General features: G+C 42.1%; 3 protein-coding genes across 9 annotated transcripts; all 3 read left to right on the top strand.

The window, feature by feature from the left end:
• Nucleotides 1-28,404: 28,404 nt before the first annotated feature.
• On the top strand, nt 28,405-34,898 carry LOC308293924 (uncharacterized protein). 7 transcript variants are annotated; one of them, XM_080736588.1, is made up of 11 exons: nt 28,405-29,410; nt 30,452-30,574; nt 30,761-30,832; nt 31,079-31,135; nt 31,284-31,355; nt 31,482-31,556; nt 31,670-31,749; nt 31,901-31,987; nt 32,095-32,172; nt 32,404-33,829; nt 33,940-34,898. In XM_080736588.1, the coding sequence occupies exons 2-7, from the start codon at nt 30,466-30,468 to the stop codon at nt 31,684-31,686; spliced, it is 402 nt and encodes a 133-aa protein (XP_080592714.1). In that variant the 5' UTR covers nt 28,405-29,410; nt 30,452-30,465; the 3' UTR covers nt 31,687-31,749; nt 31,901-31,987; nt 32,095-32,172; nt 32,404-33,829; nt 33,940-34,898. The 7 variants fall into 5 exon arrangements, 6 of the variants coding, with proteins under 6 accessions (XP_080592713.1, XP_080592714.1, XP_080592716.1 ...); XM_080736586.1 differs by having other exon boundaries at nt 31,479-31,556; XM_080736587.1 differs by having other exon boundaries at nt 31,082-31,135; nt 31,479-31,556.
• Nucleotides 34,899-53,590: 18,692 nt separating this feature from the next.
• ehf (ets homologous factor) lies at nt 53,591-65,496 on the top strand (the record flags this gene model as incomplete). The annotated part of the gene is made up of 8 exons (XM_080736584.1): nt 53,591-53,663; nt 59,136-59,393; nt 60,943-60,990; nt 61,259-61,303; nt 61,409-61,471; nt 61,812-61,856; nt 62,915-63,110; nt 65,397-65,496. 8 exons carry the CDS (start codon nt 53,591-53,593, stop codon nt 65,494-65,496), a joined length of 828 nt encoding a protein of 275 aa, XP_080592710.1.
• Nucleotides 65,497-79,758: 14,262 nt separating this feature from the next.
• pdhx (pyruvate dehydrogenase complex component X) lies at nt 79,759-141,836 on the top strand (the record flags this gene model as incomplete). The annotated part of the gene is made up of 11 exons (XM_080736582.1): nt 79,759-79,891; nt 90,085-90,168; nt 94,245-94,345; nt 105,468-105,673; nt 106,891-106,989; nt 120,241-120,412; nt 122,208-122,355; nt 129,166-129,224; nt 131,757-131,915; nt 139,418-139,482; nt 140,472-141,836. The coding sequence occupies 11 exons, from the start codon at nt 79,759-79,761 to the stop codon at nt 140,728-140,730; spliced, it is 1,485 nt and encodes a 494-aa protein (XP_080592708.1). The 3' UTR covers nt 140,731-141,836.
• Nucleotides 141,837-144,179: the final 2,343 nt, after the last annotated feature.

Genomic DNA, 144,179 nt, shown 5'->3' with positions numbered 1-144,179 from the left:
GTTTTCAATTAATTGTGATTTACGAGTCATTATTCCACCCACAGTACCACAAAGGCAACGTGTTACAATCAGTTATCTCAGCTTAATGCACGTTACCAATAAAAACTGTCACCGTGGCGCTTTTATAGAACACGTACAGTGGCTGGTGCGCGTGACTGGGAATGACATACTATTCTCCACTGTTGATATCATAATAGGTAAATCATATTTCATGTGCAGCCAATTGTGCACTGTGCTTTTATCTGCAAGCGGTATAATATATCAAGCATCCAAATGCATTCGCATCATGCCTACTATAACACTGACAGCGCAAAGACTGGTGATGTGTGAAATAAAAGGACAGCTTGACAACGCTCGACCCATTCCGCGTGAAACATGCCAATTCCTCCCCTTTGGAAGATGATAGCATTCTCTGTGAGATATAAAATTACAATGTATCACTGCACTCAGTGAAAAGTGCTACAGTGAAAGAGATGACGGGTAATAAATCATTCTATGCGCATACAGCCCTTGTACATAGAGTGCTTTACATAGGCAGTGATAGTAAATTTGCCATTGCTCTAAACTGCAACCTACAACAGGTTTGCTACGGGTGAATCCAGCTGTCTAGCTATACACCTTTTAATAGGCACGCTTTCATCGTAATATTTAGGGTCGTGACATTATAACGCCGCCACAGAAATAATAGATGATAATTATACACATTATATCGTCGTTGTCGGGTGAAAACCTTGTATGTCCAAAACCATTGGCTTTGCATTTGTCATTTTAAAAATGATTTAAACTAGTGAAAACAGCCGATCTACAAGCACACAACGCCTCGCACCGCGAGGTGTTGTGTGCTTGTAGATCTGCTGTTTTCACTACTTTTGTGTGACGGCCTTGTATGATGAAGCAGGGCTTTACTTTGCGGAAGAACGTACAAATTTGAAACTTGGAGATACGAGGTTTCCACCCGACAACGACAATATATAGCCTACCCTATATTCAGCTCAGACGGCTGATTATCTCCTGCTGTAGATCTGAAAACAGATTATGTCATATTCAGTGCAGGTGATGGTTCAAACAGCCTCTGATATGAGTAAATTGACTGGAATGGAATTTCACCTCTTTTTTTACACTCAATACTCATATTGATTTAACTCTTTGCGTGCCAGCGCCCTCTAGGGGCCAAAGAATGCCAGCGCATCTCTCATAGGCGAACGCTTTAGCTTCCAGGACTTCAGCTTCCAGGACCTCACGTGCTCACGTTCATGCACGGCATGGAAATGTCCCGGATGAAGATGCTAACAGAATGGCTATTCCCATTTTGTCATCTAAAAGATCATTTTTGGGCGATTTCGCCGTAAATAAACCTCGCGCCGCTTTCCTAAAACACAAAAAAGAGATATAAGCCTTTAAAGATGCGGTCTTTCATTGGATTAGGCGGAGATTGGCGATTGCGTTCGCAAATTACGGCCGGCCGGGACGTTGTTAGCTTTCGGCTAGTAGCTACAAAAATCAGGCCAGGCTTCAGAAGGCCTCTTATCATTTTATTCATTTAATTAAATAAAGCCGAACTACTTCGGGATCGGCACACTCGTGTACTCATCGGAAGCGGCGCCGAACATCGGGTGAACATTGGGGAGCTCAAAAATGTATTTTAAACCATTTTTAATGGAATATATCGTCGGACAGAGTAGAACGGCTAGCTGGCTAGCGGCTAGCGAGCCAGGACCACCCACGACTCTACAAGCAGCTCGGGGTAAGTGAATTAATAAAAAAAAAGATTGTATTGGATTGAAATAAAGCCGAACTAGTTCGGGATCGGCACCAGATGAGTTAATACTCAATCTATTTATAGATTTTCACTTCATTTCAACAAGCTACAAGCTTTGCGACGCGACGGCTCTGAGCTAGCAGACCGACTATTTTCGCTGTGTGACACCATCGCACGGTGAAATATGACATATGGCTGAAGTGGTTTAATTGTTTTCTTAAGACACAGTCCTTGGCTGTTCACATATCTGCTCTAAGCAGTGCAGCCGATTATGGCTATGCATGCAACAGGAATCCGTCACACAGCGCTCCCCGCCCCCCACACCCCCGTCCCCCTTCATAACTAGCCATAATTTCTTCAGCTCTGCCAATAAAGTCTGTTGTTTGAATCAGCAGTATGCCTAATGTAATTGGAGTCAGGCAGAAGTGCAGGTAAATAGAGAGCGGAGGGGGTGGGGGGGGGGGGGAGACGATCCAAGCTGTGTTTAATGTTTCATATAAATGTACCCCTTGGAGTGGTTTATAAGAAGTGTGTCCTATGTGGCGTGATGGATGGAGATTTTACAGTGCTGTATGGCTGTGTGCGTGGACGCAATGGAGTGGGGGTGCAATGTCACAGTGAAGGTCATAAACAATGCTCTGGATGCAAATGTGTATTGACGGCCAATTCTGTCTCTCTCTCTCTCTCTCTGCCTCTCTCTCTCTCTCTCTCTCTCTCTCTCTCTCTCTCTCTCTCTCTCTCTCTCTCTCTCTCTCTCTCTCCACCACTATACCTATACCACCAGCTATACCTCTTGCACCACTGGGCTTTTCTATTGTGCAGTGTGAATAAGCGCGCATGTGCACTCACAAGCATGCCCCGTGCATGTGTTTGTGCATGTGCACTCACGAGCACGCCCTGTGCATGTGTGCGCACACAGAATTGTGTAATGCTTCTGTGTGTGCTTGCATGATAGTGCATGCGTGCACGTGCGTGCGTGTGTAGATGTGTGTGTGTGTGTGTGTGTGTGTGTGTGTGTGTGTGTGTGTGTGTGTGTGTGTGTGTGTGTGTGTGTGTGTGTGTGTGTGTGTGCGTGCGTGCGTGCGTGCGTGCGTGCGTGCGTGCGTGCGTGTTGTGTGTGTGTGCACGTCAATGCGTGAGCGTTATTTACATGTGTATACATTGTTCGGGGCTCCAGTGCCTCCAGGCCAGGGTGCTGTTTTATCTCACACCTGTTCTGTCTGTCTCATAGTCCTCTCTTTATTCAGTCGCCTCATCTGCAGAGGGGCTCCTAGGCACGCACGCACACACACACACACACACACACACACACACACACACACACACACACACACACACACACACACACACACACACACACACACACTGTATGTGATTCCTGCAGGGCAAAGCTCCCCCTGATTGGCGCCTTTGATAGCGCCATCTCCATGGCGATCAGATAAGGTGTGTGGTTTTAACAGTCAGCCCAGTCCTCCCCGGCCAATCATCATCCTCCAACGCTCTCAGCCCAATGACAACTGATCACGCTGGATGCAGTTTGACAGAGGCCATACACACACACACACACACACACAGAGCATAACGTTTAATGTTTAATGTCTATACTGCATTACCGGTACCTAATCAAGTAGCATCTGCATGTGAGGCAATGAATTGGTACACGTGAAAATTTGGAAAACATACATGCTACAGCAGGGGTCTTCAACGTTTTCAGGCCAGGGACCCCTTCGTTGAGAGAAAGATGAAGCAGGGACCCCCACAACCTGTTAATCCATATAGTTTCATTGTTTGACAGCACAATCATCAGTGTATTTTGGATTCATGTCAATTTGTGTTTTCAGATATTTAACCACTTGAACCGTCAATACTTAATAAACTTGACCTTTCACTCTGTATTTAGACTGCTCTTTTTCCCCTCTACACCAAAGCTATTTGCCAAAAATAGCGCGAGGCGTTGTGAGCTTGTAGATCTGCTATGTTTGGCTAAAGTTCTCAGAATAAGGACACTAGGGTTCAAGTGGTTACTATACAAAAATAAGAAAAAGGTTTCTACCACACAAAGATTTGAAGGACCCCCTATGGTAACTCTGAGGACCCCCTAGGGGTCCCGGACCCCCTGTTGAAGACCCCTGTGCTACAGTATATTCATGCTTACTATCATCCAGAGGAGTGGAGCCCTGTCATACAATTTAATATAGTGAATGTTTACAGTTCCACATCTGCTGGGTGAAGTGAAGTACAACAATGTGCAAACACAGCAGCAAAATTCGTGAGCTGCTGTGATAAGAGATCAAATGGAACACAGCTACTGTACTGTTAAAGACTACTAATCATTGTGTATATACCGTACTGTATGCACTTGAGTGTGCATTGAGTAACCTCGATACATGAAAACTGTTTTACTCCCTTCAATTGTACATATCGTCGTTGTCGGGTGAAAACCTTGTATGTCCATAACCGTTTATTTTGTATTTATCATTTTTAAAATGATTTAAACTAGTGAAAACAGCCGATCTACAAGCACACGTTGTGTGCTTGTAGATCGGCTGTTTTCACTACTTTTGTGCGACGGCCTTGTCTGATGAAGCAGGGCTTTACTTTGCGGAAAAACGTACACATTTGAAACTTGGAGATACGAGGTTTTGGCCCGACAGTGACGATATTTTGTTCTGATTGTATTGTATTGATTGATCGTATTGTGGACACTTCAGATTTGGCAATGTAAACGTACGGTATATGGGCTTTATGCCAATAAAGCCCTTTAAATAGAATTGAATTGAATTGAATTGTGTCCTGTATGAACTCAGGATGTCAGGATTTACATTGGAAAAAATCCTCTGTGGTCGTTTATTCTCAGAGTTAAATGAAATGTTTTTTTTACTGTGTGGCTTTTGAGAGCAATGTGATTTTCCTATTCAATACAGTACTATGCCCTTAGTAATTACAACATGATTGCCTCTGCACCAGCAGGCACTTTATTTGCTTTTCTGAAGCAATTTGACCTGAAATTGGAAGTTAACTGAACATTTGATTCCAGCTATTATCGATTTATTTTCCAACTTATCCATCATTTGGAGTAAACAAAAGAAAAACTAAAACATTCATCCCTAACTGATAGTTTAGTCAGGAACACATCAATGGATTTAACCATTTAGTGCAAGAAATGGAATACGATTAAACTTGGCATGCAAAATACAGGAAACGCTATATGCAAAACCCACCATACTGTAGGTATACAAGAGCGGGCCCATAGCAAGACATTTAATCAGATTAACTTGAGTCACGCAAACTTGATTGCAGTTTAATAATAAAGCCATAGAACGTTGAATTCAGTTTGACTTGAGAGCCATGCAAACATTGTATTTCAGTTTACCATTCTGTTTAAACGTTTGAGTAATGCAAAGAGTCTGAACTAAAGCTCTTCAGGGGTCCCCTGATTCCGAAAAATCTGTCTCCAGTATCTCGAACCTCGGGTCTGTTTATCATTAGACCTATGTATAATACAGGGGGCCGAGTGGATCTGAGAAGCCCCGTGCTCAGCACTGATCGGTAGAGAAAAGCATGAAGTGTTACGATGATTACACTGACCTGGGATCAGATTGCCGCACATGCTTTCAGTTCAGTGAGAGTGGAGAGCACACAGACTCAGAACGCATAAAGATATACCTCAATGGAATCAAAATGCGCACGTGACACGTGGGATCATGGATTCCTTATGAAAACATATAATTTAAATCATTGACTGCCAACAGTGTTTTTCGACCTTGGGGCTTCCCTGCCACGTTTTACTAACCTTTGAAAAATCATAAAATATTCTGTGTCGCTCCGATCATCTCGCGGGAGTCGGAAAATAATCCTTGTCTAGATGCGGCCATCCGTTTGAAAGATACAGGTTCTCATGTCCAAGCATTTTTTGTTTTTCCGATTACGTCATTGACGTGTCAGGGGGGACCCCGGAAATAATTGGTGACCCATAAGCTAGCGAACAGCGCCATCCAACGTCAAAATCAGGAACTTGTCAATCTTGTCACGCTGGCAGCCTGAACCATTGGCAAAAAGTCTTCAAACTTCATTGTCTCTTGTCTCTTATTGGAGGCTGCTACGTAGCTGCTAGGTTTCTTTTTGGAGTATATGGACGCCTCAGGGCGACATGCGACCTCACCCTAAAGGGCGAGGTCGCGCCAATTCTTGGCCATCTGGCCATCTGGCCAGTGATGTATATCGGACCAATTACCCATATAGGAGACCCCTGCATGATAGTCAACAATGTTATGTCAAAACATGCCCATATATGGGCATTACCAAATATGGGTATTCCCAGATATGTCCTTAATATTGATGACATTGGGACAGGGATATCCATATATGGGCATATGTTAATTAGTAAAGCCAAGCAAGGCCTTGGCGAGTTAGACCTGGGTTTGATGCCTGGGAATCTCTATATATGGGCATAAGGGGGTAGGTACCCTAACAGGGCATCATCTGGGAATGCCCTGTATGTGGACATTTTATTTATTTTATCCTTAATTAATACTAGAGTTGTGCATAAGGCGAGTCGCCTGGATCATCGCGTTGATGGTTTGTCATCAGAATATGTAACTGATTGAAGCTCTTATGTGGTGTGGACACGCTGGTGCTTCTTCAGGGTACCTAACTCACTGAAACCCTTGTCACACTGTTTACACACAAAGGGCTTTCTCCAGCACCTGATACATGCATTATCGTATCCTTGGGATGGGACTGTCATGCCTTAGCCAAGGCTCAGGACTCAGGAGTCTGACTACCAGCTCCCAGGAGCTGGGAAGACCCGATATCAGCCTTGGTCTTGTCATTGCAATGCGCATGCGCCAAAACACGAGGGGAAAAAAAGAGCCACGCGGGATTCGAGACTACAGGGTTGGGAATTCTAGCCATGCGTTCTTACTGAGGACGCTACTGAGATGGAGGCGCCGCTCCAATATTTTATTTTAGCATTAGGTTTAGCCATAGTTTCAAGGTTAGGGTTTGGGTTAGGGTTAGGTTTAGGTGTAGGCCTAGGGCGTAGGCATAGTATTTTTCACCGCCACGTCGCGTTCAGTTACCGAGTTCTGTGTAAAACCAAGCAAAAAAAATAAATTAAAAAAAGTCCGCCAGCTGCCTGCTTAGCTCAGTCAGTAGCGACAAGGACAATCCGACGGCCCGGTTTCGATTCTCACTGAGGGAGTGACCAGTAAATTATTCCTGTGAACGTGCATTGGCGCATGCGCGTTGCAATGACAAGTCTATGGGCGATAACGGAGCTTCCAGCTCCTGGGAGCTGGGAGTCCGACTACTGAGCCTTGGCCAAGGCATGACAGGGGTGATAACAGACCCATCCCAAGGGAGGATAACGCGAACATCAGCTGTCTCCAGGGTGGACACCCTGGTGTGTCTTCAGGTGTTCTAACCTACTGAAACCCTTGTTTCACTGTTTGCACACAAAGGGTTTTTCTCCAGTATGGACAAACTGGTGTGTCTTCAGGTTACCTAACTGACTGAAACTCTTGTCACACTGTCTACAGATGAAGGGTTTTTCTCCAGTGTGGATACGCTGATGTCTCTTCAGAGTTGCTAAATCACTGAAACCCTTGTCACACTGTCTACAGATGAAGGATTTTTCTCCAGTGTGGATAGGCTGGTGTCTCTTCAGACTCCCTAACTCACTGAAACCCTTGTCACACTGTTTACACACAAAGGGTTTTTCTCCAGTGTGGACACGCTGGTGTGTCTTTAGGTAACCTGACTGACTGAAACCTTTGTCACACTGTTTACACACAAAGGGTTTTTCTCCAGTGTGGACACGCTGGTGTGTCTTTAGGTAACCTGACTGACTGAAACCCTTGTCACACTGTTTACACACAAAGGGTTTTTCTCCAGTGTGGACACGCTGGTGTGTCTTTAGGTAACCTGACTTATTGAAACCCTTGTCACACTGTTTACACACAAAGGGTTTTTCTCCAGTGTGGGTACGCTGGTGGTTCTTCAGATTACCTAACCTACTGAAACCCTTGTCACACTGTTTACACACAAAGGGTTTTTCTCCAGTGTGGACACGCTGATGTGTCTTCAGGTGACTTAACCAACTGAAACCCTTGTCACACTGTTTACACTGGAAAGGTTTTTCTTTGGTGTGGACATGCTGGACATGCTGTGTCGATACCTCAATTAAACTTAAGAGGCTTTCTTTCCTTTGTAAGTCATCAAATGTTTCTTTACTTCTCCTGGCTGCGTTGAAGTCCTCGCAAGATCTCGGTTTGTCTGTGTCTCCTTGTAGCTGGCCGGTTACACAGCTGTTGATCATCGGACAGGAAGATGAGGGCAGCTGTCCATTGCTCATCGTTTGACAACAAAGGTTGTTGTGGTTCCTCGTCATGTTTTCATGGAGGGTGACCCAGATGTGAAGGCGTACGGACACTTAGAACAGGACACCTGTGTCTTGGAAGGTAGCTTCTGCCTCTTGGACTGTAATTTGGAAGGCGTTTCTTTGTCTCTTGCGGGTTGTAAATTCTCTGTCAATCTCTTTGTCTATGTCTCTATGTCTATGTCCCGTCTATGTCTATGTCCCCGACTCTCTGACTCTCACCTGCAAAGGCTTTCTCACGGTCGTACTCAGACTAAATGTGACGTTTAGAAACTGCGTCACACCTTATTCAGGTCGACCAGAGCTCTGGTCTGACATCACACAACACAAACCATTGACATCATTCCTAATAACACCGATTTGCACATCTGCCAGTTGCAATTCACCCATCTGTGAATTTAGTTGAATCATTGAATCAAGTTGATGACCAAACCCGGAAGCTTATCGGACATATTGTTGTAATACAGTACTTTTACCAATAGATGGCACTGTTACTCTAGGACACTACTACCTCATGCCCTTACACAGTATGGTGAACCACTTCCGGTGTCACGTTCTGTTCCTTTGTTGATCTGCGCAGCATGTGAACGCAACTGCTAATAAAACTCAGTCTCTTTATGCTACCAACTCAGTCTAATTCATTAGGTTATGGGCCCAGATCGTCGCTAAAAAGCTGTTAAACACTGAATATTGTGTGAAGATAAACAGTATTGTGGGAATTCACAATGGAGGACAAGCTGTTTATTGACAGGCTGAGCGGACCAGACAATTGGGCAACATGGAAGTTTCAGTTGGAACACTTGCTAAAGGCTAAAGGACTATGGGGCATGGTAATGGAGACAGATGTGCTACCTGGAGATGCTAACGAAGCAGCACAGGCTGAGTTCACTAAAAGGAGAGAGAAGGCATTCTCTATGATAGTGCTGAATGTAAGTACACCCCAGTTATATTTGATAACAAGCTGCCAGACTCCCAAAGAGGCGTGGACCACGCTGAAAGGCCATTTTGAGAGAGATACTTTGGCAAATAAATTGTTTCTGAAGAAAAAATATTTCAGATGTGTAATGAAAGAGGGAGATTCTATAACTGAGCACTTAAAACAAATGAAGGAGCTAACTGATCAGCTAACAGCAATAGGAGCTGTAATTGAAGAGGAGGACCAAATTGTAACACTTTTGGGAAGCTTGCCAACAAGTTATGCTACAATTGTCACTGCACTAGAAACCAAGATTGACAAGCTGACACTGAAGTTTGTACAGCAAGCATTAATCAATGAAGAGCAAAAGCGATTGAATGCTAATGATAACTCCAGTGGTGCTATGTCAGGTGGGGCAGCAGCCATGTCATCACAGTTTAAAGGAAATGTGCAGGATGGCTCTAAATCAGTGGGAGCAGGACCAAGCACATGGAGATGCTATAAATGTGGAAAGGAAGGACATTTTAAGCGTGATTGTTTAAGCTTTAAAAATAAACCTAAAAAGAAAACACACAAAGCCAAAAATGTGATGTGTGAGGATGAAGAAGACTCATCTGAATGTGCTTTTGTGGTCAGAGGTGCAAACTCTGACAGACCACAACAAGTTGAATGGTTAATTGACTCTGGAGCATCAAAGCACATGACATGTGATAAAGAGATTCTCCAGGAATACCAGCAATTTTCAAAGACACAGTCTGTGAAACTCGGTGACGGCAGGGTGGTTGACGCCCTAGGACAGGGCTACTCAACTTAGGATGGCTCAGGGGCCACTCAGCAAAATACCAAAAGTCCAAAGGGCCGCAAACTCAAAATGACGCAAAATGACGGTCCCATTTTGGACATTTACAATGATTTTGTAACACACTTCATGACAAGTCTAATACCAGTAAGACTCCCTAATCGGGAGATAAGCGACCGTAGGTGGCTTTGCAAGAATCGGCCTGATGGTGGCGCTAGAAGAGGGCCATGTGAGAAATGAGGGGTGGGGTCTGCGCGGCGCCGAGGCGGACGAATAGGTACCGGCCCCGGCTCTCCCGGTCGCTCCTAGCCGGAGTTACGGCATTTTATGTGAGCTGCAGTGTAGGGGGTCCTCCACTGGGGGCACCACCACTTTTGCATCCGTTCTGGAGCACCAGGAGTCGGTGGTCCCCGGGAATTCCCCGCGAGCAGCCCCGTTGGGGTGGTCATTTGGTCATTTTTGCACATTTGGGGTTTTTTTTACATCTGGGGGTCCCCCAGGGAGCTGGGGGTCCCTGTAGCTCCGGGGGTCCTTGGAGGTTGTAGTTTGGCAGGTAAGGAGTGTGTGTGCAAAATGTGGCATGGATGGGGGCAACGGTTGTGGAGATATGAGCAGGGGAAAAGTGTGACGTGTGATGTGTCACTCACGGAGGGACATTTTTTTACACCTGGGGGTCCCCCAGGGACCTGGGGGTCCCTGGAGCTCCGGGGGTCCTTGGAGGTTGTAGTTTGGCAGGTAAGGAGTGTGTGTGCAAAATGTGGCATGGATGGGGGCAACGGTTGTGGAGATATGAGCAGGGCAAAAGTGTGACTCACTGACTCACTCACTGACTCACTCACTGACAGACAGCCTGTGGAGGTTTTGGTAGTAAATGCGACCTACGGTCGCAATAATTAAGGAAACGAACAGAAAACAGCCACATTTCCATCTATAATAAGCCAGGCTCAACCTCATTGAACCAAAAGATTGTCATGGATGGAATGAAGAAATTATCAAATTTGATCAAATTGGGCTTTATTCACAAAATGTGAAGAGAAAATTAACAAAACTGGTTAAATCGTTTTGTAACCGCCCCTGGTGTATGGGTATGCAAGGCTAGTGAACTTTGGCAATATAAAGGTATGTTTTCTCATGCCAATAACGCTCCTTTTCATTAATAGGACGGATTTAAAATAGACGTTTATACTTATTATTTAATCATTCAAACCCCAGCATCCCTATTCTTGGGGGACATTCACCAAAAATAGCCGATCTACAAGCTCACCACAAAATGCATTGTGAGCTTGTAGTTATTTTTCCATACAACAACAACTCTTAACCAAAAATAGCTGATCTACAAGCTCACAATGCATCTTGTGGTGAGCTTGTAGATCGGCTATTTTTGGTGAATGTCCCCCAAGAATAGGGATGCTGGGGTTTGAGTGATTGAATAATAAGTATAAACGTCTATTTATTTTAAATCCGTCCTATTAATGAAAAGGAGCATTATTGGCATGAGAAAACGTCCCCATTTGGGGTACAAGCATAGTTCCCTGGCTGCTACGATCTGTTGGAATGTGTGCACTGTCTGTCGGTGCTGACTGGCCGAGTCGCGGAGGTAGAGACAAGCACAGACAAGGACTACGTCTTCACTAGCCTAAAACATGACGGTCGCGAGCGTTCATATCGCACGACCGTCATGCGTCTCCACTCCAGTGAGCCCGACTGTGGTTGTCTGCTGCAAAATCTCAGCAGATTTGTCTGTCTGACCGTCTCGTTGTACAATAGATCAATCTCCGCACAGCTGTCTGTGGTGTGCTCTCTGTGCATTGACTGCATTCGCTTCCTGACTACGGAGTCCACCGAGGCTCAAACATCACCGCATTTTGCGTTGCACGTTAACTTTGACAGGCTTAGAAAAATCATATTTTTATTGGCATGATCATGACGGGCCGCACAGACATGCGGAAAGGGCCGCATGCGGCCCGCGGGCCGCGGGTTGAGTAGCGCTGCCCTAGGAGTTGGGAATGTGAACATGAAAATGACTTTCAAGTTAAGTGATATAAAAAATGTCACAATGTATGATGTGCTGCATGTTCCAAAGCTGTCTGGGAATTTATTCTCAGTGGGAGCTGCTACCAAAAAAGGAAATACAGTGCAGTTCAAGAGGTCTAGATGCTACATACGTGGAAAAAATGGAGCTCTGAGAGGAATGGGAACACAAAGAGCTGATGGACTATATCAGCTGGATGTGGAAGGAAGTGAATCTGTCTGCCACAGTGCATCAGTAGCTGCTAGCCTGTGGCACCAGCGCCTTGGTCACACTACCAAGCTGAAGGAACTTAAAGGTCTGGTGAACGGAGTGGACTTCTCTGCAGAAAAAGAGATTCCCTTCTGTGAAGGATGTGTGGAAGGCAAACTGGCTAGAAAGCCATTCAAGCCGATTGGAGAAATCCGTTCCAAACGCAAGATGCAGCTGATTCATAGTGATGTCTGTGGTCCCATGCAGACTGAATCTATAAGTGGAGCAAAATATTTTGTGACTTTCATAGATGACTACTCGAGATGCTGTAAGGTATACTTCATGAAACAGAAGAATGAAGTACTATGCAAATTCAAGGAATTTGAGAGAACATTCTCAAATGAGTGTGGGCTGAGTGTCTCAAAGCTGAGAACAGACAATGGTGGTGAGTACACCTCAAAGGAGTTTCAAGAATATTTGAAGGCTCAAGGCATCCACCATGAAATGACTGTACCTCACTCGCCACAGCAAAATGGTGTTGCAGAAAGGAAAAACAGGACACTAGTTGAAGCAGCAAGGAGCATGCTGTCACATGCTAAGTTACCGAAGGTGTTCTGGGCAGAGGCTGTAGCCACCGCAGCCTACATACAGAACAGGCTGCCTACTTCTGTTCTGAAAGGAGAGACACCATACCAGAGATGGTGTGGGAAAAAACCTGATGTGAGTCACATGAAGGTGTTTGGCTGTATTGCTTATGCACATATCCCAGATGAAGAGAGAAGGAAACTGGACAAAAAGGCTGTAAAGCTTCGTTTCGTGGGATATGCAAACAATGCCAAGGGCTATCGCCTGTATGATGAAGAGAAAAGGAGGATTCTAATCCGCCGTGATGTCATCTTTGATGAATCAAACTTCAACTGGAAGCAGGAAGTGAAAGTACCCTGCACAGAGAACGAGATAACCATGGAAACAGATGAGAGTGAGACACAAAATGATGAGGTCACTGTCGAGAGCACTGCCAGAACAAGCGGCAGAATCAGAAATGCTCCAAGAAGATTTGGATATGATGAGTTTGCTGATGTAGTGACTGTTGATCATTATGCCAATATGTGTCGTGTGACAGAGCCACTGTCACTGAAGGAGGCAATGAAGAGTCCAAATGCAAAAGAATGGCAGGAGGCCGCTGACTTGGAATATGAGTCACTGCTGGAAAATGAGACATGGGACTTAGTGGATTTGCCAAGAGACAGAAAGGCAGTAGGATCAAGGTGGGTGTTCAAAGTCAAGCATCATAGTGATGGAAGATTGGAACGATACAAGTGCAGGCTCGTTGCCAAGGGCTACTCACAGTTGTATGGTGCTGACTATGATGAAACATTTTCACCAGTGGTACGATTCAGCTCTATTCGTACATTACTGTCCTTTGCTACTCAAAACAGTCTACAGGTGCACCAGATGGATGTTGTAACTGCATTCCTTAATGGACACCTGGAAGAGGAAATCTACATGGAGCAACCAGAGGGCTACATACAGCCAGGGCAGGAACATCTGGTGTGCAAGCTGAAGAGATCAATCTATGGACTGAAGCAGTCTCCTCGCTGTTGGAGCAAGGCTTTCACAGAGTTCATGATGGAAATTGGATTCAAACAGAGCACATCAGACCCGTGTGTGTTTGTCAGATCAAGACAAGAGCTTGAAATACTTGCTGTCTACGTTGATGATTTGATTCTGATAACTGAGTCAACTGAGAGCATGAACGAGCTCAAAATGGCACTCAAGGAGCGCTACAAGATGAAAGACATGGGTGAGCTGTCCTACATCCTGGGCATCTCTGTGATCCAAGATAAGGAAAAGAACTGTGTCATTCTTCATCAGAAGCATTACATTGAAGCCATACTTCAGAAATATGGAATGGATAATGCCAATCCTGTAGCAACCCCTGCAGATGCCAACGTCAAGTTGAGGAAAAGTGATGGTGTCAGTAAGCCAGTGCAGCAACATACCTATCAGTCAATGGTGGGAAGTCTGCTGTATGCTGCTATGGCCACGAGGCCAGACATAGCTCAAGCAGTGAGTGCTGTGTCAAAGTTCAACTCAAATCCGGATGCTTCACATCTGACTGCTGTGAAGAGGATACTTCGATACTTGAAAGGAACTGTGAACCTTGCACTCAAATATGAGCAGTCAGACTCAGGAGCTTTAATCGGATACTCAGATGCTGACTGGGCTGGAGATCAGGACGATCGCCGCTCAACAACAGGCAACATCTTTCTACTGAGTGGAGGAGCAGTGAGCTGGCTCAGCAAGAAACAGGCAACAGTTGCACTTTCAACGGCAGAAGCTGAATACATGGCACTCAGTCAAGCAACTCAAGAAGGAATCTGGCTGAGACGACTACTGAGTGATCTTGGAGTGGAGGCTACGTCTACAGTGATCCTGGAGGATAACCAAGGAGCCATCGCAATCGTGAAGAATCCTGTGAATCACTCCAGAACCAAACACATAGACATTCGCTACCACTACATCCGCGAATGTGTGCAGAATGGACAAATAGAACTGCAATATTGTCCAACTAATGACATGAAAGCAGATATCTTTACCAAGCCACTGACCCGACAGAGGTTTGAATGTCTCAGAGGAGAGATTGGACTTTTCCCTGTTTAAATGAGTGACTGATTGTTTGTGCTTGACAGGTGTACGAAGAACGCTGCCTGATCAAAGCAATTCTAATAAAAACAAAACAATGTGAAAAAGAGTTCCAGAGTAACCAATGTAAAAAAGATTAAAAAAAGGAGAAAAAATCTTTGTGAAAAAGAGTTCCAGACAAACATAATGTAAAAACAAGTTTTTTTGAAAGAAAAGAAATGTTTATTGTTGTTTACAGATATTTTTTTTTGGTCTTGACATTTTGTTATAAAGGAGAGCACGGCTCTGACATATTATTTAAGGGGACTTATTTAAGGGACTTGATACTATTGAAAAAGTTAGTGGGAGTGTTGTAATACAGTACTTTTACCAATAGATGGCACTGTTACTCTAGGACACTACTACCTCATGCCCTTACACAGTATGGTGAACCACTTCCGGTGTCACGTTCTGTTCCTTTGTTGATCTGCGCAGCATGTGAACGCAACTGCTAATAAAACTCAGTCTCTTTATGCTACCAACTCAGTCTAATTCATTACATATGCCTGTTTATGCCCATCTATGCCCATCTGGCATATGCTATGCTGTGTCCAAAAATGTGTTTTGCAAGAATCGGCCTCATGGTGGTGCTAGAAGAGGGCCATGTGAGAATTGATGGGTTTGCAATCACTGGCCAGATGGCAAAGGCATGGCCCATATGTGTGGCTGGTTCAGATAGGGATCTCCATGTTTGGGCATAAACTACATTGTATGTATATGGATACATAATTATTATTAACTAGAAGAGCGGCCGAGCGTCTAGTCGGCGACCTGGCCAACTCGGGAACAATGTAAATAGGGAATGAATGCCCCACCCTTTAATGCAAATCCCATTATACCTGTTGTCATAGGATCCGTTTTGACGTGTGTCAAAAACATTTATGCCCATGCATGGAGATCCCTATCCAGTCACACGGATATGGGCTATGTCTTGGCCATCTGGCCAGTGATATATATATCGATGACATCAGGGATCTTCATGGGCATAAAAGGGATTCTGGGGAATACCCATATGGACTTTTACATACTGTAGGTGATGTCACCTGTGATATCACCTGTGATGTCACAGTGACAAGGGAACCAATCCATTGACAATCCATAGATAATCCATAGACTAAAAATGTGTACTGACAAACTGGGGGCTGTAAACAGCCGCCATACAATTATGGTTTAGTGATGAGTCTTTTCACAGTTTTGTGGGAGCCGCCTTTACCCCAAGGAATGTTTTCCGTGCAAAACAAATGCTTGCAATGGATTCAGAATCATTAAAAACCCCTAGTTTGACCCCTCACATGCTACTTAAAGCATATTTATTTTGGTGTGTTTTATCCTGTAGAGTTAATTTAATGGGACTTCAACTTTCATCAGCTGTAACAGATTCTCCTAGGGAAACTGAATTTCAGTCTTTGTGAGATGTGTTACTAGACACCTTTACAAACACATTGGTGAAGAAATGTTTTGGTAAGGAATTTATTCCAGGACTTTTTAAGATATCACCTGACTACTTGTGGCAGTGGCAGCAATTGAAAAGCAGAGGTCGAGCGTAAGAGGGAGCCATATTTAAACGGGACGCCTTTTTTAAGTAATAGGTGTGCTGTGAACGTGATACTTCATTGACAGTTAGTGTAGGCGCTTTCAATATGTAGCAATGCAATTTACCATGCTAAAACAAACAGCGGTCATCGCCATGTTGGCTTGTGGTGGACATTGTCAAAATTCAATTTTTGCCATAGACACACAAAATGAGTGGACATTGGCAATAATATCAACAGAAACACATAAAGAGCTAGCCCTGAATGGCCATAACACGTCTGTAACTCTGAGCGTGTTCAAATGGAACCAAATGGACCCTTACGGCTTACGGGTCCATTTGGTTCCATTTGTTAAGGGGGTTCATCGACAGCGTTTCGATGTCAATACAGCTTCGTCAGGTCATGACTTCAAAATTGTACTTAGTACAGTACTTGAGTACATGTAGCCTACTTAGTTACTTAGGTACTTAGTTACTTAGTTACTTTCCACCACTGTGGAGGCAACTGTAAGTGTATGAATAGACAAAATGAACAACATTTTGTCTATTCATAGTTACACTTAGACATGTGTGTGCACATGCACAGCAGCACAGGCACACAAAAAACACCTGTGTATACGCATAAGCATGCACACTGGCCAGCACCAAGACAATGAATGGATGCGATGAGGCCTGGAAATAGTGTAAAAAGGTGGAATGTGAATATGAATGTGAACTAAGAATGGCTAAATAGGCGAGTGAGTGAGAGGCAGAGAGAATAATGTTGTTTTTTCTTTTCAAGCAGATAAATGATTCTGATGAACACCAAAGAGATGGTAGGCTATACTAGAAATTTACAGCACAAAGAATATTACTCTTTCAGGTTGACAAATGGTATTATTCTTCTTGTTTACCTGTGCTGCACTTCTTTCTCCCATTGTGCTGCTTTAATATTCATAGAAACCCTGCTCCATTCAGCTGCCTTTTACCTGTATGTTTCACTTTGGGACAGGCAACACATTTTGTAGTTGTCAGGCAGACACCTCTTATCTCCAAGTTTCAAATTATTCTTTTTTTTTTTTCTTTTTTCGTAAATTAAAGCCCAGCCTCATCATATAAGACTGTTGCACAAAACTAGTGAAAATAGCAGATCTACAAGCACACAGCGCCTTGCGGTGCGAGGCGTTGTGTGCTTGTAGATCAGCTATTTTCGCTAGTTTAAATCTTTTTTTATTTATTTAAATGATGAATAAAAAACGGTTTTGGACATACAAGGTTTCCACCCGACAACAGCGATTTGTTGCTGACTTCTCCTCAGAGGATCAGGGGCAAAACTGTCACTAGTATTGTCAGTTTACATTTTGTGGAGAATTTAATTGAATTGAACAACATTGAATTCCTGTGTTAGCTTTATTGTTCATACAGTGCGGCTTGATTGAAATTAGAAACTCGCTGGCCATTATCTTTATTAAGTTACTGGCTGAAAAGAGGATATGCTGTATATGCATATATCACATACACATTAATAAAACCACACGTTATGGAATAAAATAAAATAAAACATTAGATTGACATTTTCGTTATTTTTGATACATTTTCAAAGTAAAAGTGATTCAGTGGTGGTGTAAAACTGAAATAATAGCCCATTTCACTGTACAGTTTGGTGTATCTATGCATTAAATCAGCCCGTAGTACAGAGTACACAGTTTGAAATTAGTTACTTGCATCATTTGGGAAACCTTTTAGGCCCATAAAGCTGTCACGTCCTCACTTTCGGCACTTTAGAAGCATTAAAGCATCCCTTCCAACCACTTTTCGACGTGGTTCTAGAAATAGCTTGAAAATGCTTAATGGGTTTTAGATGGAGCGAGGAACATGGAGTCGAGCTGTTGAACTGTCTCCCCCCCTGTGACTACATGCGTAACCTTGAACAAACTGCAGGAAAACAATTACTCACTTGCCACAAAAAAAAAATCATAATAATAATAATAATAAGAAGAAGAAAATATTAGAAAGGTCAGAAGCAGAGGGATTGATCTTAAGCCATGTGTTTGAAGCCTGCTTATTGTTGCGACCGTCAGGTCGCAGTTACTATCAAAACCTCCACCGGCTGTCTGTCAGTCTGTCTGTCAGTCTGTCACATGTCACACTTTTGCCCTACTCATATCTCCGCCACCGTTGCCCCGATCCATGCCAAACTTTGCACACACACTCCTTGGCTACCAAACCACAACCTCCACCCCTGATTTCTCACATGGCCCTCTTCTAGCGCCACCATGAGGCCGATTCTTGCAAAACACATTTTTGGACACTGCTCCTACAGATTTTGCCCTAAAATCACGCAAAACGGTACACAGTATCTCTAAAGTCATGTCATCAACATGGATCTGTCCCATTTACCATATTCCCTCCTGATTGGCTACCATTGCCTTCTAAGGTTTGTGTATGCGACCTGACGGACGCTTATCTCCCGATTTAGGGAGTCTTACTGGTAGACAGTACTATGGGCACGCATGTGGAATGTGGAGACAAGTGATCATTTCTATGAGTTGAAGTACTGGAGTACTTGCTTTCAGAAATACTTAAAGGACCTGTAAGAGCCATTTGAGCCATGTTGCTTATTGTATTGATGATTTCACTGAAGGGCATGGTCAAGGCCAAATTGCCTTGCTATTTAACATGGTCTGTAATCACACACAGGTGTTGCTGAATGGAGAGACAAAAAGTTTTGTGTTTGTGACTGTGAGGCTGGTGTACTTGGCATTTTAGCCGTTTTAGTTTATTTCTTACTTTCTTGGCGAAGTGATGAGTTATTGATCACACCATACATCAAAACGTAGTAGTGTCAAAAGTGTAGCACTACCACTTCACCCATTGTCAACCTGTCTTCATATAATTTGTCCTCCTCACCAATGCTCATACTGTATGTCACCATTTCTGTCTAGTATTTTTGCTACTACTCCGGTATATCTCTGGAGTAATGTGATCTAGTTGTATCAGTCTGGTTCCATTCCAATTGGCTACTATGACTGCCTTTCTAATTTTGCAGAACCTGGGTCAGCTTAGGTGGTTCAGGCATCTAGTACGGATGCCCCCTGAGCGCCTTCCTAGGAAGGTCCTCGATGCACGTCCCACTGGGAGGAGACCCCGTGGCAGACCTAAGACCAGATGGAAGGATTATATCTCCAAACTGGCCTGGGAACGCCTCGGTATACTCCCAGAGGGAGTGGAGGAAGTTGCTCAGGATAAGGAAATCTGGAAGTCTCAGTTGGAACTGTTACTCCCGCGACCTGATTCCGGATAAGCGGTTGAAGATGGATGGATGGATGGATGAGTAGACAACCCAGCCTGTCAGGGATCTGCAATCCAAACGGTAGTATAAACCTTGTCTAATCCTTCTCTGAGCTGAGGTACAAACATAACCATATAATTACATGAGTTGTAAGTGATATTCGGTTGGAAAACAAAACGTTTTTTATGAAAAAGTTAAATCTCTATCCTGATAGTTGGCTGTGTGTTCAATAACATTTTGGCCGCACTGCTATACTGATTAAGCCTCTCTCCAAATCTTTAGTAAACCCAAAATACTATTTCAGGTGGGTAACATATTCCATCCAATTAGGAAAGAGCACTATCAGCTTCAGTTTAGTAACGTTCCAATTCCAAATTTGAAAGTGTCTATGGCAAGTAATGGCTATGCATCGATCTATGACACAAATATGTTAAAGGGCATCGGAAAGGTGATAAAAACAAGAGTGGAGATCCATTTGGCAAAATCACCATGCATTCTGGCATTGTATACAGTGGGCAGGGGCTAACGTTCAGCACACAAGGCAGAGATAAATTGAGTATAACGCTGTTGTCGTGTGGAAACCTTGTACATCCAAAACCGTTAGTTTTGGATATACAAGGTTTGTCCAACGCCTCACACCGCGAGGCATTGTGTACTTGTAGATCTGCTACTTTCTCTAGTTTTGTGCGACAGTCTTGTGTCATGAAGTGAGGCTTTACTTTACGAAAAAACATACAAATCTGAAACTTGGAGATACAAGGTTTCTGTCCGATAGTGACAATAAAAACAATTCTTCCTCAGAGAGCATGTCCAGTCTCAGTAAGCCGGAAAATAATGTTTATTTCTTTTGAACTGCTTTTCAAAGCGAACAGGAAAGAGAAAGCAAAAGGGAATGATTTAGATGTTGCTTTAGATACAGCCCCCGTAGGATCAAGTGTGAGTAATTGAGTCGACGTCTCACACTAGAGACGTCTCTATTGTAAACTCCTAGGAAGAATAGGCTGTGTGAAGAGGCTTCGCCATTAAGCCCGGCTGAGCTGGATGTTACAACACACACAGCCGGGGTATTCTGACCTCTGACGAGCACATCAATGAACACAATATGCAGATTTCCCAGACAAAGAGGATACCCACAATCCCTTGGTTTGATGCCGAAGAGGCCTGATTACTAATGTCACTTTGTGGACTCGCTGAAAGCGCGCTGGGTTCTGAGGCAATCCCCCCTACCAGCCCCAACCTCCTCTGGGACATGAGAGGAATATCTGAAAAGTCTGCATCTGTCATTTCACATACGTCCTCTTCAACCCTTTCCCCTGTCATCGACGATCAAATCATGGATAATGACTCTCACAGGGACCGGAACCGGTCGTTACAGCAGCCACGAGTGCACAAAAAAATAATACCCAAACGCTGCTATCTGCCGTGATGGATAAGAATGCTCTTGAATCCATGAATGCAACACAGCAGCTGAAAGACAGGTTCAGCATACCCCATTTTACAGTGTGCACGATTCCCTCGCCCTTTCGACTTACCATCACCATTATACAGCACATGATGTAAGGAAGCCTGTATGAAAGACAAACTTGAGGGGGAGAGAGAGAGAGAGAGAGAGAGAGAGAAAAGAAATACCTTGCATTATGCATTCCTCCGTCCTACGCACCCGATACACACAGCTTGTTAAATCGCCACCCCGCTTCTGTTCACTGTGTTTACATTCATAAATCAGCAGGAGGGTTGCGATTAAGGCGGGGAGAAGATATTTCCCTCTCTCCCTTATTCATTATCTTCACAAGTACTCCAATTTGTTTTCCATCTGGAATCCGAGGTCATGGCCTCGGAGAGAAAAAAAAGAAGAAATAATAATAATAAAAAAAAGATCATGTCAACATACACATAAAAGAGTAGCATCTGTTTATGATGTCCTCTGTGGCAGATGGCTGTTGGGGTCCTCGGAGTTGCAGCGATATGTGCACTAAGCCAGTGGAAGGGGAGCCTTTTTAAAGCCCAAAGCTTAGAAGAGACCACCACTCAGCACAGCGTGAACACAGCAAACACCATTAACGCCTCAGCGATTTACAGTAGCCATGTTCTCTAACTGCAGATGGACACAAACTTATAGGGGGAAAAACTGCATTTGGTGGGTTGAGATGTGTGACTGAGAATGTTGAGGCTTTAGGGAGACACAGCAGAATCATCACACAGAGATGCTTTTGCTCGGCTTCGGTTGAAGTCCAATAGAGGCAAAAATTAGAAATAACAAAATGTGACCTGTCAGTTGTTGCCCTTTATATTTGAGTGTCTTCGTACAGTATGTATTTTAGGTGCACCTAACAGTACAGACTGCCCTTTCCACATCCCAACATACAAGTACAAGTCACAGGTGGCCAAGCTCAATGTGAATACAAATGCTAATGTGCATGACTTTATGGAGAATACATCACTTTGACATTAATGCTGAATGTAGAGTCATAGTCTCTATCGCTCTCTCTCTCTCTCTCTCTCTCTCTCTCTCTCTCTCTCTCTCTCTCTCTCTCTCTCTCTCTCTTTCTCTCTCTCTCTCTCTCTCTCTCTCTCTCTCTCTCTCTCTCAACTATAGACAACCCACATTCTCCTAAGTTGCAGCCACAGGCAAGGCTGTGCCACTTACACACTCAGGTTTATAGTCTTGGTTTTATTATACCTTTCCCCACCAGGCAGCCCTCGGAGACAATGACACCCCAGACACCTATTTAAAGATTTTTGGTGAGCTGCAGATGACAGTGCCAGGGCAGTGGCAGGTTGTCATCTGCAGGCCGTGTGACTGTTTATGGGTTCTTATAATGTTTGGACCCCAGGCTCAGCCCCTGCGTGGGAGCGGCTTGCAGATGAACAGACCACAACATTCGAACACACACACACTAACAAACGATTCCTAATGAAACTCTCAACGCCACCGCGTCCATCCTGTAGGCTAGCAGGTGGCACCTTGTGGAGAAGGTTAATGCAATGGGACAGGGGGAGAAGTGGTGTGCCAACTGCCAACAGAGAACGTCAGAGGGAGGATAATAGTTAGGTCAAATTAGCCAAAAGTTAAACCAATCTGGGAACTAAATCAAAATCAAAATCTTTTTTCACAAATGTGTTCATAAAGGTGTCAACTATCACCTCTGAACTTTCTCAATCACAACTCCCTTGGGGGACTTTGTGGGAGCCAATCAAAGTTGGGGGTATCCCGAGGGCCTGGGATTAAAGGGGGAAAACAAATAAAAATGGCCAATATGAGCGTATGAGGTGTGTAATTAGGGTATTTTGGGGCTGCTGAATCCATTCCAACCATTAGTTATCAGTAATAATTACTCCTTGGCCATAAAATAGGCCACGAGACATATAATATTGGCAATAAAAATAATGGTTGGAGTAGGGTTTGAATTCATGAAAACTATTCAAGATCAGGTGGGTAAGCACACATCATGACACACAGGATACATGACACAGGACACATGATACAATCTGACAAGGAACACTTAAAAGGGTTTAAAACATAGGGACTAACAGGACACAGGTGAACTCGAATTACATGATTGGCTAAGCCTTAGCCAATTAGGCCTATTTTATGGCCAAGGAGTCATTTTAACTGATAACTAATGGTTGGAATGGATTCAGCAGCCCAAACATACCCTAATTACACACCTCATACGCTCATATTGGCCATTTTTTTTTTTTATTCCCTTTAATCCCAGGCCCAGGTATCCCGATACCCCCAACTTTGATTGGCTCCCACAAAGTTTCCAAAGGGAGTTGTGATTGAGAAAGTTCAGAGGTGATAGTTGACACCTTTATGAACACATTTGTGAAAAAGATTTTGATTTTGATTTAGTTCCCAGATTGGTTTAACTTTTGGCTAATTTGACCTAACTATAAGGGCTGTCAATGTTCGGTAAAACTTGATGATCTCCAGGGTGTCAGTCAGGTGGTAGCATACTTGTGCTTTAACACCAGGGGCCAGGGGGTAAATGTCTATGTGCTTGTGTATCCATACAGTAGGTGTCTGTGAATCTGTTGTGCATACTTTAGCCACAAAAATAAAATCACAGTCACACGCAGTGTGAATTTTCATTAAGCATCCTGCGAAGCTTGGCCAATGAGCCAAGTGTGGGACATACGGTACATACGTACATACAGTACATACAAACAGACAAAGCCAGATGTAGGGGTGGTTAGCACCGCTCAAAAAAATAACACATTATTTGTGTATTTATAATAACATCTACTCCCTAACGTTTAAAATGTTGTTTTGTACTCTATGAAGGGGAAATGTTGGCAAATATCTTATAACCAAAGGATTTGCAAAGATAACATGATATTAATATTTGAAGTTGCTTCTTTGATCTTTGGTTGAGACAGCCTTGGATACACTCTGTCAGCATAACAGCTAATGTGCCAATTTCCATACTTTATAGCTCCTTTCAACTTGTTGGCCGCCAAAAACACTAACCTGACATCACCAGGGAGTCCTTGCTTCCATTCCATTTTAACCAGTGCCATTTGGTCTTGAGTCCCTACCCCAAAACTGTAGCCAGTCATTTCCACACACATAGGCTACATGCATTCACGGACAGACTGAGACCATTTCCCTATCCACTGATTCTCTCTAGACTGCATGGGTATGCAAATTGGCAGAGCAAATTCATACCAGTCTAACTAAGAGGGATGAAAGAAGTGGCACGTTGAGATCGATCGAGATGTCAGGCAAGAGAATGAGGAAGTGAGTGCGGTGTTGTCGGGAGAGATTGGAATCAGTTACTGTAACTGTATACAGTAGTTTAAGACGGAGAGGAAGTTAAGTTTAACAATATTTTTAACTGTATGTTCCGGCTTTACTTGTGCCACGTATTTACAGAATCTCGCCGTTGCCTGGCTTCACTGGCACTAGCTAAAATATTTCCTCCCTGTCGAGCTTGCTAGCCTTGGACATACACCCACCCAACCCCAGTGCAGAATAGCATCTGATGATTTTTTGAGCCCTAATGAAAGCTACTACACCACTGAGGGCACAATCAAATTCTCTTGTATCTTAAAGACTGGCCACGGGAGCACCCTGACACGTCATTTTTCTGATGCAGATTTACTTTGCCGTGTCGGACTAAACCTGTTTGCAGAGAGCTGCATGCTGCTATCTGGAGAGCAAACTGACAGCAACAATTAAATAATATTATTACGCCTTGACCTCCCCTCACTGTAACTTTCTTTTATTTCTTTTGTTGCTTCGCTGCATCACAGAATCATTCCCTCTGCATCACAGAATCATTCCCGCTGCATCACAGAATCATTCCCTCATCGCCTTTACTTAGGTGTGCGCCACTGTCCCATGACAACGCCTCAACACCACCTACCCACCCCCATCCCCTCCTTCCTCCTTCTCCCTCCATCAGCCAGCGAACATGAGGACAGAGGCTTGGAGGAAGAGGGCACGGAGAACAGGCAGGCTGAGGGGGAGAGGTAATTTCTGCTGTCTCACCTCAGCGCTTTCCTCATTCGAGTCTGATTAGCTCCAATAATGTATCTCAGACTTTTCAGCTGTTCAAAGGGACGGAGGTGAAAGAGGAGGAGAGCAAGGGAGGGGGAGCGAGATAGTGACGGATACATCCCCTCCCCTCGCAACTCCTCCAAGCCATTAATCTCTCCCCTTTTGTCACCCTCTTGAGAGAGTGATTATGGTGAGCTAATTGTACTTGAGGAACTTCTCTGCAACGTCTATCTTTTTATGCCGTGATAGAGTTCTTGGAACATTTTGGAAGGTATAAATAAGGGAGGGGTGGGGGGAGTACGTGCAAAAAGTGTGTGCATTTCCTGGCCATTCCCACATTGCCCTGCAAGTTTACAGCACTGGCCCATATAATTCCTGTTGACGGCGTTGTTCCAGCAGCTGCCTATATGGCAAACAAAGACAGGTACTGAAAACAGTCGCTTACAGTAGCATACAACATGAGACATTTGCTGTGAAAATGTTAAGTTGTGCAGAAAAACACATTTTGACCACAGAGGGGAAAATCATATTTATTGTGAAGCACTGTAAGACTTGCATGAGTACAGTTTGTGACTGCTACTGTCTTCATAAACTGTCAAATCGGTGGGGTATGCTATTTTGGAACATTGCCAGTCAAGATTCAAGATGGTGTTTGTTACATCCCATATACTGGTATACACAAGAGTACAATTCTTGGGTCTCAGTTCCCTCGGCAACAAGACACAATAGCAAAGAAATATCTATAGGTCTTAACAAAAGTGGGCTGTCGGTCAGAATGTGTGCCCTTTGGAGCAGGGTGGTTCAGGAGAACCGCTCTTCTGATTGACACTCACACTGCTCTTTTGTGAGTCCTCAGCAGTACACCCACCAAGTATGATGTCATTTGAACAAACGGTTCTCAAGATATACAGTACAAAGGACAGACACACAGGCATAGAGTTTCCTGGAATGTATAGTTAGATCAAACAATTATTTATAAAACAACTCAAGTTGTTCCTTATTCAAACTTGAAAACATGAACATACGCTCTCCCTATTGTTTTATAGTATTATGTGACAAGAGATTTTTTATCCTCTATAATCTCTAGCTAGACTCATAATCCATTATTCAGTTGACTTGAATTTGTGGAGCATTGAAGGTGACAAAATGTGTGCTTTTGTCCACACCATAAATAAATGGTGTGGACAAATCCATTTAAAAAATGTCATTTGACATTGTCACCCTTTACCAAATGGGTAATTTGACAACTAAAACAACGGAACAGTGTTTGTTATCAAACAATGCCTGTACATTCAAACAATGTTTCCCCTTTCTGTTAATGTAATTTGTGGATTTTGTTTTACTTCAAAGAGTCTGCAGTCAACTGCTCCCAAGCATGGTCGTATATTGTGTGTTTGGTTGAGGTTGACGAAAAGACTCGTTCACTGTGGGCTCAGTACTCTGTACTGGATGATGACTGAAACAGCTTGTTAGCAGACACAATTACAACTGGAACACTAAAATTACAGCTTATACATGTGTTCTCTCTCTCCATTGATATACCCTTTATTTCTTTTTTCATTTCTTTCTTCTTGGGGAGGGGGGGGGGGGGGGGAGTATACTGGTAATCATTATAATCAAGGAGGAAATAAGCCTATGGCCCTAGGACTTATGTTGAATAATCGTGTTGAATAATCGTGAGTAATCTAATCAAGGGTAAATGACTGTAACTGTATCCCTATAAGTGAATATGCTGTCATATATTGCGTGCCAGTTGCCTGACAGTCATGCATGCAGGCACATTGGAACAGACACATGTCCACCCCACTCAAACATGCACACGCACGCGCACACACGCGCACACACACAATATACCACACGGTGGTCATCAAGCAGTGTCTCTTTCCTTCAGCACACATAAAGGCTTGTGACATGTTCATTAAGCAGCAGGGATCCCATTACTTCTCTCAACAGCCTCCCTGTATGGGGTTATATTTAGGACAATTCAAATTCGTATTCGTACTTTGCCTTTTTTTTACTCGTAAACATTTTTACCAAAAAAACTATACGTAAACAAATTAATTGGAAAAAAATATTCGTAAAAAAAAAAAAAGTATGAATGTTTTTGGGGAAGCTGCAGTGATTATAATGCCAAAACAAAAAAACAAGACAAAATACGAATATTTTCTTACTGATTTACGAGTTGTTTTGTTGGTTACTTCATCACGAATGCTTTCATCATCTCACGCACACGAATCTGTATGACGCACACGAATGCATGCATGGAATGAATACGGCCAATAATCACGTGATCGGCAGAGAGCCAATGGGGGTGCGGCCTTTCCACTAGCCAATCATAATTCTCCATTGTTGGCAGCGGTTGCCATGTCTGGTAAAAGTGAGTAATCTCTGCTTTCTGTTGTTTATGGGAAACGTATGTAACTATGCTACAGTCTTCACAGCAGAGCCGACAGAGAAAGGTAAGATAACGTCGCTATTATTATCATAAAATACAGCAATCTATCTAATAAAACGTTTGTTAAATGTGCTTAGCAGTAGTGTCTTTTAGGGTTTAGTCCGGGGTCTTTATTTGATGTAAAGAAAGTTTAATATTAACGCTAGCCTCATTAGCATCTTAGCTCCGTCTATAATAGGCTACTACATCATCAGACTGTTGGTTCTCTGAGTGGGGTCCGGGGACCCCCAGGGAGTTCCAGGGGGTCCCCAGCTAAATTATAGTTAGGAACCAAATGGACCCTTAGGGGTATGTAACTGTACAAATCATTTGGTTCCATGTGTACACTCTGAGTTATGCTAACGTATGATTTTACAATATAAGTTGGGGTCTCAGAGATACAAATGCTATTAAATGGGGGGTCAGTAGCCTAATGGATGTCAAACTGGGGGTCCTTGAAATTAAAATGGTTGGGAATCACTGCTAGAGCCGTAAAAATGTTCTCTTATGGGGTCACTGGCCTAAATGGGGGTCAGTGGGAATGTGGGATAATACAAGTCAATTCTTATTACCTCTTATTAATTTGGTGATTATCAAACGAGTATATGGGGACCAAACAATCTGTACAAATAGAGTAAAAATCCTCAATGTTAATTTCAATCTGAGTGTAGACCTTTACAGGTTCATTTGGTTAAATGTATTCTTTAATTAAAGTAAAAATAGTCTACACAGTACATGTTATAAACAACTTTACTTTTGACTAAGTCCAGTTTCATTAACATTGTAAAATGATAGCTATAGTAACAGTAAATATCTGTTCTTACTATACATAAAAATACATTTAATAATATACATAGTCTTGTCTTGGGTACATTTATTTTTCTTTCAGTAACTGTGATGACATGGACCACATCAGCCGATCAGGGTTCCGATGGCAGGATGTAGCAGCAATCAGATTTGAGAATTCAACCTCTTGAAAGAGCTCCAAGAAGGAACAACAAACTTTCTGTGGTCCTTCGTGGTGAGGGAGGTTGACGACTGTTTGGTTCAGGAAAACTCACACCCCTGTACTTTATTGGGAAGGAAACTATTGATTCTATTCACAACACACATTTGTCTTTGCCTATTCTATAGCTACACCTACATTATTCAGAACCTTATTCAATTTAATTTACAATATGCAAACAAAATCCGCCCAAAATACAATACTCTACATTCTATTGTTTTCCTAAATAAAAGGCCAATTGCATGTGAAATGATATTGCTTGTATTGTCTGAATACATTTGAATAAAGCTGATACAAGACTACATTCTATTGTTTTCCTAAATAAAAGGCTAATTGCCTGTGAAATGATATTGCCTGTATTGTCTGAATGCATTTGAATAAAGCTGATATAATTCACAAGACGTAAACATGTCATGATTCATGTGTTTTAATCGAAAAAGATGAACATGGTTAGTAGTACAGAATATCGTCGCTGTCCAATGAAAACCACGTAAGTCCATTATTATGGATTTTTACTTTTCATCATAGTTGGATTACATTCACTCTCCTCTCTCTGCTAGTATCAGCTGGTGTGTAAATGGCCAATGGAAAGTTGTTTTATTGACCAAGCTATTTAACACGCATCACCATTGGATGTTTGACATGTCCCTCAAACCGCGTATGTAATGGGCGGGGAGATACGCTGAAACAGTAATCACCATTGGATGTGGGACCTGTCCATCACACCGCGTATCCAACAGCCAACGGAGATACGCTCCGAAACGACATCACCATTGGATGTTCAACCTGTCCATCACACTACGCGTATCTAACCGCGGGAGAAGAAGGACTGGAGGAGGGGAATGATTCAGAGCAACAAACTTTTTCTTCACTAAACGACACGGAATTCGACATTATTACAAGGTAAAGTATCACCAAATGTCTTGTTGAGAACTGTATGCTTAGGTTATACCAACGATCATGTTCACGATTGTGCTTGGCGTCGTGTGAATTGTTATTATTCAAGGAAAGTATTGTTCTCTGATGTTTGTGTTGTCTGTTTGTTCTCTGAACAAGCAGCGTCGTACACTGATTTTGCTTCAAACATGGTTCGCCTCCGTCAACCCACCGCAACTGGCGTTATCGATCAAATAATTTGCCATGTGGTTTTCCATTTACCTTTACCTTATACCTTACATTAAGCTGCCAGCACAACAACTTCTATGGAGTGTCCATGGAACCAAATGGACCCTTTACGGGTCCATAAAGGGTCCATTTGGTTCCATCTGGACACAAACGTACCATTACATTAAGCTGCCAGCACAACAACTTCTATGGAGTGTCAATGGAACCAAATGGACCCTTAACGGGTCCATAAAGGGTCCATTTGGTTCCATCTGGACAAAAACGTACCATTACGTGTGGTAAAAGTACTCAAATGTTTTTACTTTAAGTACAAATATCAATAATGTAATGTAGAAATACTCTGTTACAAGTAAAAGTCTGGAATTCAAAATGTACTTGATAAAATGGCTAAAGTGTTGGCATCAAAATGTACTTAAAGTGCCAAAAGTAAAAGTACTCTATGCAGAATGTCCCATTTCAAATATTTTGAAAATGGCAGATCTACATGCTCACAATGTGTCGCACTGTGAGCTTGCATTGGAGTAAAAGTACTCCAAAGGCACTCAGCTTGTTGTGTATTAAAGTACAATAATTTTGATCTGTGATATAGAGGAGTACAAGTATTGGAAATTGGAAATAATTCAGCTTGTAGTGGAGTAAAAGTAAAATATTTGGATCTGAGATATAGTGGATTAAAAGTATTGGAAATTGATAATACTCTAGTCAAGTACAAATACCTCAATATTGTACTCAAGTACAGTACTTAAGAAAATGTACTTAATTACTTTACACCATTGTGTTACCCTTGATTTTATCCCTGTATTCTCCTTTTATTTTCAGTATAACATTTCAGGATGATGTATTCTATGGAGGAGCTGTGTGCTTTGGTTAGCGTCAAGTATGTCAGGGGCAGACATGACGAGGCAGAGACTGTACTAGAGAGCAGTGAAAGCAGCGAAGAAGGTTTGTGCGATAAAAAAAAATAGAAAGAAAAATAGGAATAAGTCAGCTCAGTTTAATGATGTGTGTAGTGATTCTGGCTGTGGTGCAACTTGTGTGATTAATTTGGAAATCAAAGTGTTTTAATCATGAATTACAATAATTAGCTGCTGTATTCAGTGTTCTAATGATAATCTGTATCTTTCCAAGATGCACTTGATTGTGACCAAGTTGATGCTGCCAGTGCTGGGTCAGCTGTTTTGATTCAATCTGGGAGTGAAGGTATGTGGTGTGGTGTGTTATGAATTATAGTGCATAGAAACACATATGTGTGGTTTTGTATTGTACCTGCTGTCCTAGTTACAAATCCCTAAACATGCACTAAGTACCCATTTTGAATTGTTGCTGTACTAGTTTCAAACATAGTATTATTACCTTAACACAAATTGTTAATCAGTATCTGCTGTAGTATCACAATCTTAAAAAGTAGCCATTTCATTAATTCGTGTGACCTTTTTCCCCTTTCAGCAGGAGAAGCAGCAGGAGAAGCAGTTGTGGAGGACTCATCAATTGAGGAGATTGAAGGTTTGTCTTTGTCGCACGCACACACACCCACTGAGAGAGAAGTAAGGTTTGTGGTAAAACAGATTAAGGGCAAAGGATGCAACATCTTGGCAATGTAATTTCTACTTTGCATTCACTGTACATTGTGTTCCTCTTATGTTTTTACCAGATGAGCTTGATTCATCATGGAACCTTAAATTAGAGTTGGATAATCCTGGTGCTGCTGAATCTGGATATGAAGGTAATATTAATAGCTGTATAGAGTCTTTCATACAAAAACATGACGCACACATGTGACACTTTGCATTATTGTCAATGCTGCATGTTTTCTATTTGACATTCAGTCTCTTCTCTTTTTCTGCAGCAGAAGTTGTTGCGCCTCACTCAAATGAGGGAGGCGAAGAAGGAATTGAGGATGACTACTTAAGTGGGGAAGAAGAAGGTTGGTGTAAAACTAACAAGTGCCAGGGAACCGAGGCTATTGGCCAGAGCAAAGCCTGACACTGAATTGCAGGTGTGTTAACATTGCATTCATTTTGTTTCTTTCTTTCCCAGATCCACTCGACCACTAACCCTAACATCTAAACGTGACCAACATGGTGATTCTTCTGGTGCTGCTGAATCTGGATATGAAGGTATTATTATTAATAATCACTGTAATAAACACAAATAGTGACTGCTGAATGTTGCATTTTCATTTTTTTCCTTCAGAATCATACTGTACATGACCAGAAAGCGCCTCACACTTAATGTGAGAACATCTCATATTTCTTTTCTGTTCTTTAGGTGCAGACAGAGTTGAGCCGGACTCAAATGTGGAGGATGAAGATTCTGAAGGAGTTGAGGATGACGACACAAGTGGGGACGAAGAAGGTTTGTGTACAACCAGGCTTAAGTCAGCCAGAGCAAAGAATGCAAAGTCCTAGCAACACTGAATTATGTCAACGTGTGCATTCTGTTTGTTCCTCTTTCTTTCCCAGATCCGCTTGATCGAAACTGGACACCTGAACGTGACCAACATGGTGATTCTCCTGGTGAATCGGAATCTGGAAATGAAGGTGTTGTTGTCATTATTAATATGGACACATTGCTGCACATGTGTGTAATGTAGTATCTTGCATGGTGCATGTTTGCTATTTAACTCTTTTCTTTCAACTACACATCCATACAGTACACATGTACATACCCACACAGATGTGCACGCAAGGGGCTGCACAGATACACACAGAGAGACTCGCACACTAATGGTCTGAATGACAAATTTTCTCTCTTTTTGTGACACAATATAGGACTTGAGGTGGAAGAAGACTCCTCAGGTGTTGATGCTGGTCTCTGTAGGAAGAGGAGAAATCCAGAGGGCTGGAAGAACAACATCCAGAAGAGGCGTAGAATGATAGGCCAGTCATATCTGGCCTAGGAAGAATAGAGAGTCAGTGTTAAAGGAGGGAAGAAAAATGGGTGTGTCATGTCAGTCTGCAGCCGGCCACAGGTCCAGTAAACTGCACTGCAGAGAAGTGGAAGAGTCGAAGCGAGAAGAGATCTTCAAGTACTTCTGGGAGAAATTAGACTGGCGTGAGAGGAAGATTTATGTTGCATCATTGGTAGAGGTGAGCAGTGTAAAGCGACGGAGGACAGGAGCAGAGAAATCCAGGAGGTCGGCATCCATTTTCTGTCACCTTGTCGTAGATGGCAGGAGACTCGGAGTGTGCCAACGCATGTTCCTGTCAACCCTAGGCTTGAAGCAGTGGTCTTTTTTGAAGTGGGTAGGAAGAAGAGGGAAAAGCCCTACTGAGGAAGATAAGCAGAAGCGGGTGAGGGTAAGGAAAGAGGAGTCTGACTTCTTGAAGACCTTCCTTCTGGACCTTCCAAAAGTTCCCTCGCACTACTGCCGGTCCTCGTCCTCTAAGATGTTAGCCTGCTTCCAGACCAGAGACCCCGCCCACTCTCAGAGTGAGCTGAGTCTGAGATCAGGCTACTAAGATGTACCTGGAGCCTGTGTTCAAGTCCATCAATCACCTCCATGCAGAGTATATCCGTTCCAGTGCAGACCATGGCATCCAGGCGCTGTCAAGGCAAGTGTTCACCAGAATGTTTAATGTTTGAATTACTCTCTTTTTCACCCGAAGAAAGACCAGTGTGATACCTGCTGTGCGTTCAAGGCTGGGAACATTGAGGCTGCCACATGGAAGGAGCACTGCAACAAAAAGGACACTGCACAAGCCATGAAGCAGAAGGACAAAGACGAGGCAGGTGAGAAGACCTTGGTGACATGCATGGATCTTCAGGGGCTCCTGCTCTGCTCCAAGCTACAGGCCTCATCCCTCTATTTCAAGACCAAGCTCTGTGTCCATAACTTTACCATGTATGACATGACTTCACATGATGCATCAAATTACTTATGGCACGAGGGTGAAGCTGGTCTCTCTGCCAACGAGTTTGCTTCGTGCATCGTGCACTTCCTCGAAGAACATCCCTCTTATGATGAGTACATCCTGTGCACAGTGTGATTGAGAGAAGACTGAGGAACAGAGACATCTGCGTTCCAGCTGAGTATGTCGTTGCCATCCGGGAAGCCCGTACCAATCCCAGGCCATACCAAGTGAAGTATGTAGACCACACTTTCTTCAAAAACTTCAGCCAGGTGAACCTCTGCAAAGCCATCTGCCCGGGAAAGGTCACTGGGGATCCCACCGTGCATGACCTCCGAGCAATCAGGTATTTGAATACATAATAATGACATAGCTGCGGAAACCAAAACAAACATTATTTAATGAGTATTAAAACCTGACTTTTCTCCCCTGTCACTGTCCTTGTATTCATCCTAGGTACAACGTTGATGGCAGTATGGAGTACAAGATCGACCACTCAGACGCCTGGAAGCCCTACGAGTCCCCATCACTGAGGAAGAAGAGCAACATCACCACAGTGTCCCCACTCTACACTTGCTGCCGCACCATTAAAGCGATGAACTTCAAACATCTGCAAGAAATGAAGCAGGTGTTGCCCAGTGATTTCCATGGCTTCTACAACGCCCTCCGCCATGAGCACGAGGAGTGATGGTTTCTCTGTTTTTCTCTCTCTCCGTCTGACATCACCACATAGAATCGCAAACTTGACTGAATGGACACCTTTACAAGATTTCATATTTAGATTGTAATTAGAGAAAAGACAAGATGAGTGTTAAAATGTGTTAATTTTCTTCTATAATTTTAGCGATTTTGATTACATTGCTTTCAGTGCTTGGGGACATGTGTACAATGGCTAAATATGTATTTTTAGATACAATAAGTCCATTCAAAAAGAGGCACCACAATCTTTCATGGGCAGATGTTACTTATGGGGGCTAGTAGTGTCACTGTAAATTGTAATAAAATAAATTGCCAGCTTATTGTGTCTAAAAGGACACATTTAGGCACTTGCACACATGCACTGAAATAAAGTATTTAAAATCGCTAAAACAATAGAACTAAATGAAAACATTTAACTCTCCCATCTTTGCTTTTCCCTAATTACAATCTAAAATTATGAAACCTTGTATGATATTCTTGCTCTGGGGTGGCATCGTTACCAAAGTTCCTAATTCCCACTGGGTTCATGTTCCTCCCTGCCTGGACAGGTGTTATGTCGACAAGTGTTCTGCTCAAAGTGTCCTTCTCCCTCGTACAGTCTTCACTACCTGGAATCCAGCACACAGTGGTTAATGTGTTTCATGTGTGCTCTGTTACTGTTTGAAAATAGTTTAGGTGCTTATTTGTATTCTTATTTATTTGCCCATTTCTAATATAATTACAGCAGAATGCACTTTTGAGATGTTGAATTTTGACACCACAGTAGGGACATCTATCTTCATTGTTGAGGTCAACTTAGCCAATGAGTCTAGCCTTAGTAGGTTGAAGAGCGTTGTAGAGCTGAACAGACACTTAACCTATGGTCCTTCCATTTTCAGTTCTATGTAATGCCCTTTCCAGGCACTGTATTACTGTTACAACACCTACATTAGAAATACTGAAACCCTCCTCCAAACATCCTTTACATCTCTAAACAATCACATCGATAATTTTGTACAATTAATTCTGCAAGTTCTATTATAATTAGTTTTCATGTAGAAAGAAACTAACAAATAAGATTCAGCAATTGAGCACATCATTGAAACGGGGACTCAGCAGGAAAATCTGTTTGATTAACTTGGTTGCCACACACTGTGGAGCCACTGTCTAATAAAATATAATTCTGTGCAGTTGTATTTGACTATTGTAGCATTTTTTCCTTCCAGCCTAAAGTTGATCTTGGTCATCACTGTCTGCTAACATCAATGTGAAATAACCTATTGTACATGAACACTTATTTAGCTTGGTTATAACATCAGAGGGTCTGCTGGTAAGTAAATAAATTACATTAGGAATTGATTGCATTCTTTATTAGCAAAATGTTCATTAATCCAGGTTGTACAGTCAAAGTTGTACTGTAATCTGTTATGAAACACTGTTCATCATAGTAACTAGTTTGTTTTGGCCAAATGGTCTGTTTTTGTAATCATCCATTTCACATTTCATGGATGCTATGTACATTAAATGACAGAATAATAAAATACATTAGGCTATTGTGCACATTGTATCATCAATCATAAGAAAAAAATAAGAAACAATAAATATTGTATTTACAGTAAAAAGGTCAGGGCCGGAGGTAAGGTTAATTGTCTAGTTTTGATTTGCAGCATCTGTAAGTGACCTTTATCAGTGCTTTTATCGTGTGTATTAATAATATATGCATTTCTATTTTATTTAATGTATAAAAATGATTGATTAGTCAATTTAGTCAATAGTTTAAAAACAAATATCGTGTGGATATAGGTATATTATGTGAGGAACATAAACAACAGATTACTCACTTTTACCAGACATGGCAACTGCTGCCAAGAATGGAGAATTATGATTGGCTAGTGGAAAGGCCGCACCCCCATTGGCTCTCTGCCGATCACGTGATTATTGGCCGGTTCATTCGTGTGCGTGAGCGTTTCATTCGTGTGCGTGAGATGATGAAAGCATTCGTGATGAAGTAAACCAACAAAACAACTCGTAAATCAGTAAGAAAATATTCGTATTTTGTCTTGTTTTTTTGTTTTGGCATTATAATCACTGCAGCTTCCCCAAAAACATTCATACTTTTTTTTTTTTTACGGATATTTTTTTCCAATTAATTTGTTTACGTATAGTTTTTTTGGTAAAAATGTTTATGAGTAAAAAAAAGGCAAAGTACGAATACGAATTTGAATTGGCCTTAATTTAACCCCATATCCCTGTCACAAAGCTCACATATAATTTGTTACACGTCCAGCCTCAGGAATGCTAATTATTCCCCTCCTCGCCTCACACTCCTTTCCGCATTTTCACACGTATGTCCCTCCCTCTGCCTCGTTCTGCCTGTGTGTTCATGCTGCAGGTGGCGTGCTCCCTCAACTTTTGTCAGCATCGATGACCAGTCAGAAGAAGAAGTATACAGATTGCAGTTGGAGTTGTCCCGCTGTGATTTTATCAACCACTGGAACACTGGGGAAAACACAGTTGCCACGGGGGAAATCCAGTCGTATTCACCTGGTATTCATAAACGTAAACTTAGTAATAATGCCTAAATCTAGACTTATTTCTAACCTTATCCTCCTCAGTAAAACAAAATCAAAACGAAAAAATGGGGGCGAGCGTGTTTTGGGTCGAGCTTTCCTGATACCCTATTCTGGGGGAACATTAACAGAAAATAACCGATCTGCAGGCTCACACTCTGTTGGAACTCGAAAAAAGAGAGCACCAAGTTCAGAGACATTTCCATTTTGCTAATCATAGAGGGTTCAAGCGACTCTATAATAGTGGGAGGTGGGTGGTGGGGGTGGGGGGGGGATTGGGATTGGGAGATTGCATACTGTTTGAGCGACCAAATAGGATATTTGACCACATGAATCCTAGCGTCCCTATTCTGGAGCAAACATTTGGAAAAAATAGCAGATCTACAGCACAAGGTACGAGCTGTGAGCTTGTAGATTGGCTATATGTTTGGGTAACAGATTTGGTTTGTAGAGGGGAAAAAAGGAGCTGACCTATTGTATCGTCACTGTCGAGCAGAAACCTCTTATCTCCAAGTTTCAAATTTGTAATTTTTTTCGCAAAGCAAAGCCCTGCTTCATCATACAAGGCCGTCGCACAAAAGTAGTGAAAACAGCAGATCTACAAGCACACAACGCCTCGCGGTGCGAGGCGATGTGTGCTTGTAGATCGGCTATTTTCACTATTTTAAATCATTTTTAAAATGATAAATACAAAACAAACGGTTTTGGACATACAAGGTTTCCACCCGACAACGACGATAAATACAGTATGTGACCCCGGACAACTGTAACTACAGTGTATCTCTCTTTCTCTCTGGTGTGGAATGGCCACAGAAGATGAAAGGACGCGAGCAGTGGAGTGCCCCGCCATGTTTGTGTGGTTGACCGTGACTGTTTAGCATTTGTCCCAATGGCCAGATTCCTATATGAAAATGATCCACTCTTTGGCGACTACAGAGAGCAGAGAGCCAAGTGTCTGCTCTTGGATGTCATCAAGCATGGCAGCCTGGGGCTGCACCGCTAATGGTGAGTTGGAGACCTTCCTGAACTCATTACGTGGAAAAGTATCATGTGTGCTGTCTGTCACAGCCATGTTTCCATTTCGTTTTCACAATGTCCCCCCCCCCCCCCCCCCCCCTCCAATGCTGCAGTGTTGATTTCGTCGACTAAAACTATGACAAAAAATGTTTGTCGACTGCGTTTTTTTCACTGACGAAAACGAAATAAAAACGAAATAAAAAGTAAGCTGTGATGACTAAAACTAAGACTAAATATATTGACAATTTCGTCGACAAAATAAAAACTAGACTAAAACGTTAGGGAGGGGGACTAGTGGAGAAGAGAGTCATTTTATGTTTGGTTGCTCTCAGGTGTTGCGTGCTGAAAATAGCAGATCTACAAGCTCACAACGTGTTGTGAGCTTGTAGATCGGCTGTTTTTAGCACACAACCAAGTGTAAAATCAGCCATTACAATGTAATCAAGGCCTGCCAAAATGCATTTCAGTTGACTAAATCAACTGTAGATTTAGTCGCCTAAAATCTTATATTTAGTCGACAAAATTTGACTAAAACTAAAACTTTTCAGGTGACTAAATTATGACTAAAACTAAAATACATTTTATTCAAAAGACTATGACTAAAACTAAATCAAAATTTGCTGTCAAAAACAACACTGCGATGCTGGAGCTACAGTAAATACAGCTGCTCGGGTTACAGTATATTACATTACTACAGTATCTATGACAAAAGTTTAGTATCCTCGAAGTCCCTAGTACCAATCTGCACGCCATGGGGGACCAAGCCATCTGCACGGCAGCACCACGTCTGTGGAACAGCCTTCCCATTGAGCGGAGATCACCACAGACTTTGAAATCTTTTAAAACAGGCCTAAAAAAAACATTTTTATTTAGGAAGGCCTTCGCATGCTAAAGATCAGCTATTTTTACTTTTTTGTTTTGTTTGCATATTGTTCTGCTTTTAAACTCTGCTAATGTTATTGATGATGTGTCTGCTGTCAAACCCTGCTAAAGTTCTTGATTACTGATCATGTTTTTATTCTGCAATTGTAGCACTTTGAGAATCTTTGATTGGAAAGTGCATTATAAATAACATTTATTATTATTATGGAGTCCTAGTTTAAACACTAGCAATCCAATTGCAAAGGCTACAAAGACAGCTAAATATAGAGGAACACCTATTTTTAGCCCTGATAGCGGTGCCCTAAGGATGAATATGACAGTTGGTCGATTGGGCAGTTGGTCTGTTCACACCTTTTCTCCCAAACAGGATATCGTAAAAACTACTGGATGGATTGCTGTGGGATTTGTCATGCACCTTCATGCACCACATAAGATACTGTACCCCCTATTTATTTGGGTGACCCCGTGGCCTTTCCTCTAGCGACACCATTAGGCGGGAAACTCCCACTTGCACACAAGATATCTCAAAATCTACTGTAATTGGCAGATCGCCATGACACTTGCCGAGTGCATTCACAATCCCTGGAGGATGAACCCTACTTCTTTTTGGCCACCATGTGGCTTTTTTTCTAGCATCATCTGGCCTTAGGTAGAAATATGCACTTGCACAAGCAGCTAGATGCTATGGATACTTTGACTTTTATAAAATATGTGGCAACTAAAGATATTGTAACCCCTATTTTGGGCTGTGTTTAAAGATTATTAGTAAACTTTAATCATAAAGCATAAAGGAATAATTAAGGAATGACTTACAGTAGATGTGAAATCTGAAACCTGGATTAATTGTTCTATAATGTACAGTATACTGATGGCCAAGTCATTATGTCTTTTCCATTCAGTGCAAACCCTAGTAGAGTATAGAGTAGAGAAAGTAGTCTGTTTAGAACTGATTCCCTGATTGGTTTGAATGTATCTGCTAAATTCAATTTAGATTGTGTTCATTGTTTTGGCAACACTGAAAAGTACACAAGGGAAGGCAGGTTCAGATTGAATAATGAAGCAAAATGAAATGCTAATTTAAGGATGTGAGACAGTCAAGTAGTGATGAGATGCCGTGTGTTCTAGCCTATACATAGATACTGTACCATTATTATAGAATTTGATCTTGTGATTTTGTTATGCTCCAGATTTTGCCCCTGTACCCTACCTACCGCTTAGTCTAAGTTTGCATTGCAAGCAATTCACCGTTTGTCAGCCTTCTGATTGGTCCCTGAGACTCCCTGACTGGCCAACCAGAATAAAAGATTCACTTTTCGCCACCGGGGGTGCAGTTATGCAGTGGGAGAATGTCGCTTCAGTCTTCACCGCGGTGCCGTGAATCGTGATGCGGAGCACGGCCAGCGCGGAGCATGGCCAGCGCGCAGTACGGCGCTGCGCGGTCATAGCGATTTCGAGAATTATAATGAATAAGCTTCAACAGACTGGTTCACATGAACCAGTCTGATGTAACTAAGAGATTCGATTGGGTAATATATTTTAAATGGGCAGAATTACAATTAAACATTACAATGTTATGTTGACAGCCAGCCTATAATTCCACAACTTCCTACCCAAGATGCACTGCGCTTTCTCTCATCTCTCTCTATCCTCTGCCTGTTTCAGAGGATTAAACATGTATTTTCAGGGAAAAAACACTGTTTTGCAATGTAACTACTGTACTTTTTTCTTCCCTTTTTATTAATATCACGTAGATGTGTTGCCCTGGCTGTTTCGTCCGCAAAATGGGGCGGGATTTGACAAAGAGTGAATTGTTAATGCTTGTTCCCTACACATGTGACTTCCATGTGCACCCTACCATCCCTATTCTGGGCATGTCATAACAGGTGAAAATAGGCATTTGCTGAACATGGTATAGATCTACAAGCTCACAAAACATTGTGGTCAAACCATATTTTGTTATGAAGTTTTCCTGGGAGCCTTTTCTTGTACCTTTTTGTGTACATATTGTTGCCCAGCACAGGTACTTTTTGGATGTGCATGCTTCCCTTTGGACTCTATTTCTAAGTCATACTGTACAGTAGGCCTACATAATTTTGTTCCTGTTGATGTGTATTCTCATACATTAGGAATTTAGGATCATATTCTACTTGTTCTATTTAAATATAATTAGTATTAGCATTTATAAAACAGGGGTAGGCCTATATAACCCGCAAATGCTGGGGGGCAGTGTGCAATTTGAGAATTTTCTTTATAGATACATGATGCACTTGTGACTACGGACTCTGCGCACATTTATACTGCAGGGCATTGTCCCAGTAATGCCTATGTTATGCTCCGTCGTACAATGCTAAATGATACAAAAATAGCAGATCTACAAGCTCTGCAAGATCTACACGCCTCACGGACGCAATGCGTTGTGATCTTGTAGATCGGGTCCTTTTGGCACGCAACACCGTTGTGTGACAACGTATAAATCAGGCTTAACTAGGTTAAAACGTTATTTTTTCTGTCATGGTTCTGGTCTGTTGATGTATTGTATCATGCTCTAGTTGGGACATCGAGAGACAAGAAATCATTGGTGCCTGGGGCGAATTGAAGTGTTGGTGGCTCGTTTCAGAGTTGTGTTAATTGAAACACAAGGGGCTGCCACTAGCTGTGGCAGGCCAATAATACAGCAAAGCAGGCCTGACACCAAACTGCCCCTTTCACTCCTTGGAGTGTGCTCTGTCTATCTTGTTCTTTTTCCTCCATATCGCAACCTTTTCCTCCCAGTGTACTGTATTTCTGTGTCTTTCTTTTGCCATCATCTTCCCTGCTGTTTCGGGGCATATAGTGTGGGCTATTGTCAGGGGCGTCACAAGGGGGGGGGGGCTGTCTTTAGCTATTGACAAATAGCAGATATACAAGCTCACAGCGCGGCACCGAGTGCTTATAGATCTGCTATTTTTTAAACGTGTGCAAATCTTTGAATATATGTATTTTTTAAGCATTTTTTTTCTTCTGGGGGGTCCCTGGAACAAAATATTTTGAGATGGGGGTACGTGGGCAAATACATATCATTTTGAGGGTCCTTCACATGAAAACATTGGTGGGTTAAGGCAGCGGAAGCTTGTAATTGGCTGCGCAGAGGTGACGAAAGTCGGCGGGACGGAGATACACCTAAACCTAACCTTAACCCTAGCCCTAAACCTCAGTAAAACTAACGCTGGTGAACACTAACCTGGTGAAATGCTAACCTGCTGACGCTGGTGAATGCTAACCTGGTGAATGTTAAACTGGTCGGACCAACGGTGCTTAACCCAGTTGCTTTTTTTAGACACTCGGACTGAAAGACATGCAAAAAAACACTCTCCCGACAAGTTTCATTGGCTGCACATTTTCATATGACATGCAACTGTGTTTTTTTCCAGTTCCAGACGCATACAGACAGTACATGCCTTCCAATGCCAGGGAGCCCCAGCAGTTTGTGAGACAACAGTGCCCCCTATAAGCTGAAAGAAGGCTTACACTCAGCATATGTACATGACAGCCAACCTTCTGAGAGCTACTGTACATTGCAGACATAAACATCGCTCATGAGAAACTAATCTGTGGGACAAACACAGCCCGCGTTCACCATACTTTCTGATTAACACAACACAGCCAGATGCCGAAACAAATAGACATGCTGTGTCTCTAAAGAACAAGAAGGGGAGAGAATTGTGAATAATTCATGGTTCTGTTACGCTCCTCATTACTGTAATTACATTACATCACAGATATTCTCTGACAGGGGAAGAAACGTAGAAATTACAATTTAAGCAGAGCAATTGTCATTTGGAGCCGTAATTGACGCTAATAAAATTATCCCCCCTCTTGTTCTCCCCCCATGGATCACATGCTGCTCAAAATGTGAAGTATTAAAGTTGACACTAACAGGCTTGATGAGCAGCTAATGAAAGAGGGAAAGCATGCGGGATTGTATAGTATTAGACATATAGGCCTATTACTCCCTCTAATAAGTTCTCTCGAGCATGCACACTGTTGTACCCTCCTGTCATGTCTTTTTCCTCTGACGGACAGCAGTTCTCCCCATCAAATAAGAACTTTTGACTGCATCCTATAGTAGTGTTTCTCAAATGGGGGTACGTGTACCCCTAGGGGTACGCGGGAGTAGCCTACTGCAGGGGGTACGTGAGAAAAAACTAGAAAATGGGAAAATGTAGTATGGTCAATGATAAAACATTGACAGATTTAGTGTGAATATGTGAATACCTTACAACTGTTATTGAATAGAAAGCAATGTTTATTTGCCATTATGCTGTTTTATTTTGAACATATTAGCATGGAAACTGGACTTTCGATGTACATTTTTCTAAGCATAATGCTGTAGTCAGGGGTAGGGGGTACTTGACTTCAGAAATCAGTACACACTAAAAAATGATGGGTTGTTTTGGCTGGGTTAAGCCTATTGGGTTATTTAATTGGGTTGTTTTCATGCAAATGGGTATTCTGATAACCCAATTCGCTGAGTTATTTCTGTTGGGTATGGTGTTATTAGCTGTTGGGTTGTAATTTCCATAGAATTTGTTGAGTTATTTTGGACTACCCAACACGTTGGGTAAATACGTTGGTCACCATTGCTTTGCATAACAATGCAAAGCATTTGCATAGCAATGCAAAGCATGCTGGGTAAAGCATTTCCAGTGTCATTTTAAGCTTTCAGGAGCAAAAAATGCTAAATGTGTCAATGACACTGTGTGGATATGACACAGTGTCATATCCAAGTGTCTGCCAAGGCAAGCTGACTGACATTATGTCAGAATTTGATTTGTCAGTATTTGAGCTTCAACCATAAGCTAAAGTGCTAGGGTGCTAGGTTAGGGTTGAGCTCCCGCCCCCTAAAGTTGAAACTAGATGCAGAACCTTTGAGGATGCTTGAAGGTTTAGCCTCTGGGACCATGCTATTCTTCCATGTATTATCTCATTTAGGCAATGTCAATAAATTAGTAGATATTGTAACTTAACAGGGAAGATTAGCATAGGCTGAATCACTTCGCCCATGCTTTGTGATTATTTAAATAAATCGACAACTATCAGTTTAATTTCAATTTAAAACAGGAACCACCAACATAATAGTAATATATAATAATGAGGAAATATAATACATTTTAAATAACCCAACACATTGGGTTATATGAATAACCCAACATGTTAGGTTAAATTAACCCAGCGGTGGGTCGGTCCAATATTTAACCAGTGTTGGGTTGGGAAACAACCCAAATTGGGTTGTTTTTAACCCAGTGTTTTTCTGTGTGTATAAGGGGGTACTGCAGCCAAAAAAGTTTGAGAACCACTGTCCTATAGCAAGGTATTTATATTTTTCAGCTCTGGTAAACAAGTTGCTGGAGTGTGGTATGGATCAGTGTATATAATGAAAAAATATAATAATAATAATAATGCATTTTATTTGTATTGCACTTTTCATTCACACGGAATCTCAGAGTGCTACATATAGGTATGGGTGGGTGACATAGGCCTACACTAAGCTATTAATAGACCACACTGCATGTATAATGCAGGTATTGTGAATCTGTGATGACTGATCTCTGCCGTTGTTGCCTCTCATGGCTCTGGCAGGCTGAGTCACACAGGATGGTGGAGATGATACGGCACACTTTGATCTCTCCCACCTTGTCTCTCACCCCTTGCTTTGTGTCTCCCTGTGGACTGGTGCAGGGGTGTCACAAGGGGGGGAAAAGTGGGACTAGGTGGTTACTAGGGCCCGAGGTGGAGGGAGGGGCCTTAATTATTTTATACTTTGGCTATTGAAAAATAGCAGATATACAAGCTCACAGCGCGGCACCGAGTGCCGCGCTGCGAGCTTGTAGATCTGCTATTTTTGAAAACTTGTGAAAATGTGTGCAAATCTTTGAATATATGTATTTTTTAAGCGAACATTTGTAACTCAAATTTTGCTCCTGGGGGGTCCCTGGAACTAAATATTTTGAGATAAAACCTTAGAAGGATTTGAAATATTCAAGATTCACGATTTTTCAAAAATAGCAGATCTACAAGCACAGAATGCCGTGCTGCGAGCTTGTATATCTGCTATTTTTCAATAGTTAAAGTACCCAGGGCCCAGAATTTGGTGCGACACCCCGAGGCCGTACCTATGTTCCGCAGGTTCTATGTTCCCTAGGTTCTATGTTCCCTAGGTTCTATGTTCCCTAGGTTCTATGTTCCCCATTCACCACCTAAACCTAACCTTAACCCTAACCCTAACCTCAGTAAAACTAACGCTGGTGAATGCTAACCTGGTGCATTTTAACCCGTGGGGAACATAGAACCTGGGGAACATAGGGTGGACCCCCGACAGCCCTGCTCTCACTTGCTTTGTGTCTCCCCGGGGACTAGTGCGTAACGTCGACCCCGGCCCCCGCCCCCCCTTGCTAGAGCAGAACGAAAACCCATGAAATGAGATGCCAAAAAAAAAATACTAATAATAAAAAAATAAATAAAAAAAAGGCGAGAGAAGGAAAGATTTGATTTTTTTTTAAGAAAAAATGTCGAGAATAGGAAAAAGCAGGGCAAGTCATTGGCCATAATGAATAGCATGCAACTCCGGTCCACTGCTGATGGGCGTATTAATCTTACTGCAGTAAAATCTGGTCAGGCATTCGCAGTGGGACATCGCCAAGCGCGGCTTAGGCCCCAAATTACACCCTGGAGGGACTTTACCCTTTAGATAGAGGATAGGAAAACGGCTCCCAAACAGCCGGCAAATAGCACCTGTGTTACGAACAGACAGAGGGGCCGTGGGGAGGGCTGCAGGCTACTACGTCTGTATAGCATCAGCCCATGCAGTATAGAAGGGACGGGAGTGGAGGGTCTTCTTCTTACCAATAGCACTGCAGTCTATCTGCCGGGCTGACATGAGAGGAACTCTCAGAGATAATCATGCTAATACTGAGTTCCCTCATTACCTCTGAGGCTGAGCTGTGGGCACAGGCCCAAGTCACACACAGATAGAGAGTAGAGAGAGAAGGAGAGAGAGAGTGTGTGTGTGTGTGTGTGTGTGTGTGTGTGTGTGTGTGTGTGTGTGTGTGTGTGTGTGTGTGTGTGTGTGTGTGTGTGTGTGTGTGTGAGAGAGAATGAGAGAGAGAGAGAGAGTGAGAGAGCGAGAGAGAGAGAGCAGTGGCGTCAGTTCAGAAAAAGCTAAGGTATGGCAACATGACTGGTGTCTTGCATGCGCACCAGGCAACTAACGTGCCACAATTAACAATAATGCATTGCACCTGTGCAGCTGACCTGCGGAACCTGGGAATATGCCATTTTGTCAAGATGGGGAGAATACAAGTGTGGAGAATATAATTATAATACCTTGTTAAAGTGACCATTTTGTTACATTTTAAAGTTGTAGTTATTTTACTGTAATTTAACAACATAATAAACAGCACAGATAGACAAAGAGACGTTCGTGGATTTATACTTGTATTTTCCCCCCTGGACCCAGGGTATGGCAGCTGCATACCCCTGCCATACCCAATTGACGCCCCTGAGAGAGAGAGAGAGAGAGAGAGAGAGAGAGAACGGAGCATAACCCTGCAGCTCCCTAAGAGGGCTGTTCCTGGACTTTGGGGAATAGAACCAGTATCTACATCATGAGGAAATGTCATTATACTGGCCCATAGGGATATAAAGACTTTCTACTTGGAAATTCAATGCATGTTTTATGCTGGCATTATATGGTTTATATTATACTGACATCTGAACACACACGGCTTGATTTACAGTAATGCAGTACATGTTTGACTGTACTGTATGTATTCTTATTCAACCTCATGTTTCCTCTATACAAACAGATGAAACTCACGCTACTGCAGAAGGCTCCGCAATACGACGAACATACTCTGGCACACGCCTCTCACTGCTCGAGCCTATTACACGATTCATCACAGTGCAATGTCACTTCAATCATCAACATGATGCTGTTAGCGCTCCCACTACAATGTTACAGCTGGTCCCCGGAGATTGCTGGGTAATGCTACAGAGATCAGCCTCAGATCTCAGATCTGAAATGTGACATTTTGCCCAAACCCTAATTGGCGACCTGCAAAAAGAAAATAGAATGTTTGCACTTCCTCTGACTGTTGTCACTGCGGGACCCCGGCAGGCATGAAAAAGGGCAAGGTCCTCTGTGTGATTCTGTCTGTTCAGTTTTCATTTGGTAACGATATTTGCTGAAATGAAAAGCGCATAAGTAAATAGGTGAAACAACGTGAGACAAATATCTAGTAGGAACAATGTAATCACATCTTAATTCACTATTCTTTGCCGATTAGATTGGCCCCTCAACGCGCTGTGCCTGATTTGAATAAAGAGATGATTTTATCTGCCAGATAACAGTACCTCACTCATTATCACACTTCACTTAATATCTGATGTCCTGTTCAAAAGGCAGTGTGTCTCCCAAGGGACACAAAGGGAATTATCCTAGCCGAGATGATAACTCAGAGAGGGGAACTTCTCAGCTCGGGGGCGTGCATGAGCCTCAGCCAAGATTGCACGTTTAATAAAGTCACTTTGTCTTTGGTTCCCCGATTCATGTCACTGTTTGGTGACGCTCGCTGGGCCGGGGCACCAAAGCTGATTGTCATTTGTCAATCTCCTCTGCACACAGCCGCCTGTGGATCGCAGCGTGTCGGCAAGGAGCTATTTGGAGAGCAGATCAAGGTTTGAGGTGATTGAGTGGAGAGTGTGCTGGTCAGATCACAAACAGCCCCTGGCAGCACTAAAATAAACCTGTCCTAAATCACGAACGTCACCCTAAAGAGAAGTAGAGCTCCCATGGAAGGGACAATATTGCCAAATTTGTAATCCGTACGGTGGTGCCTCTTGCCAACGAGAACAGATTTTCCAACTGACAAAGTGTCGCATCACATAGTTTGAGAATCAGTTGTTGTCGGTAAGCGACACCGTCGTTACATGGATCATTTAACTAAGTTTGTCATGGCTCAAAGATGTCATTGTGTATGACAGATGTACTAAAAGTGTAAATGTTGAACCTATAGGTGATGTGGGAATGTTGAAAGTTGGTCTGATGAACCCTATTGTCCCAATTCTAGACTTGTCATATAACAGGTGAACGTTCGGTTGAAAATAGCACATCGAAAACCTCCCAAACGCTTTGCAATGTGAGGTTTTGTGAGCTTGTAGATCATCTGTTTTCAGTGAAGAGATTTGGTGTTGAGGGGGAGAAATAGGAATGGACTAAATAGATAGGGTTTACTGTATTCTCAGCACGCTCACAGCAAGTCATGTTTTCTCTCTGCTTTTGGCTCTACCAGGAAACAAAACGCAAATTCTCTTGGGTCCTCTTTACCTAAACTGTCAAGCAACACATTCATCATGTTCAAATGAGCAAAACAAATGTCTTGCTACTCTAAAGTACAATGGGACGTTTTCTCTAAAGGTTAAAACCTATTTTAAGCAACAATAGAAACAATGCCTTTGAGCAATTTAACTTTTCCCTCTCTGGGCCAACATGGGTATACGCGTGACTGTGTGTATATGTATAGGCCTTGTGTGTGTGTGTGTGTGTGTGTGTGTGTGTGTGTGTGTGTGTGTGTGTGTGTGTGTTTGTAAGAGCATAGAGGAGAAAGAATGTAGTGAAAGGGATATAAAAGGAAAGATTGTCAGGTGTGTGTGTGTGTGTGTGTGTGTGTGTGTGTGTGTGTGTGCGCGCGTGGGTGCGTGCGTGCGGGTGTCTGTGTGTGTGTGTGTGTGTGTGTGCACGCGCTTGTGGGTGCATGCATCGTGTGTGTGTTGGAATCCACTATGCAAATAAACTACCTGGCATGAACCTGTCCAGTTAGCCAATTGGAGCAGGAGGACAAGGAAGTGATGTGGATAAAATACCCATTGTAGTGGGGCAGTACCTAGTGAGTCTGTGTGAGCCTACACCTGTTGATGAACACTCTCTTGGAGTTAAAGGAACACAACTGGAGGCAGCGTGTGAACTCTGTTCTCCTCTGGTCCTGTGGTCCACGCTGCTTGGATTCCATCAGTCTCTGCCTGAGAGTGAGAGTGAGTTAGCCTGCTGACGGCTCTTCAACCCATCAGGCCTGGCCAGACTCCCGATTCTACAGCGCTGGTAGGAACCTATGTTAGAGACGATGCTGTTAATATCCGGTAATGTTAATGTTATATCAATCCAGTGGTGTTCTCTTCATTGAATTCTACATGTATTTGCTTCAGGATATAGTCTATATATATATATATATCGTCACTGTCGGGCAGAAACCTTGTATCTCCAAGTTTCAAATTTTTACTTTTTTCACCAAGCAAAGCCCTGCTTCATCATACAAGGCTGTTGCACAAATGTAGTGAAAACAGCCGATCTACAAGCACACAACGCCTCGCACCGCGAGGCGTTGTGTGCTTGTAGATCTGCTATTTTCACTAGTTTAGTTCATTTTTAAAATGATAAATACAAAAAGAACGGTCTTGGACATCACCCGACAACGACGATATATATGTTCACTTTTCTTTTCTTCTCTCCCTCTGGCTAGCCTGTAAAACGTTATACCTCTGGAATCTGATTAGGTTGCTTATGTCAAACGGCAGATTACATAATTCATATCATTGCGTCAAGCTTAAATGAAGGGTTGCTTTCAAAGTCAGACTAAACGCAGACGTCGCTAAGACAAAGAACAATGCCCTCTCTCGATCTGTCATTCAGACTCGTAGTAGGACGACTGGCACTCGTGTGTCCTCCTATGTTATCATAATTTAACTCTGAGTGAGTGCACTAATGGATGGCCTTCATTTATACTGTGCATGATGCATGGATAATGTCTACACCTCATCAGGAAAGGCACTTACAGGTGTATCTAACCAAACGAGGTGTGATGAATTTCTTACAGTCACTTCCTTCATTTTCCCGGCACAGTACATGATCTGCCCACTGGCAGACATGCTGGCTGCTCTGTTGACAGAATACCTATTTGACAGAGGCAGGCAGCACTAAGGGCTAACCACAGAGCAGATGGCATTTAAGGAGGCTTGGCATTGGACGTGTCAGCTGTGGAGTTGATCTACCTTGGCACCGTTTCAAGTGCCACATGCCTGCATGCATAACTCCTGGGAAAATCTCTGTCAGAGATATTGACTTCTTAGGAAACTGATTTGTGAAAATACTAGAGAAAACTTTCCGTGTGTGTGCATAACCTTTGGCACTGGCACCACCATGACATGCAAAATTGTATAAACATGTGAGTGGGTGTGTCCTATTGGTTTTTTCAGCTTTTTATAACCTACCATAAAGGTGTTTCTGGCACGGATCGATAGCCGAGGTGGAATATGGGTCGTTGTGTGAATGGTTTTGTTTGGCAAACTGAAAGTGCAATTTAGGACATTAAACATGGAGATTTATGATACTGACTGTGAGTAAGATACAGAACGTTGTCATACGAACCAATTTAAAGCCACATAGTGGGCTTGTAGATTATTTTTACGATTTTGGGTAGAGGGGGGGTGAAATGTTTTAAGTTTTCCAAATCTTTCTGAAAAGGTCTTACCAAAACTATACGAGAGGTCAGCATTTAAGTCTACAGACAACAGAAAAATCTCATACACTCCTTGTGTAACCTTTTTCACCATGACACTTTCACATTTCTCCATTTTTAGATCTCACTGTTGTCATCTTCTTCATAGTCATTAAATCATTGACAAACTACCTGAATTACGGAGTCAATGTTGGCTTGATGTTTGCACAAGATGTTAATGGGTGATGAAGGAATTCATTTCATCAGTTTTTTCCTCCATGGACTGAGAAATAGAAAAGGTACCATTAAAATTCATTCTATTATCACTCTATTTATTAACAGTTTGCAGATTGTACAGGTACGGTTTACAAAGATTGTAAAAGGATAACACAAAAAGCCCTAGGGCTTGCATGTTTGTGGTCCTGTGTAGTCAATTCATTAAGGTTTTATTACCTACCTCATGCAAGTTCCAAGTCTCTGCAAGTAGATTTTCATACCATGAATGGAATCCAATGGCTTCACCAAAGACAAAACAAACCACAAACCACAGTTTCTTTAAGTACATAGTACATCATAAGTTGGACTGATCGGAATAAACATACAGTTGGTATAAGTAACTATTTAATAGGCAGCTATATGCAGCAATGTTTTTCTTACTTAAGAGTGTTTTAATGTAAAATGTGGATATTGTCCATAATTTATTTCCGAAGCAATAATGGTTTGGCATATCAAGAAGTATTTTCTGTTGTTGAGTTATGTCAGATACTGTCAGTTTCTCTTTAAATGTAAGACTAAAGGATAGAATTCTGTGGAACTGGTTTGCAACAAACCATGATATACTGTCCAGGTACTGTAGGTTACTATGTTCAAGTTCAAGTTCAAGTTCAAGTCAGTTTATTGTCTGTTTACACAGAAATTTGTTGTAATGTGCATACAGTGCCTACTAAAAACAAATACACCACAATAAAAACACAGACACATACAGACTACCACACAACACAAGGTCAGCAATAAAACAAATCCACCTAGAAATTGTCCAATTCCAAAATTCTAAAAGTTCATTCCAAATTTCTAAAAGTTCATTCACCTATCTACCCCCCTTCTTCTTGTTTAGGAGGGTGATGGCATGGGGCACAAAAGATTTCTTGGTCCTTTGCAACTTGCACCGTGCGGCTCTGAGCCGCCTCCCCGATGGGGGATGTAGGTTACTATACCTCAACAACACCATCAGGAGTCTTCATCATTTTTCAGGCCAAGGACACCTTGCTGAAAGAGAGAGATACAATACTGTATTGTATAAAATTGTGTTGCACTGGGAGGATCAAACTTGACAAAAGGCTTTTAAAGCTACAGTATAGCTCACCTTATCTATTTGATTGTCCTTGACTGTTGAGAGATTTGAGACTAGCTTGGAAGTATTTCACACAGGTTGTTTTCTTATACGTATCATCAGTCATCAGTGTTGTGTAAGTTACGTGCATTTTGTTTGTTTGTTTTACACATTATCTTTGCTAATAGTGGGCTCTGTTTCCGCCCATGCCTTACCGCTTATCCCTAAACTCTTTTGCGATTCTTTACAGTTTTAGAAAAACATTTTTAAATATTTCAAATAGCTGATCTACAAGCTCACAATGTGGAGATCGGCTATTTGAAGTATTTTAAATGTTTTTCAAATTAGTAAAAAGAAAAAAGGCAAAGAAGTTTAGGTGTAAGGGGTAAGGCATGGACAAACATACAGCTCAGAATGTTGTATTCATGCATGTTAATGTGAATTTTCCAGAAGGGCAAAAGGAAAACTTTTTTTTCTATTTTTACTTCATAACAAAATAAAATTGAATGTTCCTATCACACGAAGGGTTGGCCCTGTAGTATCTCTGAGGGTCCAGGATTTCACAGTGCAGATTGGGGTCCAAGAGGGAAATAAAATAAAATACAATTTAAAAAAGCATTGTGTCAAATTGTGTCCGTGGCTTAATGCATATTAAACTGGGGGTCCTTGAGGGTTGAGAGATAAATGACATAAAGCATACTGCAGTACAGCTGACCCTGAGCAAACTACATAGCATAGCAACTGGAATTATAATAAGCTTTATTTACATGGGATGCAAATATAGTTGTGGTGAAATTTGGACCGTTTAAATGGTCTGCATTTCTATAGCGTCTTTATACAAAAATGTACATTTATTCGTCACATTCACCCATTCACCCATTCACACACACACACACACACACACACACACACACACACACACACACACACACACACACACACACAGTGGCAGAGGAAAGGAGCAGTTGGGGGTTGTCTTGCTCAAGGACACTTTGACACAGAGCCAGGAGGAGCGAGGGATTTAACCGCAACCTTGCTCCATAGTTCCCAGTCGGCCGCTCTACGGTATCTCCTGAGCCACTGCCACCCCTAACACCTTTATATTTACACACGTAGCGCAGAAACTCCTTCAGGCAGAGCCACATAACCTCCTCTGGAAAAGCCCCTGCACGAAGCTCAGCAGCCATACATCAGGGGTCTTCAACGTTTTCAGGCCAGGGACCCCTTAGCAGAGAGAGAGATGAAGCAGGGACCCCCACAACCTTATCCCATATACCTGTAGTTTCATCGTTTGACAACACAAACATCAGTTTATTTTGGATTCATGTCAATGTGTGTTTTCAGATATTTAACCACTTGAACCGTCAATACTTAATAAACTTGACCCAAAAATAGGCGATCTACAAGCTCACAACGCCTCGCAGCGCGAGGCGTTGTGAGCTTGTAGATCTGCTGTTTTTGGCTAAAGTTCTCAGAATATGTACACTAGGGTTCAAGTGGTTGATATAAAAAAGGAGGAAAAAAACGTTCTATCACTCAAAGATTTGGAGGACCCCCTTTAGTAACTCTGAGGACCCCCAGGGGGTCCCGGACCCCCTGTTGAAGACCCATGTCTTAGAGCTATTAACATATTCCCAAAAGAAATTAAACAAACCTGACCTGCACCAACATTTCTTCACACGTCTCTCAATTGTGACTATAACCTTTTGAACTAGACTTCACCACTTTCAATGTAGCATCCCTGTTTTGAGCATGTCATCATGGGCAAAACATAATCTGTTATTTTGAGCTATTTTCATTCAGCAGTGTTGTGAGCTTGTAGATCGGCTATTTTCAGCACACAACCACGTGTAAAATCAATCATTATGATGCCATCAAGGCATCATTACGATGCCAAAATACATACATACTGTAGATTTAGTCGCCTAAAATCTTATGATATTTAGTTGACTAATTAGACTAAAACTAAATGACATTTTATTCAAAAGACTATGACTAAAACCAAATCAAAATTTGCTGTAAAAAACAACACTGCTCTCATCAGCTCCCTGTGTGTCTCCACAGCTCTGGGCCATGGTCGGTCCAAGTGTAGCAGCTGCAACATGAGCGTCACACCTACCATCACCCTTGACAGCCAGCTGTCCACAACCTGGAGCCCCAACTCATACCCTGACGGTGAGCTGTGCACTGGTGGAAGGCTGGGGAAAAGTACAATTATTGGCATCAAAATATACTTTTTAAAAGTACATAAATATTTGTGTCTATTCCTGTGCCAAAATGTGTCAAACTTTTTTCACTCACAATAGCCGAAGTATAGGCCTCCTGTGAATTGTTTTATTTTTATTTTTGTTTATTTTCTTTTTATTTCGTTCATTTTTTAATTCATTGGTTAATCTACGGTATGTATTGTTATAATAATCTATCCACAACTTTCCAACATCCCATTGTGCATTGCGCAGAGGGTGAGCGGCATTTCCGGCGTCGCAGCCGAGTGTGATCTACAAGCTCACAACGGTTGCGTCTGCGACGCGACGTGAGCTTGTATGTCTGCTGTTAACCGGAAGTGTCCCGCAGATAATGCTACAGTAAAGTCTTGCGGAAACAGGTGATAGCTACAAAGTAATACAATATTCAACCTGAGATGTAGTGGAGTGGAAGTAAACATATTGCCAAATACTTTATACTGCACTGCAGTAAAAGTAGGCTACCTCAAAGTTGTACAGTACTTACCGTAGTTACTTTCCACCAATGAGGACCTCTTGACCCTCACAACTAGCCTGGCATTGTCAGACTGATGACGTGGATTCACTGGAACGTGTGCGTGAATCTACGTCATCAGTCTGGCAATACCAGGCTACCACACAACAGCCAGGAAGCAGTTGTCTCTCAAATGCATCATGATGATGTCTGCTTGCCTTTTATTCTTACGATAGAATTGTGTAGGAGTAGTACACACAAATAATTACTACACCCCCATGAAACCCCACAAAAACAAAACAATCTCCATGAATTGAAGGCTTCATGGGGTGTGAAATTAATAGAAATACGTCATGCTTTGGGTGAAGTACTCCTTTAAATTCTCTCTGAGTTAAATATCAATGATGATATTATTAATTATGTAGGTTAACAAATTGTACCCTAGTGTCCCTATTCTGGATATGTGATAATAGGCATACATTCGGCTAAAATAGACGAACGTCTGATGAAAATAGGCAAACGTTTAGCAAATATTTCTGAATCTGCAAGCTCACATTGCATCACAATGTTGTGAGATTGTAGAATAGATCATCTATTTTCAGCTAAGGGATTTAGTGTAGAGGCGGAAAAAGGATGCAGCCAAGGATAGAGCGCTAGGGGTACCTACCTCGGTCAATGAAGCATACAGTAAGCAGGGTTTAAGTGATTAAAAGGCAAATTAAGTTCTCCTTTATGTAATAACTTTATGTATTGCTCATCCCATGGCTAAGAACCGAAAACGATGATTCAATTACTGACAAATATCTTAGAGAATGTAACTAATGTTTTCTCATTTTGCAAGCAATATTCATTTCCACAATGAATACAATAGGGCATTCACCAAATATTCGAATATTCGAATATCAAAGTCACTATTCGACGTTGTTCACCAAAGTTGAATATTCGCTTTTAATTTTTTTTATTGTTTTATCTTTAAAAAATATATAGTTTATTCAATTCAATTCAATTCAATTCAATTCAATTTTATTAAAGTGTCAAATCATAACAAGTTATCTCAAGACACTTTACAAAGGCTAAAGAGCCATGAGAGAGAGAGAGGAGAGAGGGAGAAACAAGGGAGAGACAAGGGAAAGACAACAAGGGGCACACGCACACACATACACAGGTCCCGCATGCGTATGTACAAGAACGAACGAACGAACGCACACACACACACACACAGGCGCTGCATGCGCACGCGTGTGTAGGGGGAGGGGAAGGGGAGGGGAGGGGGAGGTAAGGGTAGGGGGGGTGGGGGGAGGAGAGAGAGAACCCGAGCAGAACCTGTACCTGTGAGGTACCCCCCCGAGAGAACTCGAGTGGATACCTCACAGGCCCGGGGCCCCCACCCTGAGCAAGCAATTTGCTACAATGGTAACGAAAAACCCCCTCTTAAGGAGGAGGAAACGTCAGGCAGATCCTGACTCTGGGGTGAACAGCCGTGCTGCCTCGACCGAGTCGGGGGGACAGTAAGTAACAAAGAGAGAACAAGAGATAGACACAGAGAGATCCAGGCAGGTCCACAGGTGTGCTTCATGGAGGCCTGGTCCGGGGTCACACTCTTGGTCTGCAGCTGAGTAGTCGGGTTTTAGTAGCAATCCCAGCAGCTGAGTTGTCGAGTTTTAGGTATTTAGGTTGTCGAGTTTCCAGGAACTGGAACTGTGGAGTGGGAGACAGAAAAGAAACTCCGGGGATGATCCCCGGAGTTCGAATTAGTGGCAGGCCTTATAATGGCAGGCACAGTGCTAGTTACAATTGCAATGATGTGACACAAACCCACACAACCAAAAGGGGGAAGAGAGGGAGGAGGGTTCCCCCTCCCCTCTGACCCATTATTCAGCCCAACCCAGTGACTTTGTAGGTTGGGATTAGGAGTGACTGTACGCTGTCTCACAGAGCCACGGCCTTTTGTCAGCCCGGCCACTGGTCCCAACATGCACCCGGACAGCCTGAGGGAGGTAATTTAGTCAGCAACGAACGAACGAACAAACGAAGCAACGAGCGAAGCAACGAACGAACAAGCGAACGAAGCCACGAGCGAAGCAACGAATGAACGAACGAACGAAGCAACGAACGAACGAACGAAGCAACGAACGAACGAACGAACGAAGCAGCGAACGAACGAAGCAACGAACAAGCGAAGCAACGAACGAACGAACGAACGAACGAAGCAACGAACGAACGAACGAAGCAACGGTCTGTACTTAAGGGGACGAAGGCTCCGGAGAGCCTGCGACGCCCCAGCCGCGGAGGAGCGAGTCCTCCGAATTGATCGACACAAAGCAACGAACGAACGAACGAAGCAGCGAACGAACAAGCGACGAACGAACGCACGAACGAACGAACGAACGAACGAACGAACCTAATTATAGGCTTTATCATAGAGAAACGTTTTTAATCTAGTCTTAAAAACACAAAGTGTGTCTGCCACACGGACAGAGACTGGGAGGAGGTTCCACAACTGAGGTGCCTGATACTTAAAAGCTCTGGCTCCTGTTCTGGCCTTAGGTATTTTTTTGGGAATGACAAGCATGTTTTCATATTGTGGACGCACCGGTCTAGCAGTACTGCGAGGCTCAATGAGCTCTTCGAGGTACTGCGGTGCCAGACCGTGATATGCTTTGTATGTGAGGAGGAGAATTTTAAATTCAATTCTGTATTTAACCGGGAGCCAGTGTAGAGATGCCAGGGAAGGAGTGATATGATCACTTCTTCTGGCTCCTGTCAATACACGAGCGGCAGCATTCTGGACTAGCTGTAGGCTGTTCAGAGACTTACTTGGGCAGCCTGATAGTACTGAGTTGCAGTAGTCCAGCCTAGAGGTAACAAATGCATGGACTAGTTTTTCTGCATCACTTTGAGACAGGATGCGCCTCACTTTAGCAATGTTACGCAGATGGAAGAAGGCAATCTTTGAGGTTTGCTTGATGTGAGAATGAAAAGACATATCTTGATCAAACATAACCCCCAGATTCTTCACAGCGGCCTTAGAGGCCACGGTAATGCCATCCAGAGCAAAGTTCCTATCTGCCAGTTTGTCCCTTAGGTGCTTAGGGCCCAGGACGATAACTTCTGTTTTGTCAGAGTTGAGGAGTAGGTAGTTACTGGTCATCCAACTCTTTATGTCTTTGAGACATGCTTGCAGATTAGCCAGTTGATCCGTTTCATCTGGCTTCATTGACAGATATAATTGAGTGTCATCTGCATAGCAATGGAAGTGTATAGAATGTTTTCTAATGATTTCACCCAGAGGAAGCATATATAGGGTGAATAGTATTGGTCCAAGCACAGAGCCTTGTGGGACTCCGTATCTGACCTTTTCACGTAATGAGGATGTATCATTAACGTTTACAAACTGAGATCTGTCCGACAGATAGGACTCGAACCATCCCAGTGCGGTACCCCTAATACCAACCAGGTGCTCTAGTCGTTGTAACAGAATATGGTGGTCGATAGTGTCAAAAGCGGCACTAAGATCCAGCAAAACTAACACGGAGAGGAGTCCGTTATCCAGCGCGATCAGGATATCATTTGTTACTTTCACAAGTGCTGTCTCAGTGCTATGGTGTGCTCTGAAACCTGACTGGAAAGTCTCAAATAAATTGTTGTGTTGTAAAAAGTCACACAACTGCTTGGCAACTGCCTTCTCAAGGACCTTAGAGAGGAACGGGAGATTCGATATAGGTCTATAGTTAGCTAAAAGACATGGATCGAGAGTAGGCTTTTTGAGAAGAGGTTTGATTACTGCTACCTTAAAGGACTGTGGCACATAGCCTGTCACAAGAGAGATATTTATCATATTGAGTAAGGAAGGACCGATCTGGGTCAGGACCTCCTTAAGTAATCTAGTGGGGACTGGATCGAGGAGACAGGTCGTTGACTTGGAGGAAGTGATAATCGAGGTGAATTCAGAGAGCTCGATTTGGGAGAGACTGTCCAAGTACACACTAGGCTGCAAAGCCACTCCCGAGGCCACATGTGGACCAGTAGGAGACAAAAGCAGTAGATCATCGATTTGATCTCTGATTTTCTTGATTTTATCATTAAAAAATCCCATGAAGTCATTACTACTGAGAGTTAGCGGAATACGCTGTTTCACAGAGTCACGGCCTTTTGTCAGCCCGGCTATGGTGTCAAAAAGGAACTTGGGATTGTTTTTATTTTCCTCTATTAGGGATGAATAGTAGGCAGTTCGGGCATTGCAAAGGGCCCTTCTATATAGCTTAAGGCTATTCTGCCATGCTATACAGGATTCGTCCCGTTTGGCTGAACGCCATATTTTTTCCAGTTTGCGCGAGGCTCGCTTAAGGCTTCTGGTTTCATTGTTATACCAAGGGGCTAACCTCTGTTGCTTTATTACCTTCTTTTTAAGAGGAGCAACAGAATCAAGTGTCGTAAGAAGCGAGCTTGTGACACTGTCAACAAGGTGATCAGTCTGAGAGGGACTATAAGTATACATATCTTAAAGCTTGGCTAGATAGGAAGTCATAAGAATGAGTCGTGGATGCATTTTTTAATGCTCTATACCAGGGGTTCTCAAACCTTTTTAGGCCGTGACCCCCAAAATAAACATATTTGAACTGGGGACCCCCACCCTGACAAGCACTTGGAATTGTAGGTATTACATTTAATGTAAAGATATTGTGAAAATAGCCAATCTACATGCTCACAACGCCTCGCAACGCGAGGCGTTGTGAGCATGTAGATCGGCTATTTTCACAATGTTCGCCTCTTGCTTACTTAATATTTGACAGTTTGGCCAGTCCTGTCGAATATTCGACTATTCGAATACTTTGAGGTCGAATAATTCGAATACTAAAAATCACTATTCGTGAATGCCCAAGAATACAATGCAAACAGGTGAATAGCCTACATTTGATATTTAACATCTGGCTCTGTCTCTCTCTGCAGTTTCCCTGGTGGTGCCTGGCTACCCAAGTCGCCTGTGGGCCCACGACGCTCAGCCTCAGTACTGGAGCAAGTACCAGGTCTGGGAGTGGCTCCAGCAAATCATGGACATGCATCAGATTGATGCCTCCACCGTTCCCTTTCAGAACTTCGACATAGACGGCCGCCAACTCTGTGCCATGAGCTACCAGGACTTTGTCCGCTCTGCCGGCAGTGTGGGGCCCATCCTCTTCCACAGCCTCGCAGAGCTCAAGTGGAGCGGTGGGTTTGAATATAAACTAGAAGAAGGCCACTGTTACGGGAGGGGCTGTGTGGTTCAGTCAGGCGATAGGAATATGACCTTGAACAAAGACTATCAGAGAGGTCTTCACTGCTTGGAATCAGGGACGTGCTGGCCATTGGGAAAAGCGGGACAACTCCCGAACGGCCTGTTCATTCCCAGCCTGGGTCCAGGCCGGCCATTAGGACAAAATTTAAAATAAAATGTCTGCCTTCGTTCCATTTTGGGGGACAAAGTAAATTGTCACTGTCAGGCAGAAACCTTGTATCTCCAAGTTTCAAATTGGTAGATTTCTTCGCAAAGCAAAGCCCTGCTTCATCATACAAGGCTGTCGCACAAAAGTAGTGAAAACAGCAGATCCACAAGCACACAACGCCTCTGCTGCGAGGCGTTGTGTGCTTGTAGATCGGCTGTTTTCACTAGTTCAAATCATTTTTAAAATGATAAATACAAAACAAACGGTTTTGGACATACAAGATTTCCACCCGACAACGACGAAATGTAACTCATGTAATTGGCCCACTGGCTTGTCACGTGTCATGATCTGTAATGGCAAATCTTTGAGTAGCGAGAGATCTCTCTCTATAGGGCCTCTCCAACTCTTTTTCCCGGGCTGAATCAGGGGCCCAGCATGTCCCTGCTTGGAATTATAGGGGAGAGAGGGAGGGAGAGAGGGAGGGAGGGAGGGAGGGGGGGAGGGGGCTTACAAAGCGCTCAGAGACACCAAAGAATTCAACCAAGCATTTCCGGAAAAGTGAGAATTGGACCCGGCCTCTGTACTTTGGTTTTGGGGAAGGAGCCGGGGGATTTGAAGCGACTCGAGTTCTTCATCTTTTGGGAGATGGGGCTGTGAAACATGCCAACTATCTTTTTCATTGGCATTAACAGAGCGGCTGTTATGAAATGAGGCAACGGCTGCATCTGGTGCATCAGATCTCATTTGCATCCAGAATTATAGTTTGAGGCAGTTATCGTGACACTAAACAGGAACAGCCAGTTTAACCAGCGAAGGACAGAGACGCATGTGTGGTGGAGCAGCCTGAATTTGAAACCAAATGGCACAATGCTCCGGTTGTGATTGTTGTTACAAACCTACGCTTTAACAAGTGCTCGTCAGTGGTGAAACGTTAGTTCAGGTCAAGGACACCTTAGCTGAGAGAGAGATGAAGCAGGGGCTCCAACGCTACATATTGTAAACAATTGTATCGCTGATTAAACATATTCTTACATTTTATTTCATTACACATGTTGGATTCATTTAACCACTCAAACCCACAATACTTAGTAAACATGACCATTGGCTCTGTACTTGATCTGCTCTTTTTTCTCTCTACCAAACCTCTTCACCGAACAATGTTATAGATTGTCTATTTTTGGCGAATGGTGCTATAGGGTTCATGTTATTAATGTATTTCAAAAATGATTTGGTAGCCAACTTGTAGTAACTCTGAGGACCCCCTAGAGGTCCCGGACCCCCTGTTGAAGTCATACATTGCTGTAATTTCTTTCTCCCTCCGATTTCTCACACAGGACAGTACCATGTGGAGATAGGACAACTCGAAATCAAACCAGCAGAATGTAAGCTTGACTTTTATTGTATGTGTGACAGAATGATCACGCAGATGCTGTATTTAAAGGGTCCTTGCCTCTGCTTTTGACCAAACACCAAACTCATGCTATATTTAAGTCGGTTCTGCTGTTCTGTTGTGCAGCGCCTTGTGGGTATGATACTGCCAGTTCATGAGCCACCTACAAAGTATACACTATACAGTATTATTACTTTGAAAAGTTATAAAGCCTCCCAAGAAATATTGCATCATATTTACATTTATTTATTTTATTACAGTAGATTTCTCTTGCCCATTTCCGGATGCCAGCTATCCACCTGGAGGTAAGTACAGCAGATTTTGGCATTTGGCCTCAGTGTTATTTATTAAGTGGAACATCTACCAGAGATGTAAAATATTAACTTCTATTTTTCCCCCCCTGAATTTAGAAATCTATGACCCCTCGTTTCAACCCCTCGCACCTGTTGCCTCTCCCACCCCATCTAGCCCCGGTAAGTGGATACACAATATAGCCTACATAAAGAACAACTATTCTAACTCAAAGGGTGATAAATGCACAGTGCTCCTCTGGGAAGAGAGGACCGATGGGAGATGAAACAGGAGTGCTAAGCAAACGGTGGCCTATTGCCAGCCTGGTGTCTGTAAATAGCCTGGTACATCTGTAATAGACTAAGTGATCACAATGGGAGTGTGCTGGTTGTTCATAGTAAACTTGTAACTTAACACAGTGCTACAGCGTGCCGGAAAACAAGTAAAACAATTGAAAGACCCAGATCAGATGAAAGGCTTGACATAAATACATTTTGCTTTGTGTTTGATTTCTATTCTCAGACATAAAGCGATCTTACAGCCGCCCACATCAGGTCAAAAAGCATAGTAAGTAAAAATCAACAAACCTTCTGAGATACGTGTGTGTGTGTGTGTGTGTGTGTGTGTGTGTGTGTGTGTGTGTGTGTGTGTGTGTGTGTGTGTGTGTGTGTGTGTGTGTGTGTGTGTGTGTGTGTGTGTGTGTGTGTGTGTGTGTGTGATAGCCATTCAAAATTAAAGGGATATTTCACTTTCAAAAAAACTTTTGTTCATTTAACGTCTAATCAGGCTTTTATGAACACCCTGGACAGTTTTTAATGTGCTTGATTCAATATTTAGATAATTGATTGGTGTACAGTAAATGGGTGCCAGTAAATGCTATTAGGACCTCCTCCTGCAGGACGCCTCCCCATACACACCCATTGTAACTTCAAACACCATTTTAACCATGATAAATTAATCAAAAACACCTGTATTTTATTCTGGCGACTCATACTACCCTCCTAATACGATAACTTTTTTTCATTTATTTTTACAATTCACATTCATTACAATTTCTATTGTATTTAATTTTTTCCATTTTCCCAAATAATTATTAAAAATAAATGAAAAAAGTTATCAAAAAGAACACGGCCTACTGCTCACGTATTAGGAGGGTAGTATGAGTCACTAGAAAAAAATAATGGGTGTTTTTAATGAATCTATCCTGGTTAAAATGGTGTTTAAAGTTACAATGGGAGTGTATGGGGCCCTCGTCCCTCGAATTATTGAATCAAGCAAATTAAAAATTGTCCAGGGTGTTCATAAAAGTCTGATTAGATGATAAAATGAACAAAAGTTATTTTTTTAAAGTCAAATATCCCTTTAAAGGAGCTTAGTCAACTTTCTTCTATTCTTTTATATGGATTGATAAGGGATATAAACAAAGTCAGCCTGACAATGGCCAAAATGATTGTTTTATCATTATTTCACGCTTTTTGTGGTCATGTTTGAATAGAAACCCATATATGAAGCTTAATCTTTTTCATAAAATATTTTCGAAACATTATTTCTATTTTAGCGTCCGTTTTTCAAGAAAAAGTTGACTATAGCTCTTTTAATGTGCAACTCTTCACATCCTCCCGTAGATCCAAGGGGAACACATTTGTGGGAGTTCATCAGGGATATTCTGCTGAACCCAGAGCGGAACCCGGGACTCATAAAGTGGGAGGACCGAGCAGAGGGTGTTTTCCGCTTCCTGAAGTCCGAGGCCGTGGCACAGCTGTGGGGCAAGAAGAAGAACAACAGCAGCATGACTTATGAGAAACTAAGTCGAGCAATGAGGTAGGGACATAGCACTTATAGGCACAAGGGGGGAGGAGTGGGACTGAGTTACTAGGGCCCAAGCTGTAGGGGCCTTAATTATTTTATACTTTAGCTATTGAATAATAGCAGATCTACAAGCTCGCAGCGCAGCACCAAGTGACTTGCACACATTTTCACATTTTTTCAAAAATAGCAGATCTGCAAGCTCCAAGTGCCGCGCTGCGAGCTTGTATATCTGCTATTTTTCAATAGTTAAAGTACCCAGGCCCAGAATTTGGTGCAACACCCCTGGACATAGCACTTGTCCAGGGGTAGGAGCACATTAACCTCGGGTCACTAGTCTTGCACCTCGGAGGAAAGCCACGGTGTATTCGTTCTAAACTGGCCCATGTGATCCGGTCTAGGCATGCCCTAAACCGGAAAGAAGAACAGAAAGAAAAAAAGGAACAAAAAAACTGTATAAAAGGCTGATTCCGGCTTGCTTGTTCCGGCCACCTGATGACTACAACAAACAACAACATGACATAATGTTATTTTGATAATAATGCGAATCAATTTAGAGTTAGAATAAAATATGAACATATCAAACGATTATACCAAAAGAAACAAAACGGTTATACCAATTTTAAACAATTTGCAATTCTTTGTGAGCTTGTAGATCTGCTATTTTCAACACGCAGCCAAGTGTAAAATCAGTCATTACGATGCCATCAAGGCCTGTCAAAATACATTTTAGTTGACTAAATCAACTGTAGATGTAGTCGCCTAAAAACGTATGATAGGCCTATTTAGTCGACTAAAATTAGACTAAAACTAAAACTTTTCAGGTGACTAAATTATGACTAAAATTAAATGACATTTTATTCAAAAGACTATGACTAAAACTAAATCAAAATGTGCTGTCAAAAACAACATTGTCTTTCACTTTCAGTATAGTTCATAACTTGTAAGAAACACTCAAATTACACTTCAGAAAGCACTGGCAAGGTAAAATATAAAAAAGAGAGGTAGAAAAAAAGAACAGAATAAATAAATAAAGAACTCATACATGAGTTAATGGACTGCATGGGCATGGCCCAGTCCATTACCCAGGGCATCACCGTGTAATGCACTTCCTTTGCAAGTAGCTGTCACAACAGCAAAGACTTAAAAAAAAACAGGATGCAATGGAATTTTTTAACATTGTAGAGTTTACAGTAGGGTGTACCCGTTTTAAATGTGGCAGATATAAAACAAATACATGGCCAACTCCAACAACAACAGTGACGATGACATGTAGATGTTATTCTTACCTCTGAACTTGAACCGTTGAGAACTGTTTTTCTAGAAAGAACAACTCGTTCTCACCACTATACACCAGTGAACCAGTGGTGGGTTCTCATTAAGAGGCCTGTCCATTGACTCACAGCGATGTTGCGGTTTTTGCACCCAAATGAACCGAAATAACCTTCCTCACAGAAAACCATCCCTGATGTTGTCACAGGCACTGCCTTTACCTCCAAATGAGATAATCTAATGAACATTATTTCACGGCACCGCAAAGAATAGATGGACCAGAAAATGTGCTTTTAAGTTATGTCACTAATATGCCCACAGCTCTGATGTTCTCTTCGCTGCAGTGCATTTCAGGACAGTTTTCACAGCTTGGCTCTCTTGTTCAGAGCATTTAGGATTTGGGTTCAAAGTCAAAACAAAAATCATATTATTGCGACTGTTAGGTCGCAGTTAACCATGAAAAGCGTCACATCTTGTCCGTATCTTGTCCTCGTGTCCGTGAGTAACACCTCAATGTCTATAACTGCTGACCTGTTGTGACATCACATCATTGTGACATCACATTTTGACAACTATCTATAACTTAACTTAAGACATCTATAATGTCAGACGTCTGTCATATCCATATTTGGGAAAATATTGTGTCTACATTTTGTCTAACTTATGTGTGTGTGATGATTAGATAGCAACAGAAAACAGTGTGGCTACTGTAACTGAAATCGAAAAATCCTGAGATCCACATGAATCAGTGTGGCTCCATTGTAGATCTCGAACTTCATGTGGTCCGCCTGTGAATGACATATCTATGAAGGTATGACTCCAATTTTGGGCAAGGTTTCAGCGTAATAAAACGAGTGAAAGTAATTCTGTGGTCTTCTGGCAGTGTGCACAAGAGATTTGGAGCTGATTGGTCCAGCGGTTTGTGAAATTAACACCATGCAGGACAAACACAGAGACGGACTTGCAGATGGCTATACATTCCTTTAGAGCTGGGGTTCTCAAACCTTTTTATTGTGTCTTATGTTACAGATATTACTACAAAAGGGAGATCCTCGAGCGAGTGGATGGACGCAGACTGGTTTACAAGTTTGGAAGGAATGCAAGAGGATGGAGAGACTCTGAGAAGTGAAACAAGATCATATTTGATAAATGTATATGTTCTTCAATTTTGTATGTAATATGTGATATTTTAGATTTACTAAATTATCACTTACGTTTGACTTTTAACTTAATTTTTTGCAAGTGCTGAGACGTTTACATATTGAAATTTGTACTGTATTTTTTTTTTTGTCTCATTGAAGTTTTCTGTTCACGAGTCCTTCCTCATTGTTAGAGTCACTGAATGTACCGTAACAACATGACTCATATGTCCCACACGCACACGCACACATGCCTTTCTGTGTGGGGTTTGCGTGTTCTCCCTGTGTTTGTTTATGTTTCCTGAGGGTTTTCCCACGAGCAAGGCACTGGCATTAAAACTGGAGCTTCCAGGCGTTGCACTGTGATTGCTCACTGCTCCTCGATAGGATGGGTCAAGAGGACACATTTCCTCAAGTGGACAATAAAGTGTATGACACAACATAACTTGTATACCGTGACTGATTTGGATGTTAGCGGATTCATCAGTGAAAGTGTGTTTAAAGGCATCTTTGGTATTCATACTGTGAAGCAGGATTGTTGTCGACAACCAATTGGAATTCCACTCACCTGACACAATAAAACTGCAGAGGAATGCAAGTAGCAATTAATGTTGCCAAAATAATTATGTTGTGTTTTTTGCTACTATTATTATTATTATTATTATTATTATTGTTACTTTTGTATTCATCCCTTGGATTCACCAGTTGACTGTACTGAGCAGTAAGACATGTGTTTAGATGTGACTTTAATGAATAAAGGTTGCCATTACTTTTGATGTTGTAATGAAAGTTGTGCCTCTGCATTCTTTGTGTGCTGTGTGGGCGATATTTTGACAGCCCTTTAACCTTTGAATTCAATACATCATTGCCATGGTAAAAGACAACTTCATTAGTTGAGCCAAGTAATCAAAGCAGGCCTGTGACTTTAATCTGACAGCTGCGCTGAAATGTTTCCGATTTTCACCTCAATCTGATCAATATCCATTTGTAAGCAGAGCTTTGGAGCCTGGCACCTTTAGCAAGAGTTTTTGAATTGGACTCACAGCTCACAGTTGCACTTTCATTGCAGCTATTGCAAGTTTTACTTTGCGATACTATTGGTGTGGAGACAGGGATTGTCATTACTGACCTCTCTTTCGATAGAGTGAAATGCTAGGGGAGTTAATTGCTTGCTAGCGTGTGCCACACTTGTCATGCTGACACCTCCAGGCAATAGACGGATGACTGGGCCCTGATGGCCACTGAGATAATGTCAGTGTCACTAATGTCCCTTTTCTCAGGCCTGTGTTTATAGGCAAATCCTTGTCCAATCTCCGCTGTGCTTTGGCCTTTATCATGCTGTTTGAATCCTCCTTTACATAAGGCTGATTAACCCCCACATTCTGTTATCAGCTTGTTTGGAGGTTTCAGAGTGTGCTCCTTATTGTTGTGTCAGTATCAATTCTGTGTCATCCCATACACATCAGAATAACAAGTCAGTGCCTTAATGATGGTAACAAGGGTAAACTGCCGTATGTGCAAAGGCAGGTAGCATAATTTCCTTTAAGATCTGTATGTTAAGGCACACATTAGTTATCAAAATTGACACAGGCCCCAAGATTGTCAGAGAGAAAGAGAGAGAGATTGTGTGTGTGTGTGTGTGTGTGTGTGTGTGTGTGTGTGTGTGTGTGTGTGTGTGTGTGCGTGCGTGCGTGCGTGCGTGCGTGCGTGCGTGCGTGCGTGCGTGCGTGCGTGCGTGCGTGCGTGCGTGCGTGTCAGATCTACAAGCTCACAAAAGTTGCACCGAGATTAAAGTTGCACCGAGATGTACAGTATTGTGAGCTTTTACTGTAGATTGGCTATTTTGGAAATTAATATAACTTAACCACTTGAACCCCAGCATCCACATTTTGGGGGGGTGGGGGGACATTAGCCAAAGAATTCTATAACCTCTAGAGTCTATAACACGTCATGTTGTGAGCTTGTACAGGGGTTTCCCAAAGTGGGTGAAGTGGCACCCTAGGGTGCCATAATGCCAGTCCAGTGGTGACAACCAGGATGCCAGTCCAGGGTTGACAACGCGTCACATTGTGACACATGAGCTTGTAGATCGGCTATTTTTGGTGAACCTTCCACCAGAATAGGGATGGTGGGGTTCAAGTGGTTAAACGTCAATTATAAAGTAATTTCCAGTCAGATGGAAACGGGTATTTCTCTGTGACAGACCGTATCTCAGGTGGAAAGATGTGCATATTTATGTAAATAATATCTAAGAAATAACAATGTAATTCAGGGGTGCCAAGGAAAAAATGGTTATTTACAGGGGTAACCTGGGACAAAAAAGTTTGAAAACCTCTGTTGTATATTGTAGATTGGCTATTTTGGCGAAGAGAGATGGTTTAGATGAAAACAAATAAAACTGTCTATGACAGTACAGAGCCAACTCAGGTGCATTTTACTAAGTCTAGAGGGCAAGTGCCTGGTTATGGCTTTTGGACACCATTTGGTTGGTTACAATTTCTTCCACAAACACACATCATAAACTGAGACATGAATCTTACCATTTTATTTATAGCAAATATGTTTAACCATTGTAATTTGTCTTGAATACAACCAGCTTCGTGTTCTCACAAATCATATAAAGGTACGGTTAAAAGCATTATATAATTAATAGGCCTATCTTTGATGAAATGTCATATCACAAGAGGTTATTGACAGCTCAGGACAGTGTCGATTTTGTTGATCAAAACTATGATGAAAAATGTCGACTACCTCTTTTCACTGACAAAAACTAAATTAAAACGAAATAAAAACTAAGCTATTATGACTAAAACTAAGACTAAATATACTGACAATTTTGTCATCAAATAAAAACTACACTAAAATGTTAGGGAGGGACTAGTGGAGAAGAGATCCAGTAGAACAAAAAGATGTTTTATGTAAAAGTACAATATTTGCCTCAAAGATAGTGATGTAGAAGTAAAAGTATTGGAAATTGGTACAAATACCTCAATTGTACTACACCACTGTCTATCTTTGATGAAATGTCACATCACAAGAGGTTGTCGACAGCTCAGGATAGCTGTTTTGGTGGCTGGAAGCATAGCCTTATGGACAGGAAGGACTCACATTATTGTTGAGGCTTGGCTTTCTAAGCCCTGCATATTAAAATGCCACTATGCGCTTGTGCCACACGCCACCAAAATATGACACCATCCTGGCTCTGTGTATGAACACGAATATCATAATCCTGATAATGATCAAGTAAGATCGGTGTCCCTATCTTCTTTCTCTTTTTCCATTTTCAAAAGTAGAAATAGTCACATCGTGACACGTTGTGAGCTTTGTGGATCGTCAATCTTTTACTAGTTGACGTACAAAGAATGATATGGGCAGTGGTGTAAAGTAACTAAGTACAATTTTGAGGTATTTGTACTTTACTTGAGTATTTCCAATTTCCAATACTTTTACTTCTACTTCACTTCATCTCGGATCCAAATATTGTACTTTTACTCAACTAAATTTATTTGAAAACTTTAGTTACTAGTTACTTTGCAGATATAAATTATGATACCATAAAACGTACATAAACCACTTTCGCCCTAATTTATACCTTGGCTATTTGATGCGACGCGTTGTGAGCTTGTAGATCTGCTATTTTCAAACATTTTGTACTTTTTACTTTTGATGCTTTAAGTACATTTTGATGCCAACACTTTCATACTTTTACTCAAGAACATTTTACATTTGTACAAGTAAAACATTTGAGTACTTTTTCCACTACTGGATATGGGTTGTCTTTAGGAGACAATGCCATTAACATCTGAAATCTGGAGTGATTTTTACTTTGAAATGATGTGGAAGTTGCAATGCGTTCTGATAGGGAAATGTTTCAAGATGTGACTCGCAGGGGAGATAACAGTTAGGCAAATTGTCCAGCCTGGAATAACCTCCACTGTACAGAGAGCCATGCAGGAGCCTCATTTCCCTAAACAACCGCTGGCCGGTGAATGCAAACACTGGGAGTCAGACTATCCGATATATGTAAAGATTCATGGTGGCCATTGAGGTCTGATTAGAATAGTATATGTATAATATTGATATACCGTGCGTGCATGCGTGCGTGCTTGTGTGCGACCTGCGTGTGTGTGTGGGTGCTTGTGTACGTGTGTCTGTGAGTGCATTCATTAGTACCCTCTGGAAATAATATGTTAATGTTAAATTAACTATGTTAATTCCAGACTGACATAGGATGAGTTGTCTCTGCAAAAAAAAAAAAAAAATGGAAAGCACTGGTAAACCAGCAAAACCAGTATATGAAACTTATGGGCACCAACGGCAGATAGGCAAACATGCGACTAAACCGGTTGTAATAGATCCACCAATAAGCACACACAGGGTATTTCTTTTGCTGTGCAGTGATACTTAATCTTGGTGCCACACTTTTGCAATGTCATTATAACTGCGAATAGAGCAGACGATTGTCTGGTAGTCTGAGGACTGTACAGTATGTGTATACGTATGCCTACAGGTAAAATTAGCTGTTGCCCTTGTGCATTGTGAGCGCAAATGGACAGTGCGAAGTGGAACAATGCATGCATTGTGTGCTGAATTGATGGGGAGCACAAAACAGAACAAAGCATGTCTTTTTATTTGGCTAAAACAATATGCAATATCTGTTGGGAGCCATCTGTGTGTGCCTCTTATTTGCCACAAAATTATTTTTAACATTTGAATGAGCCATGTGAGGACTATTCCATTATTTAAAAGAGTGAACATTAATGCAATCAGATACAGTGGATGTGGGGAGAAGAACAGGGAAGTGATGGGAGATAGCCGGAGCGTGACCGTGCAGACAGACAGACACCCCACAACAGATACACAATCACGGCTTATCAGTGACCCCTTATCATGCTCCCTGAGTGTGCACTCAAATGGACCTTGAGGGCCTGTAGTCCACATGTGGACGAGTCAGACACATTTGTTGGACCTGATTCACAGTGGTGTAATGTAACTAAGTACATTTATTTAAGTACTGTACAACTTTGAGGTATTTGTACTTTACTCAAGTATTTCCAAAATCTTTACTCTGGATCCAAAGATAGTACTTTTACTCCACTACATTTATTTGAAAACTTTAGTTACTAGTTACTTTGCAGATATACATTATAATATTACTAGAAGCTCGGCCGCCCGCAACTCGGGAACGATGTAAATAGGGAATGAATGCCCCGCCCTTTAATGCAAACCCAATTATACCTGTTGTCATAGGACCCGTTTTGACCATTTGTTTGCTTGTGTCCATTTATGCCCATATATGGAGATATCTGTCTGTCTGCGTCCATGTTATGCCCATATATGGAGATCTCTGTATCTGTCTTCTGTGTCCCTTTTATGCCCATATATGGAGATCTCTGCCCTTCGGGCGGCCAAGCGTCTAGTCGAGTGCCGGCCTACTCGGGAACGATGTAAATAGGGAATGAATGCCCTAGCCTCGCAACAGCCAGACTCTCCCAGGGGAGAGTCTGGGAGTCCTCCGTAGACAATGCATAACGCAATGACGTAGTTACTATACTTTGACTGACAGGTCCAGTCAGTAGTCATCAGCGCATCAAAACATCGTCGGGAGAACATCAAATACGTCTTTTCCAGACAGAAATTCCAAAGGTGCAAACTGTTTTTAAGTTATGAGATGCCGTTGATTTCAGATAAAACTTCGCTTAATGCAGCTTTTATTTGCGATTTGTGAACTCGCATCGGACATGGGGTCCGCCATGTTTGTTGTCAAAATGCGAGAGCTGTAGCAGCCGCTCGACCAATCAGGAGCGGTGTGAGGCGGGTTCGCTCGAAATGCAGCCTTTTGATTGGAAATTGAGAACCAAATTCTAATAAAGAGACTCGATGGGAGGAGTACCAGACCGAGAAAGGAAGCACATTGGTGATGACGTAACTCGGGATGGCTTGCGAGGCTATGAATGCCCCACCCTTTAATGCAAACCCCATTATACCTGTTGTCATAGGACCCTTTTTTTGACCATCTGTTTGCCTGTGTCCATGTATGCCCATATATGGAGATATCATGCCCATATATGGAGATGCAGGGAACACGCATGGCGAATTTGAAGCCGGTGGGAAGAACGGTACGCGAGATACGCGAATTACATACACACACGCAGACAGAGATTTCTCGCATATATAGATAGAATAGATAAAACATACACAAACCACTTTAAGCTTATTTTATACCTACAGTATCTACTAATCTACAGGCTCACAATGCACGTTGTGAGCTTGTACATTTTCAAAAATGTTGTACTTTTACTTTTGGTACATTTTGATGCCAATACTTTCATACTTTTACTCAAGTACATTTTGAATTCCGAACTTTTAATTGTAACAGAGTATTTCTATAATGCAGTATTTACTTACGTACCTTTTCCACCACTGCTGATTCATTGTATGATTCATAACGTTAAAGCCACATTAAACTTGTTCAGACATGTTTTTTTATCATCTCAGGAACAGATCCAAGATCAGATCAATTGTTTTATTTTTGTTTTAAAGACACCAAAACCAATACACCTGCATCTAGTATAAAAGCACTGACTAGTGTTCTTACACCAAGAAGGTGTATTATTAGCCGCCACAGTCTCGTAAATCACGCTTTGATGTGAGCATTCGACACAAATGCCAATCAAAGTGACTAGTTACTGGCCAATCATAGCGCGTCTTTTCCAGGACTTGGCAAAACACATATAGACATACATAGTCATGTAATAGACTACAGCGGCTTGCGTGGGACAACCAAGGCATGGATCTGTGTACAATGAGAACTAATAACAGATTCATGAAAAAAGAAACACTTTTGACCGCAACAAGTTGCTCAAGTAGCAATAGGCTTATGGGCTCCACTCTATGCTATGAGGGCTGCTGGGGTCTGTGAATTAAACTGGATACATGTCTGCCTAATAGACCCCATGGACAGTCATTTGGGATCAATATAAGTGGGAAGATGAGCCTAGATGTTATTTAGTGAGTTTACCTTTAACATGGTTAAAATGGAGTTTGACGTGTCTGATCAAATTTATATCAAATATCTAAATACTGAATCAAGCAACTTAAAAATTCAAAAGCCTGAGTATGTTAAAATGAGAAATAGCTCTTTAAGAATCATGTACGCAATATTTCTTTGGGGTATAATTATTGATTATTAACCATGCAAGTCCTATTTTATAATTTTATACAAGCACATCGCATTGTGACACATGAGCTTGTAGATCTGTAATAATCAAGTAAAGGAACTAAATCTGTCAAATAAGTGTAGAAAAAAGTATATAGTGTAGAAAAAGTACAACATTGGCCTTTGGGGAGTAGAAGTATAAAATATAAAGACATTTTAAGTAAAGTGCAGTACTTAAGTGAAGGTACTTACTTTACTGATATGTTGCATCTTTTTGGCCAGAAAAGATCGGGAATGAGGACAAAAAGACAAACTGTTGCACTGTGGTGCTGGAAATCAAACATAAACGGGCTCAGATGGCTCGGACATCCCTAAAATAGCCTTGAGATGGACCCCCACCAGGAAAGAGGAAACAGGGGAGGCCAAAAACAACCTGTGACCTCGGAAGTGAAAATGGCAAACCTTACAGTACATGGGGCGAGGCACAACATGCTGTACATGATAGGACCAGATGGAAGCAGATAGTCACAGCCTTATGTTCCACCGGGAACGAAGAGGATAAAAAGAAAAAAGCATTTAGTGTTTTCTTTTTTAATCCAAAGCGCTTTACATAGATTGTGCATTACATTCACCCATTCACACATGCACATTCATACACCGATGGTGGAGGAAACCATGCAAGGCACTAACCAGCACATCGGGAGCAATTAGGGGTTCAGTGTCTTGCTCAAGGACACTTCGACACTAACTTTGGGGGACACGGGATCGAATCTTGTGGTTCACCATCCGACCGCTCTACCGGCCACTCTACCCCTGAGCCACTGCCACCCCTAAAGTAAGTAAGTACTTACTTTACTGTACTGTACACCACTAGGCACTAGTCCACCCTGGAAGGGGTCTTTTGTGAGCCTTCCCAGGGTCTAAGTGGGGGTCAAAAGGACGACCAAAACAAATGACTGTCCTTTATAGTGTAGACTTTATAGGGACAGTGGTCAGTGGGTGTCATTTGATTTTAGTTTTCCTTTTTTTATTGCTTACTTTTGTCGAAGGGCCTTTCATTTATGTTAAAATTGTATTCATTGATCATCTATTATTTTTCTTATTATTCTCTTAATATTACATGTCTGCATGATATCAGACTTTTTGCATGTGTAGTCATGGTTTTGTTCTATTCTTTGATGAGATTTTCCTATGTGAAGCACCTGTAACAATTGTTTTGATAACTGCTCTTAGATAGTGTCAAACTCTTGGTGAGGCACACAAGGAAGTCCTTACTACAAAATGCCTTACTGGATGAGTACAGTAGACCATTTCCTGCTTTGGTTATATTTGGGAAAGGCCGTGCATTTTGGAACCCAATCATTTCCTCGTTCACATTCTCACTAATGGGTGTGGATCAAAGACATAATGATGCACTTCACAAGAAACTGGGCAAACTGAAGACATGTCTGTTGATACAGGTATTTCAGGAAGCACGGTTGACTTTGAGAAAACAAGATCTTTTTTTGATATATGCAGATTTTTGGCAATGCTTTTTTCATATGACTATAGACCTGTTTCTTGTTTACAAACATTGAGACTAAATGCACAGGTGACTGTATCATGTAACCAGTAAGACTCCCTAATCGGGAGATAAGCGACCGTTGGTCGCTTATCTCCACAAATAGGCAAAAAAAAATGTCTTTCCAAAATCGTCCTGATGGTGGCGCTAGATGGGACAGATGCGTTTTGATTACATGACTGTAGAGATACTGTGCGATTTGCGTGATTTTAGGGCAAAATTTGTAGGAGCAGTGTCCAAAAATGTGTTTAAAAAAATCGGCCTGAAGGTGGCGCTAAATGGGACAGATCCATATTGATGAGATGAGTGTAGACGTACTGTGTAGCGATTTGCGTGATTTTAGGGCAAAATCTGTAGGAGCAGTGTCCAAAAATGTCTTTGAAAAAATCGGCCTGATGGTGGCGCTATATGGGACAGATCCATGTTGATGACATGAGTGTAGTAGCTGTGTAGCGATTTGCGTGATTTTAGGGCAAAAATTGTAGGAGCAGTGTCCAAAAATGTGTTTTAAAAAATTGGCCTGAAGGTGGCGCTATATGGGACAGATCCATGTTGATGAGATGAGTGTAGACATACTGTGTAGCGATTTGCGTGATTTTAGGGCAAAAACTGTAGGAGCAGTGTCCAAAAATGTGTTTTAAAAAATCGGCCTGAAGGTGGCGCTATATGGGACAGATCCAAGGTGATGACATGAGTGTAGACATAATGTGTACCGATTTGCGTGATTTTAGGGCAATAATTGTAGGAGCAGTGTCCAAGAATGTGTTTTGCAAGAATCGGCCTCATGGTGGCGCTAGAAGAGGGCCATGTGAGAAGTGAGGGGTGGGGTGTCCGCGCCGCCGAAGCGGACGAATAGGTACCGGCCCCGGCTCTCCCGGTCGCTCCTAGCCCGAGTTACGGCATTTTATGCGCCACCACTTTTGCATCCCTTCTGGAGCACCAGGTGTCGGTGGTCCCCGGGAATTCCCCGTGTGCAGCCCCGTTGGGGTGGTCATTTGGTCTTTTTTGCACATTTGGTCATTTTTTACACCTGGGGGTCCCCCAGTCCGGGGGTCCTTGGAGGTTGTAGTTTGGCAGGCAAGGAGTTTGTGTGGAAATTTTGGCATGGATCGGGCCAACGGTGGCGGAGATATGAGTAGGGGGAAAGTGTGACGTGTGACGAGTGACGTGACGGAGGGACAGACGGACGGACTGACTGACGGACTGACAGCCGGTGGGGGTTTGGATAGTATAGAAGTAACTGCGATCTACGGTCGCAATCAATTCCCAACAATCCCCAAACCTGTTGTTTTGGGGAGCGCTTCATTGGCTCATTTGGTACCGACCTGCGCGCGCATCTAGGTTTTTATCAGTGTAACGTGGACCAGAAATGCATAATATAATATTACCAAAAACACATAAATAGAATGACCAGGTCTGTAACGAGGGTCTTCGCAATTAAAACGTTTGAGAACCACTATAGCCTATATAGCCAGTACCCTTAAAGTGCCATAGAGTTGTCGTAAATCTGTGTTATACATATTATGGTGACTTGACATTCAGTAATTGGGTATTATGAGCAAAATGGGAACATTATAAATTTATAATGCTGTGTAAAACAGAAAAATGTGCCACAGACAAGGTCTTTGCCACGGATACATTTGCCCGTGTACGGATATAATGACACAAAAGACAGGACTCATTTTTACACTCAGAGTTAAAATAACTGGAGTTGAGTTTAGATTACTATAGCCCATAGATATATATAAGAAGGCTAGATGGCGCAAGGCGGAGTCGGCGGCGTCGTTCACTGGCGGCCATCTTAGGACAGGACCATCCCCCGCGTCCTGCCGTTGTATTGTGCCTGTAAGGTGAGTGATCTGCACACTTAAATACTCTTTACTCTCTGAAATCTTGACCGATTTACTAACGGTTTGGATTATTACAAACATTATTAGCGTGGCTATGAGCTCAGGCTGGTTGACATGTTGAAATTGAAGCTTTTCATTTCGAAAAAAGAGCATGCAGCATAGTTAAGTGACATGGCTGCTTGCACAAGTTCATCAAGACAACAACAATCGAGATTTTCAAATATTATCAGGTTTTCCTGAGACCAATAACGATTTCATGACAACTAATCTTTTGTCTAAATTACATTTCTTTGTGTGGATATTGTTGTATTTTTTAGCTGCAGGCTAAGAGACAAGAAAGAGGCTGTGAGTGTGAGCTAGACCTATATCTTATTACAAAGTTGACAGCAAAGTTACAATGGTGGGAGAGGCAGAATTACATGATTTCCAAGCGGTGTGGTTTGTTAAAAATATCTTACATTTAGATACATTGATACAGGGAATTGCTGGCTTTCTGTTTACAGAAATAGGCCTAGGCTACTGTATGTGAACTTAAGTCTGTTGTGAAGATGCCTGATTGTTTTGCTGCCTAATGCCTATGGCTGCTCCAATGAAAGGAGTAGGCCTATCCAAATGGAACCTGTGGGATCACCTGCCACAAATATGACAATATTATATTATAATTAGGATAATCATTATGTACAATACAAGTTCTGCTTCACAGGAACAGGGCTGTGAGATAATAACATTGCAAGAGTGTTGTTGACCCTGGCTTTTAGAAATATTTCTACCACCTGTTTACACACTTTTTAACTCTTTTATTGTGGTTGTCTTATTCTCAAAGTTTGCATAGGCTAATGCATACATACATACATAGTGTGTACATAGGCCTACATACATCCTTACCCTTAAAGGAGTAGTTCACCCCCAAAACGACTTTTTTATATAGATTATTCACACCATGGAGACTTGAGTTCAATAATTTCTTTTTGTGTTTGTCACATTCTTCACAAAAAAATGATTATAGTAAATTTACCTCCATTGATTCCGGATGGGGACGAATGCATTTGGGTCCCCTTCCGGAATCAATGGGGGTAAATTTATTGTAGTAATAATAATATTAATAATATTATAATAATCGGCCTACTGCTAATTTCAGGATTTGTTGTGCGACGCTCTTTGAAGAAGCTGTCCTGTGATGTCTGCCGGGCCAGCCTTGTGACCGATGCTGAATCTGCCTGTAAGGACAAGAGCTACCACCTGCTGACCCTGAAAAGCAATTGAGGTCTGGTGATACCATTTGTTCTGAAGGCACGGTGAAGGCAGCAGAGTGGGTCGTTCGCCAGGCATCTGCAGAATCCAGATGAAAACAGCCCATAGGATAGGAGGATAGGTTCAGAGGATGTGTTTTTGCTCAGGCATTGACAGTCACCACCATACACTGATGAAGTTAGTTATGTCCCTGTTTTTTAAGCTGAGGCTGCACCATATTGCTAAAATTACTACCCAAAACGGTCCTTTTTAAAGGCCATTCGCTCAAACTCTGTGTGCACATACGGAAGCCTAATTTTGGCTTCGAGCCAATGTTCCTCAGTGGTTTATACTGTATATATATATATATATATATATATATATATATATATATATATATATATATATATATATATATATATATATGTATGTATGTATGTATGTATGTATGTATGTATGTATGTATGTGTATATATATATATATATATATATATATATATATATATATATATATATATATATATATATATGGAAACATTTCATCCACAATTCCATGCTGTATTGATCTGGTACCATAGGAGAGATAACAGGCAAACAATGATCAAATAAAACATTCTTCTACATTCTATAATTGTGTAGTCTTCTTGTAAGTAATGCAGATGTTAAATAATGGGTCATTTTTCCCCCAATGAATGTATTTGAGTCTGGTTTACCTCCTTTTTAGGCTTTACATTTAAAGTTGACTCCAAGCAAGAACGTATGAGCCCATGAGTAGTGCACTGAATGCCATCTGAGAAAAGGAACCCACTGTGATTTTGCTATTCAGTTAATGCTACAGGTATACTTGATGATGGTAAATCCTGTCTGTCTCTCTACACTGCCACGCCACCGCCCTCTCAACAGCCTCTCAACAGCCTCTCAACAGCCCCCAACAGTTCCAGTCTAACCCCCAACCTCATTGATCATTGTTGAGCTGTTCAGTACAATATTGGTCCATTGAACCTTCAAACAGGTGTACTGCATGTAGCCTACTTCAATATCAAGGGCCACCAAAAGCTACCTGTGCAGCATGGGGTTTAGCAAAAAAAAAAAAGATTATTATATATCATGATTATTGCTGTTATGACTATAGTTGGTATATATTATGTATGTACTCGTCTAGCTGTTAGTGGTCTGATTTCAGAGGGAGGGGAGGATTGGTCATGTTACTGATTGGGAAATGACTTGCAGTTGCAGTGCTGAAATAAAATGTATTATTTTAGTTAAAAAAGAGGTTTATTTGTTTTTGTTATGTCCTTAATAAAATAACCTTGAAGCCCCATCTCTAATCTCATATTTTACAGAATGGCAACATGAGTTTTGAAACTGATATGATCCTAGATAAAGTACTATGTTCTATCCGTCTGTCTTTCAATGTTATATGAGATACTTAAAGTCTGGTTCCTGTGGAAATAAGCCTCGGCTTTCTAGGATCTCCTTTTAGTTGACCTTGTACCAGTGATTTGTACTGTCATGAAACTGTACTTTTTTTCTATTGCAAACTTCTAATAAATTCTTCAATCAATCAAAAGACTATTTTATATGAAATAAATATAGCCAAATGAGACAGTTTTTTATATTAAATAAATACATTGATACATTTAATACATAATGTATTAAATAATATAAATATTACTAATAATGGAACTATTACATGTTATATTTACAATATAAATACAGTGTGTATAGCTAATTGCTTTACTTTACCTATATACTTAATGTTATTTCATATGGAAATCCATGGTTATAATTATTCTAAGTATACAGTAACGTAGCTACGTTTCTTAGGTTTATAACAAACCAATCCGTTTCAAAATAGGTTGAAAATTGAGCAAGCTCTGGTCATTTAAATAGTACATACACTATAGAAATTAATGTTAAACTGGGCGATCGGTCCTGTCCCAAGATGGCCGACCTGTAGCGTCGTCAGTCCCCATTGGCCAACAGCGGGCGTGAGCTATCTAGCCTTTATATATATCTATGCTATAGCCTACATAAAACCTAGAATGCAAGCGCCAAATCGATGTGTGAGAATTATATTGTATTGTTTATAATATGCATTTTTCATGAATCAGTGTAGATGGATCAGCAGCATTTGACATCCTTCTTAGTAGGTGGCAGTAGTGGGCGCTACAGTTTTCTATGCAGAGCATTGGATGTTGAGAAGAAGACCGTTTCGAAGGTCCTTTGAGGACCCCAAAGAATGATGTCCTTATATTCAGCCTGATGGCATTTTATAACGCCTTATACAAATGAAATACTGAATAAATCTTAAAGCAATTAATCCCTCATTCCTATACATCTTAAGATTGAAATATTAGGTCATTTTACGACATTTCTTTTTTTCATTTGGCCACCTTGAAATACTATCAGGCATATCCATGGGCACTTCTCACCGACGGAGGACGAAAACATGGCGGCCTCCTTGCGTCTGGGACGTCAAGGGTTGTTGTTTGGCCTCAAATGGTCAAACTTGAAGAAATGTCCGTGGATGGTCAGCTCTCTGCAGGACCATGTCCGACACTTCGACTCGCGGAGGCTCTCTGGTGAGTGCTAGCTGTCATTGTAAACTGGCTTCGGTTCGGGGTTGTTGTCAGACAGCACAGACAGCGCCTCTGACAGCGGCTGCTGAGCTGTCATATTATTGTCATTGTCATTATTCACACATAAATATACGTTTCAAAACATGAAATACAATTAGTCTGTTTGTAAGTTAATTGGTTCGTTTGTTTAAAAAATGTATATTTGCTGTAGTAGCTTTTAATTCATTGTAATGTTCTGTAACCCCAGGTTACCCCATGTAAGGTTATGACATCAATCATGCACTAATATTGATTAAGTGATGGTTGGATAGTTAACATAAATAATTACATTACAAGCAGGGGTCGCCATGGTGGCTTATGGTGGACATGTTTTGTCAAATTTCCATTTTTGGCACATAGTTATGAGCTGACAATAATGTTGCCAGAACACTTAAAAATATAGCCCTGAATGACCATAACAGGTATGTAACTGTAACTATGATTTACAGACCTTATGGCTCCATTTGTTTCCATTTGTACACTCTCAGAGTTTTGAGTCTTGCAAATAAATCGTCTGAGACCGGTATATTGGACTCATAATGTGCCATAATGTCATAGTAAATACTAAATAGGCCTACTGTCATACAGGCCTATTCTGAAGAAAACCTGGAGACTTGACATTCAGTAATTGGCTCTTTATGATCAAATTAAGAACATTATAATGGTGTATAAAACCGAAAATCTAATCTTTGCCACGGACAAGACCAAATCTTGCCACGTACGCATTTGTCAGTGTATGGACATATTGATGACCCCTATTTAGAAGCTGTGGTGTGTCTGGTATAAGGTGATGAAAGGCACATTCGGGATGTGTCCACGTATTGAAAGCTTAAAGCTATAAATAGTCAGTGTTATTTAGCAACGCTACACCTTTGGTGTCTCTTACTGTTAGCAGCATTAATTTGCCAGCCTTCTATGTAATTCACTCGTATATCTTTGGATACAAGTGTTATGTATTATTTTAAGATAGTTTGAGAATATTATTACAAATAATTTGTCTGAAGTTCCTCATCTAGGTACAGTGTGTGATTTCTGTACATTACATCAAGTGTAAGAATATACTGCCGTTCGGCTACCTACAATTAAACTGGGACACACCATTCTGTGGTACTGTCACTGTTAATATTATTAGTAACTAGAAATACTGTTCCTTCGAAACAGTGTGGGCTCGATTCCAACCCAAAACAATAATAGTAAAAGTGTCAAGTTCCCAGGCAATGCTCTCTTTCATTTTACTGACGTAAAATGGTAATGCAAATACAATGTAGACAAGCAGTGTTATTACATGAACTTAAAGGACCAGGTCACCTTTGGGACAACCAGATCTTATTTTATTGTTGTGTGGGGACACGATCAACACAATGTTGAGTTATTTTTTGTGTTCAATCTGTGTTTTTAGATATTTTAGTATTTCAGTATGCTACAACTGGTCATATGATGCATTTTGCATCATATGATGCATGAGATGATGCAATATCATGCTACAAAGCATCATATGACCAGTTGTAGCATGCTGAAATAATAAAATATCTAAAAACACAGATTGAACACAAGAAATTACAGGATTGTGTTGATCGTGTCCCACACAACAATAAAATAAGATCTGGTTGTCCCAGAGGTGACCTGGTCCTTTAAAGGTATGGACAATTAAATCAAAATAAAATTAAAATATAATGTGGACGGGTAACCAACAACAAAAGTTCGAGACCAGTAGCATGTTGGGAACTGAAGTTATGGCTGTTTAAAGCCTGGGAAGAAAGATGGGGAACCTGTGTGTGTGTGTGTGTGTGTGTGTGTGTGTGTGTGTGTGTGTGTGTGTGTGTGTGTGTGTGTGTGTGTGTGTGTGTGTGTGTGTGTGTGTGTGTGTGTGTGTGTGTGTGTGTGTGTGTGTGTCCTAGGGGTCCCTGAACTACACTTTGCAAACCAGCAAACCACATCAAAGTAATAGTACGCAGATGGTCCTAATATTGACAAGCTTTTTAAAAACAGCAGATCTACAAGATCACAACATGTCGCAATGTCACATTGTAGATCAGCTTCTACGTGATTCATCTACCGTATGTTTTGTATTAATAATAAAATCTGCAAAGTAACAAGTAACTAAAGCTGCCAAATGCAATTGCAGTGGAGTATAAGTAACAAAAGTGTAAAGTAAAAGTTGGTATACAGTACGGGACATGCTGATCCAAATGCATATGGGATATACTAGGATTCAAATGCAGACAGGCTGAAATTCATGGCTTTTAAAGTGTTTGGGGTGTGGTTTTGCCAGGTGGGTCCACTTCGGTTGATCGTCTGATTTGGAAATGCATTGGTTGTGATATCTCCCTGACAACCAACAACAACCACACAGAGTGCCCCTGCGGGTTCTAGGATATATACTGTAAAGCCCATCGCCCGGGAACCTTATTCTTTTTAACTCATTAAAAGCCAACCCCGCGATGTCGCGGGAAAAGTAATAGAGTATCTATAGTGCCATCCACGCGATGTCGCGGGAAAAGTAATATATTACTGTAACGGCGAGTAAAAATACCTAGTACAATGGCCGACGCTCCGGAGACGAAATCCGCGCTGATTTGTCATCATCACGGCTCCACGAGCACACAATAGTCATCCCATAACATTGAGGTGGACGGCCGATCTCATCTTTAATGTCCATTATCTCAAAACTACACTTTAGAGGCTAGGATGGAGGCAGATGCTCGCTTATTTTACACAGTTATAAAAGCTCCCGGTCGGCCATTACACAACTCCACGTGGACACGCATCGGTTCCGGCGCACGATCCGATGACGTCAGACCGGAAGTACTTCCGGTCTAGACTTCTGGCCTTCAAAATAAGACAGCGGCCGTTAATGGGGCCGGGAGGGGGCACTCTGGACCCCCTAATCCGTTAATGTCCTGGGCTCAGAATGAGTTAAGTTAAATTTCTAAAACACTACAAAACATGTGTCAAAGACAAATACAAGCAAACGTCTCCACAGTAACACAGTAACAGTTGTTTGTGTGTCAGTGTGTGTGTATGCGTGTGTGTGTGCGTGTGTGCGTGCGTGCGTGCGTGCGTGTTAATAATTATTATTATTATTGTGGGCTCGCCTGGAAGGCGAGCACACGTATGTTATCTTCATTATTTATCTATCAGTCAGTCAGTCAGTCAGTCAGTATCTCCTCAAAACTTTGGCGCGCTTCATCTCTTAAACGCTTACACCTTTCAACACCATTCAAATTTTTATGTGTTCAGCTTACTGAGGACACGTGTGCTTGTACTTTTGGTTTTGAAATGTTTTGTAGTTTAATTATAAAAAAATAAAAATGTTTAACTTTAAGCACCCAATGCATTTCCAATGGGTTTAGTGAGTGGGGAGAGAGTGAGACAGAGGAAAGGGACCCATGTTTATATTAAGTCGCTGTGGCTGCAATATTCACACTTCAGATATGCTATTTATATCAATGCGTTCACACAGGTCTGCTGTCTGATTTGATCCAAATGTCTAAGCTGTGTGATGTATAAAACTATAGTTATAGTTAAAACTATAAATAAATGTCCCTCTCCACTCTACTGATTGACACAGCTGTGATTAAAGGCTTGGCTGTCATTGGCTGTTCTGTGGTGATGTAGCCTTACATAAGTCGGACCTGCAGTGACAATGCGAAAGTCTCGGCAGAGACGTCTTAATGTAAGGCTAGTGGTGCTGCAAAGTAACCAAGTACATTTACTCAAGTATATACAAACAAGTACTTGTACCTACAGTACAATTTTTAGGTACTTTTACTCTAATTTCCATTTTTGTTACTTATACTCTACTATAAATACAGCATTTGACAGCTTCAGTTACTTTTTATTTAGCAGATTTTATTATTAATAATAATAATAATTATTAACACGCACGCACGCACGCACGCACGCACACACGCACACACACACGCATACACACACACTGACACACAAACAACTGTTACTGTGTTACTGTGGAGACGTTTGCTTGTATTTGTCTTTGACACATGTTTTGTAGTGTTTTAGAAATTTAACTTAAAAAGAATAAGGTTCCCGGGCGATGGGCTTTACAGTATATATCCTAGAACCCGCAGGGGCACTCTGTGTGGTTGTTGTTGGTTGTCAGGGAGATATCACAACCAATGCATTTCCAAATCAGACGATCAACCGAAGTGGACCCACCTGGCAAAACCACACCCCAAACACTTTAAAAGCCATGAATTTCAGCCTGTCTGCATTTGAATCCTAGTATATCCCATATGCATTTGGATCAGCATGTCCCGTACTGTATACCAACTTTTACTTTACACTTTTGTTACTTATACTCCACTGCAATTGCATTTGGCAGCTTTAGTTACTTGTTACTTTGCAGATTTTATTATTAATACAAAACATACGGTAGATGAATCACGTAGAAGCTGATCTACAATGTGACATTGCGACATGTTGTGATCTTGTAGATCTGCTGTTTATAAAAAGCTTGTCAATATTAGGACCATCTGCGTACTATTACTTTGATGTGGTTTGCTGGTTTGCAAAGTGTAGTTCAGGGACCCCTAGGACAGACACACACACACACACACACACACACACACACACACACACACACACACACACACACACACACACACACACACACACAGGTTCCCCATCTTTCTTCCCAGGCTTTAAACAGCCATAACTTCAGTTCCCAACATGCTACTGGTCTCGAACTTTTGTTGTTGGTTACCCGTCCACATTATATTTTAATTTTATTTTGATTTAATTGTCCATACCTTTAAAGGACCAGGTCACCTCTGGGACAACCAGATCTTATTTTATTGTTGTGTGGGACACGATCAACACAATCCTGTAATTTCTTGTGTTCAATCTGTGTTTTTAGATATTTTATTATTTCAGCATGCTACAACTGGTCATATGATGCTTTGTAGCATGATATTGCATTATCTCATGCATCATATGATGCAAAATGCATCATATGACCAGTTGTAGCATACTGAAATACTAAAATATCTAAAAACACAGATTGAACACAAAAAATAACTCAACATTGTGTTGATCGTGTCCCCACACAACAATAAAATAAGATCTGGTTGTCCCAAAGGTGACCTGGTCCTTTAAGTTCATGTAATAACACTGCTTGTCTACATTGTATTTGCATTACCATTTTACGTCAGTAAAATGAAAGAGAGCATTGCCTGGGAACTTGACACTTTTACTATTATTGTTTTGGGTTGGAATCGAGCCCACACTGTTTCGAAGGAACAGTATTTCTAGTTAATAATAAAATCTGCTAAATAAAAAGTAACTGAAGCTGTCAAATGCTGTATTTATAGTAGAGTATAAGTAACAAAAATGGAAATTAGAGTAAAAGTACCTAAAAATTGTACTGTAGGTACAAGTACTTGTTTGTATATACTTGAGTAAATGTACTTGGTTACTTTGCAGCACCACTAGCCTTACATTAAGACGTCTCTGCCGAGACTTTCGCATTGTCACTGCAGGGCCAACTTATGTAAGGCTACATCACCACAGAACAGCCAATGACAGCCAAGCCTTTAATCACAGCTGTGTCAATCAGTAGAGTGGAGAGGGACATTTATTTATAGTTTTAACTATAACTATAGTTTTATACATCACACAGCTTAGACATTTGGATCAAATCAGACAGCAGACCTGTGTGAACGCATTGATATAAATAGCATATCTGAAGTGTGAATATTGCAGCCACAGCGACTTAATATAAACATGGGTCCCTTTCCTCTGTCTCACTCTCTCCCCACTCACTAAACCCCATTGGAAATGCATTGGGTGCTTAAAGTTAAACATTTTTATTTTTTTATAATTAAACTACAAAACATTTCAAAACCAAAAGTACAAGCACACGTGTCCTCAGTAAGCTGAACACATAAAAATTTGAATGGTGTTGAAAGGTGTAAGCGTTTAAGAGATGAATCGCGCCAAAGTTTTGAGGATACTGACTGACTGACTGATAGATAAATAATGAAGATAACATACGTGTGCTCGCCTTCCAGGCGAGCCCACAATAATAATAATAAAGGACAAACAGGAATATCATCATTATGCAGAGTAAAAAGACATCATTGCCCTACCGGATAGAGTACAAGGTCTGCCTCCTCACCTACCAGTGCATCCACAGCCTCGCCCCATCCTATCTAAAGGAACTCATTGAACCCCCGACTTCCACTCGCTCCACCCGCTCCCTCCGCTCTGGAAACTCCAACACACTAAAGCAGGGGTCCCCAAACGTATTTGTCTCAGGGCACCCCATGAATATTTTTTTAATCCGAGGCACCCCTACATTATAATTTTCACTCCCATCACCTTATATTTATAGCATATCGTCGTTGTCGGGTCCAAAACCTTTCGTTATGTATTTATCATCTATAAAATGTATGTAGTGAAAACAGCAGATCTACAAGCATTTGTGTGCGTGTAGATCCGTAGATCGGCTGTTTTCACTAGTTTTGTGCGATGGTCTTGTATGATGAAGCAGGGCAAAAGACATACACATTTGAAACTTGGAGATTCGAGGTTTCTGCCCAACAGTGACAATATTTTAGCGATTATGTTGCGAGGAAAACGTTGAGATTGTGATAATAGCCATAACCCTAACTGACTGAAAAAAACTTTTTAAAGTTTAAAATTATACTAAATATGTGTCCAAATAAATTCCAAATATTATCAAATTATCTCGCGGCACCCCTGGACTGCCGCCACGGCACCCCAGGGTACCCACTTTGAAAACCCCTGCACTAAAGGGCAAAAAGACTAATTTACACACTATAGTGGACCGGACCGGGCCTTCTGCTCAGCTGTTCCTCGACTGTGGAATGCCCTCCCCGACCACCCGAGAGCACCACAGTCCATTGATACTTTTAAAGGGGGACTAAAGACGTTTCTTTTTAACAAGGCGTTTGCCTAGACAGTCTTTTAGATCTCTCTAGGTCAGGGTTGTCCAAAAAGCGGCCTAAATTGTACTATAAACGGCTCATCATATTAATGATGATAGTTAAATAAAATATTGTAATTGTGATGCATACAGTATGTGACTTTGTTATGGTCCGACCGAAAGTACATTTAGTCAAGAGATAGTCGGACCTTGGGTGTTTTAATATTTTCTAATGTGGCCCCCTTTGAAAAAAGTTTGGACACCCCTGCTCTAAGTCGTCCTTTTCTTAGCTGTGTGTAGGTGAACAACGTTCTGAATTTATTAATTTCTTTGTTTCTTGTTTTTATTTCTTAGTCTGTTTTCTTGAAAGCACATAAGGAGGAGCGCACACCTAAGTGAGTGAGGTGTGCTGACCACGCAGATTATAATGAATGAGAGGAAAGAGGCCGCACACTCTTCAGCCATGATGTAAATAATTTATTTACCAACGTTTCGACTGTTGCCAGTCTTCATCAGGGTTGGTTAGGGATGAAGACTGGCAACAGTCGGAACGTTGGTAAATAAATTATTTGCATCGTGGCTGAAGAGTGTGCGGCATCTTTCCTCTCATTCATTAGTCTGTTTTCTTAACATTCTTCCATTTTGACTTTTAATGTAGCACTTTGAGATTCGCTTCAAATGTAAAGAGTGTTACAAATACAAAATATTATTATTATTATTGTATCTTGTATGTGCATTTTCAATTTGACAACATATCCACCAGATGGCAGCATTACATAATAAAAGTGGCACAAATTTCAACATCAATCATTATACACATTGCATCAAAGGACAAGTTAAATATTACTCTTTTATTAATTTGGACCTTCACCTTATCAGAAGCTTCAAATGATGTAGGTGGTTAAAATTCTACCCTTAAAATAAATTGAGGTCAGCACACTGTCAAGATAAGCTCTGCTGTTAGATCACACAAAGGGATCTTCATCAGGATAGGGTAAACAAAATTAGATCAAAATTGTATTTATATCCCAATATAAGACAATTCTCTATGTTTTTTTTCCTTTCTATTAATTACATTCCTTAATATCTCTATAACATCGCTGTCAGGTGGAAACCTTATATGGCCAAAACCGTTGCTTTTCAGGAAATGGAACACCATTTTTCAGGAAATAGCCTATAGCTCTACAAGCAATACACACAACATGTGAGCTTGTAGATTGGCTCTTTTCACTACTTTAGCTTGACACTCTTGTATGACAAAGTTGGACATTAAAGCTATACTGTGTAAGATTCTCAACTAGTGGTCAGTAGCCATATAGCAAACCGCGGTCGCGTTCGCGTCTTTCGCCCGTTTTTCGTACCTTCACACCCCCGCGTCTGCCTCCACAACGCCGAGAGCTATCTTTGGAGGGGTCCCTGGTTCCTGTGCGTTCAGGCATTCCGGAGAAACGGACTACTTCACCCTGCCTGGTAGGCGAGATTACCTTTTGAGTAAAGAGACACACGGGCGACTACAAATATGGCGACCCCACTTCAAGATGCGCTGTGATTGGCCGGTAGTGTACCATGTGTGCATGATCGGCGATGTGATTGGGCAACGTATACACAACGTATACAGATGATGCAGATTACGTCAATTTTGCGCGAAATCCGGTCCACGGCCAGGATCATAGAAAACATATAAAGAGAAGGCTTCAGAAGCTGAAAATAACGGAGTGGGTGTTCTAAAACTTTAGCGATTTAACAGTTAGGACAATTTTAAGATTTGTTTTATAAAAAAAGTTACATGGTACAACTTTAAGTGACAAAAAACAAATGAAATACGGAGATACAAGGTTTCTGCCCGACGACGATAAAGTGCAAGCTTGCTTGCTGCTCTGCCTCAGTTGCACATTGGGGCCTTTAGTTTCTGTTCAAATGATCACCGGTTCACTGGTGGGAGATTTATTTGCTGAGCAGTGGAAACGCTGGGCCGTGATGATGTGCTCATTTAATCCTCACCCATGACATACAGAGCAGAAATATTTCCTTTATATCACTGTTCCCAAACAGTGTGTTGTGAGTCTTGTGACCCATTTGTGCGTCACGGACCAATTTTTATGGGTTACAACTCGACTAAAAATCCAATTTTCTACATTAAAAAAATTAGTGTGTATATATATATATATATATATATATATATATATATATATATATATATATATACAAAAATACATTAGACATTTTAAAACAAACAAATAAATCTAAGACATTTCATAAACAAAAAATTATAATAAGATGTTGTGAAAATAGCCGATCTACAAGCTCGCAACGTGGCACAAAGCGACACGTTCTACGCTTGTAGATCCCTGCACTGTTGGCCTGATGGCAGCTGTTTGTTTGTTTGGTCACAATGGAGAGCGAGCCTCTACAGGTTTGCACTCTCCTGCTGGGCATCAGCCTGGAGATCTGGGTCTGTCTGTCCATTGTTGGCCCCTCAGCCGGCTGAACTGTGCCCCCTCTCTGTGCCTGCAGCTGGTCATGGTTGGGGGCTGTGGCGGTGGCTCATTGGGGCAGTCGGAGTTGTGTTTCCCAGCCACTGGCACATTAATGTCAGCCAGCATCGCAGCATGTTGTTGCAGTGCCAGCATCGCTCTCTTCTTCATACTGCCCCTGTCCCTTCCTGTTCCCTGCTGCTTTTTGATTCACTGTCACCCCGCCTGCCTTGTTGCAGCCAAATACTTTGAAACATGACATTCTAGGTCATTACTTATTATGATAATGATACGCTAAACTGCACAAACAATACTGCACTGTGTCACTTATGTGACTTGGGCTATTTGTTATTTAGTATACTTACTATATAAGGCATATCCATATAGAAAATGATGTACAGTTATAGACTGTACAGGTTTATAGCCTCACAAATCTGCTGTTTTGCAAATGCCATTTTATCTTATTTGTATTTATTGTATTCTGTTTTGTCTTTGTATTCTATTTTCTCATTGTATGTAAGAGCCGCTCTAATTTATGAGAATTGCAATGCCTGCAATGTTGTTACACTGCTGTGTACTGTAAAATCGTCAGAGTTCATTTAACTTGTGTCTGAACCAAATTGACCCATTTGGTTCCATGGATTCTTGATTCTGGATTTTACTGTATGGAAGTGCATGTGACCTTATAATAAAACACTTAACATCTTAAAATGTGTTGTCTGCCTGTTAGAAATGGTGATTGTTCATTCATGTTAATTGCTTTTTATGTCCTCTAGGGGTCGCCCCTCTCAAAGTGCAGATGCCAGCCCTTTCCCCTACCATGGAGGAGGGCAATATTGTCAAATGGCTGATAAAGGAAGGTAAGAGGAGAAAATGCCTTCATTTGTCAACACTTTCTGCCTTTATTCCACATAATCACACAATGCTGTCATCTAATGTATTGTATTACCCAAAACAAATGCATTACTTTAATTTCTTTTAATGCCTCGGCCAAGCGATTATCTCCCTACAGTGAGGACCCAACCTCCACAAATGCTCATTTCTAGTCTTAAATGTGAAATATAACTCACACTATCACCCAGGGTAATAAAACCCTCATTATATCATTTTATCAGGTTACCAAGTCGTCTATGTATGTGACTGTCTCTCTAGCTCTCCACACAGTAAAATCATCATTGTTAATTTAGTAGAAATGTTCATTTCTTCTCCATGTAGTGATGGACAGGTAGCAGTGCTAATTATTGACTCAATTAAATCCAAGTCTTCTCCAAAGTGGAGCTCAGCCTTGCCAGGTCAGCCTCGGAGCACCTGAGGACTGCCGGCTGGCTGCTAATTGGCCCAGGGACACGTGGCAGTTACAATTCATCACCGGTTAGCAACGCTGCTGCTCAGCCATCCGCCACCACCACCACTCTCCCATCCATCAGGAGGCAGCATATACTGCTCTTCCATTGGCTGCCCACGTCTTCCCGTGTTGCCATGTGTTTTGGTGACTTAAGGGTGCGCGCTCGTGCGTGCGTGAAAGTGTTCAGTGGCATAGTTTATCACGTCACGTTCTTACGAGACGAATGGTGCCTGTCGTTTTCTTTTCTCCTCTGGAAAACATGATGTTTTTATAGCATAACATGGCTGTTGTTCTTGCATGTCCTCTGAATTCATCACAAAAGTCTGCATAAATCATCACTTCATTATTCAGTGATCATTGTAGAACAAAAATCTTTAATATTTTTAAACTGATATATTTTGGCAGTCTAGCACGTACCAACATAATCATAATTAAATAAGTCGATATGACAGTCAAATCATGGCCAATATATCGGCCAAACCGATTAATAGATTATCCAGGGTGATTGGAACCAAGGGTCAGAGATATGGTATGTACTTGACCATGTAGCACCAGTACCAGCGTTCTCTCTGCTTGATTGACTACTGCTGAGCACAGCAGAGCTGGAGATGGTGGACTAGGCCTGCACAAGTTCCTCCAAATTTCATACACCAGAAAATGTTGGTTATTAGGAATTTGGGATAGATTATACAAATCTCATGTACAGTATACAAGACTGGATGAACAACGTCTAACTGTCACTGGTTCCAATTGTTGCGACTTTCAGGTCGCAGTTAGTATGAGAACCCCCAGCACTTCTCCGTCCGTCCGTCCCTCACCCTAGTCACGGTCACAATATAGTCACGCTAATACACAACATTTAGTAGGCACGCTGTTTAAACGAGCGCTGCTCGCTCGCTCACTCAGCTGTGTCTCATCACTCACTACTGAGCTGTGTCGGTCTGTGGCAAGCCTCTCGCAGTTGGATAACATGCAGTCTGTGTTGTGTGCGCTCACACAACAAACATGCAAACATTTGGTTCCATCTGTATCTGTATCCTCGTGAAGTATTACCGAGCGCATCGCCACTGCGGTAACATCTGCCGCCTCTCGAGAAGTGCATGTATAGTGATCTGCCATTTGCGAGATGCGGATCACGTTACCGCTGTGCCTCGCCAAAACGACAAGTTTGTACCGTATTATGAAGCAGTGACCTGACGGTCGCCACTCACCATTGGTGTGTTACTTGTCCTCTGTGTGTACAGTTAAGTGTCATCAATGTTCCAATATGCATTCATGCTACAGTCAGGATTAGAGCTTCTTGATTTATTTCATTTTGTTTGCGTAGAGCAGGACCGGTCATATGCCTTCAGCCATTTCTTTAAGCCACTAACCAGGCCTCCAAGTGTTCCAGTTTATAATATCAGCCCATTGACATTCCAGTGGACCGGAGGTGAAAGGGCTGGGGGTCGCCTGTTTAAACTTTAATATTGCACATCACACCTAACCCCTGGGGTCATGTGGTGTTAAAACCTCATCCACAAATCCAATCTCGACTTCGCTGCTCCGGGGCTCTCTGGGGCTTCTGATGTCAATACTCCTTTGGGCTGCATTCATCCTCCCCCTCACCCATCCATGTCCACACAGTCTCTCATGGCCCTCTCTCCAAAACCACTCCATTCGTCTCACACACGGTTACAAGAGCTTCGGCCTCTTATGTTTTCAAGCTGAAGATGAGGTTTGATGTGGTGGTTGTTTTTTTCTGCGTCACACTGTCCTTGACATGCTCCGAGGTGACCCTTCACCATCCCCAGCTCTCAGTGCTGACCCTTGACCCATATCTCATATACCATAGCTCCTCTTTCCATAACACACATGGTCAACACATAATGGTCATATCGTCGTTGTCGGGTGAAAACCTTGTATGTCCAAAACCGTTCGTTTTGCATTTAACATTTAAAAATGATTCAAACTAGTGAAAACAGCCGATCTACAAGCACACAACGCCTCGCGGTGCGAGGCGTTGTGTGCTTGTAGATCGGCTGTTTTCACTACTTTTGTGCGACGGCCTTGTACTGTATGATGAAGCAGGGCTTTACTTTGCGAAAGAACTTACAGATTTGAAACTTGGAGATACGAGGTTTCCACCCGACAACAACGATATGTAATAAAGGGGACGAAGTTGTACAGTAACAGTACTTCCAATCTTGCTTCCAGTCCTGTGGGTTTATTTGTTCTTGACGGATATTGATATATTCTAAACCAGTCTCCGGGTTCCAGGAATGTTTATAAATTATATTTTGTCTCACTGACACTCGGAGATGAATAGAATTCCAGTCCGTTTTAGATTGCCCAAGGAAAAAACACACTTCTTAATTCATAGTGGGCTTATTATACCTATTCTCGCCCTTTCTTCCAAGGAAATCACCTTCACTGTATGTATGGTCTCTCTTGGAGTACACAGTAAAATCCTCAGTGAGTCAGTGTTTATCCACGTATAACAACAAATGTACAAGAATTTTGTATATTCTCAGAGTTAAATTAACAGAGGATTTTAATGCGTGTGTGAGTAACTGTACAGTACAGAACAGTATGCAAATAGTTTGAGCTACAGTACATGTGCATACTGCATACATAAGAACCAGAGGTTGCTTAATTGCCATCTTTTTTCATTGCTAAACAGATGCTAATGTATTCCAACTCTTACATGTGGTGGAACACTGGGAATACAAGGATATGGGAAGAGGATCTAGCTTGGTGGTACATAGTAAAATCCTCGGTGTTCATTTAACACTGAGAGTGTACAAATGGAATCAAATGGCCCCGTAACCGTGTATCTGGCTCGCCAGGATCCCATAACTCAAATTCTTTCCCATGAAAGATTGATTAGGTGGCTCCTTTTGAAATCTAGGCCTGACCCAGGAAGATATTTTTTCCTCCCCCACAACCTATGTCTTTTGATACATTTAGTGTGTATAGGCTACATGTAAAAAAGTATTATGTACATTATTATAATGTATGTCAGCGTTGAGCCATTTATTAAAACATATCTTTTGTATAGATGTACTGCATGTACTATATTTTGGGTCCTGTATGGCAAATGGTCTCATAACTGACTAGGGCATTCACCAAATATTCGAATATTCGAATATCAAAGTCACTATTTGACGTTGTTCACCAAAGTCGAATATTCGCTTATTTTTTTATTTATTTTTTTGTTTTCTCTTTAAAAAATGTATAGTTTATAAAGCTTGGCTAGATAGGAAGTCATAAGAATGAGTTGTCAAATAAACATATTTGAACTGGGGACTCCCACCCTGACAAGCACTTGGAATTGTAGGTATTACATTTAATGTGACTCGGTTCCGCAGATAAATATTGTGAAAATAGCCGATCTACATGCTCACAACGCCTCGTTCGCCTCTTGCTTACTTAATATTTGACAGTTTGGCCAGTCCTGTCGAATATTCGACTATTCGAATACTTTGAGGAAGAATAATTCGAATACTAAAAATCACTATTCGTGAATGCCCTAATATACTATATATTGGGTCCTGTATGACAATGGTCTTATGTACTGACAATATCTTTTTACTTTCCTTGTTTCGGCAGGTGAGGCAGTAGCAACGGGCGATGCCCTCTGTGAAATCGAGACGGACAAGGCTGTGGTCACCTTGGAATCAAACGATGACGGTATCATGGCCAAGATCTTGGTGAGCAAACACACACTGAGATGTTATTATCTTCTGTAAACAGGATAGATGTTCTCCGTATAGGCACTTAAAAGGCAGTGGGTTAGATCTGGACTTAAAGTCAGATCATGCAGATTTAGTACAGTAAGCGTCAATCTTTCGGGCAAATGCCTTATTTCTTCATCGTGGGCTGGGACAAACCATACTTTTCACAACCATAAAGATGAACAGATGCTCTGTTCATTTTTATGTACAACAGTATGTGTTCAAGTATTGACGTGTGCGTGCGTGTGTGCGTGCGTGCGTGCGTGTGTGTGTGTGCGCGCGCACACACTTTTGGACCGTGTTTCCGCTGCGGTAATTGCCTATGCTTGTTACACATTCCACAGTACAGTGACAGCAAAGGCATTGACAAAGTGTCTTCCCCACATTGTGCCTTTCTGATGTTGGGAATATTTAATGGCGCTGTCAAAGACAGACAGAATCAGTTGTCTTTCATCAGTGCTCCAAACGCAACGTTCCCATCCTCCTGGAACGTGCTCATAAAAGCACATCATCCGACGGCACCGGCCGATCGATGTGCCAAGAAGCTACAGTAAGCGTATCGAGGAGGGGAAACGCTGGTCATTATTATCTAGAGAAAACAGCAGCCAAACCTCCCCTCCCCATCAACATACTCCCTAATGACAAGGGATAAAACCTCGACAGTAAATTCAGTTACTGAGTATTTGTGTGTGTGTGTGGGTGTGCGTGTGTAAGTAAACTCGCACACGTGTGTGAAACTAACAAACATGACAGAAAGTGCACTTGCCCACTAGTAATTATAAAATCTAGCCTTCCCCATGTCTTGAAACACAGATGATGTTGTGTTCCAGTAACGGCTCAGTGGAGCACTGGGTTCAGGTGGTGCATCTATCAGTGTAACCTAAATAAAAGACAGTCACAAGGCCAGTTTACTCAACCACATCATTATTTTACACAGCATATAAGCGTGTGTCTATATATAGCACCTGTCTCACCATAAATAAAAGGCCACCCCTGCACGCATACAGACATGCACAGATATCTTAGAAAGATTCAATCCGGCGATGATTACCATTGAATATCCCCGACGTTTTCTCCTTTGCTCCCTCCTCTCCTTTCTCCATCACTCGCCTCCTTCCTTCCTTCCTTCCCTACCTCGCTCCACCCTTTCCCTTAGCTGCTATGTGGATGAAGTAGTTTCCATAGCAACCACCCCGAGAATTGGGGGTTGGGGCTTTGGAGCTGGCAAAGAAAGATGGGCTCATTTAGATTGCCCCACCACCACCACCACTACCAGAACACAGTTAACAACGGCGCGCGCGCGTGCGTGCGTGCGTGTGTGTGTGTGTGCGCGAACGAGGGATAAAATGCGTGTGTGACTGCATGCCACTACCATCGCTTAATTCGAACAACAGCCAGTAGCGACATTTTAATCCATGTGTTTGGTCCCCATATGTGGCAGGGACAGTATGGTGCTCCCTCTCCTTATAGGTCAATGCCCATTAACCCACACATTGTTGTACCGATGCAACAGTTAATCCAACTAATGGATTTAATCGATTATTAAAAAAATAACATATTTAAATGAAATGGTTGACTTTCAAAAATGAGTGAAAATAGCAGATCTACCAGCTCATAGTGTTGTGAACTATATCTTTTGGTATGCTTGCGTGACACCTTTGTACGACAAAGTATAAAATAGGGCTTAATGACTAATTAATTGAGTCGATTATAAAAAATATATTGAAATGATTCACTTTGATTTGTTGATATATACAGTAGTGTAGAGTATATTAAAAAAACATGCTTCTTGATTATTTTATTTTTTAGAACTATTAGAAAAAGTAATCAATGGATTAATTGCTAAGAAGCTAGTCGATATTTGCAGCTCTTGCTCTCTCCAAGCACCCAGTGAGTTTCTAAATTAGAGGCTACCATAATCACCTGCCTGTGGCCAAATGTTATGGCATACGGGGGGGCTTCCAATGCTCCACAGTTGTTATTTATAGGGGTCAACCCCTGCTCCTGCTTTCAAACAGCCTCTGGGGCACTAACGGGGCAGGGGGGGGCATAGGTTCAATATTGCGGGGCGGGGCCACGAGGAGTGCGGTGGGGGCAGGTTTGGTGCTAGGCGGTCGCCAAAAGCACCGTCAACCAACAGATTACCCTGTCTCATCACATCTATACACCACTCGGCTGTGCCATGACCCCAGGGCTCCAATCTGAAATTCTGCCCAGGACATAATCAATCACAGACAGTAGGAAACAGCACATACATGTCAGCATTCTGATGGATGTGAAGATGAATGGTGCTGCGGAGCAGCGATGGAGTCATCATAGTGAAGAACGCGACAGATAGGTCGTGGTCGTGGACGTGTTTGACGTCGAGCTTGTCGAGTGATTCAGGATGAGGCACGTGACAATAGAAGGATGGATGGATTGATGAACATATTGAATGCTCGCCCATAGTGCTTGCCTAACAACCAGCTTGCCATTTATCCATCCCTGTCGCTCTTCCTTGTTGAACACTTTGTCATCCACATGGAATCATGCTGGGGATTGGTTGAAATGTCAGTGGCAAGCTGCAGCCTACAATGTAAAACCCTGGCTGTTCATGTATTTGCAGTGCAGAACTATCATGTCTTTCTTGTCTAATAGACTATATCTATAGTAGGGGTGGGCGATATGGTGATAATTATCGTTGAGATGATACAATGTCTCCACGATATGCCTTTTCAGAGGTATCGTATATATCGTGATACATACAGACTACAGTACAATTGAGGGAGCCTTGTAAAAAATACAGTTTAATTGTTAACACAGAGATTCATTGCAGAATTCAATTTAAACCTGCATTTATGTCTAAATCAGTAGTTCTCAAATGTTAAAATGTCAAGGTCTCCCCTTAACTCTGACAGTGTACAAATAGACCCGTAAGGGTCCATTTGGTTTCATTTGTATACTGCCAGAGTTACATACTTGTAAAGTTCAATTTAGACCTCCCAAAAGGAACCCAGAGAGTCAAGTAACTTGAAAAATAACCATAAAAACCAATGTGAAAAAGAATTGTGATAAAATCGTGTATCGTGCTACTGCTTGGAAAAATATTGTGATATTGTATTTTTCCATATCGCCCACCCCTAATCTATAGTCTATAATATGACTTGAAACAGAGTCTCCTGCATGAGAGACCAAATTTCACTCGTTCATGAAACAATCCCGACTTGGCCTTGAGCGATATTGAGCTTATGGGCTTCAGGCAGTACTGCTTGTCAACCCGACAGTACAGTAGTAGTAGGGAGACCACCTCCAGCCACTTCAATGTGCTAGTTGTATCGCATTAACATACTCTACCGTACAGATTTTCACAATTGAATAGGTTGGGGGTCTCGAGCTAAAACATTTGCGAACCACTGATTTAGACTATCTATGGCGCACAGTGCGGAACGGAACGTAAGGCGCAAACTAATCTGACTAGTTACATGGCACATAATCTGCACGCAAACACTGGCACATGCTGCTAATGGGTGGTATTAAGGCTCTGAATTAGTCATGGGTTTTATTGGGTGTTACATTAATTTATCAGATTGTCTATGCCAATTCTGCTTGAGCTACAGGCGCACTGGTATTCAGAAGATGGATTAAAGGAGAAGCACTGCTGTGGATAAATTAAAGTGTGGGACCATCTAGCAGGAAACACTAATATCAACTTATCAAATTAATAATGCTCATTTCACTTATGTACTATATTTAAAGTTTAAACCACCAATTTGAAAAGAAATGTAATATAAAAAATATTATAGGCGGGCTATTAACACATTCTATGTAGCATAGCATACAATGGTGTGTCAGAGTTGTTAACTGCTATCCATTGAGCAGAGACAGATACAAAGGAAGATATTGTATCAATAATAAAATAAGCAGGCTTACAGAAACACTATAACATAATATTAGTTTCACTGAACATCACATAGTACCGTGTGTTGTTTATGTTACTGTGTTTCTCTGTACAAGCTGCTGGAAACTAATTGCCCCAGTGGTGTGTTTGCAGCAGTCAGCCAGGCCGTCAGTCATTAACGCCGGATTGGCTGATTATACTACTGCTGGGATGTGGCTGGAATCCGCTTAGTGCTGCGTCTGTGTCGCTCCGATGGAGCGAGGTGGGCATCGTCGTTCTCATCAAACAGGGGGTTTTATACTCTCACTCTCTCTTACTGCCCCCACCCTGGTACATCCCTCACTATCTTGGCAGAGTGGTCTTCCCATGCCTGCCATTCATGTGTTGTGGATGGTGGAGCAATCTCCACACAACTAGCTTCTCAGTCCTGTATGTATGCATTTCAGATGACAGATAATAAAGTATCGGTGTGACTGTGAACATCACTAGAGTTTCATATAGTTCAGTGTTTGGTTAAAGTGCTAGAGTGGAAGATGTCAGTGCATGCGTGCAATCCGTGCATGTGTGTTGAAAATGCATAACAAGAATGTGTAGGTTGTCGGATGGGCTGAGCCTGATTTATTCTTGGTTGTGCATTGTGTCTCGCACCAAAAATAGCCGATCTACAATACGTGCGTGCGTGCATTCGTGCGTGTCTATGATCACAATGAACCCATATGCCCTGCTGTCCCAGCTGGGACTCCATTCCAGTGGATGTGTGCTGTGTTCTATTTTTACTTGTCTTGGTGGGTACAGTTAGGCTGGGAGTTGATGCCCTGCTGTAATAGTTGACTGAACATGCCTGGAATTCCTTCACATCTCAGCCTTTCATGGCTCTAAACGACAATGTTCTGCCTCCCACACATTTTATGCACAGCACTGAATCTCAAAAGAATTTTCAAAGGAAAGGAAAAAGAAAATGCATACACACACACACTCCCCTCTTGGGGAACTCCTGGGCTAGACTGAGCCTACAGCCGCTGCTGTTTGGTGTCTCACAGGGCATGTAGGACTGCATGGTGGCTTACAGTGAGGTCCATGAAATGATAAATGGGTTAACCTCATAAATGGTTTAGGCCAGCTTTGCGATATCATTACCCTGGTTGATGGGTTCCGGATATATCCCCTAGGAGCCCATAATCAGATCTCTCAGACTTCATTTTCCACATTGCGATTGCTCCCAAATGAAAGGCTTCATTAGCAGTACTGTAGCTAATAACGTCTCTGTCTATCAGGATGCAATGCGGATGTGATCTGACGCTAAAGAATTCCCTGAGACTGTTAAAACGTCTCTCTGAAGATTTGTTGAGTTGACGTTGAGCAATCTAAATATTTAAAACCGTACTGAAATAGATATTGGTCCTCACTCCTCAATCAATATCCCAATATCACTTCACTTTCTCCCTGTGGAAGTGTGGATCAATATGTATTTAAAAAAATATATATATATTCCGTCCGTACAGAAGCCAAGTTGCCAACCTCCTGCACTTACTTTTCAAAACATGAAGAACAAGATAATCTGTTCACTCACTGCTATATGGTACTGGGAAGCAATTGGAGTGCTCTTAACCACTATATGTGAGCTTGTAGATCTGCAATTCTCACTATTTATATGTTGAAAATCTGGGCTGTAATTGACATAAAATAAAGACTGAATAAGGACTCCAGGTAGGAAGTGGTTAAGCGATACTGTCAAATGTGACTGCTCTAACTTCCATAATCACATGATGTTTGTCCCGGGTGAGTCTTTGCCCTAGAAGAACTCTGTGAACCGCATTGAAAGCTGAGCATTTTAGGATGGTTTTCACCTCCATGATGTTCTATAACCAGCTGATGGCAGTGTTGATCCCTGCTCTGTGACTGGTGCATGTGTTTGTGTGTGCTTGTATGTTTTCTGTCATGTGAATCAATGCAGGGGCGTCACAAAGGGGGGGGGGGGGGGGGGGGGAGTGGGCCTGAGTTACTACGGCCCAAGGTTTAATTATGTTCTACTTGAGCCATTGAAAATGTGAGTGCTGTGCAAATCTTTGGATATATGTATTTTTAAGCGAACATTTGTAACTAAAATGTTGCTTCTGGGGGGTCCCCGGAACTGAATATTTTGAGATTAGGGTCCGTGGCCAAATACATATATTTTGTGGGTCCTTCACATGAAAAGGTTTGAGCACCACTGACATGGAAACAGAGGTTTTTCAAAAAACCTTTGAAGGATTTGAAATATTCAAAGACACAAATGTTCAAGATTTTTCAAAAATAGCAGATGTACAAGCTCGCAGCGCGGCACTGTGAGCTTGTATATTTGCTATTTTTCAATAGTTAAAGCACAAAATAATGCGTAATAATGCGTTCCTGGTCTAAAAGGGTTAATTAAACCCCCTAAACCTATGAAGAATATTCATGGGGGGCCCGCAGTGAATCCTTGTACCCAGGGCCCAGAATTTGATGCGAGACTCCTGTATGAACGACATTCATGCACATTCTCCCTCACAAAGAAATCCACAAAACAAACACGAGAGAGAGCATCTCAGCCGTAATCTCGAGGGGAGAAAAACCCTGACAGTTGAAAGACAATAACTTGTGTCAACTCAAGGCTGTGAAAGACGGAACAGGAGAGGCTGGTGCTTTATTCAAATGAGCCTCCACATGCGTCAGCCTCTAATTGGTATTTATGTTGATTTTTGGGGGTGTGGGAGGCTTCTCCTTCTCCCACATCTCAGTAATCTGGATGGTGAGGCGGTAGAAAATTCAGTCCTTGTTTTTCCCACTAGAAATACTTTTTATAACTAATTTGCATGCTGCAAATTGTACCTTTTTCAGTCAAGAGTAAAGCATTTGTCTGGCAGATGAATCAACCATTGGCTTGTCCATTTGTTATGCAGAAGAAACAATCTTCAGGACTGATTTATTTTCATATAGAAAAGTTAACATTATGAAACCTGACATTACTTACTGTAGGCTGTTTGAGAAGTTTTCTATAGATTTAAGATTTACAGGGGTCAGCAACCTTTTTGAAATGAAGTGCCATGTTTTTATTCTGTAGAGTGTCAGTGTGCCATGTCAACATGAGTTTTAATGAAAAATATTTTGACATATTTTGATTGGCAGGACATAACGGTCATTAGACCCAGAGCTCCCAGTCAGGATTCAGAGTTTTAATGAATGTAGAATTTTGTGCAAGATGTCATTTGCTATAAATTAGCTAAATTCATTTAATTGACCATGTTTACATTTTTTGACATATTTTGATTGGCAGGACATTGTTATAACAATCATTAGACCCAGAGCAATAACCCATCTATCTCCCCGACTCCCTCCCCAGTCAGAGTTTTAATGAATGTAACATTTTGTGCAAGATGTAATTTGCGGGGACTGCCCCATAGGTCGAACTCCCGTTGGGTCGAACAGCGTCGGCAGGTTAGATAATCACCCGCGAGCGTCGGCAGGTTAGATAATCACCCGCGTCACGGTTACTGAGGTTAGGTTTAGGGTTAGGGTTAGGGTTAGGCATAGTTTTACTGAGGTTAGGATTAGGGTTTGGGTTAGAGTTTGGTGGTCGATCCAAAGGGTGTTCGACCTAATGACATGTTACCGTAATTTGCTATAAATGAGCTAACTTCATTTAATTGACCACGTTTTTTAAAAAAAAGTTTTGTTTTTAAAATAAAAATCCTCTCTCTCACACTTCTGCCAGTGTGCCGGTGATCACCCTTCCCTGTGCCAATGTTGGCACCCGTGCCTACGGTTGCCTAGAATGCCTACCCCAGATCTAGTATATCGATTAGATTTAGGTTTGTAAAGTGGACAACCAGAAGTGGATGTTACATAGATCTATAACCAAATCTGTTTGGTCTGTCCGCCCTCACATTGATCTACAGCACCACAGTAGTCACACTGGGACTTTCGCTTGATCGTGTGAGGGCATGTAATTGAGAGACTGTATGAGGCCTAATCTACCCTGTCCATTGGACATCAGAATTAAACCAGTCAGGAATGGATAACCGCAGTGAAGGGTTCACTGATCGTCACATCTTCATCCAGCCATGATTAGTCTACCCAATCGGCATTTATTTCCCTTCTCTATAAAGCCTTGAAACAAGGTGTAGTCTAGTTTTCAAAGGCTGATGTTCATCATGAACGTGACGTGTATGAACCCTAACCCTTTATAAAATATAAAAATCTGTCTAATTGCCATGCTACCGCTGTACCGCAACACATCAGAGCAAACTAAACATTGCTATCTCGGCAAGGATGTTTATAATTAATGGATTTATTTCTGATGATGACGTATTTTACTCCCATGTATGCACATTCATCTGCAGCTGGTATAGCATGTACTCCTGGTTTCTTTGCTACAGTATGTGGGGGGGGGGGGGGTGGCGGCGGCAAATTCCTCTGGGATTGTATGTATGTAGTGAATCTATGGAAATTTCCAGAGGTCTTGAATTCCCACAGCAGCCCATTGGCCGTGTTGCCATCCATCACCTCCCACTGAGCAGAAGAGGTGCCATTGACTTGAAGCATTAAATATGGAGAACAGGAAGTGAGATTTGTGTTATACACACATATGTGCGTGTCTTTGGAGGAAAGGTCAGGTTGTCACATTAAACACATGTATGGTGGTGAGGTAACTGGGTTTGTTCTTAGTGGCGCTTTAGCCTTGAGGTTTCTGCCCAACAGCTACTGTAGGTGGAAATGTAAAATAGAATTCCTGTCTTTCCTGTGATTAAATGAACAGTTCCCCGTTCCCAACATGGGATCAGTTTGCTGCAGCCCTATGTGGTTGAGTTGCTATTCTTTTTGCCTGTGAGCGCAGGTGTGCACATAGCCTGCTGTTCTTTATGGTTAGCTGGAGATGATGGGTTTATCGGAGGCTGAGCGCTCCGATGGTTTAGCTACAGTAGCAGGCCCACTGGAGTAGGGGGTAGTGGTGGATAATCCAATGTCTTGCCTATCAGTCTATCCCCTGTCCTTTGCTATAACACTACATTCTAACTGTAATTTAACATTATATGTCATTTATGGGTTTGGCTAAGTGTTATCAATAGATTGTGGTAACTGAACTGGTAACTTTCACGCAATATCATTGGCTAACTGCCATCGCACTGCGTTATCAACAGATAGGCATTACCAACGCGATGCCTAAGCACAACTCTTTTTTTTTTACATTATATCGGAAATTGGAACAAACTTCATGTTCCAATGGGTTTGCTAATGGGTATGCTACTGCCAGTTCAGAAGCCACTATCTTTTTACAATGCAGGGCGATGTTGAGCTCGGCTGTATATTTTGTTGGCTATATGTTCTGTTTTGCCTCAGACAAAGTGTCACCTTTGGCAGTAGTGACAGCGCAGTAAATTGAAGTCTTTTGGAAAAGAGGTGAAGTGCCACTATCCTGCCACGTCTATTGTGCCTGGCCTTTCATTTTGAATTAATGAATATTGACAGAGACCTTAACTTGCTGAAGGAGCGGGTACACAAGAAACCCTTCACGGTGCCTTTTTGGACGGCTGAAGAACGAGAGAAGGAATCGATGGCAGAAAGCCATCCGCTGTCCGGCTTTCAAAGATAGGTGATCATATTTGTGCGCTATGTGACACCAGCAGAAGGAGTAAATGAAGTGAGTGGAGAAGAGAGCTCGGCTGAAGCAGTTTAAGAGGTCCCTGTGGTGGCAGCTTAATGAATGGTCTGTCAGACTGTGTTCGTCTCAACGCCCACTGATTGCTCTCCAACCGGACTTTCTTCCTTTTCCTGCTCTCCTCGCCTTCTATAGTCTCCCCTTTAAGCCCTAAACCAGGGATCTTCAATGTTTTCAGGCCAAGGACCCCTTAGTTGAGAGAGAGATGAAGCAGGGACCCCCACAACCTTTTCATTTATTCCATATAGTTTCATCGTTTGACAGCACAATCAGTGTATTTTGGATTCATGTTAATTTGTGTTTTCAGATATTTAATCACTTGAGCCGTCATTACGTAATAACTTGACCTTTTACTCTGTACTTAGTCTGCTCTTTTTCCCCTCTACACCAAACCTTTTTGCTGAAAACAGCCGATCTACTAGCTCACAACGCCTCGCAGCACGAGGCGTTGTGAGCTTGTATATCTGCAATTTTTGGCTACAGTTCTCAGAATATGGACACTAGGGTTCAAGTTGTTGATATAAAAAAGGATTGGAAGATTTAGAGCCCCCCCTGCAGTGACTCTGAAGGGGTCCCGGACCCCCTGTTGAAGACCCCTAACCTAAACCCTTCCTCTTCCTCTTGGATTAATTTTTAATATTTCATGTCCTCGTGAGGAATTTGTGAATTTACAAATTAGAATAAATAATAATTAATTGCTGATACTACTACTACTACTACTACTACTTGCACTAAAGGCCACTTTTAACCAAACAGATTCGTGGCCGAATCGGCGGCGGATAGCGGCGGAAAGCGTCTGTTGCCGAACGGGAGCTCATCGGTAGGTTTTCGGCAGCGGGTCGGGAACGCTATCGACCAGTATCGACAGAAAACTGGAAGACTGGACTTGCTCAGTTTTGTTGAGTCGCCCCTGGACGTCGGTGAATTGTAGCGAGTTGCAATGGACCATTAGTTTGCTACTGCAAATAGCATATTCACAATCTCAACTCTCAATTTCCTATACTAATCAACTCCAAGGCAACGCTAGTAATAGTGATGTTGTGTTGTTTTGGTGTGAGGAGAAGAAAACACCGGACAGGAAGCATCTCCGCTTCTGCTCCCCGGTTGCCAGATTCTGTGAGTTAAACAAGCGACCAGGTCTATGAAAACAAGGCCTAAAGAAGCATCCAGTTTCACCTATTGAGCTCTATTACATTAGCTATTTTCTAAAAGAATGTTGAAAGCAAGGCCAAATAAGCAACTACAATTCAGAAACATGCCCAAACAAAAGTAACCCACAACTAGCAACATTATAGGAAAACGTGATCAAAGTCGCTTGTAACGAGCCGATATGGCAACACAGTGCACATGCGCAAAACTGTACAGTAATTACAGTCGGCATACAGTCGGCTGGAAAATTCAATGTGCTTAGTTTTTTGCAGTTCTTTGCAGTCTGTGAACAGTTTGAACAAGTCTCCTGTAGTATTTTCGGCACCTTAAGAAGTTGAAAAATAAACTTCTCTCTCTCTCTCTCTCTCTCTCTCTCTCTCTCTCTCTCTCTCATACAGATGGAGGAGGGCAGTCGTAGCGTGAAACTGGGCACCCTCATTGCCCTCATGGTGGAGGAAGGGCAGGACTGGAAGCTAGTGGAGGTCCCTCCCCCAGAGGCAGCTGCTCCCGCCCCAGCCCCACCTGCTGCCCCAGCAGCCGCTGCCCCGGCTGTAGCGCCCATCGTTCCCCCTCCTCCTCCACCAAAACCAGCCACCTCAGGACCGTAAGTTGGCTGGCTTCCCCTCCTTTTGTCAGTCAAATCAAAATCATTACGAGTGTCCAGGGTGATCTGCGATGAACAGCAACCCTAGCTGTAATCTCTGTTGCGTGAACGTCAACATCAATCATTGAGTGGATTGGAAGATCCCTTCATTGTAAAGAGACTGAGCGTTCTTGGTAAATTTTGCATGTGCAGCTTCTTTCTACTTATACACAGAAGGCTTTGTCACCATTACACACAACATCCTGAGTAAGATGATCATCCATTGTCCATTATCTCAAAGCAAGAAAGAATCCTGCCCAGCTCTATTGATACAATAAATACTCCCATAGAAAGCAGTGAAGAAATCAACAAACTTCAAAGCTTGGCCTGTTTGATATGCAAACACATTTTACGCTGAGTCGGTCCCCAGATTTTAGACACCTTAAGATTTAAATAAATTAAGGCGTTGCACAGGAAGAACCAATCATTAGCCATATCTCTGTCAAAATAAACCACCCGGTAACTAAAAAGAGTAGAGCACCAATATCCACCAGGAGGCATTCCATAATAATATTAGAGATGCATATCGTCGTTGTCGGGTGAAAACCTTGTATGTCCAAAACCGTTTGTTTTGCATTTTTTCATTTTAAAAATGATTTAAACTAGTGAAAACAGCCGATCTACAAGCACACAACGCCTCGCACCGCGAGGCGTTGTGTGATCTGCTGTTTTCACTACTTTTGTGCGACGGTCTTGTACGATGAAGCAGGGCTTTCCTTTGCAATACAATACATACAACACATACTTGAACATACAAATTTGAAACTTGGAGATACGAGGTTTCCACCCGACAACGACGATATGCAGTAACATTACTACCTTGTGCCATGTAATAGTATTGTGGCATGTGATCAGCTCGTCTTCAGCCCTCTCTCTGTCATACATGTCTGTCAACTTCCTCCATCTTTCCCTCAGATTTCTGTGATAAACATTTCTCTGTAATCTGCCAAATCAGCCGATGTGATGTGCGATAATAAATGAGGGTTACACATAAGGACCTACTACTGTGCAGATTCCCTAGACAGCCATTCAGAGCCAGACATACTAGTCTATAATGGCAGACATGGCACAGAGGCCAGATCATTATAACTGTCATGCCACTGCCAGGACGGGCTTTTTACCCACATTGTCATTGCAAAGACGGTAATCCTCCATTCTGTTCCTTCCTGTTTGTCCAGGTTACGCCTGAGCCCGGCAGCCAGGCACATCATGGACACGCACGGCCTGGACCACACGTTGGCCACGCCCACCGGGCCCAGGGGACTTGTCACCAAGGAGTAAGTACTGTATGATGCGTTAGAGATGGGGGGTTTAGCTTCACAGAGGGTTGAAAGGTCCTAATGGCCCCGCTGCGGGTAACTCCTATATGTATCTGAGAACCGAGTGTGCCTGCTGCACCTTCCTGTACCTCTGTAAGATGAAGGGACTCCCGGCATCATATAGGAGCCACATGGGAAGCTGCTGCATGCCTGAAGTGGTAAAGATGTCAGGTGCTTTAGCCCTGCTATATGGGGGCAGTCACACCGCAAATAACTGTGATGATTACACACACACACTCACACACACAAGTTTGTATTGCTATACTTGTGAGGGCGTATAGGGGTTGACACTACTAAGGTCTCAGAGGCACTTGCCCATCGGGCACAGGTACAGGTCATGTTCTACTTGCCCAAAGGTCATGCCCAGATTGCCCACTTGTCCTGAAAATTAAATCGCCCATTAGAAAATGCTGAATAAATTGTAACACGTTCAGGTGTTTAGAAAGATATCTTGTGGTGTTTTTTGACGGTGCGTCCCCTTTCAAACGAACACTTGGCAACCTGAAAGCGTACTCCACCTGCCCGAATGTTTTGTTTACCTGCCGGGGGCAGGTGTGTAGCAACCAATAATGTACGGCTCATAATGTAATAAGGGCTCATAATGTAATAAAAAAATGTAATAAAAACTCTTAATGTAATAATCAGCTCATAATGTAATAAAAAAATGAGCGCATAGTGTAAACCCTTAGTGTCAATTCTTGCCTTTTTTTTTTAAGCCTAAAGCTGAAAATATCCGTGCTCACAACATCAGAACATAAATGTGTAATCCTGACCCTAACCCCAACCTGAATCTTTTCCTTATTGTAAAGCCTAGCTCTAAACATATTTCTTTAACCATAAAAATAAAAATGTTCCTGTGAGGACCAAGAAAATGGTCCTCACAATGTCTTATTTCTCAAATTCGACTATCGTCGTTGTCGGGTGGAAACCTTGTATGTCCAAAACCGATATACTTGTGGGGACGTCTGGAACCTCACAAGTATAGTGATAAAAGTACACGCATACACAAACACACACACACAGCTCTAATAGCTACCTGCTGCCAGGGACCTGATTGAACGCTCTCGTTACCCATCCTCACACCCTGCTGGGGAATCTCATTAAGCTACCGCTGTCGCCATGGCAACCGGCAGACTCCAGGACCTTAATGGTGGCCATAGAAACACAGGCCATTTGTTGTGACTGAGTGAGGGAAAGAGAGAGTCAATTATGATGATATCGAGACACAACAAACCTGCCCTAAAAAGCAGTGGTTCTCAAAGTGCAGGCCGGCAGGGGGTCCTTGAGGGGAGAGTTCCAAGGGGGTCCCGAACCAAATTAGTTAATATAGCATAAAATCGATTCAACCACTTAAATTCTACATTGGCTATTTTGAAAATAGCCAATCTCACGGATTAAAGTTCTCAGTCATCACGACTGATTTCAGTCATTTGGATTCCATAGAAGTCTTGTTCACCGAAAGTAGCCGATCCACAAGCTTATAGATCAGATATTTTTGGTTATTGTCAAACTGGCAATAAAATGTTCAGATGCAACCTCCATAAAACCATAATGGTTTTGGATAATGTATAAAAGCAAAGGTTAAATCTGTGATTTCCGTCACGTTACTTTTTTTTTTTTTTTTTTTTTTTTAACAGATCTTTATTTATTTATTTTTTAACAGATTTGAGCCACATTCCTGGGTGGTTTGAACAGTGATTCAAATGTGATTTCTAAAGACATGTCTCAGCCTGGAAAAAAAACACAGAAAATAGCAGATCTACAAGTTCACAATGCATCACAGTATTAATTAAGCATCAGTCACACCTATTAGATGTTATTACATGGTTATCACAGCAATCAATGAAGATAGTTCGACAGTGTCTGAATACACAAATCGAATCTTATCACAGCCAGTAACAGTGTGGACAGTCGGCACTAAAAATAACATTTGAGAAACGAATGGGATTTGACTGCATTCTGAGCAAAGCAAAGTGAAAAACAAAACAAAACCGGACCAACAGAGCGAGCTAACATGCTTAGCTCCTTGAAGGAAGTCCAGAATAGACGTGTTTTCTTTGCCTTTGTCCCGTGGTGGCACATCAAGATAAGACTGAGACCAGGGAAGTGGTATGCCCCCCATGCCCCTCCCGTTCCTCCCCTCCTCTTGTGAGGCCCTCAATAGAGGGCATGAATAACAGAGGGGCCGTGTATCCCGGGGATGAGATCATAGAAGGTTATATAATCACAGGAAGGGTTAAAAAGGGCTGGGAAATCCCCCCTGTGTTCTTCTATCTGTGTCACATGATAGTCACGACAGCCAGAGTGTGATCGATGACTTTTACTTGACTAATGTCTTGTCTATATGTACTCATCTCACAACCGTTCGTTGTGTTGTGTGTGTTGTGATGGACTTAAAGGGATAGTTCAGCCCCAAAATGACGTATTTTCTATGACAATTCTAAGACAATAATTTGATGATAAGAATAAAGACCCTTATGTATCCGGTACATATATATATATATATATATATATATATATATATATCAGTGACGTCATTACGTGCGCGTCCCGCGTCTCTGACGCATTCACGTTGCCTAGAGACGCATTCACGTCATTGCCCTGGGGTCCCACGGACGCATCGCCTCCATTGGAGTCCACGTTAAAATAATTTACCACGTCGCGAAAAAAATAATATTTTAAAAAGTCCACAGACGCCACCATTATTCATGGGTGAAGGCATGCTACTTAACCCTACTTTAACACAAATGAAATCCGCGTAGAAAGTCTTAAAACAGACGATAGAACTAACAACAGTGCGTTCTATCGTCCACCGACGCCATTCTGTGTGCCCGTAGATGGTCACAGAATTCAATGGGTGCCTGAGTTTTAGCGTAGCACCGGGCCGCTCTCTGACCATAGTGGCACAGCATGTTAGGTGATACACCAAAAGGGGTTCCCCCACAGAACGTGCGCAACTGACGGCGCAGAAACGTGACGTCTCTACACTGGCAAAACAACAGCGTCGCGGTCAGGGTCCCCGCGGAATGAACGTGTCACAAACAGCATTTCGTTTCATTAATATCCTCGCCAGAAACTGCCTGCCGTCTGTCTGTCTCTTTCTGCATGCAGCGGAGCCACCGCACTCTGCACTGCAGCAGCATGAACGTGCTCTCTCTGTCACTCCGATGTGATGCTGCTACGTTTAGCTACATGCTAAAGCTACTGCCGTGGCTGCTCTTCTGAGGCACAGTCAGTGAGGCTGGCAGAGGGTCATAAACTCATTAAGTCATAAAAAGACGTCTGATTTTCAAAGCGGAGAAACTAATTATCTGTGATTTACAACAGCCGTTCTCCGGAGCGCTCCACTTTCTCATAGTATTACGTCGAGTGGTCTCTCCATACACAGAAGTATACTCAAATGTTTTACTTAAGTAAAAGTATCTTCTACTGCAAGTTAAAGTCCGGAATTCAAAATGTACTTGAGTAAAAGTATAGGCTACACTTTAGGACTAAAAGTAAAAGTACTCATTATGCACAATTATTCTGTATCACATGTTACCAAATAATATCCTTTGAAAATAGCCATGGCTGAAGTGGTTATGTAGGCTATACTTTTCAAAGTAACTAGTAAAGTTTTCAAATAATTGTAGTGGAATAAGTACAATATTTGCCTCTGAGATGTAGTGGAGTAGAAGTAAAAGTAATGAAAATTGGAAATACTCCAGTAAAGTAAAAGTACCTTAAATTGTACTTATAAGTTACCTTTTTATTACCCCAAGAAAAGAAAAAAAAAGACCATTATTGCACCAAAGTAATCAACAAGCTAAAACTATACTATCAAAAATGTCCAAACATTAGCCTAATTGTAAAATAATATAAGATAGAGGCAAATATAAATAGCCGATCTAAAAGCTCACAATGCAAAAAATAAATAAAATGGGGACCCAAATTGGGGACCCATAATTTTTTTCTGGGACTCATTCGAATGACCACCTGTGGGTCCCGGGACCCATTACTTTGAAAACCTATTAACATCACTGATATATATATATATATATATATATGTCGACTGAAAATTGCTAATTCACCCTTTTTCAAGTCCCGCCCATTGTCCCACCCCTCTTCGCACCCATTGGTTGCTGTGTCTTGATGGGACAAAAGTCCTTTCTCTCCATCCACTACCATTGAATTTCAGTTGCTTCTTATTGTTATTCTGTGTGTTCAATTCTCATTTTAAACTTGGTTTCAGTAATACCCTAGCCAAGGAGCGTCTCAGGTGCAGTATAGTGACTGGGCATGTTTTTAAATGTTTTTATTTCTCAAAAAATGATGTTTTAGCTAATTCAACATAAAAAAGGCGGAAGCAGGGCGGGACAAGGCAGAAAGGGCCTGCTGGTTGGTCAGTCAGGGACCAATCAGGAGGCTGACAAAGGGTGAATTGTGTCAGTTGTCATGCCCATAGGCATAGAAAGGTAGACGCCTCCTTCGGCTCGGGCATGTGCATCGAGGGACCAAGTTTGACCAAGGGAATCGCTTCCACGTGCGTCACACATACTAGGCCAATCAGAGGCAGGTGGGGGCGAGTATTTACATACGCAGCCTGTAAGAACAGCTGAGCCACGCAACAACTGAACTGGCTCTGTTGAATTGAATTGTAGTCCTTGGATAAGTCCCGGAAAAGAGGCGCTGTGATTGGCCAGTAGTCACTTGACTGGCAGCGTTCCCTTGGTTTTTCCAGGAAGTCCGGACTACAATTGTTGCACGTCACTCCAATGAACTGCAGAGGAGAACAAGGCATCTAGCTTTTTATATCTGTGGTCATGCCTAGCCAAGCCGGGTGCACCACTGCTTGGAATTAAACCTGGCCTTCTGCAGGGGTGGGCGAGTGTTTTACCTCTACCCAGACGTCCCAAGACAGGGCTGTGGAAGAAATTACATTTTCTTCTTCCTGTATTGGTTTTTATAGCGTGCAACAACTTTGTAAAAGTACCATGCATGCTGCGTTTGGGGAAATACACAACAAGAGGAGAACGGGAGGGATGGGGGATGGTGGAGGGTATCAGCCTGAGAGATTAGGCCGGACGTTATTTTCCATGGTGTGTTTGACCTTGACAAACACAGGTGTCCACTAACAATGCTCCGCTATGTGGCTCAGTCTCTGTTAGCTCTCCCTTTACCCTTCAATGAGACAGGCAAGGTTCTGAAAACCTATTTTAAAATAAACAAAAGTTATTTTTGATTGTAATCTTTTACTGCTATAATCTACACAATAACCATTCCACAAAAAAATAGTTTTTTTGTTCAACACAATTTTTGATTGTGAATGAAAACTATGTTGTTGCTTTTCCGAAATAACTTCAGTACGAGGACCCTGCAGCATTTGTTTTGTAGTGGTACGTCTGTGGTTTTGTTTTGAACTGAATTCTGGGAATTGCAATTCAAAAGCCTATTAGAATGGATGTTAGTGTACTGTTAATTTTTAATGTTAAAGCTTTTTATTTTTTCTTCTTTTTTTCACTTTATCTGATTGAGTCAGTCTCTGGCTCTCTGCAAGCAAGGACTGTGAATTGTGAATAGCATGCGACTTCATATCATATAGCTCATAATGTTTATACTAAGGGTTGTAGATCCCTAGTCTGGTCTTCAATGTTGGAAGTATTCCACTAGTTTTTGTTTTAAGACGTGCCTATGGATTGTTTCCAATTGATGCTGCTGCTTCGATGGCTTCTTAGATTCATTTGACAGCAATATCATCTGTGTTGTGTGCATTAAATGTTTTGCATGTTGGTTTATTACACAGTTTTTGCTGTTAATATGTTGGATTCATGTTTATGTGTATTTTACATGACATTTACATTTTAAAAACAATTATTCTCATTCACACATTTGGTGGATCCCCTGCAATACTCCCCCTATGGGTCCCAGACCCCCTGTTGAAGACCCTTGTTGAGACCATGCATATTTGATCTAGTATTTATAATGCCAACATAAATTAATCTGCCATATGGTGTACCCATTACCTTCAGAATTGCTTGAGCATACACAATCCGTTGTGTACATTCCCTGGGTAAGCTTACATAGGGTTTGGCTGAATAAAGGATGAAAGATTAAAAAAGAATGCATGCCATTGTATGTCTGCCTTGGAGGGACATGTGTCTAAATCGGACTACATTGTCTCCTCACGACAGCGTTATTAGAGTCTATTATGTCATCTGCTGTTAACATCAAAAGCCATTTAAAGGCACATCCCGTTGCTGAAGGCAGTTTACAGACGAGCTGCATTACGTGCCAGCAGTCTGGGGGGGGGGGACGCAGTGTTTATAGAGGAGCAACCGTTGGTCGTAGAAATGAAAACATTTACGGAAGGAAGACTTGCAGTTACTCCTAGATTAAGAAGTTAATCCAAGGTGCTGCATGTTTATTGTCATTTTTTTCAGCCTCATGCTGACCGTGTGTTATTTCCCAATATAACGCAGGTATTAACTTGGCTGAAATGTATTCAGAAGGTACATTTTTACACTAGTTCAATGTATACTATACAACACTGACTAGGACTCCATGCTGTTCATCTCGGGTAGAAGAAAAATATACAGTTTCAGACCTGCATCTTCAAAATAAGAGAGAGAAAAAAATAGACACTAAGTTTGAACAGATCGATTTTTGAAGTTGAAATATTCTCACCTGTATTCCTACAGTATGTGGGTGAAAGAAAGCTCAGTGCTAACCTCATGACCACTCCTTCTGTGCTATTATATCCAGGTCTCTCCTTGACTAAAGAAAGTCTTAGTTTATTTAGTCAGCAAATCTGTTAAATTGTCTTAAAACACAATCATGCAGAGACCCGCCTTTTCAGCAGAACTGAACATTCTATTGTTGATTCAACAACGGCTGCTGGCTATTGACATAAAGACCGGAAGAATTAAATGGTTATATCTACTTATGTCTAGAGCAGGGGTCTTCAACGTTTTCAGGCCGGGGACCCCCAAACTGATGGGGAGATGGAGCAGGGACCCCCTACCACCTCGTAGGGTGGGGGGGTCGGGGCTACGACATATTTTTTATTTTAAACATGTACAAGTTACAGCGAGCAGGGTGGGCCGTACCACTACCATTTCTAAACATACTACTTATTAACTGAGAACCAATGTCAATAATATCAACAATCTGTCAATTGCATAGTAATCATGTATTCAAGCTATTCAAAATGGATAGAATCATGATTTATTTTTTAACATAAATGTGAAAAATGAAAAAAAAAGTTTTTTTTTTTTTTTAAGCAATAATTTCGCGGACCCCCTGCAGTACCTCCGCGGACCCCCTGTTGAAGACCCCTGGTCTAGAGTTTACAAGAGATTTGCATGGGGGGGGGGGGGGGGGAGCATACATAAATGGCTTTCAACTAACAGGGTCTTGGTCGACTGAGACCAAACCTACAGATTAGTCGACCGAGTACTTAGACAGCACTAATTCTATCTAATCTATCCCAGGTGGCAGTGTAGTCTCACTGCACACGTATCTACAGGACTCTATGTGTCTGGGACTTGCTTCACCCTGTGTGTGTATGTGTGTGTGGTGTGCGCACGCGCGCAGCGCCTCACTCCACTGTTTAATATTCCAGTCAGCTCTTCCCAGGCTTTCAGAGGCTCTGTCTGTTGCCTTTGCTGTCAGTGGGCGTGTAAATGGTGGCTGTGAAAAGCACATGTCTTCTGTGAGGACAGAAGAGCCACAGTGTTGCCGTGTCCGCTTATTATAAGCCACTTACTTTGGGCTTGTTGTCTCCGCCAGGCCGAAAGGCATGGCCGAGACTATGTTTTCGCCCATGTCCGTCCGTCAGTCCGCGTGCGTGTGTGTGGACAGCTGATCTTTTTCATAGACCGTCCTGGTTGCTTGTTTCTCTCGTGAAATCTGGCAACACGGAACAGTCAGCCAGCCAGCCACACAAACACTGTTTGGTATCTCAGTCCATCTTGGATGTCATGACCATGTGGCCATACTCTGAGCTGCTGCTGAGCTGTCCCAAATCATCTTATCTTTTCCTTTAAGGCCTAGAATTATTGAATGATTTAACCAGTGAAAAATAGCAGATATACAAGCTTGCAGATCTGCTTCAGCTGTAGATTAGGGAGCATGGTTTGTATTTACACTGACAAATATGCCATTTAGCGGTTGGAAGGATGGATCAATGAATGAATCAAAAACACCTCACTGTCTTCACTTGTTCAATAAAGAAAAGGTTTAATAGCAACAAGAACCTTCAGGCATCTCTACAGATGACTGAAGGGAGGGAAACCTTTAATGATTTCTTTATTGAGCAAGTTAAGACTGTGTAGGCTGTTTTGATTCCTTGATCTGTTCACGTAAACAAATATTTTATTCAGGTGTGCAAGAGACTTTTGATTACCGAAGTTGTTAGGAAAAAACTTCTTTTCCTTTAGGACAGGGGTTTTAAATTGATTGTGAACCAGGGACCGAATGACTAAGAATCGACCTTAGTTGGAACTTGGGACCAGTTGTGTTGGAGGGAGATATGGATTTGCTTTTCATGTCTATAATTCATTCAAACACACTGCATTATAATCGGCTTATAAGTAACAACACTGTATAATTATAGTTACAAGAACTCATAAATACTCATAATGCCTTATCACTGTTATTCAACCAATATTGTATACTGACCACTAGTGTTCCCTGGCATAATTGGGCCTACTATATAATATAATATAATAATTGGGCGAAAAAAAACTATATAAATAAATGGTACCTTTGTTAAATGTATATTATGTTGAAATAATGTTTCCTAAGTCCATCAAATGTAAGAAAATATTTGAATGAATATGAGTGGTGTGTGGCAAAAAGCTTTAAATTAAATATTGACTGTTAAAGGTGATACACCATGCATTTAAAAAGTATTTATTTCATATTGTTTATGTCCCAAAAACGTTTTTCAAAAGGTTTGAGGCTAAATTACCACTCCTGAATAGAGAGCCTCTCTCATTTTTGAATGGCTCTCAGAGCATTTCAGCTGCAGTACCACCTTTGGCCTGAACTGTGGAATTTCTTGACCTCTGAGTTCCCAGTAACTGACTACATTGTCATTGACACATCATCTTAATTCACCAGATCATTTAGTCATTTTAGTGCACTGCTTCTCAAGTAGTGGTCCATGGACCACTATGATTCATGGCATGGTTACAGGTGGTCCATGTCTGTCTCTTCTTGGCTATAGTGGTGGACATGGTCAGAGTCTCATGTCATTTTCCGGCCACAACGTTGTGCAGTACAAATTCTTCAGGTATGCCAGGGTAAAAATGCCGCTCTCCAGAGATGCATAGTTACAAAAAATAAAATACACATTTTGCTTTTTCAAGTTCTGAGAATTCTGCCTGACCACTCATCGAGAACATCACAAGGGACTATGTTTAATATAAATGTGCCTCTTGAAAGAGTGTGCCAGTGGACATGGTCAATGAGCTGATCCTCTTTTGTAGTAGTTTAGCTTGAAATACTTTTGGAATTGTAGGCACATCAGACAAACTTCCCAGTGAGTTTTGTGTGTGTCAAGTTCTGAAAAACAATGCGTTAGACCCCTGGGAGATTTATAGCTGAGGTGGATCTCCACACCTACCATCAGCTCCCATTCTACCTAACTAACGATAAGATTTACTTTGAATATCAAAAGTTCATCTATAAAGCTTCTAACCAATTAAAGCTGAGAATTTTGTCAACAATGCTCTTTATAGTTGGTTAAGTTGGTTTCTGTATTTTTCTTGGTGTCGTCACCGCTGATATAAATTCCTTTATGTAAAATCTTAAAAAAAAACTCAAGGACTGAGGCTCCACAGTGGGTTTAATCGTTTTTCCTTCTTTTCTTGTTGCTCGGCCTCCCGTGCAAAGTGTTTGAAGCCTTTCCAGGGGCATGTACCTGCTCGCCATATGCCAGACGTAAAGATACTGACCCCGCGTGCCTTCTGAGTGCAGTCTGGCACTCAGCAGATATGCGTCTTTAAGAATAGATGGAGGGAGATGGGGGTTTCCAAATTGTCCCCATGCAAATAATTACTCAACAACAATGAAAGAAAGGGAGGAAGGGAAGACGAGAAAAGAGCTGTGGGGCCCAGACTTTGCCCCGGCTGCCTGGTGAGGTCGGGGGCCGCTGGTTTAGACAAAGGGCTTGATGTATGTTGGATATTAGGAGGGCCCCGGTGCGCTGAGACGGAACCACACCTGATACTGCATAGCAGTCTGCTGTTCCACCTTGTTTCTGTTATCCCTCTCTGTCAGTCCTCTGCAACCTGCAATAGACTGCCCAAAGGGATATCACAACGACCTCCATTACTCTTTGGTAGTAGCAGTAGTCTTGGAATTCTAGTAAACACTGCAAACAGATTTTTTTTTTATTATTATTATTATTTTTTTCTGTTTAAGGAAATCAATAGTGAGTTACTATGCGTGCAGTTTGTGAACAAAGTAACCACTACATTGTGGGCATGTTGGCTAGTGTGTCCTTTGGAGAAATTGAAAAAGCAGTCTTTATTGTATAAATCTTTCACCTACAGTTTTGTGGCCTTAGGCTCTGCCTTAAAAAAAAGATATCACCTTTGTAGCCACTCCAGCCAAAAGAGTCAATGAAGTAATTAACCCAGTGCAAATAGTATAATTAAAATGGAGATGTTATGATTGTTATTTCTGCCTGTTGGTAGACAACGGGTAGACTTCAAATCTGTGACAGTGTGATCCGTTTTCTCCCATCAAAGACATCTGGTGGGGCGCCCGCTGGCCTAGTGGTCCAGGCGCATACCACTTAGGCTCTGATGCCTGACAGTGTGTCACGGGTTCGAATCCCGATCCCGACGACCTTTGCTGCGTGTCACTCCCCATCTCTCACCCCATTTCCTGTCAGTCTACTCTCCTATCAATAAAGACATAAAAGCCTAAAAAAATGTCAAAGTGGCATGCCATGTGGCTGGTGAAACCACTCAATTGTGGTATTTGGTGAACCTGCAGATGATTGTGGATCACGTTTGGTTTAATTTGTTCCAATTTCATACGCTTTACCCTTGTTTGCTCTGCACTTTGCGACCTGTGTTGTTTGTTTACGCCCCAATTCTTCATGTGGGAGTGACGTGCCCTGGACACCTGATCCTGCCCCTCATTGTGCTGAGGCATTTGTCTGTGATCTGCATGACATCCACATGTCACTCCCGCACTAGCCCAGAGAAGGTAACCGAGAGTTACCTCTCTGCATCCCTGTCACACTAGTACTGTCCTGGGACTTGCAATTGGCACCTACAGGCATCCACACGCACAAAGACAGATATACACCTGTAAATAATGAAAAATGCCCTTCGAAGCCATCACTTCAAAGGTGACTTGACTTATATTTGCCTCCAGAGAGGTTGAAAAGTATTAGTAGTGTTTTTCTTTTAGATCAACATAATTATGTCGGCCGGATTGCCGTGAAATTTGCTCTTCGCTTTTTCTTTCTGCCTGGAAAGCAGTCGATGCCCTACTGAGTCCATTCTTGTTTTCCTCTGTAAATGTTTGAGGTGGAATATAGTCAATATACAAAAAAAAAAAGCTTGTTTCGTACCCATTTGTAATATTTATGTTGCTAGACTTGTGGGGGCCTGTTATGCATGTGTTTACTTTCATAGCACGCTGGGTAGCCTCTCCTGCTATAGTGGTCCAAGTGCATTTAGAGATTTCTGTTTTCCTCCCAACAAGACGGATATCAATGGGCCCAGTCACAAGTCCTGTTTACTCTGGGACAGAAGGTGTACCGTGTATGCTTTCCTTTAGACCTAGAATAACACAGGCTTAAGGTCAGGCTAACACAGTCTTTTCTGTGCGTACTGTCATCTTGTATACAGGTGTATGTACCACTGAGTCGGTGGGCTATTAGTATTCATATTGTGTGACTGTGTCCTCAATTTATCCATTTGTAGCTCACAGAGCTTCGATTTTGTACACTGTCATAGATGCATTTACTCTTAAGGATTTCAGTGGGAGTGGACGTGGATGGACATGGTCATCCAGCTGTGACTGGCAGACAGTGGTGTCAAGGTGTCTGGCTATTTCACATGAAAGAGATACACCCTGTTTGAGTCATGGCACAAATATGTTTGGTTTATCTTGTGTGCGGTGCGTGAGCACTGTAGTTTTCTATTTAGTATTTTGTTTTGAAATTTTGTTCAATTTGTGTTTAGTTTCCAGTGAGAGTTTTCCCTTTACGGTAGTTAAAACAAATCTTTTCAGTTTAGTTTTAGTTTATTAGTTACAGTATTAGTTGCAGTTCTTTCTTCTTTTTTAGTTTTTAATAGTATATGGTAGCTTTTTGTCAGAGGCCAGATTTGGGAAGTTCAGAATATGTATTAACTCATACCCTGCCAAAAAATACGTTTCTATGATAAAAACGTCTTTAAAACGTCTTTTTCTCTATGGACCTCCCTGCCAGACGTCTTCTGAACGTCTTTTTTTTTAATAATAAAAAAAAAAAAAAAAAAGATTTTTTGAAAAGATTTTTTTTGAAAAAAAAATGTTTGGACCTCCAACAGTGTACTAGGCATGATCGCGATCGCGAAATTGCATGTTTAACCCCCATACCAACCCCATCTTTCAAACATGGCAGCCATGTTTGTTTACATTTGAAGAAAACATAAGGGCTCCTTTCTCCTGAATGCCTGAACGGATTTCCAAGCGGATTTTTTTGTTTGAAAGCTGTGAAAAGCATGCACATGCATAGTGCATGATCTGTGCACGAATGTGTGCACCAGCGTGCACACTATTTTTTTAACCCTTTGTTGGCGAACCGGCAATATAAGAGGTCATCCCACTTTAAATATGGCACCGACTGAGTTAAGACAAACAGTCACGTAGACATCGCTGTCTTAATAATTGCATGAACCAATGCCTCTCCATGCTTGTTGTTGTTGTTGTGTAAACTGAAGGCATTTTGGTATTTTTGTATTATATTGTATGTATATTGTAGACATACTTCACTAAAGCTAATTTGAAATCTGAGTCGAATGTTAATGAAAAATGATTGCTGATATCATTGAGTAGGATGAGAACATATGTTGGAGTAGCTTTTGATTCCATGCCTTACTGCCAGTGTTTCAAAAGCTTTATACCCTTGCCAACATGTAATGTAGATATAACGTTGCAATGTGATATAGCTATAGCTGTATTTGTTTGTCCATTGAAATATTTTATCCCTCATTCTCACAGAGACGTCTTGAATCTGTTGAAGAGGTCTCCAGCTCCCAAAGTGGCCCCGGCCATTGCCACCCCAGTCCCTGCTGCCCCGAGTCCTGTTCCCACCTCAACAGCTGCCCCACCGCCCCCAGGAAGCAGACCCAACATACCCCCACTCTCAGTACCTGGGAAGCCAGGAGCACCGGTGAGCCATGGGAAGCATTGAAGCCTACTTAAGTTATGTCAGGGTGTCGCCGCGCCAAAAATAGCAGATCTACACGCTCGCAATGCGGTGTTGTGCGGCACGTTGAGAGCGTGTAGGTCTGCTGTTTTCGGTGTGTATTAGAGATCAAGAGTGTATTACCCTGTCCAAAATAGACCTGCACACACTTTTAAGCCCTTCAGGAAATTGATTTCAAAGGAAGACTGCCCTTTAACGAATTGAATTCATATTATAATCTAGAAAAATTATATGTACCATGGGTTATAATGAGTGGGTTTATCTGAGGAGAACGATGGAGACAAGGGCCTTCCTCAAGGATTCATAATGTACTACACGGCTCCCATCCCCCACTTGTGACATACGTATACAATATCTCTTTGCCTGAGGTGCATGGCAAAACTAATATAGTCTTGGTTCCTTGCTGATCTCTCTCTCGCTCTCTTTCGCTCTCTCTATCCTTTGTCTCCCCACTAATCTGATAACCACATTAATTTATATGATGATGAAGCTAATTAATTGTAAATGTATTCAGCTCTGGGACTCTTGCGTCTACTTGCTTAGGAGAGGTCAGGTCCTCATAGCGCAGTGTTGCCTTGTGGATTGGCCCTTATGACTCACTGATTTGCACATGTCAGTATTTAAAGACAGGCAGAGCTTGTACAAAGATGCTTATCATGCTCTCCACCACTCCAGGAGCAGTCTCACTTTACACATGCCTGTTTAGAGCAAAAGAAAATAAAGACAATAGGACAAATACTGTGAAGATCTGCTCTACTTTAGTTGTTCAGGTTTCCAGAGATGCTGAATCATTGTTTGATAAACACCCCTGCTGCTGTTTAAAATTTCAATGCTCAGTCAAACAGGTACGAGTTGCCAGACAGAAATATTTGCCAATGCCCTCTTGACTTCCTTGAGTACTGTCAGTAAGCTGAGCTTATTCCTTCAACATCCTGACTGTTTTTCACTGTTACCACAGTCACTGTTACCACAGTCACCTGAACTTTGCTATTGTCATATGACTGTTCCATACAGTACAAATTGCAGCTTGGTTTAAACGTAATTCCTTAAGCCTTGCAAGTCATTGTGTAGCTTCACATATTGATTTATAGATTGATTCTTTTTAAGACCGTGTACATTTAACCCCTCATAGTGGCTCATACACTAATAGCTGTTCCAGTTGAGATATGGACTATCGATTACAAACAGTAGATGCCATAAATAACCAACCACAAATAATCAATTCTATCCAATCATTACTTTGTAATGAGCTTGTCAGTTAGGATCCCCCCCATCCTCTTACGAAGTGTGAGTGAAAACATATATTCCATAAATTATGTTATTGATGGCAACTGAGCCATAACACGAGTGTGGATAAGCTGACTATCAATTTACCACATAGCATTTACATTGAAGGTATCTCTGATGCCCTCTCTTTGAGGCCAGTAAACTGGCACACTCAGTGTAGTGTTTTCTCTTGAGTTCCAGGCAGACAGGCTCCAACAAAATGGCGAAAGAAACACCCAATTATGTCCCTATTCCCCTTTATTTGGAGAACCGCGTAGAATGGATATAGCGCACAGACTGATAATAAATAAAAAGCGAGGCCTGACCTTTTTTGCCCATTAGCACCCACTTTACCGGTTCCGTGTGCCGGTGTGAAACCTCCAAACCCATCAACGGCGCTGCCAATAATCATTAACGTTAACCACGTTCACTGCCGCCTCCATCTCCCCATCCTCACCATTTACTCGTCCTTTTTTCTTTTTTTTCACCTTAGGGTACTTTCACAGAGACTCCAGCCACTAACATCCGCCGTGTGATTGCGCAAAGGCTGACCCAATCCAAGACCACCATCCCCCACGCCTATGCCACTGTTGACTGTGACGTGGGGGCTGTCATGCAGCTCCGCAAGAATCTGGCAAAAGGTAAAAGAATCTTTACTTGATGGGAGTTTTGTATGTACTGATTTTGTTTGGATGCACCATAATTTCATGCATAAGGGATACACATATACTGCACATACATTTACATTCATGAACATACTGTATGTCACTTTTAACCATCATGAAGGTGCCATGAAAACAACAAAAAAGAGGAGAGACTAAATTAAAAGTAGGAACATGGCTAACATTTTTTTTTACAATTCAAGGGTGTGTTTATGACCGTACCTACTCTACACCCTGTGGAAATATCTTATGGTCAACTTTCCTGACAGAATGGCGGCGTCAACAAATGCAATGTTGGTCAAAACACGTGACGTAAGGCGCTCTATATTTGGTGGGAATTTATTTCCGAGGAAGGTGCAGATGTCATGGTTCTCACATGACTCATTCCACAAACTAAGGAGAAAATAGTTTCCCTCTACGTACCGTATTGTACATGTCTTCTCAGCCAAGGTAATCATTTAGCTGTGGTTCAGAGTGTGTCCAATGGATGCTCCTTTCTGCACTATTGATTACATCAGCACAGTGGGGAATGTTGCCCACGAAACCACAGTGACCGGTTATGAAGTAGAACCCGATGAGGTCAGATTTTTGGGTCAAATGCCGATCCCGACCTAGACCGTGGATTCACAATGTTTTGACTGGTATTTTGTGAAAAATAAGGAAAATCTAATCTTATCATACTTTTTAACCACTTAATCCCTATTCACAAATAGCCAATCTACAGCCTCAGCACATAACAAATACAATACTAACCAAAAAAAGAATCTGTCAGCACATATGCATTAAAACAAGACTAAATACGGCATGACTTCCACCTGGATCTCAGACTTTCATTTTGCTTGTCTATAACCTCATCTAGTACTATGATATCAGTCATCTCCACATTTGGTTTCACCCCAATCCAACCTCCATTGACTTCTGGTATAAAATACAAGAACTTTGCTGCGCATCACTCCCCATCTCTCCCCATTTCCTGTCAGCCTACTGACAATATATCCTATCAATATAGTAATAAAATAAATACTTTTTAAAAGTTTGAATCAGTTAAGTATTTAAAAAATCATAATGTGAAAGATAATTGGTGACACAGACTCTTCTAGATCAGTGGTTCTCAACCTGTGGGTCGGGACGCCCAGAGGGGTCCCCAAAATTATTATTATTATTATTATTTTCCTTTGGGGGGGGGGGGGGGTCCCCAGATGTTTAGCTAAATGTCTCACTCAACTGTAAACAGACCAACTTAAAGCTATACTGTGTAAGTTGCTCAACTAGTGGTCAGTAGCGTTATAGCAAACCGCGGTCGCGCCTGCTTTTTTCGGCCGTTTTTCGCCGCGGACCGGGCCTTCAGACAAACGCGTCCGCCTCGCCTCGCCGAGACCTATCCATAGAGGTCTTTCGTGTCCCTCTACGAGCCTCGGTTGGGGAGATACATGCTAGACTCCTAGCCCATTGTAAACACTGCAGTGTATTTCCTGAAGAGCTCGGCAGTGTATGATCTGGGCTTTGATTGGCCGGTAGGGAGACACGTGTACAGAATGATGCATATGACGTAATTTTGCCGGAAAAACAGCCCCGGTCACGGCCACCAGGGCTCAGTAGAACACATATAAAGAAAAGGCTTTGGGAGCTGAAATGAACAGAGTGGGTGTTCTAAAACTTTAGAGATTTAATAATTAGGACAATTTTAAGATTTGTTTTATTAAAAAAGTTACATAGTATAGCTTTAACAATTTAACAGTGACAATGTAAGGACTTAAAATACTTTTTAGTACCTTTGGTCAAACATTGGTCAAATTGACAATATTAAAGGCAGAAATTGTGAAAAAATCAGATCTACATGCTCACAACGCCTCGCAACGCATGTAGATCTGCTATTTTTAGTTCAAGTCAAACTAAATGTAATGACAACTCCTACAATTCCAAGTGCTTGTCAGGGTGAGGGGTCCCCAGTTCAAATATGATTATTTCGGGGGTCACGGCCTGAAAAAGGTTCAGAACCACTGTTCTAGATGGCTTGGCTGCTATTATCATAAATAAGTGATGATGGTACTGTAACCGTGGTATTGCGGTAATGCCGTTATTTTCCCAGCCCTAGGAAGGAAGAAATGATAAATTAGATGGAACAAGCCAGTTGCAGTAAGGAATTAAAGAATATCTATGTGTGAAGTCTAGTAATTATTAACATGTTGCCAGTGTCTTCCTCATTACTTTGGCTTTACTCTCTCGTACTTCCCCATTCTCACTTCACAGTTCCTTCCAACTACAGTAACTAGACTAACCGCTCAGCAATCCACAGTTGCTTATGTAAGAGCCACAAGGATGTAGTGGCCGTTAGATGGGTGTCTTTTGTGAAAGGCTAGTGAAAGGGAATGGTTTTGGCCATGTCACCACAATACTAATAAGTGAATGAGTTCAAAAGTGTCAGTTTTTAATCGAATTTCATTCATTTAACCTCTTGAACCCTATTTTATACTTTACAAAAATAGCTACACACTCAGTCACTCACAACACGTTGCATCATACTGTAGATCTGCAATTTTGGATTTTTTTCTTTATTTTTTCATCTACTGTATAGTGACATTGAAAGTGGTTAAAAAGAGGGCTTATGTACTTTGTATTACTCATGAACAATAATTAATTAATCAATCTCATCTAATTAGTTTGCTATTGCTCATGATAACTTAATAAGCCTGTAATTACAGTACATGGTCGACAATAAACATGTAACCTGCTTGTAGCTGACGTTAATACAATTAAAGTGATGTTTATCTACACTTTATATTTAGCAATTTGGTAATTTGTTTGCGTAGTTTGTGTAACCAAACATTAAGAGAAGTGGTACCACTGCACAAGCAGGTGCTGTGCCTGGTGCACTGGCCACAATCTTGAACCTTAGGGAAGACTATTCTGTAAGATAAATTATTTTTGTTGTTGTTGTTGTTTACTGAGAAGAATAGCTCACGTCCAAACGACCGCTAGTATTCCTAGGGTCCAATATTCCAATATTATTATGACCTCCTCGTCCATTGTAGTGCCTTTTAAAGCACAGATGTCGACAGCTAAATAGTTTAATAGGCAAACAGGGTGAAGAAAGTGCTGCGTGAGTTGATATTCCCTTGTCCAGGGGCTGGCAGTGTAGCAATACTCCATATATATAAAAAAGTGGAGGAGCCATGGCTACGATTGATCCGTTGATCAGGCAGACAGGCACCACCTTTGACCAAGTCCTACTTAATGTCTGCACAGCAAAATCCTCAGTGTTCATTTATCCATTTGTAACTCTGAAAAAGTGTACAAAATGTACATTTTCTAGACTCTCAGAGTTAAATCAACGCAGAGAATTTCACTGTGTGTGTTGAGGGATTGTCCCTCGGGTTGTTTTCGCTGTCTCTCTTTGTTCGGGAGCAGGGCGATTTCACGGTTAGCTCGTTAATCACCCTGCTTCCAGCATTCATAACGTCTGGCACTAATGGACACTGGTAGAGGCCGAGCGACCCTGTGTGCCCTGACAGACCCACCTGGCTTGGAGAGTGAGGAGCATACAGACAGGAGCTGTGGAAAAGAGTACCAGGAATAATCTACTCAAATAGAAGTACTGTCACTTGACTTACATACAACTCCAGTAGAAGTAAGATTAATTAATGTGTTGAAAACTGCTCAAGTAAAAGTAGAAAAGTTGTTCTTTTGAGGACTACTCACAGTTACCAGCAGTCACTTGGTTACAAATGGTCACACGCACATCCATTGCATTGTTAGCTTTAGAGTGTGCGACACTGGTACGCAGCTAAGTATAAATCATCCTTAATGATGAAGAAGGCTTTGTAATAAAATCCGAAGGTTGATTGTTTGCCATTAAATAAAAGTACCTGAAGGACATTTTCGGTGAGAACTGACAATTCCCCTGATTGTAAAAGGACCGTGAACCCAGTAAGAAACTACTTGAATAAGTTTGAGTTGTGCTCGCTTTGCACGCTCCGAAGTGATGCTCTTCAAAGTAGTGAGCTTCTTTTCTTTATAAGAAACCTTTGTTAATGATTCACTTACTTGGGAAATGAGGTTCAAAGCAAACATCAATGGAATCTATTCATCATGAAGGCCCAATGCCAAAACGTGTTTTCAGCTTGATGTGACAAAAAATAAAAATAGATGTGAATTTCTGAGCTGAAGACTTTCATTTTTATCTTTTGGAGTGCCACTATTCACACTCAAGTGTGTTTTTGTTATACTATTGACTGTAGATGAGCTCCCATAGCCACAGGAGGCAATCAGAGGAACCGCACCTATTTCACTGGAATCTCCTCCCGATCGTGCCTTAACTGTAGGCTACCCGCCTTTCCAAAAGTAGTTGAAAACAATACTTCATCATAAAAAATATGAAATTTGTAGATATGTCAAACACAGTAACAAGAATACTTGCGGTTGCGGTGTGGGTGGGCTGTATTGAAGGCTGGCATGTCTAGAGCTGAACAGCTGCAGTATAGACTTGCAATCATGTGATACTTCATTCTTATACAATTATACTTATACCTTATGGTTCCGCCAGAGTTTTGCCTATACATTGTACTACAGATTTTTATCAGGCTGGGTTTATATGGTTTCACATATTAACATGAACCCTACCGTCAACCTATTCTGGGGGGTGAACATTAAATGAAAAGCTCTGATGGTTGGGATCGGCTATTTTCGGTGAAGAGATTTGGTGTTGAGGGAAAATAGAGCGGACCATTTATAGAGCCCTGGGAGACACTCAAATTTGATGGGAGAATAGAGTTATTCATTAAATGATAACTGCATCACTCTATAAGGTACTCAAATCTCTGAATGTTGTGTCATTTGTATCTATCCTTCACATAATATCCTGAGAACCGTCCAACTGATCAACTTAAAAGTACCGTGTGTATCGTAGATGACCGTGGTGTGAAGTTGGTCGGAGCAGTTCTCTTTTTCTCTTTTTCTTTTTTTTGGAGCTGTGTGGAACACAAGCTCCCTATACGTGGCTGTGTGTGTGGGTCTGTCTGTCTGTCTGTCTGTCTGTCTGTCTCCGTCCGTGTATGTAGCCTAAACTTCGGCGCGTAACTAGTGCCGCACCATTTACGCCACTCGCGCAATATATACATCAAAATGTGCGGCTCGGCCGGGAATGTTGTTCTATTACCTTTCGTTCCGATCCGCCTTACCATGCCGACGTAATCGGCAATAAACGACGCTTAATTGTCCCCATGGGACAATGGGACAATGCAAGAAATCACTTTCAAGTATTTTTCTCTCGTAAACCATAGGAGCTACAGTTTCAAACCTCGGAGAGGAGATTCATAATGATTTTAAGAATGAATCGAAAGATAATTACATCACTCGGCCTCATGGTGGCGCTATAACGGCCCACTTTACGTTTTGCCCCGTAACTCTTGAACCGTAGATCGGAAAATTAAAATTCCTTTTTCCCTGGATTCCTTGGGTCAAGACGCATCTCCCCATATAGGCCACGCCCAATTGCGCCGGGATAGATTTTCCGCCATCTTGAATTTTCTCCAAAACACACTTTTTGCTCCTTTTCCTACATATTTTCTTCAAATGTCACAAAAATCGGTACACATGATCTAGCCTGCCCTGAGCATCAACTGCAATACACACACACACACACACACACACACACACACACACACACAGCTCCACTTCGAACAGAGGTTCGATTTTTTAAGATCTGTTTTGTGGCTTTTATGCCTTTATTGATAGGAAAGTAGACAGAAAACGGGGAGAAAGATGGGGAGTGACACGCAGCAAAGGTAGTCGGGATCGGGAATCGAACCAGCGACACACTGTCAGGCCACAACTGAGCCTATGTGATATGCGCCTGGACCGTTAGGCCAGCGGGCGCCCCAAAAATACCTAATTTATTACTCAAATCCCCATACATGGAGATGGAGAACTTATGTCATCGATATGGAGTCCAATAATGGGTCAGTACTAAGTACCCATTATTGAAGACCACTCTAGCAGAGGCTTAGTTGCAGGACAGCTTTAAGCAAGCTAGTATTCTATTCATCTGATGAATAAATATCACAAAAGATCTTATAGAAAACTTGTAAATTGAAATGACAAATTGAACTTGTAGCCACACCACACGCACAAGCAATTGTCATGCTCTTGTGATTGGTCGAAGATCGGCAATGCTTATGGGTATTGTTATAGATGTCATGGAAACAAGAGAACGTTAAAATAAAACATTATTACAATTTCTAAAAATATATCTTTATTTGTTTGACCTTAGTTAACAATAGTATGATGTTCTCTGTGGAACATCACCACGTGGAACCTTAAGCCTGTATTATACTTAGTGGCGCAAAGCATTTTGCGTCATGCTGCAACATGTTGTGAGCTTTTTAGATCTGCAGTTTTCAGTGCACAACACCACCATGCAACTAAATGTACAGTAAATCCGTTTTTATGCCCAAGTAATCCTGAAAGAAGACATACTGTAATAAGACTGTAATACTGTTGGCAGCTCATTTGCACACAGTGTCTGTCATGGTTTAGCTCAGGCGGGCGCTGGTGATATTTATTCATTTACAAATTAAATTTTTCCCACATCCGACTGTGGTCCGCAAAGGACACTAATCCTATTTGGTCACATATATAAGCTCACATACAGTCATGTCTGTTCCTGCCGGTCATATTGCAGCCTACAGTACAGTATATCACAGCATACCAAATGGATCAGCCCAGGAACAGGACTACATTAGATTATTTAATTGGATTCACAACCTTTGTCTGCCCTTCCTTTCTTTCCAGACCAGATCAAAGTGTCCGTCAATGATTTCATCATCAAGGCAGCTGCTGTTACTCTTAAAGTAAGTAAAATGTGTAGTGTGTGTGTGTGTGTGTGTGTGTGTGTGTGTGTGTGTGTGTGTGTGTGTGTGTGTGTGTGTGTGTGTGTGTGTGTGTGTGTGTGTGTGTGTGTGTGTGTGTGTGTGTGTGTGTGTGTGTGTGTGTGTGTGCTGTACTGTACTGTACTGTACTGTATATCTGGACGGCCACTTGGCTGTCTGTCTTTCACTTCACCAGAACCTGGTCCTGAGTTTGGAAAATGGTACCAGGGCTGACACCAAATAATGCTGCATAACGGAACACCAGCTTCCTTTTTTGTCTCTTCTGAAGGGAGTAAGGGACCAACGTGGAATCTTTCCATGGGGGCAGTGTTTCTGCCAGTCGCAGAACTCATGCTCACGTGCCAGTCACACACCTGGGACTGGCATACACCTGCCAGGTGTTGGCGGGTCACACAAAACAAGAGCGATTACCTGCAGTAGCAGTGACGTGCAGAAAATGTTAGAGAGGCAGGGGCTAAAATGTCTAAAAGGGTCTTTTGGTGGAAATATCGAAAATAGCCGACCTCCAAGCTCACAAGCTTGGAGGTCGGCTATTTTCGATGCGTGATACCACACTGAACTAAGCATAATCAAGTCAATACTGGAGATGTGGCGCAACGGCATGGATTTCAGGTATGTCATGGAAAGGAGGCATTTGCATTTCTTTCACCATATTAAAAACTGCATTCATGGTCTGGAGAGGGCACTTTTTACAGACAGTTAACAGGGCTGGGGCTCAAGCCTCCTTTGATGTCTATGTGTGCACGTGCCTGTGCAGTAGCATATAGGGGGATTTTGACAGGTCTTTGCTAAACACACATCGCTCATCCCACCACCCTTTATACCTAGGTGTAAAGGTGACCAACGATAACAACAACACAGAAAGAAATTCTGAGAAATTGCACGTGTGGTTGCCGTGACGTGAGTCAGATTAATTCCGTCTTACCATTTGAATTTTCCCCATTCAAGTCAATGGGGAAATTAATTCACTAATTATATTAATGGTATGCACCTGGCCTACTGGTCCAGGTGCATACCATTTACGTGCTTGACTGCGTCGCCGTTTCGATTCCCGGTCCGGACGACCTCTGCCGCATGTCACTCCCCATCTCTCCCCCCGTTTCCTGTCAGTCTACTGGCCATTAAAAAAGACAAAAATAATGGCCATATATGGAGATCTCTATGTCAGTCCTTGTCCCTTTAATGCCTTATATAGAGATCCCTGATGTGATGAATATTTATCCCATATCTTGGAATGACCATATATAGACATACTGGTCAGTCTCATGTGGTCTATGACGACGTCTCCATATTTGTTTTTGCATTTTCCCATTCAAGTCAATGGCGAAAACATATTATTTAATAATTTAATATAAACTATACAACTTAACTCTTAGCAAAATGCAAGCAGACGAGTCCTGATGAAGCCTGTAGATTTGACACATAACCCAAGTGGAGTAGCGCAGCAAATTAAAGTTTATCTGGGAAAAAAGAAAGATGGAAGAAAGTCGGACAAGTACTATTAGGTTGCCCTGTTAGGGCAACCAGACTGATAAAACACAATACTGTTATTATTGAAGGGGAGTATTAATCAACCAAAGTTAAGTTTCCGAAAGAGTATAATTAGTGGTAGTATTTGCTCATCCCTAACTATCTTTATATCTATGATGTTACAGTATATCTGAGAGTCTCCCTGTGGGTTTTTGCCTGGTCATTTATGTCTTGCTGTGCCTGTAGGGTCCTGTAGTGGAAGTGATAGGATCTAGACATGTTTTCTCACGAAGCAGACATTATTCCATCACAAAATGTCACGCCACCTGTAGCTAATCTGCTGTCACCCTCTTGTCAAACGCATTCATGTGTGTATTATGAAGTGGTGGAAGGAGCCATGGCACTGTGAGACAGCCCTAACAATCGGCTCAGATCCGTAGTTAATTCTGTCCTTTTTTCGACACTTGATATAATTATTAGGAAACGAACGCCGTGTCGGCTTCCCCCATAGCAGACAGATCTTCACAGATTTACCTCTTACAGAAAGACAACGGAGAGAACGAGAAGTGCATACTGTACCTATTTCAGTTTCTAGCTTTCTCACGTTGTCAAAAAGTATTTTGATTTTGTAACAATGTCTGGGGCAAATAAATAATGCACAAGGCCCTCCGGTTATTTAATTATTGCGTCTAGTGGTGCCACAGCAGAATATGTCAGGGGAGAATATAGTGCTCTCCACTTATTTCTGCCTCCTCCTTGTCCTGCAATACAGTCTGACAAAGACTTGCATATCAGCCATAATCTATATTCTATAGCATGTGCCCGAAAACCACAGAGTGTCTGACACAGCTCAGATGCATTTTCTGATAGCGGCCATAGAAAATGACATGGTTAGGTTGTACTTTGCAGCATTACGTAACTGCTTTAGAGCTTTGGTTCTGCTTTTTTAGCTTTTCAGTTATTTTCTTTTTAATCGTCATGTCGGGCGACGGTTGGGCTGACCTTTGATCTCCCCCACCCTAGGAGATGCCGGAGGTGAACGTGACCTGGTCCGGCGAGGGCCCCCAAGCACTGGATTCCATCCACATCAGCATCGCAGTGGCGACAGAGAAGGGCCTCATCACTCCCATCATCAAGGACGCCGCAGACAAAGGGGTTCAGGAGATCTCGGCCAATGCCAAGGTGAGAAATAAACTGTAGTCTTGTGTAATTGCAAGGCGGAAGCAAAGACAGCAGTGAAAACGAGTTTCCGTCGTTCACGTCAAGTAAAAAAGTATAAGCCATAATGAGTCTTGTACTCTAGTGGCCTAGTGGTTTAGCGAAAATGTGGCATGAAATTTGGAATGGAATTCTCTGTCTACTGCGCACTGTAGGCACTGGAGCAACTTGGATCATTTAGACCCGGAACGCATTATTACCGGTACTTTAAACTGTTATTTTATGCTTTAACTATTAAAAAATAGCAGATATACAAGCTCCGCGCTGCGAGCTTGTAGATCTGCTATTTTTGAATATTTTTGAATCTTTGAATATTTTGACCCGATTCTATAAATGTCTTCTAAATCCTTCTTGTAAATCAGTTGTTCTCAAACTTTTTCATGTCAAGGACCCCCAAAATTACATGTATTTGGCTGCGGACCCCCATCTCAAAATATGTTGTTCCAGGGACCCCAGAAGCAGAGATTTGAGTTACAGTTAAGTTTGCTTTGAAAAATATATAAGATTTGCAAACAATAGCAGATCTACAAACTTACAGCGCTGTGAGCTTGTATATCTGCTATTTTTCAATAGCCAAAGTATAAAATAATTCCAGGTCTTAATGGTTTAACTGCCTTTTTTTTTTCATTAAGGTCATGCACCGAAAATATTACATTATGCCACAGTAGGTCACGTGGTCTTTCTCCAAACTGTCTGAAAAGGGGGCAGGACCGTATCAATTAGTAGTGAATGTATACTTCATCCGTCGTATGGTGCCGCGCACAACGTTTCGCAATGTGTTGTGAGCTTTTGAAGCATGGTTATTTTCTGTCACCACCACATGGACACACACACACACACTGTGTTTGGGGGAGATGTCACTCCAGCGGAACAGTCAAGAGCTCCACTGACGCTCCGTTTGCTTGAGACCGACTAGAGAGCTGGTTGATGGTTCTTCTAGTATACCATTCTACAGTATGTGTTATTTTTGCTACACTGCCTGTCTTTGGGCATTGCAAAATGCAGTTAGAGACTGGAAATCGGGTCAAATATTTTGAAAAAGTTTTGATGAAGATGAAGGCGCATGCTCTCTTCTCTGCCTCCTGAAGTCCACGATCAGCTCCTTGGTATTGACGTTGAAGGCGAGGCTGTTCTCCTGGCACTAGAGGGCCACAAATTGCATCATCGGCTGTACAGAGAACTGCTGAAATAGACAGCAAGGGGAATACCATTCTTCTGTCATATGTGTTGAACAAGAAGGAAATGATTGCAGATTAAAAACTGACTCCACACGTACACGCATGACTGCACAGCCACACACGACTCCAACATCCTCTCAAGTATGCAGATGACACGACTGTGATAGGCCGGATTGTCAACCATGATGATTCTGCCTGTAGAGATGAGATCAGTTCACTGGCACTCTGGTGCCAGGAGAACAGCCTCGCTCACCCTTACCCCCTCCCCTCCAAACCCCACAACCCAAGTTAACTCTCTCCCAGCCATTTACAATAGGCTTGTGCGCCTATACTGCCAGGAATTTTATTAATTTCCAAGTTAGCTTTAATCTAACCCATCTTCTAGAAATCCAGACCATCAACAAATTCATTTAAATTTTGTTCATCGGACTTATTTAACTCCTCGCAGACTATGTGCTATGAGGATTTTGAATAATCCCAACTGCACTCTCTGCGCCTCAAATAGTATTGGTACCTTCCTTCACATGGTTTGGGAATGCCCAAATGTGTCGTCATTCTGGAATATGGTTGCCTCAAAACTTTCAACTATTTTTAGTATCAATATCATATCTTCTCCTTCTTTATTTTTATTAAATGACGTCTCACAGTTGCAACTAAACAATATACGCAAGCGCATCTTCTTTGCTGGATTAACGGCGGCGAAGAAGATGGTAGCTACGCGGTGGAAACCTCCTCATACGTTAACGTTTCGCCAGTGGGCCTTAACCTTTCTAGATATAGTATATTTAGAGCAGTCGATAGCAAGGTTACACGGAGCAAAAGAAGAAAACATTAATATGTGGTCGGACATTGCAGATAAGCTTAAGGCTATGATTCAAGAAATCACTATATAGTGGTAACAGCCTAGCACAGGCATGCACTATTGTACATTCCGTGTTGGTCCGGGGAAAGGGGGTGGGTGGGTCTTCTTTTCCTTTTCTTGTTTTGCTATTGTTTGTGTTGTTTGTCTGTTAATTGCATTTTTCTTTTGATGATGGAAAATAAAAATAATTGATAACAAAAAAAGCTTTAATCTAACCCAACAGGGATCATATTGTTGTAGAATGTAGTACTAGTACTATCCACTAGAGTGTGCCCAACGATAATCTCCTAGAGTCTGGACTAGCGAGTGGACAGCAGTAGACCCATAATGGCGGCGCCCATTGGCGGCCATTATGTCTCCCGGTCCGCCGAACGGGAGCTATAAAACACGATCCGAACGTCGTGCGCACGCCATTTACACTCGTTTTTGCTCTTGAGTGACCAATCTGTCAGTCCAGCCATTTTTTTCCGAATGAAAATCGGTCTAAAAATGGTAAAGTTTGATAAGAAAAACGTCAACATTCAATGCTGTAAAAAGGCCCATTCTATGTTATGGCCGAACGACTTCCGGGTTACGTCATCGATGATGTCACTTCCTTCGAATATGTAACTTTAGACTAAAATTAAGCTAGAAAGGTCATTTATAGCTCAAAAAATGTCAAAAAAATACCAAAATGATCAGAAAATGATCCCCAAGGCGACGTTTGGCGATCTGGCTGCCTCACCCTCCTCAAAATGGCGATGGAAGGCGATTTGGCTGTGAACTAGTTAATAAAAACATTGTCTGATTTTCAGTTTTTCCTATAAGCATGAGCAATATTGCCCAGTATTAAATAAAGTAGTTTTTTTACATGAATTTCAGCTAAATCAGTAAAAACGCCTAGCTCTTTCAGTGTTTAATGTGATATAGCAAAGCAGAAATGCAAACCTTTACCATATATCATATGAATTGTTTGGTATTGAGTCAAAGTCAATGTATCATGATGATTTGTTAAGTTAAAATTTATATTAGTGTTTTTTTTTTTTTTAATCAAATATCCCCCGGGTCATAATGACCCGAACAGAACGAAGGTGTAATGAATCTGAACAGAACTTAAGGGTTAAATTAGATTTTATTTAGATATGGAATGGAAAATATATATACTGTATTAAGTTTACTCTCTAACTTACTTGTTTGTTTTTTCCCGTTTGCTGCATCTATAATAGATACAGGATTGAATCTTGATTAAATAAGTCCAGTCACTGTGTTAGCATAATCTCACTTGGTATCTCTCGCAGTCATCGGTGATAGAGATTTCCAGAGAGGTTGTGTTCACTGCGGATAAACTTTGAGTGAAACATGGTTATAAGCCACTGTGGTGTTCAATGGGTTGTGTGCACTTTGTTGGCAGTCTGTGTTGTACTGCGTGTCATTGTATTTTTAGGAGCAGTTCTGTTACTGTACGTGGGTATGACAAATTCCCCCCTAAAGACAATAAAGTCTATCCTAACAGAGTTCAGCACACGCAGACGAGCATTGTGGGAAATACTTAAAATAGTTCTTACTTTGTGTGTGTGTGTGTGTGTGTGTGTGTGTGTGTGTGTGTGTGTGTGTGTGTGTGTGTGTGTGTGTGTGTGTGTGTGTGTGTGTGTGTGTGTGTGTGTGTGTGTGTGTGTGTGTGTGTGTGTGTGTGTGTGTGTGTGTGCGTGTGTGTGTTTATACTGTATATATTATAAGGGACCGCTATAGGGGTGTACTGTACGTCATGATACAATGGTAGCTGGTGACGTAGGCCTATGTCTCTGATCGATCACTTAGTAGTCCACAGTGTTTTCATGTCACCTTTTGGAATTACCTCAGTCAGCTCGCTTGTAAACAAAACAAAAGTACCACTTACCAGGTACTAAGCTCAACCTTTGCCCGATGGGACATTTTGTGAATCCAAAATGGCGAGTAGAGCCGCTACTATGCAGTGGAAATGTGCCTTAAATTAAATTAACCAGGGTCCACTTTTAAGCCTCTTACTGCTTCCTGACAATATTGGGATGTCTTGAAGGTCACACGCACACACACAAACACAGGCACGCATTCAACACACGTGATAGAACCCTGTGCAGAGATTCCTGCACGCTTAAGCCTTCAAAGTGTGACTTGCCATGCAGAGCCTTGAGGGGAATTATGCTCCAAGCTTTCAGTTAACGCAAGATTTACTCATCATCATTCTGTAATTGAAAACAACATGCCATGTAGCTGAAGCATTGGATGCTCACTGTTAACTTTGTTGGCCGTGGGTAGATGGATTGTTTTTCTACTTGGGGCGCTTATCTTAAATAGGCCCGCCGCGCCCCATACTGTCTCCGTGATTTTCTCAAACCGTTGCTGTTGGGCAGAAACTTTTTTTTTTTACGTGTCCCGATGTGATGCGTTGTGAGCTTGTAGATACTTTATTTCTGTGTTAATGAAAGATTTTGAAAATGGTTAATTCTGTCTGTGGGGTTTATTATATTTAACCACCAACCATTGGAACACAGGTTATTTTTTGGATTGGTGATAGCTGCCTCCCACGTTTGACTTAGTGTGTCCGTAGTCATATAGTTATGTATGTATGCAGTTCCAACAGCAGCAATACCACTGGGTACCTCAAGTGGTGCTGTTGAGCAGCCTACAGGGCCATTCACTCACACACACACACACACACACACACACACACACACACACACACACACACACACACACACACACACACACACACATTTCTCTCAAACACACACAGGGTATAGCTTAATGAAATAAACTGCTCAAATGCACCGCTTCACTTCAAACTGGATTTGATTTTCCATGTCCTGAAAAGTAGACTAACCCCCCCGACCGCGACAATATGCCGGGTTTTATTAGCCTGATTTCAGACTCAGCTGAAGCTTGAGTCTGACATTGTGCCCTGTTTGAGCGATTTCTGGAGGGGAGGGACTTTGACGGCACGGATTGGTTATTTGTTAAACCCACCCCCACCCCCTGCGCTAATTGGAGGAGCCGTCATTTCGGCTCCAGAAATCACTTATTATGAACACAATTCCAGACCAGAGAAACAGTCCACTCTGAGAGTGGGCGGGTCTATGGGCTGGAACCAGGCTAGGGTTTTATAGCAGCGCGTCTTACATTAACCTTAAAATGACAATTCCACTTGAATGCACACATACATGTATGAGGCAATAACTACATTTTGCACTCTTGGAAATGCAGAAAGCTGTGTCAAGTTCATTATTCCCATCTATGTGCCAGTGGCATATTGATTCACATACTCCGAGTGATTTATAGAAGCGGTGTTGGTTTTGGTTTGCTCATGAAGAGCCAATGCATCAGAATATAACTTCTCTTGTGAGTCGTGTCAACTCCCATTTTATTTGATGAATAGCACTGTCTGATAGATCCAATCTCTGCCTGGGCTTAGTGTCAAAAAGTAAATCCTTTACTTTAAATTCACCCCTTTAGCCAGTCACATTTTAACCACTTAACCTCTAGACTTAATGAAACGGCTGGCTCCACAAGCTCACAGCGCTTCACCTTGCGCAGCGTTGTGAGCTTGTTGATCTGCTATTTTTGGCTTATGTCCCCCCCGCCCCCCCCCCCCCAATAATATGGATGCTGGGGTTCAAGAGGTTAATTGACAGACCTCCAGGGTGAGTAGCGTACTGGACAGATTTGGTATGAATGCCGTTACACAGGAGAAATCATGGAGTTGATCTGGATGTTAAATATCATCTAGCCTAACAGGGCGAATATATAAATAGTTCTTCCTAGTATTTCCTTGTGGAATTACTAGCGTGGAAACTCATACTTGCAGCGTTTTTTCATTAACACTTAGACTGCCATAGTTTTACCATAACTAATGTAGATTAGCTGCCAAGGCCACGACCACTCGGAGAAGAAAAAAACACACTTGTGTGAACTGAGCGGTGGAGGCTGCGTGTGCGTGCGTGCGTGCGTGTGTGTGTGAATGTGAGTGTGCCTGGCCCTATGGCCTGGCCTGAACAACAGCGCCCCTACCTTAACATGTGTGGTCAGAAAAGGTATTGCAGGCTACATACAGATAGACAGACAGACACGCACGCATACCCACACACACGGCCACGTATAGGAGACGGTGTGACCACCGCTCAAAAATACAACCGCGATGATCCTTGTGTACTTTATGGTCCATAGCAAACAGGCCGTTTTGACCAAACGCGCAATATGGGAAAAGAAGCAGAGATATATCCATGATTCTGCAGCCAGGATGAATACAATTCAATGGGCGCCGGAAGTCCGCGGATATAGTATTCCGTGAGGTATCATGGGAAATTTCTTTCGCTCATGTGATAACTTCACAGGGGGGAATCGCTATCACTTTCACAGACGTGTTAGGCATCCCATGTATTAAAAAAAGAATAGCCTGCAGTGTTTACTCCTTGGTTGGCAGAAGAAAAGTGCTACTAGTATTCTTCCCGCTAACAATCAGGTTGGTATTAATCTGGAGTTCCCAGACGTTTTCACCAGCTCTCGCATACAACCGGGAGGGGCGAGGGTGATATTGAAAGGCCATTTATGTCGTTATGCTTGAAAATGAATAGTACCGCGACACTATTCATTGGAATCTCTAATGTTGATACCTCTGTGTTTCTTAAAGTGTTTTTGTGTATTTTATTGCAGGTGTCTCATGATATATCATATTAGAACGTATTTTTCAATACTCTGTTGAAAAGCTCCATGTCTGTCTGTCCGTCCCTCCGTCTGTCTGTCCTGTCACGTCATACTATTGGCCCTACTCGTATCTCCGCCACTGTTGGCCCTATCGATGCCAAACTTTGCACACACACTCCTTGGATGGCAAATCACAACCTCCACCCCTGATTTCTCACATGGCCCTCTTCTAGCGACACCATCAGGACGATTTTAGCAAAACACATTCTTGGACACTGCTCCTACAGATTTTGCCCTAAAATCACGCAAAGCGGTACACAGTATCTCTAAAGTCATGTCATCAACATGGATCTGTCCCATTTCCCATATTCCCTCCTGATTGCCATCTAAAGTTTGTGTATGCGACATGACGGTTGCTTATCTCCTGATTAGGGAGTCTTACTGGTGTAAATAGCTAGAACCCTTGTCAACAAATGACAGGATGGTCAAGTAAATAGAGAACAAAGAAAAACATTCAAGTGCTTCAAAGTAACCATGCCAGAATACCAGGAAACTTCAATCTTAGTTTCTATCACAAAAAAATGCCATCTGAACAGCATTGTTGGCATTTGTAGTCAAGCAAACAAACATGTTACCACCATTATACAGTATCTGCATCATGTTCCAGTGATCTACAGTAGCTGCACAGCCACCTCGCTGTTGTTCAAGCTCCAATTCTCTCGCATGGACCTCAGAGTGACTCATAGTGACTTATCATCTCTGCTTTGCAGGCATTGGCCCAGAAGGCCAGGGATGGGAAGCTATTACCTGAGGAATACCAGGGAGGCTCATTCAGGTAAGCTTCACTTCACTGTTCATGACTGCGTGACATCAGGGCCCTGGGAATACAGTATAATGACCATTCCAAAAAGAATGCCTTTTTGCTCTTCAGTCTCTAATGATAAAAAAAGAGCATACTGTAGGGACTATTCTCTCTTTAGCATCTGTAATCCGGTTTCACAAGCTTACCATGTAATTTCCTGTGTAGCTAAGTGCGAGCCTGATAAGAGGGCAGTCATAAACGGCTGCCATTAGGAGTTATAAATCCAGCCTCGCAGATCAGTCTATTTATTATGCATATTCAACATTTCATGCAAGCATGAAGCGAATATGTTCTCGGCTTGCGACGAGGACCATCAATTACCATGCCAGCAGAGTGAAAGGGAGGCTTTTCTCCACTCATTAGAATTAATGGTGTCATTTAGACATAAATCGTGTTTCTGTGTCGGGAGGAGGACGGCGAATTCCTTTGTCTTCTTGAGGACGTGCGCCTACGTTCTTTCTTCCTATCATTTCTTTTTTTCCCCCCCTCTTCATCCTCTTGGGCTAACGTTCTCATTAAGGCACTGCCCCCAGGTCATTATCACTCACAAAACACAGAGATTGGGAGTCTGATTTACTGAAGCCTTGTTAATGTGAACACATCAGTGCTCCACTGTCTTTAATTTATACACCGTATTAACTAGGCTTTTTCTTTGTAGACACAGCAGCCTTTTTAGTTGTTTTGCTTCCACTTCTCTCTCTCCTTCAGTAATGTTCTTTTCCCCTCTCTATAAATTAGTACTTTATTATTACAGATGGATGCAGCATCCTAGTACTGTATTTCTCCTTGGTTAGTTTTGTGCATGTCCTCTACTGCTGGCCTTGACTAATGATGTCATGCCTGTTGTCTCTCCTTCCTCTCTCTTTCTCTCTCTCTCTCTCTCTCTCTCTCTCTCTCTCTCTCTCTCTCTCTCTCTCTCTCTCTCTCTCTCCTCCCTCCACCCCCTCCCCCCGGCGCGGCAGTATATCGAACTTGGGCATGTTTGGCATCAGCGGCTTCAGCGCGGTGATCAACCCGCCCCAGGCGTGCATCCTGGCCATCGGTGCGTCCAGGGCCGAGCTGCGGCTGTCCGAGGACGCGCAGAGCCTGCGCTCGCAACAGCTGATGACCGTCACGCTGTCAAGCGACGGGCGGCTGGTGGACGACGCGCTGGCGTCGCGCTTCCTCGACAAGTTCCGCGCCAACCTGGAGCGCCCGGAGCACATGGCCCTGGTGGCTTGAAAAAGGGGAAAGAGTGGGATAGAGAGAGAGCAAGAGAGAGAGAGGGAGAGATCACTAGAGAACAGTGATGTGAGCAAGAACATGCGAAACACCTCCATCATGAAGCCCATTTCATGCTTGCACTAGCAGAGGTTTTAACAGCGGTCGATGTGCATTCATGTTGACTGTTAACTTTGGTTGGATACGTAGTACTCCTGCCAGAGCTTTGAACGAGTTACTGGCATCTACAACTGGAGTTGGGTTCCCGGGCGCTGCACTATCTCTGCTCACTGCTGCTAAGTAGTTACGATGGGTCAACGCAGAGGACAAAATCTCCCCAAGGGGATGTTAAACTATATCTTAACCTTAATTATAGGTTAGGGAGAGCTACCAGTATTCCTGTGCATACTGTAAGTACTGTACACTCCGCCGTATGCTTTTTTTGCAATATAATCTCTGCAGGCTTTGTGATGGAGGCGTTTAATCAAACTGCTTCTAGAGTGCCGGAGGTCCGGAGCGTTATCTCACCCCTGTGAATGAGTCAGAGTTAAATTATCGCTCCGGATTTTTCTGTGTAGGAAAGTCATGCGCTGGCCAAATGTTACCAAGAGGGAAGTGGTATGTATATCAAGGGTGTTTCCCACGCCCTGTCATACCACTTCCCTCTAGTATAGCAGGGTGTTCCCCACATAGTGGGACGTGTCCATTTGTAATGACAGCTATTCTAACATGCCAATGTTTGTAAATATATATATATATTAAAGTATGTATCACTGTTCACGAGTCCTAATTGTAATTTTAAATCCCAGTGCATCTGCTTTATGTCACTATGAGTTCACAACCCAGATGCTGCTGTGAACCCTTGGTTGTGTACATTTTGTCTATAAGGCAGTGGTTCTCAACCTTTTTTTGTGTAAAATCTTGAGCGCTTGCGGCCCACACATCGGAACCACTTAACACGGCAGCCATTCAGCTGCCCATTTAAGTGGTTCTGAGCATATTGATATGAGTTCCTAAGTCTTAGAGTTTTGGGGGCCCACTTTCTTGCAATATCTTCACTTTCTTCACAGACCACTGGGCCCTGGCTCCAGGGGCGTCACAAGGGGTAGGAAAGTGGGACTGAGTTAATGGGGCCCAAGGTGGAGGGGCCCTAATAACTTTATCTATTGAAAAATAGCAGATATACAAGCTCACAGCGCGGCACCGAGTGCCGCGCTGCGAGCTTGTAGATCAGCTATTTTTGAAAAGTTGTGAAAATGTGTCAAAATCTTTGAATATGTTTTTTAAGCGAACATTTCTAACTCAAATTTTGCTTCTGGGGGTCCCTGGAACTAAATATTTTGAGATCGAGGTCTGTGGCCTAATGCATATCATCTTGGGGGTCCTTGACATAGGTTTCTTGCACACAATTTCACGATTTTTCCAAAATAGCAGATATACAAGCTTGCAGCGCGGCACTCAGTGCCGCGCTGTGAGCTTGTATATCTGCTATTTTTCAATAGTTAACATTCATGGGGGGCCCGCAGTGAATCCTTGTACCCAGGGCCCAGAATTTGGTGTGACGCCACTGCCTGGCTCACAGGTTGAGATTGAGAATCGCTGGTCTAAGGCCTAAATGACTGGTGGGTGATGGACATGTGGGGATATTCCCACACTTGTTGTGATTCTAGGCTTTGTGTTCTGCTGGATTTAAAACAAAAACAATTCGTATGGATTCTTTCAAATCCTGTGTTCATTGTTCATGTTAATATGTCCTAACTTATTTAAAATGGAAACATGACACCCTCCGCTGAAAAGATAATGTATGTTAATCTGTGTGAAACGAATCAATAAACCAGGCATTGGTTTCTTTTGATGCCAGTATCCATCTTTTCTTTTTTAATTCTGAGACATCCACAGTCCTTATTTAACCACGCTCCGAGCCACCTCATGATATATGGAACAGCCACTAATGCAAATACAGATGTGTCTGTGTCCATATGTATTTAATTGGCATGGAAAGTCAGAGATTACATAACGATTATACCATAGATGCCAATTAGGCTAATTTGCTGGGCAGGGAAATACGGTGCAGTCCCTCCTGACAGATGTGTGTGTGCTTTAAGCGTGCGTGGAGCAGCTGTCTGCTTGTGTGCAAAGCACTGGTGGGGAAATCATACCCTACATAAACACTACCGCATCATGGTGCTTTTACTTACACATGCAAAGATGTGATCACTTACAGTAGGAGGGATCCAGATGAATGAGTCTTGGAAATTCTCACAATATTAATAGTATTTTATACTATGAAAACCTCCACCGGCTGTCTGTCAGTCAGTCCCTTCGTCTGTCACGTCACGTCACACTTTTGGCCCTACTCTTATCTCCGGAACCGTTGCCCCTATCCATGCCAAACCTTGCACACACACTCCTTGGCTGGCAAACCACAACCTTCCACCCCTCATTTCTCACATTCCCCTCTAGCGCCACCATGAGGTTGCTTTTGGCAGACAACATACATGCGACCTGACGGACACTTATCTCCCGATTAGGGAGTCTTACTGGTATTCTGCACCTCTGTTGCAAGGCAGATTATTTATTTTACAACCAGCTTATGGTGGTAGTTAATTATCAATTTGAGGAGGTGAGCAACTGAGCATCCTCCCTTGAATACTGTCCAGAGTTTCTCATCCATGTGCATTTTTCGCTAAACTCTTAACTTTACATAACATTTTTTCCTGTAATGAAACGCCCAAAATGGAGATGTCAGGGTGGAAGTGGTAAAAGGTTGAGAGAAGAATTTCAGACCTTTTTGTGAATATAAATACAGAATTTGAATTGATTATGGTGAGTGATGAATATGCGTGGCAATGGAAAGGAAGGAAGGAAGGAACATGCATACAAAGAACCGGAAGTACGTTAACAACACGGTGACCGCGACCAGAGCCCAAGTGTCCCTCCTTGTTTCACAGTAACGCTGAATTCCTGCCTGACGAGCAGCTTTCTAGCAACTACTACACTGTCTGCAGTTTGTGGCTTTAGTTTACACTCACAATACAGCCACAATTCCATTGATGTGGTGGTGAGAGAACAGTGTGTACCGCAACGGTTGCTTTGGGTAGCAGATAGAGATGTGTGCATTCAGTGTTGGAGAGGGAGGTGGGAGATAGGCAGGGGGCCCGCGGGGCGTACGGGCTATTGGCACAGCAGAGCCGCCTTCTACAGTATGCCTACTGTTCTTCCAGCCGTTTACCCTCACCCTCACACACATACACGCACCTCTTCCACTGTCTCCCGAGTTACCACGGCAATAGAAGGTACACGGAAGGAAATTATAATTTTTAATCAAGACACTGTGCCCCTGGACAATTAAAACTGGGGATGTAGTGAGGTGCCTCTCTGATTATGTGAAACAACCAGGCACCATTTAATATCTTATAATAATACGAAATATATTTTGGTAATTTAATCTGTTGGGGGGGGGGGGTCAA

This window comes from Nannobrachium achirus (assembly GCF_963921795.1).
Source record: "Nannobrachium achirus genome assembly, chromosome: 11".
NCBI lineage: Eukaryota > Metazoa > Chordata > Actinopteri > Myctophiformes > Myctophidae > Nannobrachium > Nannobrachium achirus.
Note: the sequence above shows the minus strand (reverse complement) of the source record. Positions and strands in the feature narration are given on the sequence as shown.

Excerpts from the sequence above, each read along its gene's own strand:
- LOC308293924 (XM_080736585.1), top strand. The coding sequence starts at position 30,466 with ATGATGTATTCTATGGAGGAGCTGTGTGCTTTGGTTAGCGTCAAGTAT. Across the intron at positions 30,575-30,760 it reads CAGTGAAAGCAGCGAAGAAG|ATGCACTTGATTGTGACCAA; the intron begins GTTTGTGCGATA and ends TATCTTTCCAAG. Across the intron at positions 32,173-32,403 it reads ATCGGAATCTGGAAATGAAG|GACTTGAGGTGGAAGAAGAC; the intron begins GTGTTGTTGTCA and ends GACACAATATAG.